This window comes from Chroicocephalus ridibundus, chromosome 7 (genome assembly GCF_963924245.1).
Source record: "Chroicocephalus ridibundus chromosome 7, bChrRid1.1, whole genome shotgun sequence".
Classification (NCBI taxonomy): Eukaryota; Metazoa; Chordata; class Aves; order Charadriiformes; family Laridae; genus Chroicocephalus; species Chroicocephalus ridibundus.
Genome location: NC_086290.1, coordinates 55925437 through 56037959, shown reverse-complemented (window position 1 = coordinate 56037959; position 112523 = coordinate 55925437). Strand labels below are relative to the sequence as shown.

At 51.5% G+C, this 112523-nt stretch overlaps 1 protein-coding gene across 1 annotated transcript; it reads left to right on the top strand.

The window, feature by feature from the left end:
• Positions 1 to 5551: 5551 nt before the first annotated feature.
• LRRC75A (leucine rich repeat containing 75A) lies at positions 5552 to 98959 on the top strand. Its single transcript, XM_063340843.1, has 4 exons — positions 5552 to 6542; positions 39357 to 39485; positions 64337 to 64449; positions 96627 to 98959. Exons 1-4 carry the CDS (start codon positions 6279 to 6281, stop codon positions 97210 to 97212), a joined length of 1092 nt encoding a protein of 363 aa, XP_063196913.1. The 5' UTR covers positions 5552 to 6278; the 3' UTR covers positions 97213 to 98959.
• The last annotated feature ends 13564 nt before the right edge of the window (positions 98960 to 112523 follow it).

Genomic DNA, 112523 nt, shown 5'->3' with positions numbered 1-112523 from the left:
CTGGTACCAGCCTTCATCCCCACGTCTCTCCTTTCCTTGTCTCTGACCGTCTGCCCTGGGTGATGCTGAAAACAGACACCAGAGCGTCAGGACAGATTTCAAGCAGCAAGAAAGAGGAGGAGGAAGGCACTTCTCTACTTTGTGCCGATATTTCTCTGGCTGCTCAGGTTGTGTTCTCCTTCGCTTTGGGGAATGAAGACAGGGATATCTTTTTGTATTCCTTTTCACTTGCCTTTTCTAGCTTAGGCCAAACGTGGAGAATTAATTCAAAGGTGAATATGGGAAGACTTCATCCATTGCCTGGAGGAAACATAAGTGCTCCTACGTGAGATTCTTTCATTTCTCCTTAAAAACATCTCTCAGTACATGTAATGTTTCTCATCATTATACTGTCCCATTTATCCTGGAGTTTAGTTCATCTGCAATTACATCTTGCAGCGTTTCATGAGGCCCTTCAACCCTGTCTCAGTGCTGTGCCTTGTCAAAGCTGAATTGAATCAAGCTTAGGATATGGATAGCCTTTTGTTCTTTTAAAATTGTATTTTTCAATTTGGCCTTCTTCCCCAGAGATTGTCTGTTGAGACTGACCGCTCTCCTCCTGCTGGGTTTGGTGGTGTCTTATAGTAAGGCCATTTTGTTTATTTTTTTAAGAGGCAAAAATCACATTAACTCTGAGATTCCTTTAAATGCCATCTTGAAAGTAACATTTCTTATAGTCAGCTTAGTCCCTTCCACATACTGAGTAGCGCTAACCTGAATCTGACGCTGACATTTAAAATTAATCCTAATCATTCCATCCCTATCAAGAAAAATCAGCAAGGCCTGCGCTGCCTCCAAAGCAAGAGAGTTTGATGAGAAGCAGAGTTCGGTCCCACCTCAGTCTCTGGTTTGAACGCCTTGAACGTTTGGGGAAGGGAGAGGCGTCGATGAGGTGGTTGGTGTTCCAAGCGCTTGCGATTGCCGTGGCTTTGTTTGGTCCTGCCCGAGATCTGGGTTGTGGAAAAGATTTTGGGGGTGATGAAATGGTTAAATGCTGGGGGTGTGAACAGCAAAATGAACAACCGCCCTTGAATTTGGGTGTGTTTCTTCTCTGTTTCCTACAGAAACAGTAACTGTGAGGTTTAGACCAAGAGCTGAGCTGCCAAGAACCCGCCTCAAGACCTGTCAGGTGAAGGAGAACTCATGAACTCCAAGGTTTCGTGTGGCTGGGCGTCTCAGGTGGAATATTAGAGCTCTCAAACACAGAAGTGATGGTGGGGGTGTCTTGCAAAACACCCATTTATTGAGGTCTACGAGCATTTTGAGCAATATTCCTCTTTTGAATATCCCACATTGGTCCGTACTTGTCCAGAGCAGATTCTCCAGTTTAGGATGGGAATCCTGGTCAAAACCTGAGATCAGAAAGGGGGTTTCTACCTTAGGTACGCTGCAAAATTAATCTCCCCCATCTAAGCCTGTAGGCACGTGGATACCGGGGTTAGTTGCAGCACCTTAAAAAGAACATTGCAAAGGACAACACAAGTGGGCTGGCAAGAGAGAAGTGTAACGAGATTGTGATCTTCCACTAAAACCAGTCAGTCCTTCCTGGAAGCGGGAAGTTAGTTTTACGCGTGACTAATCTGAAACCAAAGGTATATGCGTACACGCGTGCAAAGCAGTTTGGCGGTGGGTATCCGCACGTGTGTTGTCAGGGAACTTGAGGCCAAGTGTCTCTGTTTTCAGGCATTTGATGTTGGATCTCCTGCACGCCAGCTTATTCCATCAGGTTATTGACCCATGCGGTGTGGATAGTCCCTGGCTTCTGCATAATGCATCGAAAAGCTTTAGTTTCTTTTTGATGTAGAAGTGAGAACGTTCTTAAATCAGAGTTTTGTGGGAGAGGAGAAAAGGTTTTCTTCCACGGTCGCGTGATCTGAAATTATTTCCTTTTAAAGCAATGGACTATTCTAACAGACCCTTAATATTAGCTATCATAAGGAGTATGAATTCGAGTAAAACAAAAAAAAGCAAGCTCCCTTAGACAAACATCTACTAATTTGCAGTTTGCACGCATCTGCACTAAGGAAAAAATGCATGTTGGCTGGGGATCGGGTAATGAGTTTAGCAGGATATTTCATCGGTCAGAGCGAGCTCCAGCCGGCGCAGAGCTGCAGGGCAGGCCGGGTTCCCAGCAAACAAGTGCCAGGGGCGGGTTTTTCGGCAACTGGGTGGAATTGGTTTGTACAGGGGTGTTTTGAGCGTGTGTGGAAAGTTGTGTGTGAAAGCTGAGTGTCGCCATGAGGTTGAGTCTGTAGCCGGATGAGACCCTTTCGAGGGTCTAGAAGTGAGTAACGCTCCGGGATGGAGCATTACTGAGGGATCTGCATGTCTTGTACCATCGAACCACCAGTGCTGAGCCTGGAGGTTACTCATGGGTGGTCATGAATGGTCATGGTGCCTTTGCAGCGTCAATCCTATCCGCAGCGCTTGGTGCTTGCTTTGCGTTGGTGTAACAAGAATATGCACCTCACTCCTTTCTTCCTTTGTCCTGTCTGCAATAAATAAACCTGATCAGGAGCAGCCGCTAAACTCTCTGCCCTGCTGACAGAAGTGTCACAAGTGCAAAGGTTGGGTTTTCTTTATTTACTTGGGGCCGTGGTTGCTGTGCAAAACTGCCTCCGGGTCCGGGATGCGGCTCTGCCCGGCTCCCCTCTCCCCAGGGCAGCAGGTGGTGAAGGGAGGGGGTTTGTAGCTCCCATTCCATTGGGATCCCCAGGGGATGGGGATGGTGGTCCCCCGCGAATGTGAAATGGCCCACTGGATGGGCCTGAATGGGTGCAGAGATATCTGTGTCCTGGCACAAACAGCCTGTGTTTAAGCAAGGGGAAATTAGCGACGAGCTGAATGTGGCGCTCCACGTGCCCCTAGAAACAAGGTGTGTTTAGCCTGATATGGTCTTAGAAGATCAAATCCTGAACTACCAAGAGTTTTCTCCCCGTGCCCCTCAATGGTTTCTCTCTTCAGAGCAGGTTGTACATCTCGATTTTGCAGGGATGAGCAGCTCCCACTGGTGCTTCTTGGTGTGAGTGAGGATGCTGCAAACCGGCCTTGTGTTGTCCCTGTGGCCGCTAGGTCTTGTGCGAGCTCAGGAGCACGGTGTCGGGTGGGTTCACTCACCCAACCCAGTGAGAGCATCCTCCTCCCAGCTCAGCCGGGATGGTCATGTCCACATCTTTTTCCCTGCAGGACAAGCATCTGCATTGCAAACCGCTACCAGAGCCGGTATGGACCAGCACAAAGATTGCAATGGGCACAGGACCCACGCTGCCTGCTCCCGGCAGAGACGAGGCTTCATGAGACTTTTGGGGGCTCGGCCGTTGACTGGACAGGCTGCAGGTAACTGGGCTCTCGGGCTGGTGGCTCTTGGCATAATGGAGGTGCACACTTTTCACTTCATCCTGGATGAAGTAGGGGACAGCAGGGGATCCCAGCCCTGCCAGGGGTTCCTCTTCCTGCTTCTTTTCCATTATTTAATATTTTTGTTGGAGAGGTGACCCAACCCAATCTTGCTGGCTTCTTGCTGGACAACAGACTTACAGATGTAGGTAAAGAACGGGCTCCGAAACGAAACTCGGGGACAGGCCAGAGGATTTTAGAGCTGGGAGCACCTTGTCTCCCAGCTGCTGTTAGGCAGCGAGGTTGCACGTTATCGGCAGGACTGAGCGGGCAGTTGCTGCTCAGGAAAGTGCTGAGGATGCTCAGTTGATTCAGGTGGGAAAACCGCCTTACGCAGAATGTATGTGTGAGGTGACCAGTCCCGTTCCCATCAAATTTGGGGCACAGTGTCAGGCTCTAGGTCTGAAATTATACTCCTTCAACAGTTTTTTCCGACACGGGCCCCGCGCAGCACCTTGCAGGGTCACAACAGCGTTTGATTGTTTAATGTCGTTATGCGTTATCACCCTGCTAATAGCACAAAGAGGACTGAGCCTTTTAAAGGGAGGAGGCTGTACCTAGGATGGAATCTGCAGGGGCAAGTGCTGCTGGGGGGGTGTCAGGCATCGCTTCCCACTGCCTCCTGTTGACGTGGGCAAGTCGGCTGCCTCTCCCTGACTTCTCTGGGGAGATTTACTGCCAGGTGAGGCCTCTGGTTCACACCACTTCGTGGTTTCTGCAAACCACGCTGCTGCGTGTTTTCTCATGTGGCTTAACTTGATAGGGCTGAACCAGTGAAATGTAGGTTTTAGCTCATGACAGCAGTGTAAGATACACCTTGGGGGGGAGACACCAGTGTTTGGTCTGGTTTTGGATCCTGTGCAGAACAGCGGTGTAAAACAGAACGAAACTCTGCTGAAATCAGTGGGGCTCTGCACCGTTCTCGCAGTCCATGTATAAAAATGCGTTACAGCAGTTGGCCTTTGGAGTTTTAGAAACAACTACGTGGGCCTCCAGCCATTTGGCTGTTGAGGAGAGCTGCCTTTTATTCATTGACGGAACATGATAATTGTGTGTTTGTGGATGTGCGCAGGATGCAAAGGAGGCAAAAAGCTCCCTTGTGTTGCTTCGGAGTTATTTCTAACTCCACGAGGGTGGCACTGGGTCTTCTCCTGCTCTGGCCCAGCAGAGGCATGGAGGTGGATGCACAGAGTTTGCTGCGCGTCTAGGTTGGAAAACAGCCCCTCGCATCGGGAGAGGGGCTGAGGCCACCGCTGGGGCCTCCTCAGTCCAAAGCTTATTCCTGCCAGGCATTTCTCCAGCAATCTGTCTCCTGCAGCAGGTGAGTGGTGCCTGTCTGGAAGAGCTGCTCATCATGATCTTTATCCGAGAGCTTTAATCCGTGCCCTAAGCCCTGCCAGCGGAGTGCCTGGAAGATAAGGAGTGACTGAATGTTGGATGGGGAGCTGCTGGAAGGAGCAGCGTGTGCAAGGGGCCGTTGCAAGCGCTGGATGAGGGTGGTGGTGGGGCTTTGGCTTGGGCAGGGGGTGGCAGGGCACAAGCGATGACTTCCAGATGGGCACAGGAGCGAGCTGCTGACAGGGATGACGGTGAGGGAGGAGGCCAGGAGGGGCAGGAGCAGCCATGGCTTGGCGTGGGAGCTGGGAGTCCCGCAGGATGCTCTGCCCGCAGCGGTCCCTGCCCGGTGCCTTACCCCGGGGACGGGGTGAGCGCAGGACCCGAGGGGACAGGCAGGGCTGCGTGCGGGGACCTCCCCACCTCAGAGCACAGCCCTGCGGGGGACGGGCACGGCCCAAGTCCCTGGAGGTCCCCTGGGGTGAGAATACAGCGGGAAACCCCTCCGTGCTCCTCCCCGGGAACCAGCGGGGATGCCCCACGCTGCCTCCTGGGGGCTGCCAGCAGCCGAGCCCCGGCGCCTCCTTTCCCCCCCTGCAACCCCCCCATACAAGCCCAGTGCAACCCCTCCGGTACCAGCCCCCCCCCCCCCCCCCCAAGATGCATCCCGCAATCCCCAGCGCTGCGGGGCGAGAGGAGGAGGAGGCGGCGGCGGCGGAGGAGGAGGAAGGAAGAGCCCCGTCCGGCTCCAGCTTCCTCCGCAAGCCCTGCCTCGGTGCACGGTGCCCGCCCCCGGCCCTCCCCCGGCTCTCCCCGGTTGCATGCACCCCACAGCCGGGCGAGCCGCTCCGAGCCCAGCCGAGCCGCCTTCCCGGCCAGCCCTCGCCGCGCAACAGTTGCCCCCAAGTCGCGGCCGCCCCCCGCCTCCCTTCCCCGGGGGAGCCCCCTCGGCGCCGGGAGGAGGAGGAGGAGAAGGAGGAGGCGAGGGCTGCCCTGGGCGGGGGGCTCGGAGCCGCTGCCGCTTTGCAGGGCTGAGCACTGCCGCTTTCATCGCTTCGCTGCCGCCGCCCGGGGCCGGGAGAAGGAGCTCCTCGGATCCCGGCTTCTCGCCTCCCCGCAGGGATGGAGCGGGGTGGCGGGGCCGCGGCGCGGCTCCTCTCCGCCGGGCGCAGCCGCCCCCTCCTCCGGCTGCCGGAGCGGAGCTGCCCCGCCGCCGGGCACCGGCCCCCGTGCTAGGCTGCCGGGGGGCGCCGAGCCCCATCCCGCACCTCCTGGACCCCTCGTCCGCCCCCTGAACCCTTCCTGCACCCCCCCCCAACCCCCTGTGCATCCCTTTGCGCATCTCCCCTAACCCCTTGTGCATCCCACCCAACCCCCCCTGTGCACCCCCCACCCCCTTGTGCATCCCCTCTATTCCCTTCTGCACCCCCTTGTGCCCCATCTCCGTGGTCGCAAGCCCCCCCCCCTTGCATGCAGCCCCAGGGCTGCGGGAGCCGGGGCCACACACCATGGGCACCAAGCAGACCAAGGGCTGCCAGCCGGGCAGCGCTGGGGAGAGCCCCCCGGCCCACCACCGCAAGAAGGTACCCCCCAGGGAAAGGGGGGACTTCCTCGCCTCCCTCGTGGTCAAGTCCGGCGAGAAGTTTGGGAAGGGCGGTGGCAGCAGCTTGCCCCCTTACCACCGGCGGATCTGCATGATCCAGGACATGCTGGTGCTGGTGAAGCAGGGGAAGCAGGAGGAGGCCACCGAGCTGCTGAGGCACCTGCGGCAGGTGAGGATGGGCAGGTTTCTCCTGGGGGTGGGGGGGCTGCCTGCTTTGCGGTGGGGAAAAGGCAGTCTTAGGAGCGGAACGCGTCCCAGGTTCGAAAGCCTGCTAGCAAAGAGGGGGCACGCTCCGTTTTTTGCGGGTCTAACTTTTCATGGCGTAATTTTGGGGAAGCGGCCAGGGAGCTGCAGGGTGGTCATGGTGTGGGAGATGGGAAAATAACCCCAGGGAGGTGGTTTGCATTGTCTGCAGCGAGGAACCCTGCCGGGTGCATTTTTCTCCTTCCCTTCATTGCTTGCGCTGGTAGCTCTGGGGTTTGCAGTATGCACAGCCCACTCAAGGAGGTTCCTACTCAACTTTCAAAAAGTTTGGTGTTTAAAGCAGGTCTGTAAAAGCGCTGCGGCATTTTGAGCTTGCAGCTTTGGAGAATCAGCTCTTCCCAGCTCAGGAATACCAACAGTTGGCAGCTTTGCTTTTTATCTTGTTCTTTGTGACACACAATCCCTTGGTGGAGTTTTGGTAGCGTTGGCTGGGGCTGGTAGAAACGAGCGCACGAGACACTGTGCAAGAGCGAGGAATTAATTGTACGGAGCGCGAGACCTTTCGCCTTGAAAGTCTGTTTGAGCTGGGCATTAGCTGAGAGGCAACACCACGGAAAGTTGCTGTGAGCAAACAGAAAGGCAGCTGAGGAGCTCTGCATCCAGCAAATTAGCATTTAACCTTTTCTACTGATAGACGGTGATAAAAAGACCGAAGCGCTGGGTATTTTCAAGGCTCTGGGGTACACAGGGCTTTGAAAAACGGCTAGTTTTTCCAGGCAAACTGAAAACAGACCTGGCTTCAAGCTTGATTTTTCTCCCAAAGGAGCCTGCCAGGCACCCAGCTGTTTGGCGTAACCAGTTCTACCACCTGGGGAAAAGTTGCTCAGATCTTTGCTGGGCATCTGGGCATTGGCAGCTGCTTTCTTGCCCCGTGGATCTGCCCTGTGTCAGTCTGTCCGTGTGAAAACAGCTGGTCCAGAGTCTTGTGGTTTTCTTCTTGATTTTGTTTTGTGTTTTTTTTTCCCCTCCATTTTCTGGTCCTGTTAACTTTTTAGCAAGTGGATGTGTTGCTCTGGGCATGTCCCTGACCCCTTCACCCCCCCCTCTTCCCCCCCCCCGAGTGGCACACTTCCATTTACCCCATCGGCCAGGGTCGATGGGCTAAGAAACCCTCTTCCGGATGGTTTACGTGACTCAGGACTACCTTTGGACCCGTCCAGCTGAGAAATCTGAGCAGTTTCCTATGTGGTTGTGTTCCTTTATAGAAAGCTCTTGTGACTTACTCTCAACCTGGAGATAAGGTGATTTTTCGGAGATAAATGTGTCCCCTCTCCGGGAGCCGGGGGTTCGATTCTTTGGGATGGTGACCTCTCCGTGCAGGATCTGTGTGGCCGCAGTGGGTCAAACACGTGGCCGGGAAAACCTCGTGGGGCAGAAGCGGCCGTGAGTTGGGCAGCAGATCCGTGCCAAAATGTTGTACCTTCTCAGCCCCGCCAAAGTTTTACCGTTGCCCCAGCAGCCCATTGGAGCTGGCAGAAAGGCGGGTGCTAACTTTAGAAGGTGTTTATAACAAACACCACCACCACCACCCCCCCCAAAAAAAAAAAAAAAAAAAAATCTTGGTGCCTGTTAAGTACCGTGAGTCGCTCCCAACTTCTCTCTGGTTTCAGATGCTGTTTTTTCTCAGCGGTGCTCCGGACTGTCCTCTCCTTCCCCATGGGCCGTGCAGGGTGTGAGGGAGCTGGGATGTGTCACAGCGGCTGCCCCAGTGACAAATCTGACCATGCGGGCATCCCGTCATCTGACTAAAGGGGGGGGGGGGAAAGCTAGAAATTAATTTTAAAATGCTGGGGGAAGCGAGGAACCTGTTACAGTCAGATAAGTCTTTGTGAGTGAGTGTTTCTGAAGAGCTTGCTCTGATAAAATATATCTTAGAGTGTCAAAATAGGGAACACTTTGTCCTAGATACTATAATAGACTCAGAGCACGTTTTTAATGAGGCGGTATTATTCCTTGCCTCTGGGTAGCGAGTGTGGGATGCCCCAGTGAACAAATCCCAATTGCTGTGGTTTTCCATGGGCTGATTTTTGGGAGGCGGCGTTTTAGGGGTGATCGGTGGCTGCAAGGGATGTTTGGTTCACTCCCGAGGCAATGGGAGTCTGGGAGGGCTGAGCTCCCATGAGCCACGTCCCAGCCTGAAAATGCGGATTTGGGGGGAAGGACGAGCTTCCCCTGAGAGAGGGATGGACGGGTGAGCGTGGTGGGGCAGGGACCGCTCCTCATGGGCTGTAAGTACGGCACCCACCGCAGAGGGACTTGTGGTGTTGGTTGGTCCGGGGTAGTCGCTAACGTAAACGTGGGATGATGCTGATGCTGCAAAACTGCGGTTTTCGAGCAAACCTAGTGACCTGGTGCCCAGCTCTCGGTTGTGTTTAGTCTTTTTATCTGTCGAAAATCCCGGCTATTTAGGTCACTGGGCGCCTTTCCACTGACTTCACCAAGTTGTGAAGCCAGCCCAGCGTCTAGCGAAGGGGGTAGGTGACAGCATCCCCGCGGTTTGGAGGTGCTCCATCCTTTTTTTTTTTTTTGAGCAGGGCGAGCGTGTTGCCAGACCTGAGGCGGACCAGCTTTCCTTGACGTAACGTCCTGCACAACCCACCCTCTGCGAGACGAGGTTTGGGGTTTTCTCCTCTCTCCTGCCAGGGCCCCCACAAAAATTGTGTTTGATAACACAACTGTAACAGGGCAGGGCAGCAAAACTTCTATTTTAAACATTGTGCCGAAGCAAGGACGGGTCCGCTCGGGCACCAGCTTCTAGTATGGCTTCTTGCATTTCACCAACTTGATCCATCCTGCTCCCCTCCCCTGAAATGGGAGCGATGCTGTTTTCTTTATAGGCTCTCGTAAGGATTAATTAGCGTTTCCAAGAACGCTTGGTGGTTGCAAGATACGAAGCAGACTTCTTTTCATTTAAAAAGGTAAAAAATGTGAACAGCAGACGGACTTATTTGCTTTGAGGCTGCTCCTCAGAGAGGTCAGAAGCGGTCTGCGGTGCGGAGGCAATTCGATCCCACTGCCTGCCCTCAAAATAACACTTGTGTTATTGCTGCGTGCTGGAGCTGGCAGCGGCCGTTCCAAAGGGTATGTGCTCCTTTGGCACAGCCAGCCCAATTTAACGACAGGTTCTTTAGCTAGAGATACCGGTTGCTCTTTCCATCTGCTCCGGTAACGCTGTCGACCGCCTGGAGCCCAAACCCCACATTGCAAAATTGAAATCCCCTCCCAAAAAAGTGCCATCCGCTGCCCTCTTTGGATGAGGAGTGTTTTCCCGTAAGCCATCCTCGCCGATGCTGCACATAGGATGCTTTTAGCAGTTAAACACTTTGGAGGAGAAGGAAATACACTGAAATACGTAACATTTTTTGAGGCCTTTTATGGCGTTCGGGATTGCGAGAAGCTTGGTAGTCACCTGGATGGAGCCGGTTGACTTTCACGGGAGTAATTCTTGTGCTGAACAACTTTGAATACAGTTTCTCTGCTGTAAAACGGCTTCCTGGATTTACCTGTTGGCATCTTCTCTGCTTTCCCGCAAGGAGCTGCTCTGGGGCCTCACCCTTTTCAGAGAAAACTGAATTAATTTGAGGGTGTCCAGCCCTTAGAGAAACCTGGGACCCAGTATCCCAACCTTGCTGCTGTCACCAGTGGGAGAATCGTGGCTCCTCTGTGCCAATGAATTGCTGTGCCTGATGCCACCAGCTGCAGGATAGGATAGGCTTTAATATTATATAGCGCATCACTTTTGGTTTTTTTTTTAATTTTTTTTAAAGCACTCTTGAGTTTCAGTGGTTAAAGCAGCCAAGTGCTGTCAGTATATTAAATTCTGGGAGTGTCTCTCCTGCTGGGGAGAGGATTTGTAAAACAAAGCATGTTTTCCTCCTCTCCGCTGCCAAACGGATCGTTTTCCCAAGTGAAATGGTGAGGCGCTTCCCAGCACATTACGTTTCACTCAAAGAATTTGCCATTGGTTATGGCTCGACGTGGAGTTTTTGCTGGGCTTTTGCTGCTGTCGCTGCTGCTCCGGCGGAGTTGGGCTGGTGGGAGAGAGGAGGAGGAGGAAGAAGAAGAAGAGGAGGTGGCATCTGTGGGCTCTGTGCATCACCTGCCCGGGGCAGGAGGTGTACAGCAGTTCCAGGAATTCAAAGAAAAAAAGAAACAAACAGAAAAGGGAAAAAGAGGGCAAAGTATTGTAATAAAACCTCCAGGCGCAGAAGATGGCCAGAAGCCAAATGGCAAGGTCCAAGGTGCGGCAAAGCTTCAGGACTTGTACGCTGGCTTCTCTGCTCAAGCCGGACTCGCCTGGGCAGTGGCGGGGGGTGAAGGGCAGGGGAGAGGGGTCAGAGCCCCAAAATGGGCAAAGGGACCTGGGAGTCCTGGTGGACAACAGGATGACCGTGAGCCAGCAATGTGCCCTCGTGGCCAAGAAGGCCAATGGCATCCTGGGGGGCATCAAGAAGAGTGTGGCCAGCAGGTGGAGGGAGGTCATCCTCCCCCTTGGTGAGGCTGCATCTGGAGCGCTGGGTCCAGTTCTGGGCTCCCCGGTTGACGAAGGCCAGGGAACTGCTGGAGAGGGGACAGCAAAGGGCTACCGAGGTGCTGAGGGGACTGGAACACCTCTCTGATGGAGAAAGGCTGAGGGGTTTGGGTCTCTTGAGTCTGGAAAAAAGACGGCTGAGGGGGGATCTTATCAACGCTTATAAATACTGAAAGGGGGGGTGTCAGGAGGACGGGGCCAGGCTCTTTTCAGTGGTGCCCGGGGACAGGACAAGGGGTAACGGGCACAAACTTGACCATGGGAAGTTCCATCTCAACATGAGGAGGAACTTCTTTACCCTGAGGGTGGCAGAGCCCTGGCACAGGCTGCCCAGAGAGGTGGGGGAGTCTCCGTCTCTGGAGACATTCCAACCCCGCCTGGACGCGTTCCTGTGCCACCTGCTCTGGGTGACCCTGCTCTGGCAGGGGGTTGGGCTGGATGATCTCCAGAGGTCCTTTCCCACCCCCACCACTCTGTGATTCTGTGACACCGTAACTGCGATTTGTAAGAAGAGACTGTGGGCAAACGTGCTCTGATGCCCACCGAGCCGTGCAGACCCCACACCTCCCTTTGCCATGGACAGCGTGCGACCCCCAAGGTCTGTCCCCCAAATACATCCCAGCCGTGGGGGCAGATGTCCCCCTGCCTCATCCGAAGCCGACCCCTGAGTTTTGCAGCCCCGGGGGGAGCGAGGCATGACGTGTCCTGATGTCTGTCCCGCTGGGTCGGTGATTAAATGCCTGCTACTCCTGAGCAGCTGCTTGGTGCCATGGGGACTGCGTGGCACAGGGATGCTTTGTTAATTAAAGGATTAATATCTTCATCGTAAGAGGGGGCTTGGCCAGGGGGAATAGTTTCAAAAAAATTTTTTAAAATGGCTAATGTAGAGATAGTTCACTTTGGGCTCCCGTGGCTTTCCCCCCACTACACCAGAGCAAAGGGCTGCGTGATAAAATTAAAAAGCAATTACTGGGGGCAATTCTTCTGCTTAATTAACATTGGTAAGTGCATTAAATGGCAGCTGATGTAGACAGAGGGCTATTTATCCCAGTTGTCCCTGTGATGTGTATCGCACCTGTCCCTATTTTCTACCCCGTTTCCCCCGGTGCTCGGGATTTTGCACTTTCTGGGGAGGCAGGAGCTGTTGGGGAGAGTTTGGCACAGGGCTGTGACGGCGACGAGCCATGGCTGACGGCTGGGGCAGCCCGTGGGGCAGCAATGAGATGGCAAAAGGCCGCTGTAACCTTCCTGGGGAGGGCAATCACCGCCTCCGGAGCTCTCAGAGAAACGCGGATGTTTCCAAATCTTCCTGGGAAGCCGGCTCCGGCATCTCGTGAGTGCTCAGAGATGCTGAGGTGGGGAGGGGAAGGTTTATTTGAGTTCAGACCAGCTGGGCAGCGCTATACCCAGGAGGGCTGGAAAAGCAGGCACCCGTTTGGCCCCTTGGTGTAACTTCGTGTGCTCAGTAAAAGCTCCTGAAGCATTTCATGGCGCAATGTCAGCCTGGTCTGCGTGTTACACTTTGTGCTACACGATGTGCACCTTCGCGGTACATGCTGTGGGTCAGGAGTGCTTTCAGGGTTATTTATTTACCCAAACTACTCTTAAAAGACAGAGGTGCTGTTGCGTAGTAGATCCCGATGGAGGTGGATACGTTGTCAGGCGAGTTTGAGATGACTGCGGCGTCTCTGGCAGCTCATCAGGATGAAGGGGATGTTTTTTGGTGCCGCCTTGTCTCAGATTCAAACTTTCCCCTTGAAGGATGCTGGCCCCTGGGGTTTGCACTGGCCTCGAAGCACGTGCTTCAGCCCTGCCGATGCCAAAACTGCTTCAACGTTCCTCCTCAGCCATGCGGTTTGACGGGCTAATTGACATCTAGAGCAGACCTTGGGGAGCGCTGTGGTCTGGTTGGTCCGATGCAGCTTAGCCACAGCCCGCGGGTGCCTGGTGGCTGGACTGTGCTTGCTCTTGGCCGTGCCCACACCAGCCGTGGGGCATCATCCCCGTGGAGAGCATCCTGTGACCCCTGGGATGCTGGAGGACCTTCAGCATCATTTCTACCATGCGAGCAAATGCCTAGTTCCTCCTCCTGAGGGCTAAGACCAGCCGATGCATCCGAGTTGACTGGGGCTGGGCTTTCTCAGCTCAGCGGGGCAGTGATGACGGGGTTTGCAGCATTGGGCTTGTATTGTCGCGATCGGGAGCCCCCAGGGACGGGGAGCAGGGCCCAGGCCGGGTGCCCGCTCTGCCTACAGCACCCGTCACCGCACGGTGGAAGTTGGGTAACCCAATGGGGCGGCGTTGGGATCAGCACTCGTTTCCTTTGCTTTGGGTGGCTGATGAAACCACCAGCGCTCCCCACAGTTGTTTTTAACCCTTAGGCTGCTGGTGGCGTTGACAGCAAATGGCCATGCCTGGCAGCGGTGGGGTGTTTTCTGCCCCAAACGGTGTCTCTGCGCTTCTCGACATAACCCTGCCCCGCTGCCAGCTGCTCTTCTGCAGCCTCCTTTCTCCACTTGCTTCCCGTCCTGGCTCCTTCTGCTCTTTTTCCTTTCCCTGTGGGATTCACAGGTGGATCCATCCCAGTGTCTGCTTGGCATCTGAGCAGCCTGGGTTTAATTAACCCCCTGGAAAGTGGCTGCTGCTACTCCTCCTAAATGTGTCCTTTGGGGATGCTGAGATGCAGGGAGGGGGGGAAGGTCAGGCAGTGCCAGGGTGGGCAGACGTGGTGTGTGTTTGGCAGCGTGGGCTCAGTCCCTGGAGCACCCCTGTGCAGCAGTGATGCTCACCCTGCCGCTGGCACGGAGCAGAGCGGGTTTTCTCTTCTAGCCGGGACGTCCCTGCTGGAACTGGGGAATCACACGCATAAGAAATCGGTGTTGCCAGTGGGTGCATTAATGCAACACACTCAACACACCTGGGCAAGTCCTGCTTGCTACAGGGGTGGCAGTGAGAAGGCCTGAGCAGGGGTGAGATCTATGTTCACATATCTTGCATCTGAGAAGCGTGTCCTGGACTAGCTCCCTCCATGGCCGGTTTTCCGAGGGTTCCCGGCTCAGCCTTTCCCCCATCCCAGCTGCTGGAAGCGCTGCTGGCTCTGAGGGCTGTGTGCCTGGGGAGGTGGTGGCTCCCACGTGTGCGGGAGCTCGGGAGGTGATACCGCACGGGGATGCCTCGTCTGAAAGGGTCAGAGATGAAACAGCTGGATCTGACCCTGGGTTCCTTCCTCTGGACCCGCAGAGCCGGGCTGGGCTGGACCAGGCTGGGCTGTCTGCCGCCGGCCAGGGGCGGTGGGCACCCCGCTGCTCCCAGACGGAGGAGAAGGTCCTGCCTGTGCCCCTCCAGAGCCAGAAATCTCCAAGCTAGGAGAGGTTGATGGTTGCAGTTGGCAAGTCAGCCCCTATTCAACACTTTATCTGTTTATAGAATAGCAGGAATGTGTCTTTTTTTCCTCCCCCAGGCTGCTGCTGCTGCTTTCGCATCTGATGTAAAACGCAGCCGCTCGGGGCTCCAGCCCTCAGACAGGCTGGCATGCAGGTCTGTCTTCTTTTTTTTTTTTTTTTTTTTCCTTTTCCTTTTTATCTTGCTTCAAACTGTAAAACCCCTGTGTCTGTGGATGTCTTCTGTCTCTTGCCAGCGCGTGGGAGTGACGGTTGTGTGGGGAGAGACCTCCCTGCGGGCCCCGGTGCCGCGACCTGCGCTGTGATGGTGTGCTGGGGGTCTCGGGGGACAAGGATACAGGGGGATGCACGTGAAATTCAGTATATTGTAGCTTCTTCATAGTTTTAGATCAATAATAATATTCCATAATATTGAGGGTGTGGGGGTGTGTGTGTGGAGACCACGGCCTCCTCTTAGGTAAGGGAGATGGTTATATATTAATATTAATTTAATTCTTGTACAAAGAGATACAGGATTTTTTTAGCATTTAACTTCTTCTGCAGGTCCCAGACAAAAGCCTGATGTGATTTAATGCATAATTCCCTTTCTTTCTTTTGTGTATCTCAGCCTCTTTCTTCTCCAAATTTTGGAGAAAAGACCAGCTAATGGTAAATTTAATCGTGCCTCTAAAAGCAAAAGCAAATTGTCCTTTCCATTCCTCCCCAAGCTGAGGGTTTTAGCTCCAATTACTCCTGGCTCTGACCTTGCTGCTTTGTGAACAGGAGCTGCTTCGAGCTTTCAGGTTTTCTCAGATCTTTTCAAGACACTCTGCCTTTCAGACTTCATGTCTTTCAAAGTCAGCGACGCTTTCTTTGTGGGAGGGTTTGAGCATCGCCAGCTCAAGGGAGAGCCTCAGACACGCACCGGAGCCGACGGGAGATGTCTCCTTCCTCATGCCTTTGGGTATCTCAATGGATATCTCATTCCTCAGGGCCTCTTTATGTTGTATCTCCCTAGAGGTCTGGCTCTCTTTCCATCACGGAGCAGGTTTGTTATCAGTGGAGGAAGTTCTTTACGAGATGTTTCTGGGTTTTGCGCGGGTTCCAACAGCCTGCGCATCCTTGTTGGCCCATGGAGGGTTTCCTTGAGGTCCGCTGTCCACAGGCAGTGGATCGAGCTGCTGCTTTCATCCCTTAATGTCCCCTTTTGCCTTTGAGGTTGGTTTCCGAGAAACAGCAGCAGCATTTCCAGGGCTGCTCCACTGCAGACCTGCTCCTGCTTCCCGCCGGCGCTGCTCCGCCTGCCCGTCCCGGCCAGGTTTCGCAACGACTGTGGGTGTGATCAGGGCGGGCAGGGGATTGCATTCATGTGTTGCACAAGAGATGACTTCCGAGGCACTATCCCTAAACTTCTAATAGTAGTTGGGTTGAAATGAACGTTAATGAATTAAAGGAGAGCCCAACCAACCAGCCTGCGCTCTGAGCAGGACCCTCACCTGCAGGGGATGGGTTTGTGTGTTTCTTTGGAGGATGGGGAAGCCTGTGCTGGGTTTCTCAGCTCCTTGCTTTACGTTTAGCCACAGAAAATGAGAAAATGAGTGGTAGGTGGGAAAACGAACGTCGGCCAGGTTAGAAAAGGTGAGCCATCAGTGTGGGCTTGTAGGGTGCAGAGCAGCTCAGTCAAGCTGGGGGGCACCGGGCAAGCGCTGGCCCCTGCCTTCCCCTCTCCGAAGCACTATGAGCTTGGAAAACATGATCTTAAAAAAAATAAAAATAGTGCCTTTAATGGTTCTCATATCTTTATGTCTCGCAGGGAGCAATCTTCTTTGCATAAAGATTCCTTGTGTTTGCGAGACCGAAGGGGCTCTAAGGGAATCTGTGCCTGGGAGCCCCGTGTCCTGTGTCCGGGTACCACCCTGGGAATCGCTCCCGGAGCTGACTCTGCCTCTGGGGACGCTTAAACTGAGCCCACTCGGGGGATGGCTGCGAGCTGGCGAGCAATTAATTGCTGTTTCGTTCTGCAGGGCTGTTCCTTCGCCCCCACCCTCCCCAAGGCCAGGCAGATCTTTTTGGCTCAACAATTAAATCCCAGCAGGGGAAAGCAAAATCTGCTGAGGAAGGAGAGCAGACGTGCCCTTAGCCTTTTGCAGTCGATGGTGGGAAATGGTTATTTTAGCTGGAGATGTGCTGAGGGGTTTTGCCGGGACACCTCTCTGCCTGCAGAGCCGGTCCCATGGAGCACAGTGCGTGTGGTGGGGACTGGTACCATCTCTCTGACCGCGGTTTGGGAGACCCCCAGCTGTAGCGAGAAGTGGAAAGCAGGAGGTTGGGCGTCCCACGAAATGGCAAGTGTGGGGGTGAGAGCTGAAGGACTCTGAAGGATGCAAACCCCAAAAGGTAAAAGAGCACCTTGAGGCAGACCCCCAACTCCCGTGCGTGAGGGATGCGTTGTACCCACTGCAGCGTCTACCATGGGTTTTGCTTGTGTTGACTGTGCCCCAGGCCCACGTCCAGCCTGAGCTCCCCAAATTCAGGGTAGTGAAGCACAAGTCTCTGCAGAAGCAGGACTTGGACCTGTCCAAACAGCCCATCCTTGATGGTCCTCTCTCTGAAGGTCCCTGTTGATCCATGGTGGCCCATAAGCAGGGCTAACAAAGCTTGCCGTTGTTCTGATGTTCCTTCGTATGTTTCCATGTATCCCATCTACTTGGACACAGCTATCCCTGCTTGGAAGAAGAGGGTATTAGAGGAAAATCTCATGCCCAATGGCTGCTGTGGGCTTCCTGGGCAAAGGCAGAAAGTGTCAAGCAATTTGGGATGCGAGTGTGAATGACCTACATCCATGGCGGTGACCGCAGCCAAAATCAGCAAGGAGGGAATCTTGTTTTAAGAAGCTTTTTTTTTTGTGGGTAGGATTTTTTTTTTTTTTTGGTCATTCTGTAAGAAAGAGGACGTTTTCCTGTTTGGTTGTAAAGAGCTGCTTCTACTCGGTGTAATCGGATACTTCCTTTTCCGAGCAAGGAGCCTGGTGTATCTGGGGGTGTTTATTTAGGCAGCTGTTTGGCCGGGTGATTAATTTTGTATGTTTTTATTCTGGTGGGAAATGGTGAATTTGGGGTTTACATGATTGATTTATTCTTTTGTATTTCTGACTCAAGTTACATGGAGATGAAAACAAGAGTTTAAAATGCAGAAAACTAGTATTTTAATGTTATTTGATCAGTTAAACTCAAAATATGCTGGATATGTAGGGCAGACAAAGTAAACATCTCAAACCACATTTTACCTTTAAAGCTAGTCGATTCATTAACTCTAGTATTAATTTTGCATAATGAATTACGCTTCTGGTCACCATAATTAGCGATCTTGGCCTCTCGGGTTGCTGGTTTACTTGCAGATTGGAAAACATACGTTGCTCCGTCGTACCCCTGATTTGTTCGTTGGCTTGTTGAAGTCAGATGTTGAGCTGGACCAGGTGAATTAACTGAAATGAAGATGTTTTCTTTGTCCTTGTGAGAGAGCCAGGCTCTCCCCAAAGCTGTGTTGGTACTTCAGTCTTTTCTGGTTGTGTTTTCATCAGCGGCTTTCCTTAAAAATTCGGCAGCCGGCACGTCCTGCTTGCCTAGGCTAACGTGAGCTGTTTAATATTAAAGCACGACCATAGGTTGGCATCACCTTAAATTGCTTGTTTGAAATGAGCGTTTCAAAGTAAATGTATTTAATATTTAAAGCTGTTTTAAATAGCAGTATTAATTGAATTTCAATGTCGTTGAATTGAATCCTTGTGCAACCCTTAATTCTTCCTCAGCAAGGTGGGGCATTTACTGCTCTCTTTACTGAGCCGAGCGCCTTTACCGTTGGGTTTCTGGGAAGAGACTGAGTGATCTGGGAGGATCCCACCCCTGTAGCTGCCAAGCCTCACTTAGCCCTAGTTTGGAGGCACCTGCCAAGGTGGATCCTCTGAGGAGCATCCAAATTCCCTGGTGCCAGAGGGGGAAGTTACTATGAAAGTCTTCAAGAAAGAGTTTACTTTCCAAGCTTCTTCCCTCTGAGCCAAGTACGAAATACCAGATCCCAGCCCAGAATAGCCTCCGCTCTCCCTAATAGTTAAAAATCTTATGCTGGAAATAAAAACACACAAGCATGGGACAAAAACATGTGAAAATACTTAATTTCTTCCCTTAACCCCCAAAACCTACTGACTTTCCTTTGATTATATGTTCCTGTAAGCGAGGGGCAAGGTTCCCAGTTCCCCGTGGTGTAAATCACAGCGCTGATTGAGTCTTGGGGTGGGAAGATGGGAGGCTTTTGAAACACCCTGCGAAAAGCGGAGTTAATTTTCCCCGGCTGATGGGCTCATCCATTACCTTCCCAATCAGCATCCTATTTTTCTGCGGGTGTTTTGAGAGGAAACCCTCATCTCGGCAGTTCCCTTCCTCAGGCTGCCTGGCAGCCTCTCATACAGCCGACGAAATCAATATATTATTGTGTGTGCTGTTCCCAACCTGTCAGGCTGTAGAGTGGGAATTACAGACTGCCTGCCCAGCGAGCGGGGCGGAGGGCTGCGATTTATACAGCCGGTCTGAACAGTGGGCTGCGCTTGACAGATTTGGAGGGGAATTAAGAGCTTGATAGCTTTGGAGGGGAATTAAGAGCATTCAGCGTGGCCCTCTTTATTGCAGGTATGGAGCTGTGCCTCCTGTCCTTGCCGTCGCCGAGCGTGAGGCTGTGCTTTTCATCCTCTCTCCAGTCTAGAAGCGTGGCTCTTAACCATATTTCCAAGTGCCCTTAAAACCACTGAGCATCACCAGCGTGGGTGATGCAAACTGGCTCCTTCTGCGTCTGTGTGGTGTTACTTGCAGCGGGGCCACGATGCCCGTGTTACAACGGGCTCGGGAAAGACCCTGACCCAAATGAGCGTTTGATGGGTGTAGGTGAAAGCCCTATTTCTGCCCCAAATGAGAGATGGCGGCGTGTCGAATGGCGCCGTGTCCGATGCTGTTCATAGCAGGGTGGTGTAGCCCCAGCTGATGCTGCTGGGGACTCTCCTTTGTGTCTCGGTTTCCCCATGTATGAAGTAGGAGCGTGCTCTGGACCCACATCCATCGGGATGCGCGGGGACCCGCGTTCGGGAGAGCTCCTCCTCCCTGGGACTTGCAAGTGCAAGCAGGTCTGAAGTGTTCAGCTGCGTTATTTCACTGATTTGACTTAAGCAGGGGGAAAAGGTGTCGTTGAACTATACGTGCCCAACATCTGCTTTCTGACATCTCCTTTTTGAGTATAAAAAAATCCACTCCTTTACACGGGTGAATGCCAGAAGATGCATTTCTTCTCTCTGGCCTCGCTGCGTTAGGATGAGGGTGTCGGGAGCTCCGAGAGCTGCTAGGACTCCGGCTTGTCCTGCCTTTTAGGACACGTGAATCTCTATAAACCTCCCGGGTGCATCATAAGCAACATGGGACTCTGTGTGTGTGCAGCATCCAGCACAGCGGGTCCCTGCTCCCACATGGGGACCGGCTGCTGTAACCGTACCACCGGTTGACTTTCCAGTGCACGGCACTGGTCGTTAAACGGATAGGCTGAACTGCAAAAAAGAAACAGCATCAGTGCTCTTTCTGATCTCCTGCATGCTCTCCATGCACGAATGGGTCTGGTCAGTCTTCCCTCTGGTTTCCTTCCCACCCTGTTACTGTCCAGAGGAGGAGGGTGGAGGAGTTGGCAGGGTGCAGGTGACGGGGGCAGGTGACAGGGTCAGCCCATCGGCACCAGCTCAAGGTTTGGCTCCGGTCGACTGCTCCATCCCTGTTCAAACAGATGTAAAGCAGTTCTCTGATGAGATTAACTCCCTGAAACGTGGTGAGGAGTCTCTGCGTGGGGTGCTTTCATCTCTTGCCCATCAGCTGCTATTCTCCACCAACACAAAGAAAATAAACTGAACTCCTCTCCTGCAAGCCATTTTTTAAAAAATTCTCTTTTAGTGTTGCCACATCCTGTAAATCAGCTGTATTTTCCACAAGGACTCATGTTTGCTTCTGTGCTCTCCCTTCAGAGGAGACAATGCCGGAGCAAAAATGTGGAAGAGCCTGAAATAATCCCTGTCCTGGTTTGCCCAAAGGCAGGGATAAAGTGCCATTCCTGCAGGTTTAGGTCATTTCACAGTTCTGCTTCTGTTGATTGCAGAAGGATGAGAATAACATCTTGCTGCCGAGCACCACGTGCAAAGCCTTGGTGGGACCCGGCGCTGACCAAGCTCCGTCTCTGGATACTTCATCTCCACGAGCCGGCAGGATGCCACAGGGCTGATTTGCAGCTCGGGTGCTCCGGGCTCTGCTGCTAATTCAATGGAACGAAACTCTCTCCAGAGGGAGTTGCACAAAGCGAAAGAAAGAGTGGTGAGAAAGAAAAGCTGGTTTTGTGGTCGGGTTCTGCAGTAGGACCTGGGGGTTACGAGCTTCTGCCGTGTGTGTTAGTGCGATGCTTTGGCATTAGGCAGGATTTTCTTGGCCTGACCCAGGTTTTACCGTTACGGCAGCTAAATGCGGCATAGAGGTGGTGACATGGGGGGAGCGAGCAGCAGGTTGCAGGACCGTGGCGCGTGGGGAGAGACGTGGCTTCGCTGCCTGGCGCTGGTGGGCTGTGCTCAGCCCTGAGCAGAGGTTGGGAGAAAGCCCCGGGCAAACCATAAAGGGGCTGGTTTGATCAGCTTGGCCAAAAGGGTTTGCCAGGGCTAACGGGTGAAGAGCAAAGGTGTATGGCCCCTGGGAAGCGGGCACATGGGGTCTTGTGGCTCCCCTCTTGCAGCAGCTGGGCACCTCCCTGTGCTTTGCCTTCATCCCCCCTCCAAAACCCAGGGAAGGGGGGAAGCATCTGTCCTACTCACTTCGCAGAGGGAATGGAGGGACAGGAAGGCTGAGCATCCCCCCGCTAAGGGGGAAGGAGAGCGTCCGCTGGAGCGGGGAAAGCCCCAAGAACAGGGACGGCGGTGTCCGGAGGTGGCAGAGCCACGAGGAAGGCTTGGGGCAGCTGCTCCTTATCTCTTTCTGAGCAGGCATGTCAGGGACGATAAAGTAAAAAAGGAAAGTGATAACACATATTAAGTCTGCTTGTCAGCCTGACGGCCCTCAGAAGTAGCTTTTTCCAACCTATTTACTTGTCAGCGGTGGTTTTGCATCAGCCTGTGGCATCTTCAGAGAGAAACGTTTTCTTTCTTCTTGTTTAATGTCTTGCAAAAGGAGTCTTTCCTTCAAGCATGATTCTCTGGCGTTTCTTGGGGGGGAAGAAGGTCCCATGACTCGTTTGGTGTTATTGCGTGTTAAATGCCGGCCCAGCCCATGGCGAATGCCGTGGTTTACCCACATCCCTTGTGTGTGAGGTTGTAGGTGTCTGGTTCGCCACGGGCCAGTGGCTTCTACACTTGGAAACCAGCCCAATGACTGTATTAGTCACGTCTCAGTGCTGTCTTGATATTGAAATCAGCTGTTTCATGGCCAATTGAGGAATTTCAGCTCAGGGTTGTGGATGTCTCAGTGAGACCGGAGCAGGGGAGGGAAAGCTCGGCTTGCCGGCAGACGGGGCTGCGCAATGAGCTCATCTTGGCTTTGCTCTTGCTCAGCTCATCGTCTTGCATCAAGTTACATCAATTATTCAGCCCCGCCGTTGTATCAGGAAAACAATATTAAGAAGTTGGTCCTGCATCCTGAAGGCTTCTAGGGTTCTTCGGTCTCTGCTGTTAGCTTCGGGAGAAACTGGTGGTCAAAAATATTAGTGTTGGCTATTTTGAAGTTGGAAAATAAATGTTCCTGGCTTGTAATGCCGGAGCTGTGGTGAGAGTTTTGGGCCAAAGGCTTTGTTCTAGCACCTGTGGAAATATTCTTTGTCCATAGTGTTTCATGGGGTCTAGTTTAGTTTTCCCAGGAAGGCTCAACCACCCACAGAGAAGGACGAGGGATTAGCAGGGTACTCTGTTACCGCCGGCATTTCAGGCCTCTGCTGCTGTCTGGGGACACTTCCTAGGGTGGTGTCACATTGTAAGGAAACAGGGAAATAGCCCAGGGCATGGAGAGAGAGGCTTTTCTTGCTGGGTGCTTTGCTGATGTTCCTCCAAGGTTTGTGTAAGGGGAGGTTTTGGCTGTCCTCGCAGGCTACATGAGGAGAACTCATAGGCAAGTTTCTCAGGTGCAAAAAGCATTCCAGAAGTTGTCTCCTTGTAGTGAACAAGCAAAACCCAGCGTGAGCCATGGGGATACATGCCCCGGAGGTGGTGTGTGTTGGACCCCACTGGTGTGGGCAGCAGTGTTGGGGGTCAACAGCCATGTTTGGGGGGTGAAATTCAAAAGGATGCTGGGAACTGATGGAGCAGGAAGGATCTGCGGTAGGGTAAACAAAGGAAAAGCCAACAGCACGTACTGAGAACAGCCTAAAGCTGTTAGGGATGGGGCAGAGGGGCTGATCTGACTTGCCAGCTGTGTGCTGAAGGAAGAGATCAGCCCATGCTTGTGCTGGATCACCGTGGTGGACGATGTGGTTTCTCCAACATGGTGCCTGAAGATGCTGTTTTGCAGCTGACAGCCTGGACCTTGCGGGGCTGGAGGTGACAAGAGTCGGCCCATCAGGTGGCCTGTGCCTCGGTGCTGGATGTGCAGGCTACGGGTCTTGGGCAACTAATCAGCCATGTGGAGCTGGGATGGTTACTCTAGTTCAGGAGATGCAGCTGAAGGGTTTATCTAGGGACCAGTTGAAGAGAAAGCCTGGAAAGGTGGGCTTGAAATAATACTTCTGTTTAGTGCCCATCCACTTCAAGGAGACCTCAGCACTCGAGTCCAGTTCAGTCTGGTTTTGGGGGTTTTACCAGGTTGGGATAAGGTAGGGGGAAGGCTCTGTAGGCAACTTGTTAAATGGAAAACTGCTTTGCTTCTCTGCGGATGAAGACTGCAGAGTGTTAAGATGAAGGACCTGAGGGTTGCCCGGAGCAGCTGATACGTTGGATGCTACAAGCCTTCATCCCAAAACCACCCCATGGAGGTTTATGTCAGCATCTTCATTGAGAGCGCAGGCTCTTCTATCTGAATGAAAACCAGTGCCAAAAATCACAGAGTCACCCACCAGCTGTCCTTTCATCCTTTTGGCCCTCACTGTTGCTTGCCAAGAAGGAAACCCCTGCGGCCTGTCGGGCACCTCCATCCCTCAGTGGAAACTCCTGCTTTGGCTGGTTCCAAATGGGATATCTAATGGTTGAGTCCGTGGTGCCTGTTCTGTGCAAACAGCGACTCTTTGCTGGTGCAGAGGCTCTACCTTCCTCATGAGGGAACCCATTTGTGTGGAGCCGGGTGTTTGGGAGATGCAGAGCAGCTTTGGGCGGAGGAAGAGGAGGAGGCACGGTGGTGTGCAGGTCAGTGGAGCACTGTGAGCCACAGCTCACTGTCGGCACCGCTTCCTTCTTGTGTCTTGGCCTCTCTGACCATGCTAAACTTGTGAGAACCGACTGTGTGAATCCGGGTTTTTATCCTCAGTGCCAGGGCATGGAGTTCAGCCGTGCTCCTGTGGGTGTTAAAACAGAATAAGACCTGACACAGGAATCGCGTCTCCAATGTAAACCTCTTCTCGAGCTGCCTCCTGCCTTGTTACTGGGACTGACTGGTGGTCCTCTTGGTCCTCGTCTCAGACCCCAGCAGTAGAGGTTGGGTAGAAGCCACTGGTGGAAGGAAACTCCTAATCGGTGGTTATGAGAAGTAAAAGCCGGTACTGAAATCTGCATTGCATCAGCTGGAAGTGCAGGGGCTCTGGCGTGACTCAGCAGTGGAAGCAGCAGGTTTTGGATGAAGCTGTCTCCTGCAAAGTGAGCTTGAGGTGCGGCTGTTATCACGCACGAGCGTCGGCTAATCGCGTGCTATCTTCTACCGGGCGTTGCACCGCCACAAATCCATCACGTGCTGAATTTCCTTCGTAGGAGCTTCCTGGGCAAAGGTATGTTTTCTGTCTAGGTCATCCCGAGTTCATTTGGCGCACGCTGCCGACATCTTCGCTGGGAAATGAAATATCAACATGAGCAGCTTAATGGCTCTGACTGTCAAACAAAGCAGAAATATTCTAATTTTTAATCGGGGGGAGTTTGACACATCTTATTGCTGAACAGGATGTACTGCTGCCTTTCCGAGCGGGAGGCAGCTCCTGGGCGGGCAGGAGGGGATGTCCTTGCTTCACCCTGCCTGGCCTGGGGGTGCTGCTGTGGGTTTGGGGGTGCAGAGAGCACCTCTTCCCCCTCGGGAGAGGACCCCGAGCCTGCAAAGAGGGCAAGAGGCATGGAGCAAAGCAGAGAGGCTGTTTATTTTCTGTGTCCGTTCACCACCAGAGATGAAACCTGGGCAGAATTTCTCTTCTTGGCCAAGCGCGGGGGTCTCTGGCCACGTGTAGGTTAACGTGTCACATCCCTCGCAGCCACCGCCCTCGAGCCCTTCTGCAGCGGTGTGTGGTGAAATGAAGAGGAGGATCTTAATAGCGCTTACTGGAAGCGTTTGCTGGCGAGTTGGTGCGCTGGCTCTCGCAGGGCAGAGCGCTTCTCGGACCAGCCCAGCCTGCAAATTGCCTGTGTCCCCTGGGCTCTCGTTGCCTGCTTTAGTGCTAAATGCTCTGCTGCTGATCTCTTAAGCTGCATTTCGCTCTGGCGAGCTGGTGGCCGCAGTGTGTCCTGGCCGTTGCTTCTCAAATTGTACCCTGTGCTGCTGTGAAGGGCCTGGGCAGCGGAGAAGGGAAGTTTTGCTTAGGAAAAACCTGTACTAAGTGCTCTGCTAATCAAAGCCTCTTGGCTTCAGTGGGACTTAAACATGTGCTTATAGTTAATCAGGTATTTAAGTGGTTTTCTGACTTGGCAAGCATGAGATAAGATATCCCGAAGGAGGAGGAGGAGGGCAGAACCGTGGCCTCCCAGCTGAAGGTGTTTGCAAATGTGGATGTTAAAGGCAGAAGGCAGCAGAGTGTGAGTCTGGGGACGGGGGTTTAACTTGCTCAGCCTCAGCTTCTCTGGTTCGTTCAGGGCAAGACTCTCTGCATCCTCCCTTCACCCTGGGGGGACGAAGCAGCGCGGTGATGGGGAGTAACCCAGTAAGCTCACACTGCCCCAGGGCTGGGGACCAGGCTTTTCAAGATGCGGAGGATGCTGCCTGCATCTTCAGGCACCTTTGCACCGCTGTAGATCTGCTCAGCTTTCCATTGTTTTCTCCTCCATCTTGCTGCTGCGGAAGCTGACAAATAGAGAAATTATTTGCTCAAGATGGTGCAGCAATTCAGCAGCTAACACGGAGAGCCCTGACTCCTGCTGCCGATAACAGACGGGGCTGGGAGTACCTCCCTAAAACCAGAATAACTCCATCATTTGTGAGACTTACGGCGTCTTTGATCATCATCTTCCCCTCTGAAAAATTGGGAAAGTGATTTAGTAACCTGCCTGAAAGCAGAAGGAGGAGATGGGGACAGAGCAGGTAGCAGCTCTCCATGGCTCCTGCTGTACTTCTCTATTTGGAGTCAGCTCTGACGCCTTTGCAGTATCTTTTTATGCAGATGTGGAGCTCGGTGGTGATCGGAGCATGGCAGGCAAAGCAGTGCCGGTGGGAAACCCTCGCTGCCTGTGGGTGTTGGTGCCAGGCGTCCTTTGGGGTTCAGCTGTACAGCCATGCCGTGCTTTGCTCTTGTGCTGCCCATCACCTTGGCATCACGTGCTTTTAGGCACAGCTCCTGCAAAAAAGGCGTTTCACAGGCTTGATTAGGAGTTAATCCGAGAAGTGGGTGATACCCCTGCTTCTCCCTAGGCTGGAGCTGCGTGGATGTGGCTGGTTTCAGAGCGTGTCTGTTATCATCCCATAATTAGGGGGATAGCTCACCGGCTCGGCGCGGTGGGTATCTTTGTGTAAAAGTGCATGTGGTGGGTGTTTAATGAAACTGCTTCTGAGCCGCCTGCTCTCGGTGTCTGGAGAGAAACGGGCTGCCAGCTCCAAGTCTACTTCATGAAGAGATGGGATTGCCGAGGAGTTTGTCCCTTCCCTGCGCTGCTCGAGCAACCCCTGCCCCTCGCGTGGCTTTTGGGAACACGCTGGGTGGTAAACGTGGGTGTGCATCTCCATTCAGTGATGGAAGCCTTTTTTCATCGTAATCACAAGAACATGATGGCACATAATATGTCCTTTTCCCTTTTTCTGAGTGAAGTTAGGAGTGCCAGCCCTCTGTGCTAAATAGCATCCTCCCTGATTTCTTCTCCCTGCTGCAAGCGCTTCAGGCACAGGTTTATCTGGTTTTCTTGCTGGGCAGTTCTTCGGCAGCCGTTCATTCCCGGTGCCGGTTGCATCCCACTGCAGGAGAAACAGACCCCGCCGAGCTCGTTAGGTGGCCTGGGCTGGTCTTGAATATGTCTCCATATAAATGCGCAGCATTACAGTTACCGTAATTATTATGCGAAGCATAGATTATTCTAGCATACAAGTGTGTTATGTATTGATTTGCCATCGCTTTGAATCCCATTACATGAAGCTGCTTTATTAATGGACTTTGCCCCTGCTTGAGAATAACTGGGATGCTGGATTTGCAAATGAAAGAATTGAAATTCATGTTGTCCATATTAATTACTTGTGCGATGCTGGCCTTCTTGGCAAGCCGATAGAAGCTGTGGAAACCTTTATTTTTATTCCATTCCCGTTGCTCTGTCTTAAGTAAGAAAATGAGTTTGGTGCTGTGGGAGTTGTTTGTTCTGCTCCTTTGTCTCTTTTAACTGTGGAGAAGGTACCAAGCATGGAAAGAGGCTTCATCCTTGGCGTGGAATAGGCGGTTGTTAACTCAGGGTAAGTCTCAATGCAGAAAAGGGGCAGGGAGGTTTTATTTCAATGTCAAGTTCAACCCTACTTTCTCATCTCTTGCTTTGAGCTAAAATCTACCTGGATCTTGTTCCCTCTAAGGTTTTACAGTGCCAAATCTCTAATACATGTCGTCTTGCAGCGACACGTAGAGGAGGGGGTGCTCAGGCTGAGACAGGAGGGGATCGTACCCATTGCCTTGCCTACCAGGGCGTGGTTTTGGCTATGGCAAAACATTTCACCTACTGATTCAGCCGTGGGTTTGCTTTCCAGAGGTGCTGATGGCAGCCCAAGAGCGTGGCAGGGCTTTGGAGATGTTTGGTGTGTTTAGGGTAGCGCCAGTGGTGCGCGTTGCAGTGTCTGGCTCTTCCCTTGCCTCTGTCTACCCAAACCCATTTCTGTCCCTGCTGTCCTCTCACCCAGGCTTCTTGCAGTGGGATAAAGGGCACAAAAAAAAAAAAGGCTTGACCTGTTCTTATTGGAGTCAGCTGCAATTTGTTCATTTAAATGATCTTTTTGTAACGTTCATATTGTTCCGCGGCAGCCGCTTTAAGGAGTTAATTGAATATTTCTCTCTCTCTCAAAGATGTCTTAAATTACTTCCCTTGAATAACCTACTCTGGAGAAGAGCTGTGTTGAGGAATCATTGACGCTTATTTTTACTAACCCCTGTATCAGTAAGATCTCGGGTTTTATTCTAGCACCTATCTGCTTTGAAGGATCCCAAAGCAATTGTCGAGGCATTTGTATAGTCTTCCACCGCTGAAATTCAGTCTCTTTGAAGTAGAGCTTAGCATCCATTGAGCAGTAACAATACATCCCTCCATAGCTAATGCAATAATAATCAACCCAGGGCTTGGAAGTGAAACCAGGTTTTAGATCGCAGTTATTGGATTGCAAGCTCTTATTGTACGTGCAGTAACGGATTGATTTCTTTGGGGTGCGGGTGGTGGGGGGTCCAGGAGGCTTCCCGGTGATACGGTAACATCATTATCGACGCCGCAGGTTCAGCGTGACGTGCCTGGGAATTTCAGTATGTGGGGATGATGTGGGAGTGTTTCCCGGTGGCTCGCGTGGCTGCATCCGTGTGCTCGCTGCTTGGCAGAGCTGTACGTCAAACCAACCCCCCCCAAATCAGCTAGGTGTGGGTAATCCCCGCTGCAGCACTGCCAACACAGACCTGACTGATCCCCTGAAATTCTCGGGTTTCTTTTTCCATCGTTGGATTGCAACAGCTCTCCTGGCTGAGGAGAGGAGGGGAGATCTTCAGAAAGCAGCGTTTTGGATGGGTAGAAAAGCAAATGTGGCCTTTCAGCCGTGCAGTTCCTTCTGTACTTGGCTGTATTGGCATCTGCTTCACTCGGGAGCAGCTGGTTACGCTGTGCTCGGAGAGGGCTTTTCACCCGGCAGGCAGCGTTGCGCTGGTGTACACCAGGAGACCCGCGCTGACCTCCTCCTGAAATCTCTCACGGTGGCAGCTGCTGGAAACAGGAGACAGGGCTCAAGTGGGCCAAGGCAATAAATCCTGCTTTCCCGCTAACCAGAGGCTGGTTCGACAGAATTAATGTCAGAGCCAGGCAGCTCATGCTGTGTCGTGTTAATCTGTGAAGTGAGGGCAACTTGGAGAAAGTGGCTGGATTAGAGCAGGGAGCAGTGAGAGGTGAGGGCTCCTGTTCTCTCATCTTTTCTGTTTAGAAAAGAGGGTGATCTGCAGTGCAGGACCAGGTGAGGCTGGCTTTTCTGCTGGCTTGTCCATCACATCAGCCAAACCTCAGCTCTGGGAAAACCCAGCTGCTCCCAGTGTCCTCCTTGAGATCCCAGCCGGGCAACCCTGACCGCAGCTGTGGACCATCTGGCCCAGCTGCAGACCATCTGTCCTCCTGTCCGTCCATCTGCTGCCATGCCGCGTGCACCGCACCCAAGTCCTGCCCCTTCCCTTACTGGAGTCTCTTCCTTCCACTGACACTGATTCCCCAAAACTTAGAGGACCTTAATTACCTTTGAGACTTTTGCCCCTTTCCCATAGTTTAATGGGACTGGCGGACGCCCGGTTACCTGGGGAAGGACAGAGAGGTGGAAGGACGGACAGGCAGCACAGTCGCTCAAGCCTTGTTGAATGTTTGATTCATTATTAAGGTTGAGCCATCTGAGTCAAGATTTTTGGACTTTCTTCTTAGCGTATCCCTTAGCAGAGATATTTGAGGGATGTGTTTGGCTCGTTCCTGTTGATGAAATGCAGTATGTGCAGGTGGGGGATAAGGAGCAGATTGCACGAAGCGCTTGTAGGCTCGGTGTTGCTCCAGGAACTCTCATCAGTTGTAGTGTGTGCAGGAAGAGTGGTCTGTAATTTCAAACAGGGAAAGACGTGGGATTGTAAATGCTGCTCTTGTGTCAGGAGCCGTTCACTTGTATGCCCAGACGCCGGGGCGGTCCCTAACAGGCAGTGGAAATTACGAAGACGCGTGATTCCTCCCCACCTGACAGTGTCGTCTTCTATTTGGAAACCTCTTCCCCTTTCCTGCAGGGATTTCAGCTCTGCCTTTTTTGTTGTTGTTTCTGTAAATATTTATTATAAAGGTATGCCTGTGTGTATTCAGTGCGTGTGAACACAGCGTGGTAGGATATCTGCATGCACAAAAATTTCTTCAGGGCCCATAAGGCCTCTGCTGTCACCTTCCAAGGATAAGAGTTGTTTGAGCTCCCAGTTACCCCCAACAAAACAGTGAGGGCCTAAAGCAAGACTTAAAAACGTAACTAGTGTTGATGGATGATCAGCTGCAAAACAGCTGGGGCTGTTCTTTGGCTGGAAGAGCGGGTACGAAAGCCATGCAGAGCTCCGCGCTTGCTGTGTTGGAAAACAAAGGTCAGAACAGTACGAGTGGGATTTTCCTGCTCCAGTTGCCTAAACATTAAATGTCTAGGATAAGCTAATTAGAGGGGCTTTTCTTGGCGGGTAACTGATCGAGACAGCCACATCCAGAGACTGACTCAGCCCAGCTGCCTTAGAAGAGGATGAATCACCGTCTTCATGTGAACTGACAGCAGCCTGAGCTTAGGTGACAAACCTGGATCGTTACCTGACGGGAGATGAGATGCACCCTGTCCTGTACCTCCATTCTCCGTCAGAGATCTCAGGGACTTTTGCAAGGGAAAATAAGTATTTTTTTGCACGTGGGGTGGCAGGGGGGAGAGGTGTGTAGCCTTCGTCCTGGGGATCAGCCACTGACCCGTGCTGGGGCAGGAGTCCCTGTGCAACCCCTGCTGCTTTTAATAGTCAAAGGCACTAGTCACAGAGCAAAGAGAATGATAAATTGAAGTTCTGCTTCTGACCTGTGCTTTGGACACTCCAGTCGGCATCCGGCTTGCTCCAGCAAGCTCTTTGAGCAGACACACGAAGGAAGAAATGGCAAATGCTTGATTAAATTTATCATATTTCCTTTTAATGCTTCACCGCGGAGTTGTTAATTGGAGTTCCAGCAGCAAGAGCAGAGTGAATAGGGTGGGCGTCTTGCTGGGTTGATGCATTAACCTTTTTCTTTGGATTTTAGCCAGGTAATGTGGTGGGCTCTGGGTGGAGTTGGCTAGCGGGAGGCGAGGAGGCCGTGAGAGCGGCCCTTCGGTGTTTGCACTCGGCCGTCGGCAAACTGGAGAGACCGGCGTGTTTGCTCACAGCCTCCTCCACATCTTGCCCTCAGACCTGCGGCTTTTTCTGCCCTCATCTTTCCTTTGCAGGAGGAAAACCGTGGGGGAATCGCTCTCCCTGGGAGCGTTTCGGTGCAGAGCAAAAGAGGTTCTGGTGCCTTAGGGCTGAGACTTCTGGGAGGTTGCTGTTGTCACCCATCCGTCCGGGGAGCAGGAGGAAAAGGTGGCAAGTCCCACCAGAAGGCGTCTGGTGCAGGCTCTGCTTGGCCAGCAGGATCCTGGCTTGGGGCTGGAGCCCCAGCTGGAGCAACGGCCCCAGATCGATGCACCGGGTTGGATGGGAAACAGGGATGGGGGCAGCTCCCGCTGGTTTAGAAGGGATGAGCGAATAATATTTTGTGAGCTTAAGATGAACGCTGGTGTTAAAGGCAGCGATGGATCTAAATCTTTGTAATTGTTCAAAGGAAGACCTGGAGTCACCCTCTGCAAATGGTGTTTCCAAGCTTTTTCTATACTGGGATCCCACTGTAAATCAAAACGGGGTGGGTAGCCGAAGCTATCTGTTCTCATTAAATATCCACAGGCGCTCTCCTGAAGAAGTCTGTTAGCTGTGGTCTGGCCAAACTCCAATTGGGGTAATTGCATTTGCCTCACAGTTTAAAATAAACGCAGCGCGTTCTTCTGCACATCTCTTACTCGCAGTTGTTTATTGGATGGATGGCACCATCGTGTCTCTGCCCATTAATCCGTCTCTCCGAGTTTCAATAATTCCAGCCTCCTGGAGGGGGTTCAAGCTGCCACCATTTATTATTTGAGTCAATCTGCCAGGGAAATGTTTACTTCTTCCCTGAAACATTGACTCTTCTCTAACTGCACCCTCACTTGAGGCTTGAATGAGCAGTTGTTGGTTACAAACTGGTGTTTCCTCTCTTAAACAGAAAATGTTTAACATGTTTAAACTCCATTTTTGCACCCTTCTGGTGGATTAGACATAGAAATTTGCAGTAGTAATTGCTGGGTTTTTTTGGAGGTTCCCAAGGTGCCTTCTGCAATGCTCCATCCAGACGTACTGGTCCGACCGCCGGCTGCCTGGTGACAGCCAGACCCCTGTGTGGCTGATAACTGCTGCCTGCCCTCTTCAAAGGTGCGAAGTTGGGCATCTTTGCATTGCTGAGGTCTGTTTTCTCCCAAAACCTGTTGGAAAGTCGTTACCTTTCAGCTGCTTTACTCTTCTCTCAACCCATGAAATTGGTTGATGTGTTAAAGACCTGTTTGGGGGAGAGGAGAAGGAGGTGGATGGACAGCGTGACCAGTTCAGCCTTGTTTCCTTAGGATACCCAGTTAAGAATTAAGCTGTTTATAGCACGTGTAAAACACCTTATTGCAATGTATAAAGGGATGGTTTATAGGGGGTGTATGCGGATGACCAGGGCTGTTGGGCTGCGATAAATCCGCCAGGCAGATAAACTTTCCTGCCATGCACTTCGACGTTGTTTCGTCTTCGAAAGCAAAGCAGCACCAAACCTACCAGCCGTGAAGCAAATACTGGAGGGCTCATCACATGCAAAAGAGGTGGAGGCTCATCCTGGACGCTGTGGCCAGCCATAGCCGGTTGCAGCTGGCAAATCCACAAACACCAAGTTTTACAGTGGCTTGCTAACCTCATAAGTCAACCAGACGTTGGAGGACTTGCGATGGACTCCAAACATCCTAAGGAGTTAAGGCAAGAAATAATTTTTTTGCTTGTTTTCAAAGGGGTGCTTCACAAGGCGCGGGGGTAGAGCAGCAAAATACGTCCTCCAAGAAAACCAACCCCGTAGCCTTTGAGCAACCCACGCCGTGCGCGCTGTTGAGTCACATCTCACATGCCTCTCTCTGAGCTGACCTTACTCACCACGTTCCTAATGCTCACCTCGTGAAATCATTTTTTCCCAGATAAGTTGCTGCAGATGATTGATTGCCCGCAATGTTAATCCTTCTCTTCCTTCATGCCCAAGCCTTGTTTATAATACCAGTCTCTCCGCTTGGAAATTCATTATGCTGCCCTGGCTATTAGTGGAGATAAGAAACAGTTTTGGAAGAGGTGCTGGCCAAAGTAGCAGCTATCGGGATGTTTATGAGGAGCCGTGACTGCAGAAGCTCGGGGTGGTATTTTACACAGTAACCTCATTTGGGCAGCTGGTAACTGCATTTGCTTCCGTGTTAATGAAAGCAGCGACAGCATGACCTGCTTTGTTGTATGGCTTCTTACGTGGACCTGCTGAATCTTCCTCTAATTGCAATTCAATTTGCAGTGATAAATAGTTTAAGAAGCGAAAACGGGCTTGACTTCCGTTGTTTATGGCTCCTTGTGGCTTAGGGGAGTATTACATGATGCTGCGTGAAGCACAACCTGGAGCTTCAAAAGCCTGTTGCTCAACTGGTAGCTGTTGTCGTGCTGCATTTTTTGACATGTGGCAGAAGGAGAATGACAAGTCGTTTTAACTGGCACTAGGGAAAGATAAACCGGGAGTACAGCTCCTAAATGCCTTGCATTTATTTTTCTTTTTTCACTGGGAAAACAGCATTGCTTGGGTAGTGTTGGCCTGGGGGAGTCAATGGCGAGCTCTTAGTTTGGGCTGGTTTTTGGGTAGAAAGGCTGTTTCTGTGGTTGGGGCTTGCGAAAGGGACCCAGGTTGAAGAGAGCATCGAGCACAGCATTAGCTCTGTGGAGCAGCAGACCTGACCGTGCCTGGGCTCTCACCTGGCGTGGTGTTTTTCCCAAATAATTGGGTTCTCTTATGCCTTTCATGGCTGTGGCTGGGAAGTTTCCGTCGCTGGCTGTTGTGGAGGGAGGCATTACATTTTTCTGCTGGACTTCTTTGATTTAAATTTCAAATTCCTTCACTTTTTTTTTGTGGTGCGGTTTGATTTGTTTTTTGTTTTTTTAAAAAATTCTAATAGCTTTGCATTGCTACATTTGCAGAAGACTCCTCCTGTGGAGGCTGAATGCAACTAGTTGGTGGCAGGAAGCTTTCCTTCCAGTGGGTGAGCCATCCCCAAGGACCGATGAGTGGTTTGACTCTCTCTTGGCCTCCCAAAGCTGGAAACAAATCAAACAAATTGCGGGAAGGTCACGAGTGACGGCAGGGAGGATGCGCAGCGAAATGGATTGAGCAAGACTTTTGCTTTTCTACTTAGTCCCAAAGTGATCTCCTCTCCCTGCTCCTTAGCCTTGCCTGGCAAAGCAAGACTTGAGCTGATGTGCTCAGCGTCGGCGGCTCCTTCCCCGGTACTTTTTTGATCCGCTCGCAGCCTTTGGGTTGCTTTCAGTCATTTCTGCATTCCTGACTTTCTCTGCTCGTTTTGTGTCATTAATTCCAAATCCTGCTCGAGTCGGCTCCGGCTGCTTCGCGCGGGCGGATGTGCTGTTGAATGTGCTGCTCTGGAAATGTCCTCTTGGCCCCCTCCTGCCAGTGCCCGTGGGGATGTCAGGACTCCAGGTGGTTCAGGGATGCAGAGATGTTCTAGAGATGTTCCCTTTCTCCTGCCACACGTGAGCAAACCTTCCCAAGCCATCTCAGCAGGGTGCGGGGGTTTGGGTGCACGCTAGAAAAGCCCCCCTCCAGCCTACTCCAAGAAAGCCATGGTCCTGCCTGACTCGTAAATACCGTCGTTTTAAACGCTTACACCCTTCCTACTTGAGAGTTGCACTTGCTATCCAGGTAGATATCCCGAGGAAAAGGGAACGTGCTGAAAAAACACCCAAGTGACTGGAGCCAGATGCTGGGCGTTTTCTCCAAAGCCAGCGATTCGTGATTTGCTGCTGACAGCGTGAACTGGTGTTAAGTTATTAAATTGCAGATGAGCTCATCACTTGGCCTCGAACAAGTTTCAGCCTTGAGTGGCTTTAAAATATTACATGTGGTGGAAAAGAGACAATGCTGGTGTGGCAGAGAGATTTAGGGAGCAGCTGAGAAAGACATCTGTGCATAAAAAATGTGTACCAGGAGGGAGGAGGGAATACTTCATGTGAAAAATGTAAGCTCTCCCAGGAGAGAGGAGGAGAAAATTCTCTGATTTATTGGTTCTACGTTTTAGTTTTAGCTTAAGAGAAAATTGTCAGAGTTTTGAGATGCTTAAAGGGAAGTGGCAAGATGCTAAGCTTGGTTTGATCCTCAAAGACCCCAGTGTGTTGAGAGCGGCGTGTGCGGGATTACTTCTACCAAGCCCCCAAACTGCCTCCATCGGCAGCGCGTGGTGGTTCCAGCGATGCCGTATGACTGTGGGCCAAATCCAGCTCTGCTTGATGTTTGCTTAATCCTAATGTTGAGCTCGACCAAACTGGGAAGGCAACATCCACGCTGGTTGTTAGGAGAGGTGTTTCTCTCCCTGAACGAGTGGGAGTTTCCTTTGGGGATCTCCCTGCACGTTATCTGCACAATTTCTATTTCTCCCCCCTTTTTTTTTTTCCCCCCCTCTTGCAAAGGAGCCTGAGCTCCTGAACCTACCCAGTTCCGTGCAGTCACCTGCGGAGCTGTGCGGTGCCAAAATACACGAGGATGAAGATGGTCTTGAACGAAGGAGTTAGTTTTTCCAGCCTAATTAAACCCAACGGTGCCGGAGCAGCCTTGGTGGGCTGTGCTGGCCGTCCCAGTGCCGCTGCTGGGGAGCGCAGCGCACGCCCACATCTCGGCTCCGCATCGCAACGCTGAGATTAATCCTTTTTTTTATTTTTTTTTTAAGTGCAAACTTGGCAGAAGCCGTGAGATAGATCGTAAGTCGGTTCGTCCGCTTTGTATTTCAAACTAGGCGTGTTTGCAGTCAGTGGGCGCGTTGGGTGGTTGGGCTTAGTGGCCGGTTGGATTTGTTGGTTTGAGGGGGTTTTTTTGGTGCTCCCGGCAAGGGAGAACAGCCCCGCTCGTGTGGGTTTAACCGCCTCGGCTTTTTTTTACCAAATGGCTTGTTTGCAGTCAAAGAGTCAGCAAAGTGTTCTCTCAGTCAGTGCTGCAGCGATGCCCCTAAAAATAACAAGGAAACCAGGACGATGAAGACTTGTCACTTCGGTTGTGGCGCGAGTTGTAATCGCACACAACGCGAGATCCCTCTGGCTGCTACAGCCAGTGTCTTAAGATGGAATAGATGACTTTTTAAGTGAAGATGATCGTTTTCAGCCTGTCTGAAGTCACAGAGCATCAGCACCTACAACTAATGTGCCTTCCCACGCGGTTCGTTGGGGCCGGAGCATCTCTGAGCTCAGGCCAGGCTCCGGTTTACTGCAGGGCGCCAAGTTGTCATTGGCTTGGATTTGCGGTATTAAAACACTGGGGGCAGGAGAAAGGGAACTTTTTCATGTAAATTATTAACAAATTGCGTGTGTGGCTGTCAACAATGAGCTGCAGACTGTGACCCTGGAGCAGCTGAGCTCGGGGACATCGGCTGGAGGAAGGCGCTCTCAGGGGGCTTTTAACACACCTAAACTGATTAAATTGCAGAGTGGTGCCAGCACCTGGGGACAGTCCCCACCCTCGGCCGCACATTCCTGTCCCCATCTGTGCCGTGGGACTGACGGGGATCATGGATTTCTGATAGCTGAAGCTTCTGAATTGTATTTCTGTTTTTCTGCCTGGTGTTTATCCATGTGGATATGTACAAAGGGAGGTTACTCAGGTCGTCAGGTCTGTGATTAACTTCTTTTTCCTTTTTTTTAATAGTTTTTAGACCGCATAAAGCTACCTTCTTACTGCCGTGTTGATTTTTTGATTTCTCGCGACAGCAGCTCTATCCAGCCCTGCTGCACTTCTACGTGGTGGGGCAAAAGCTGCGTTTGTACTGGGAGGACTGGGAGCTGCGGTGCTTTGGCTGGGGCGCGTATTTGAGATGGATTCCTTCCTCATATCCGCGGGGCGTAACATCTCACTGAGCTGCTCTGCCCAGCTCCCTGAGGGAGATGATGCCTCTGTGCGATGCCTTCCTTTTAAATGCATCCTAAGTACCTGTGGTTGTGGGTGATAAGTGCAATTTGCGCTTGTGAGATGCTCTAATGTCCTCCCATGGCAAGTTCTGCAGAAGTGCAAGATGTTCAATGCATAACAAGTTATATAGTCAAAACTATAAATAAAAAGAGGGTCAGGAAGGCTGCTTTTTGCAGGATGATGGTGGATAAGATTGTCCCAGCCCTGTGCTGTGTGTCTGACACTTTTCATTATTTTTTTTTTTTTTTTTTAATTGAGTCACTTAGCCAGGCTGAGACTCCCACATGGCACCTTCCTGTTACTGGCACCTTATAAATAACTTTTATGTTTTGCTTTTCCCAGCTCCACATGACGGCACCCCCTGCCCTTGGCGTCCCCTCCTGCAATTCATCTCTGTAGCTGGTTGGTTTTCCCTAAGAAGAGGACCAGAGCGCCAAATGCTTTCCCTTTTATGCGTGTTTCTTGCATTGCTCATTCCTTCGTCACCAGAAACTTCCATCTCATTTTTGCAGCTCAGCTCTTTTCAGCCTCAGCTTCTGCGTAGAACTGGGCCAGTTTGGTTTGATGGCAACGCGATTAACCCCTGGGGGCGCTGCCATTGCTTTTCACCTGCAGAGACACGTGTGTTTTCAAACGTCATGAAACTCTTCATGCCAGATGCCACCAGCTACGTGGGAGGAGGACTTGGCATTTGATGTAGTTGTGGACAAGTCTCTGTCTCCAGCGTGGCTGTTCTTGGGGGTCTTGGAGATACAGATATGAGGATTTCACCATTGCCTGCTTTTTAGTGGATAGTTGAAATTATTCCTCATTCGCGCAGTGATGTGGTTCAGGAAGTGGGAATAGACACTCAGAGCTGGACCAGCCCTGCAGCTAACAAACCCAGCTCCCATTGCCAGTTGAGGGCTTGAAGGACCAGATGTTGTGGCTTCCTACACAGGTGTTTGCACTGGAACGATGCTGGTGGTCGGTTCTTCCTTACCAAGTTACATCTCCAGTGTTCAGTGGTGGCTATCAAACAACCGTTTCCACGTTGGTTTAGTAGTGTAGGCGCTCTGTCTTGCCAAAACGCATGGCGGGGTGGCAAACAGGTCTCAGCCTAGGTATGTCCCTGCTCACTGAGTCTTGCAGAGGTCATCTGGAAAGTAAATGCCTTGGGGTAGGTGCAGTGGTGTCTCTGCTATGGGAAGGTGGATGCGACACCCGAAGGAGAGATGAATTTCCTGAAATGCAGTAGAACCTGTAGGTCTTCATTTTCCTAAATCCTATCCATACCAACCAGAGGAGGCTGCTTCTGGGCTTCACTCTTTAAAAGTGAAAGCAGGCTTTTGGAGAGAAATACAAAACATCTCATTCATGTCAAAAATAAAAGGCGAAAGGGCAGTGGCTTGCTCAAGCTCACCCAGTAAGGCAGGACTGGAGAAATGAGCCAGCTCTCCTGGGCCTCTGGTGTTGGATGGGACCTGTGAGGCACATCGCCTCGATGGACTGCCTCTGGCCATCCTGTGGGGTGGCTGATGGACCTCGCCTCAATGTGCATTCATCTGAGAGGAGTGCTGTCCTGTCCCCTAATCGGCTGCTGCTGGGGAACAAAACATAGTGGAGATAAAATATTCAATGCAAAAAGAGTAAACTATATATAACCCTACTCCTCCTTGTCCCTGTGCACTAACGTATTTCGTATGATGATGAGTTCTCTGCCAAAATTCCTCAAATTATTATGTCTAAGCATTGAAAATCAGAGAAAATAGTCTCGGAGGGGACCTCAGGAGGTCTGATCCATCCCCAGGGCAGGATCAGCTCCATCTGAACTGTTCCTGACACATCCACGTGCGGTCTCCAACGGCAGAGCCTCCACCCCTTCCCCAGGCAATCTAGTCCAGCACTTTGCTCCTCACACCCCCCCAATTTATCCTCCTCTTTCCCTTGCTGCAGTTTTAGTCTCATTCCTTCATCCATGTGCCAGCTGACCAATATTATTATTATATTATTGAAGAATAAATACAGCACATCTATGCTATATTTATTCTCCAATTCCAGTTTCATGGCGATCAAGCTGTCCTGTTCTCTGGAGTCATCTTTGATTTTACCTTGTTGTAAGCATACTGTTGGCTCGGTGGATTTATGGCTTGCGAGAGGCACCGGCGTGTTCATCCTGCAGCCCTAACGCCTCTTTGCAGGGCAGATCAAGCGCAGGAGTGCAGCTTTCCCCAGGCTGACGTGCTCATCTGTCCCTTCCTTGTGTTGGATGGTGGTGGGGATCACTTTCTTCTTGGCTTCTTCATGGGGACCACCAATGTGGGCTAATTTTAAGATCCATGCTAGCACTGGCTTTTGTAGCACATCTGATGTTGCTCATTTACCTGTTTTCTGCAGGATTTAGGAATGGAATCGACCTCTCTGGATGATGTCCTCTATCGATACGCCAGCTTTCGAAACCTGGTGGATCCAATCACTCACGACTTGATCATCAGCCTTGCTAGATACATCCACTGCCCCAAACCGGTAGGTACCACGGTCTCGTCGCACCTCCAAAACTGTGGTAGGTTGGGAAACCGCTCTACTGGGAGCATGGAGCTTCTCCCTGAGTGCCAGGGAAAAAGCCTCCTGGTTACTGCTGTGCTTGGGTGTCTTTGGATGAAGAGGACCTGCTCGGAGATTGTGGTTTGATTGCACAGTATTGGGCTTTCTAGCTGACCAAGTGACGTTCGCCTCATGATGTTTGTATTTTGTGTGTTAGCGGTTTGTTTTGCCTGTGCAAAATTTGCATTTCTACTTTCTGCCACTTTGTGTTTCTGTGTTAAAGACCTTACCCCATCAGGAGCACTTTCTGCCTCGCGAGGGTAACAGGCCGTTCCCCGCCCTTGAGCAATATTTATCATGACCCCAAATGACGAGAGAGTCCTTGGCTTGTGCCTTCAAGGCCAGGTTCCCAACAAAGCGCAGCCTCCGTGGGCTGCTGTTTGGGCTCGGACATGGGCAGGTTTCTCTGTGAGCGCAGCCCCAGGCAGATTTGGGCTTTTAAAACGCTCGGCCCCGTTTGCTCACTGGCAGCTATAGCAGCATAAGGGCTTTTGAAAATCCCAGGCTGGCTCCCTCCCTTCTCCTCCATGGTAAGTGTGACTTTGTGTGGTGGCCACTGGCTGTTTGGATAATTAAGGTTTCTTTCCCCAGGCTTTCTTTTAAATAAGCAATATCATCTGTGTCTGATTCGCAGAGCAGCGTAGGCTTAGAAAGGTATGAAACATCTGATCTCTCAAAACACGCTGGGTGAGGAGGAAGAGGGATAGGAGAGAAGACCAAAAGCTACTAGACATTGATCACAGGAGATGTAGGCGGCATCAGATCTCTGGGGATTTTTAATCGCTTAGTCCTGTGCTGCAGTTCCCTACCTGTAATTTTTGGGAGCTCCACTGAATCGGTGTGATGTGTCCTGGCACTACAGTCACGGTGACGTGTCATGCACCAAAGATGAACAGGTTGCAAATATGTAAGATACGCGCCTTTCGGAGGAAATGGCTTTCTTCTGCAAAGCACGGTGCAGGCCGTAGGGTGAGCGGGAGCTGTAGTTGCTGATGCTCCCTCAACTCCTCTTGAAACTCCCGCTAATGGGCTTCCTCCTAAAGACACATTTCTGTCTGTGTTTCATGTTGTCTGATAGAGGTCAGAGTGTGGTGGGGGAGCTGAAGGCTCATCTATCATGGTCGTGGTTTTTTTTTCTCCCCTGCACAGTGCCTGTCAGGAATTAAAGTTACATTTAAAACAAATGATGGGAATTGTAGGAAGAGGCTGAGTGATGTTTTCTGGTAAGCCCAAAGGAGGGTTTGCAGAGCTTCCTGGTGGGATGTCTTCATCTTAAGACCTTCTCTGGGAGTGTGGGAGCTACATGGCTTCCCTGAACTTGCTGTCTGGAACCAATAAGCTACCAAAAAGTTCCTTTGAGCAAAAAGGAAGCCCTTCCACCCCCGTAACCTGCGTTTGGCTCTGGTCATGTTGCAGATGTGATGGAGCTCTGTTTGAGGGCCACCAGGAACCACCTCCCAGGCCACGTTATTCCCAACACTCTCCTGCCTTGTCCTCCAAACTCTTCCCATGCCTTTTTTGCCCTTGGGAAAATGCTGCCTGGAGCAGCGCCAGGGCATCAATCATCCAGGTTCATTACTGCACGTAAGACTTGATACACTGACGTCACCTGGAGCCGGGAGGAGAGGTGCAAATGCCGCAGGTGGGGTGGGTGTCTGATGTCTGTGGGTCCATCCCCTGTGACATGGAGGGGTGCAGCCCTCCCCGCGGTCCTCCTGGAGGCCAGCACCACCAGTGTCCCAGCCACATCTCAGGGGGGCCATAAGAGCGAGACCCAGCTCCTGTTGGGGGTCACACAGTGAACCCCAGATATTTTTTGGGTGTTCCTGGAGGGAATGTTTGTATCTCCCAGCAGGTCCCTGTGAGCTCATCAGGCCTCTGAATTTCTGCCAAAAGCACACTTGTTGCGCTCTGTATCCTTGGATTTTGTTGGGGAGGGGGGTGGTTTGTTTGTTTTTTCCTCCTGGAGACAGCGAACTCCGAGCTAGCTCATCCGCTCTCATCTCTGCTGCTGAACTGTATGGCTTTCACCCATCTCCTGCCTCCTTTTGATTTGCACGTGGAATTTTTAAGCTTTTCTTGGGAAGGGACCGTCCATGGGCGTGGTGTGCCTGGTGCGACAGGGCTGGGGTCCGAGCTGGGACCTGCAGGCATCGCTCTCCTGTACTTACTGCTAAAAATGCGTCTTTAATTTCCTGTAAGAGTGTATGAAGGGATAGAGTCATTCACTGCTGTTTCTTGTGGATGTTTTACTTAATAATAACCTCCACCACTGTTTAAAAATGGGGGAAATTGCTTTTTGGGAATATTTAAAGATTCCTTTAATTTTGCTGAAGAAAAACCGCTGTGATGCTCGGGGTGTGTCTGCCTGGGCTACGGTGTGAAACTGGCTCTGGAAGTGCTTCATAAAACTCCCTACACTCAATAAGCCGCGTTGGGAAGGGTGGAGCGAGTGCAGCAGCGTGCAGACATGGCTCGGGGACGTCAGGGACCCAAATCTCCACCTCCAGACTGAGGATGGATGTCCCACGTCCTACGGTGTGAGCTCAAGATGTAGACACATCCCTGTGCTGAGTAGGTAAACCCATGCTGGGATACCAATATATCCCTTTCCCTTTTCTTATGGAGAAAAAGATCTTTTCCTCTCTCCTCCCCCGTGGGGCAATGAGATGGGAAACTGAAGAAACCTATTTTGACGGGCCTGTTTCCAGGCAGAGAGGCCCCGTTCCCCCGCTGAGGTTACCCTTTTCCAGAGCGTCGTGACTAAGCTGGTTTCTCCTCCACGTTTTGCCCTGGGAGACTAACGAGCCGCGGCCAAGTGTGCGCTCTGTGCTCCTCGTAAAAATAACCCGAGGCCGCTGATGCAACGGCGAACTGCTCCGCTGCCCAATACCTGCTTTCGCATGTCTCCCTGCATGTTTCCTTTGGCATTAAATGCTGCGAAGAAGTTAGTGCCAGTGTAAGCACAGAGATGCAAACTCCTAATGCTGAATCATGGGCTTCTGGCAAACCGTGGTGGTAAAACGTGCAATAGCAAACCCGAATAAATCCAGCCTGTGTAGCACTGAGGCTCTTCTGCATGAGATGCTGCTCGTTGGATGCATTTGTTCCTCTCCCCCTCCTTTGCACGGCTCAGGGCTTGCACCAGGCCATGCGGTTGCTTTGGTGCTGGAGCAAGCGATGGCTTCTCCGGGCTGGCGGTCCCTTACAAGGCTGCTGCGGCAAATGCCGGCAGGTGGCAAGTGTTCGCATGAGAGCGGCAACAGCTGTATTGATACAGCAAAGAAAATATCGCCATACTCTGCTGCGCGGTGAGGCGCTCCGTCAGGCATCCTCAGGGGCTGACAGGCAGTTGCTAAGTCCTGGAGCATCCCTGGGAGGTTGATACAGGTGTTGCCTTGGAGAGGAAAGTAGGGACCAGGCGGGTGACAAGCCCAGCAACAGCAGGATTGTGCTTCAGCTCCTGGTCCAGCCTTGTTTGAGCTTTAGGTGCCACCACCCCTCCTTTAAACCCCCTTTTTTTTTTGGCAGCTCTGTGCGCTGGGCGAAAAGTAATTTCATCCTGGTGTTTGGTTGTGATATTCCGAGACACTGATTTTCTTTATGTCCCCCCAAACCAGCAAGCCTTAGTCACCTGGGTTATTTTCCAGCATCCGATCCTCCTTTCCCCCAGACTTCTTTCCCTCCCCGCAGTTTCTTTGACAGAGACTTGGCAGCCGCCTACGAGAGCAGGAGAAAGCTCAGGGCCAGGACTGTTGCAGAAGTTTTGGCTTTTGCTCCGCCGGCCAAAAGCATGCCATTGCATCCCGTGGCACGAATATACGTGAGTATGTAGGTTGAGGCAGCTGTGAACTTGCCCACATCCATAAGGAGGGACAGATGGGGCTGACCTGGACCCTGGTCCCTATTAACCTGCTCTATTAAATACGTGTCTGCTTGGAGTTCTGGGGTCTCGCTTTCCTCCTCCCTCCTGGCGAGAGCACTTCCCTGTACGTTGCTCTTTCCACTCAGCCTCTATTTATACCACCCTTAGCTTAAAGGTGACCCCTTGGTCTCTCCTCTGAGCTAAAATAAAAGTTGAATCATTTTTCCGAGCTCTGGGTAAACACGTCCTGGTCTGTATGGCCAGAAAAAAAGTTGGCCTGGGCTCTCCAACGTGGCTGTGGCTCAGCGCAGTTCAGTGGATGCTTGTTCCAGCGAGTAAATTCAAACCAGCAGCAAGGCAAGAAGTTTAACTTGCGCTGGAGGAGCCTGGAGTGCTTTGAATGAGCCTGAGTGCGGAAATCATTTGGGTGAGCTTTCATATGGATGTCAGGATACAGTGTGTAAAGGCCGGATGGTGTCTCTCTGGACCCTGCCGAGATCCCAGCCTTCCCTGAGGTGTTTGTGTTCGGGTGACTTGTGCTAAAGGAGCCAAGTGAAAACTCTTTTCCGTATCACTTGGAAGTCGGGGTTTGGATTCGGTCCCATCCCTGCTCACAAATGTATATGGTGATTCAACCAAAACGGGGTGTCTTGAGCACCCCTTCCCGGAGGGGCCGGGACGTGCCTGCAGCACGACCGCGCGGTGCCTCCGGAAACGCCGATGGAGCCGGGCGAGAGCAACTGCCCCGCTCCGGCTGGGGCTTTGCTGCCGGGGAAGGTTTCGTATCGAATAAATGCTGCCATTGCACGTGAACGTTGTGTTGAGCGATGCCCGTAGATGTTGCACTCCATATTTATCGCCTCGTGCAGCTATTTTAAACCTTTGGGGGTTTATTACGCCTTAGAAGAGGCAGTTTTGCTCTTCTGGAAACTCTCATGTTGTGCAGCAAGTTTTCCAGTTCGAGGGGGCTGTTTGCGTAGGATCAAAGACATTTGAACAAGTGTTTTCTTCCCCATGGCCGTGACCTTGCCTGGGGCAGTCTTTTATCTTCCTGCCTCTCTCCAGCCCTGTGGAAAGGTGCCAGGCGGGTTCCTCGGAAAGCGGCTCGGCCCCAGGCACAGCCCGCAGCCGCCCCTCGCTGAACCGGGAGGCAGTGGGTGCTGCTGGTGCTCTTGGCCCCCGAGACGATGTCTGCCCGTCCCTGTGAAACGGGGAAAGGGGACAAAATGCTTTGGCGAAGCCACATGGTGTGGGACGGAGCTGCCCCGATGCCCCGTATCTTTCCTGCAGCCGCTCGGGTTTCCAGCGGGAGTTGTTCCAGGCGAAGGAGCTGAGAACACAAACGCGTAAGGAGCAAAGGGCCCCCGTAAAAAATTCACAGCTCTTTTTGCCAACAGGAATATCTGGCCATAAACCGTTGGAAAATTAAACCGGTTTCTTTTTCCACAGACCAAAGCCACATGTATGGATGACTGATGACCATGATAGGGAGTGAGTCAGGTTTTCCTCTGGTTTGAGGACTTGTTGAACGTGGGGTAAGCGCTGAGCGGAGCCGGGGAGAGGACACAGTGAAGCCTTGGGCAAAGGCAGCTTTTTTCCCTTGCGACCTCGGGGTGTTTGATTGCACCAACTCGTACGGTCCTGGGCATGTGCCCAGGTACCGGGGAACAGCCGGGGGGTGTGGAAGCTCCTCCAGCCCCCTGAAGGCTGCCCGGAGTAGATCCAAAGTGAGATTTTGGCTTTGCTGATCCCCATCCTGCCACTTTCCGTGGAGGAAGGCTTTTCTGCCGGTGGGCGGCTGGGCAGGGACTGGCAGAGCAGCTTAGCAAAACCCGGGACCAAAGTCCAGCTTTGCCTGTCCATTCTTCTCCTGGCGCCCGCACCTCTTAGGCTGCAGCTCCGCGAAGAGGACGGGTGAAAGGCGCAATCTCGGTTGCACGTAGGGCGCTAGGTGCGGGCAAACATCTCGGCGTGGAAGCTGCCTACAGCAGATAACGTGGCCCTCAGCTTCCCCACCAAAATTCATGGTCTTTCAACATATACGGCGACAGCAATGTGTTCGGGAGGGCATTTAAAGACTCTTCTAATAGATTGGTGTAGCTGGAGAGGTGACGTGCTGGGACTGGAAGCAAAATGGATTTTGCCCGCGTAGCTCTGGATAGAGCGAAGATCTATTTTCTTGTTCGCCTCTGCGTCATTCGAGAAATACGTGCTTAGCCGCGTCCCGGGCTCAGGTGTCTCTTCCTGCAGGAGCTCTAAATCGATCAGGTTTGCAGTGTGGGCTTGATTACATGAATTGTCACCCGTGAAAACAAGAAAGTATAGAAAGAAAAAGTGGTTATTTTGCCCTGGACGAAATAATATATTTCTAACCCTTCTTCAGCCCCCTGGTATATGGATTTAACTTACAGATGACGTTGGCTTTTTTATGCCCTGCTTCTTTGAAATGTGTTATTTCTGATGGAGCTGTGTTGAAGCTAAAAGGAGCATTTTTTGCTCTTATTTTGCTGAAACAGTATTAATAAACTCAATTTATACAGGGTGAATATAATCAGGGTACCGTGACTGTCAGCTCAGTGCCTTTATCCCCAAACGAAGCACCTAATCCGGCTCCTCCAACACGTGTTATTATTTGATCTTGAATTCAAATTATCATTCCAAGTTTCTGACGTCACGCTCATTTTTTATGGCAGTACGAGCTGAAATTACAGGTACGAGGGGATGACACATCGAAGGACGCTCAGGCACAGTCTGTTGGGTGAGTTTCTCAGCCCCGACGAGTTTCTTACCTTTCCCTTTTGCTATTAGACGTGCAAGGAAAATGCATCTTCTTACAAAGCTCTGGGATTCCAGATGCAAAGTGCGATGACAACACTAAGTATTATTTGTTCTTTGCTGTAAGAAACATCGTAAAAGGAAGCTGATTTATGAAGAAAACTCTGTAAAACCCCAAATAGCTGGTATAAAAGCGAAGGGGATGATGGAGATTCAACTAAGTCAGTTGTATTCTGTATTAATGGCTCTTTTTTTTTTTTCTTTTTTTTCTTTTTTTTTTTTGCTGGTCTTGCTCCAAGTGTGAAGATCACTCTTCACGGGTATCGAGGACATCTGCAATACATTAAAATATTCTGCAGTATGAAACAGGCTGCGAAGCTCAGACCCCATTAACGACAACTCCGGTTCTTTCCGAAGTGCCATGCCCTCTGCTCACCTTTCCTTTGCAAAAGGAGAGATGATGTTCTCTAAAGAAAGAGATAGGTGTTCTTTACAGCCCCTGCGTGTGAGCTAAAGCTGAGCAGAGCGCCTTGGAAACGGGGGGAAAATTGCACTTTGGACGTTTTTTTAATATTAAGGCTAAAAGGGAATAATGGTGAGGCCTAGATGGGCTGTGATGGCAGCGCCGCTGGCAAATTTGCCATTTCAGCTGTGAAATGGGACTGCGGAGGGCGAGGGGATGAGCCCTGCCTCAGCCTCCTTGTCCAAACCCCGTGTGATGCGAGGAAGCCGCTGCTGTCCTCGTCTCCCCCCCCCACCCCCCACGATGGACTTGCTCCCCAGCACTCAGCCCCTTCGCGCGTGGGGATGTCGAGCGATCAGTCGCAGTCTGATCCGTGGCACTGTTCTGCTGGCGCCTGTTTTTTTACTTTTTAAAACCATACGCCTCGCCTGCACCAGCGGGGAAGCGGCAGGGTGCCACCCTTTATTTAAGCACGCTTCATGGTGTGTGTGTGTGGCGGGGGGGGGAACCCACCACCACATTAAAATGTCAGGTATGTTAACTATATTTCAAGCAATAGCACCTTATAAAAGGTGCCAAATCTGTGTTCTCCCGCAGCGCCAGCGTCACGGCTGCGGGATGAAGTGGCTTCTATTTGTGCAAGGCACTATAATGTGTTTTGTGTGTAGGGTTTGCCTGCCCGTAACCCCCGGGCTGCTTTGTTTTCCCTTCTCTGAGGCCATGTGTGATGGGGTGACCCCCCCTTTCTGGCTAGCTGGGTATCTCCCTTGGGTGCCGGGGCTGATTTATGAAAATTACAGCCCGTTTTGGCCATATTATGGCCACTTTTATATACCAGTTGTGTCTCCGAGGGAAATTCAGGCTGTTGAGCCTGTTAAGCGCAGAAGAGGCAGGCGTGGGGGGGCAGCCTGGGGAAGCCCACCCAGCACACCCCGTTATCAGTGCCATAAAAATTGCCCTCGGATTAAAAAGTCTTGAGTTTTTTATGGGTTTGGGCTAAGGCCCGGCAGCGTGTGCGACTCTCACTGCAGTTTGGAGAGACAAAGAAGTCTTTCTCACGTTCCCAGCTACCTAACTGATACCATGTGGGGGTCAATGAATAGAGGAGCTGTGATTTGAAAGTCTCTGAAATGCTGCAGCACAATTTGGGATGAAAGAGGTTGTGTAAACACAAATGGTTATTGAATGAGCTGACTGAGGCTTTTCAAAAAAAAAGAAAAAAAAAAAAAAAAGTCCAGCGTGGCCAGGGTGACTTTTATCAAACTTTAATGTTTTTATCTCTTTTGGGTTGCTTAAACCCAAAATCTCAATGCCGGCTGGCAGAATTGCCGGGCTCCTCACTCAGTTCCCATAATAATAAGACGACCTTTCCTAACCACTGCGTAACCATCTGCAAACCCTCCTAAATGCCGCAGGGTGGATTTCGTCGGCTCGGAGATGGATTTTGCAAGGCCTCCGAAATGTCAGGTGCCACACGAGCCGGCGAGTGATGTGCGAAGCGCTGCGTGCGCAGCTTCCCCTCTTCTGCCAAGCAGTCGAGAGCGTCTTGGGTGACAGCAGTTGTCGGTGATGGGCGACATCACACAGGTCAGAGCTGGAGCAGAAGATTAAAAAAAGAGCCAGGAGCAGGAAAAGACATTTCATGGTGGCCCCATCTTTCATGAAAAGGGCAAGCACCCAAGATAAACTTCAGAGCTGAATCCAAAGCAGAAGAGAAGGGGGAAGGGGGCAGGTCAGCACAAGTATTTTAATGCCAAAAAGAGAAGGGAAAGGTCCGTGGCTGCATTTTGGAAGGATCTACCAGTTCCTTGGGTCAGTTGTTTCTTTGCTGCCTCGTTATTTCTCTTCCCAATTTCTTCTCCTCTAGAAGAAAAAAAACCCATAGGAGATGACACAGATCCCCCCTGATTCTGCTCTTGACTCTCCCAGTGATGCTCCGTGGCTGGACAGAGAAGAGGCTTCTCTTGCCTTGCTTCTTGGTGGCCTCCCCTTCATGATGGGCAAGAAAAAGAGCCATAAGAGATGCTCTGCTGTGGGTTGTGACAAGCAAGATTCACTTCTAGCGTCGGTGACGTCTCTTGGAGAAGGGTCTACCGTTTGTCTTGTGGCAGCACCTGGGGCTCAGCAGTTCTGCCTTGACAGAAAAGAAGAAACTACATGTTTAGATGCGGTGCTTGGGGGTTCAGATTGTCTTCTGGAAGATATTCTTTCCATCTATGCCATCTTCTGTGGTGAAGCCAGATCTTACCTGCCTCTTCCGTAGTGGACCCTCAAGTCCATACAAGATACAGTTGTCTCCTGCGTGCTCTGCTCCTCTGCCTGCAGACTGATCGTAGCTTTCCCAGAGGATTGTCAGAGACAGCAGTTTTTGGTTTCTGGATGAAAATGCTCTGAAATTTCAGAAAACTCAGCCTATTAATACAGGGGAAGGGTTTGCTGCTCAGCCCTGTCGATGTGATAGAGACTGAGAGCGCACGAATGGGGAGAGCATCTGAATTGAGTCCCTGGTCTCTTAACGCATCGCTCCGCTCCAGAAAACGTCTCCTAAGAAGGACATCGAAGAGCCGCTGGTACACAATCCATGCCACAAAACGAATTTGGGTCAAGCAGGCATTGTCTGATCCTGTCCCTTGCTCCCAGAGAATCACAAGATGGGGAATATTGCTAGGAAGAACTGTGATGAAGGAGGGTGAACCACTGAAGCTGAGCTTCTTTCACTAGAGCTGGCAAGGGCTCTACTTGCCCTGGTTAAATTTAAGTCTTTTCTAAGGCCCCTTCTGGCACAGCCCTGGCAGCCAAGAGTTGTGTGTCATTGCACAGAAATACTGGTGCAAAGGCGGGTTCCCATCCCCATCCCGAGCTGAGCATCCAGGACTGTCCGTGCTGCCACACGCTTCACCTGCAGCCTCTCCGATAACGCCGAGTAAGTGTCCCCGAGGGAAACGACGGATTGAAGAAACGGGTACCTCATTAAACAGTAACAACGTACTTTATTGATGTTTTCCGATGGTAATTGACATTTGAGTTCAGCTCATTTAGCTTTTAATCAGAACATAATTTACCACAAAGGAAGGAAGCATATTGATTCCCTGCCTCCTCGCGGGAGCATTCGTATTTATTTACCTGGAGCACTGAAGAGTGGTGGGGACCTCTCCCGCGGTGCGGCTGGAGGGCAGAGCCGGGTGACTTGGGCACTGGGATGACTGTTTTAATTTCTGTTTCCAGCCTAACCCACAGGTGTGTGAACACTAAGCAAGCAAACAGTCTGCCGGCAGTGTGGATTTGCAGAAATGAATGGTTTAGCAAGGAGAGTTTGAGGGGTTTAATAAGGAGGGGTGTCCTCTCTATTGCGAGACCACTGCTGATGGCTGAGGAATTGTCCAGCCACGGGTTATGGCCACACCTGAGTTGGGTCCGGCAGAAAAGTCCTGCTCGCCGTTTGTCAAGCTGGGTGAAAGATATTATGACCCGATCTCAGCTGTTCTGGGGCTGCGAGCAGCTGGTACATCCGTTTTTCAACCCTGACCACCGAAGGCTGTCGGTGCCCAGGACATATTTTGGTTAGCCCTGTTGCACCCATGCTGCTCTCCTGGCAAGGCAGGGGCAGTTCCTCAGTGTCTGGGGAAAGAGATGGAGGTAGTGACACGTCCAGAGTCTCTGGAAGGGCAGAGAAGCGAGCCCTGCTGAGGAGCACGTGGAGCTTAGCTAGCAAGGGCTCAGGAGTATGGGGTGATGCAGGTACAGGGTCCTACGGGATGGTGTAATTGCCTGCCCCAAATCCTGCCCTGTGCTGTGGACTGGAAGAAAAAAATCCATTGTTTTGCCAAATTTCAGCTTCTTTGCTGGGTAGCGTGGTCAGCCTTTGCAGGGGGGGTCGGAGGTGCTGTGGCAATTCAGGGTGAGCTGAAAGCGCCTGAGGATAAAGCACTGTTGCTGCCGGGCTGCTCTCCGTGCCCTTTCCAGGCTGGGTCCTCACGCCCTGTGCGAAGAAGGGAAAGAGCGTTATCAGCATTTCACAGTAGGGGAAAGCGATGCCTGGCGTTGGGACGGGCTGTGCACACCACTGGCTGAACCAAAACTCCTCTGGCTCTCGGAAACGCTCGCGTTTCCAGCGCTGATCCTAGAATTTGAAGAGTTACTCGCGTTTAGCCCCTCTGCAGCATCACAGCTGTCTTGATGTACGCTTCAGGCTATTTCTTGGAGCAAGGAGAAGTTTTGCCTTTTGCTACCGATCTCCAAGCTCTTGCCTTTGCAGCCCCCAGCACAGAGTCACCTCGTCAGGGCAGCTCCTCGGGGGTCTGGCTGCCTTGGGGTCTTGGAGATGCTTTCACCCAGCCAAATGGAGGAGATGTGTCGGTGAGCAGCGTTGCAGATCTGGGGTGGGTCAGGACCCCGTGGGGTGCTGATGAGGCAAGAGGAGCCCCTCTTTCTGGTTCAACCCACGTGTACGAGGTGTTCTCCTCCTCCTGGGGATCACCAGGTGATCGCTCCTTCCAGAGGGGATGCAGCTGCGCTGTCTCTGTTGGGCAAAAAGCAGTAAAGAACTGCAAAGAGCCAAGGTCTGGCAGGTAGGGAAGTTGCCAGCGGGATTTTCAGCAGTTGCCCTTCATAGATGACAAGGACTGTGATTTCTGGCCAAAGTCCAGCAAGCGATTATCTCACAGTTTGGGATATTTGGGGATTTGGGTAAGAGCTTTATCCCACCCTCTCCATCTTCAAAGAGTTTTGCGATCATTAGGTAATTTGCTAATCCTCCCGCTTTCTCTGTCTCTTTCCCTTTCCTCCATTCCGTCCCAGCTTTCCAGGAAATCCCCAGCACAGCTCTTTGTGTCTGCGTCGGTAGTTTCGCATCCGCTTGGAGCGCCTGATGGAAGCGACCCCGCTCCCTCAAGCCCTGCTGCATCCCGGAGCTGTTGCTGGGAGAGGCTGGCTGGAGCGCAGCCACTGCTATTAGCTGCTGCTTCATTACTGTCATCTTATCTTTTTTTTTTTTTTTTCCTTTTTTTAAAGAAAAAAAAACAAAGAAAATTCCCAGTTCTCTTGTGCCTACGAAGGCCCCACGGTGGTTAATGAGCTGAAGGCGAGCGTTGCTCTGAGGGTTTTATGCCCTTGCCCTGGGATCCACGTTTCTGTGCCCGCCTGCAGCGGGGAGCAGCAGGGACCGATGCAAGGGGGGGTCGCTGCCGCCCCTTCCCAGGCTCTCGTGCGCGTCAGGAGACTCCCGGGGTTGTGGCGAGGGGCTGAGAGCCCCCACGGAATGACATAAATATTTGCAGTGGTATCCTGGGGACACTCCTGCGCTCCTCCAACAGCAATAACGGGCTGGACGGGGGTTTGCTTCCCGTGGGATCCGGTGCGGTGCAGCTGAGACACAGGCTCCGTAGGAGATTTGTTGGGCTGGGAAAATCTCTACGTGCTGCCCTGCATCTGGGACATAAATAACCAAATAATCTACTTCTGGTTTAACCCCGGGGTGAGAGGGGTACAAAGAACAGCGAGCGGTTCCTGCATTTAACAGCAAAAGCGGGTGCTGGGCTCCAACCTGCATTTCCCAACAGGATTTTCCCCCCCCGAGAAATGTCAGCTTCTGCAGAAAGCGGTGAGGGCAGGGTCTGGCTGAAGAGCTGCGTTTGCTCAAGGCAGGATGGTGGGAGGTATCATGGACACCGTGCCAAGCTTCCTGCACCCAGCATCCATCTCCATCCCGTGCGCATCGCTCCCCAGCAAAAAAAAACAACAACCAACCCAGGTTTCTGAGAACCTGAAAAGCAAATAGAGGAGTCGCCGTGGAGACGCGGTGGTTGCTGCGGCCTGGGGCCACGCGGGTGAGTAGAGACAGCAGGTCTGTAGGTGAGGGATGATGCTGTTTGCCAAAACACGCGGGGGAGCTTTGCCCGCAGACCGCTCCTGGACGGTGGCAGGGAGCGATGGGGAGCGGCTGAACCCCACTGGGGAGGAGCTGCCCGGGGGCTCTGCGTCCCCCAAGGCTCCCGTGTCAGTCCTCCCTGTCTGTGCATGCAGGAGGATGGCGAGTGCCATCGTCCACCGAATACGCTGACTTCAGCAGACATTAGAGGTCGGCACCTCCGACCCCTCTTCTCGTTTGCAGTCTGGCCAGCCCAGCACCTCGGGTGTTTTTCTGCCTTTGCTGTTCTACACCAGCTACGATGATTAACGCGCGAGTTGGTTGTTTGCAGAGATATTTCCAGGGTAATGAATGGCTCTTCTGGATTTTTAGCTGCTTGCTTTGTTTTATGATAGCGCCCTGCGTCTATCAGAAGGATACAGATGCATTTGTCATTAAAAGCATGGCCCAGTGACCCTTCCAGGAACAAACACTGGCATCTAGATGGCCTTCCCATTAGTGACTTTGTTTATAGCGCTGAAGTGGGTCCAATTTATTTGGTTGAGGACCTTACCGTGCGGATCAGGAGCACATGTTGGAGTGGTGATGCTCAAAAGCCTCCCCTGCAGTCACAGCTTTGCTGTGTGCGTCTCAGCTGAGGGTGGAGTCGGTGGCATCAGGTAATGCCACTGTTGGGTGCAAAGCAGCACACGGATCCCCTGCCATTCCCCGCGTCGTTTTGTGACTGCTGCTTATTTGTCCTCTGCTGCGGAAGCTAAGCTGGGTACCCTCCAGTAGCTCTCACAAAAGATTTTTATATTCTATTTTGCAATTTCCCTTTATCTTACATGCTCCCCTCAGGGCCATCTATCACCTCGAATTTTATTGCCTTCTTTAATTGCTTCTCTGAAGTCCAAGTGCAATATTACTCCAGGATCCTTTTGAATAACTTCCTGAGTTGCTGCGATGCCATTCATCTTGTACTTCTGGCTCTCTTGATAAGCCCTATTGTACATTGCTTTTCATTTTGGTGTGTCAACACCGGATCTAACGCATCGCACTTTGGCCTTTCGTCAAAGCGGATGATGAGCGCTTCTTATAGCAGTATCTGAGTTGCAAAATTGGCTTTCATTTCATTTCTTTGTTTCTACAAATTTCCGCTTTCAATGTTCTGCTGCTGCTGCAGCTTCACCAGCTCCTACTTTGGGGCAGTTCAAGGCAGGGTTTAATTGCTGGTGTCCTTGGTACTCTGTGGTCGTCTTAGGTCGTCAGTACTGTGTCGGGATGTCCAGTGCAGATGTCCTCAGCCATGGGTTTCCCGTGTTTGGCAGTGGCTTTGTGGTGTCAGGCCAGTCCAGAGCTGGACTGGTCTGGCTGGTTTTTGCAAGAGTTGAACAGGAGCAAATCCGTTACTGAGAACAAAAGAATTAACCTTGCTGGTGCTCAGTCTCGTGCTGGTCATCTTAAGGAGGTTCATGTCCACTCCCATCTCTGCAACGGGCATGTGATGGCAAGACGTGGCAGTCTTGTGCCTTTGTGGTTTGGGCTGAGCTGGGGAGAGGGTTTGCACCGTTGATAGATCTGCCTGGAAGAAGAGCATTTGAGTTATTTTGAACCATGAAGTTGACGCATGCGCCACGCTCGATGGCTGAGCATTTGGTTAATTTGACCAAAGCCAGTTGCTCCTTTTGGACCAAGGAGTTAGCAGGACCTTCTGAAGACCGGCTGCAATGAGCGTGACGAGGAGCGATGGGTCAGGCAGTTACCCGCAGTCGAGAGTCTGGTTGTCCCTGCAGGCACCTCCTGCCCAGAAGTCCCCAGGTTGGGCCCCTTATGTTTTGCACCGGTTGTTGACTTTCTCCCTTGTTGAGTTTTCTGCTGCTGTCAGGCAAGACTCCACAAAACGTTAATTTTGCCGAGCTTGCTGCCAGAGCTGATGCTGTCTGCCCTGGCAAGGACTGCCTGCCATCTGCTAAGGGACACCTTCAGCTACTGCTCCTGCCAGTGTGTCAGGCTTCTCCAGTAAGGTGGTGAAGACCAGAAGTGCTACATGCTCTCAGCCCAGAGCTTGCAGCTAATGATGGCCCAAACCTTCAACGAGTCTTATGCAAAAGCATTTTCAGCTTTGGGTCATGTTGTGCAGTAGCTGGGGCTGCCGTTCCTGTCTCAGCCTGCCTGGCCTGATCGCCGCAGGCCTGGGCTTGGGGTTTGAGATTGTACTGGGTGGTTTGGTTGCTGGGCTTGGGTTTTGCCAGGTAATGGAATGAGTTTTCTGATCAGGAATGCTGATGAGGAGTGGTTCCTCTTCTCTGTTCTTGCAAGATCTCCAAAACGTTCCAAGGGTTGCTGCTGGACGGGAAGTTTTACTTTCTGATAAGCTTTTATCAAAGTATAGTTTATTGCTTGGTCCTTCTCCTCCTCAAAAAATAAGCCGTCTTTTTCTTTGCCTTTTATTTATGCTACTTTAGACAGCTGCTGTTACCTCTGCCCATTCTTAAGAGGGAATTTTGGATGGTAAAGCCTATGCCCTAGCAAACCAGAAGGAAGGGAGTAAGGTTTCCAGTGCGAGCAACATTCTGTATCCAAAGAGCATCTGGAGCTGTTTGGTGGGTTTGCATTGTTTCTGTGCAACTTCTCTGTCTATGCATTTCTATTTCTGTGTATCTTTTAACATACTCTCCGTAGAATTTCCCACAAACCACTTCCTAATGTATGAGAGAGTTTTATATGAAAATACCCCCATATTAGGTGATTCGAAATAAGATATAGTACCTTATTTGATGCTAGGCTTTGGCCCTCTGTAAGCCCTGTTGGGTTCCTGTGGACCCGCAGTGGCCACTGTAAAATACGACATTGCAGAACAGAAATGAGAGATTTGTCCAGGGTGGCGACACTCATCTCCTGGCAGAGAGCCTCCAAGAAAGGGACCTGGCTGTACATGGTAATTTGACAGGTCTGCGAGGGCCTCGCTGGCTGTTCCCAGGTCCGTGACCCAAATCCTGCACCCCATGGACCCAGCTCCACCACCCAGTGCCCTTCCGCGGTGGGAAATCAGGAGCTGGTTTGGTTCTGTTGTCTTTTCAAACCTCCTGCTGCTGTGTGGATGGCTGGGAAGGACTCTGCAGCGAGCTCGCTGCTGGAGCCATGCTGAGAAGAGGGGTCACCAAGCCCAAATCTGAATTTCCCATGCCAACAAAAACGCATTTTTCCTGTAAGAACGCAAATGCCTTTTCTCATATAAGAGACCTTCATTCTCTTCCAGGACCAGCTGTTCTTTTCTTGGCTGTTTCATAATGTGAATTAATCATGGGGCACATCCTTCCCTTACAAAAGCCATCGGCGTGTCTCTGCTGCCAGTGAGAGCTTGGCCCTAACCTTGGGCAGGGGGAGGCGCGGGCGGTGTTTGGCCCCGTGGCTGCGTACCTGGGGAACCTCAGGACAGATCAAGTGGATTAGCTCAGTTGCCATGATCCCTGCTGGGAACAACCTCATTAAAATGGCCTTTATTAAACTTGTTCAGTTTCTCCTCTAATTTGAATTAAAATGGCCTTGATTTGTTTTAAAAATAATTTCTGCATGGTCATATGGGGTGGTTGAATGGACCCGTTTAAAGCTCTATTGTCACTTTATTTGGATTTAGTTTTCCTCTGTGTGGTCAAGATATATCACTTAACGTCCACCGTGCCCATATCTGCTTGCCTTTGGGTATCATCTGCCTCCTCGCTCGTTCCCCACGTGCTGGGGTCTTTTCCCAGAGGAGCCTGGAATGATGGAGAGGGAACTGCAATATCCTTACAGTGATATTTTAAGGACGTTTCCCTGGAGAGCTCTTCCCTACAGCACAAAGGGGATTTTTCCATGTGCGTTTTCATGCCTTGCCCGAGGAACTCAATGACCGACCAGCCATGCAGCAAGAGGGGCTTGTTGCTGGCATGGATCCTCCTCTGCACACCTGGATGGGATTGTAGGTAGGAGCAACCACGGAGCCTCCTGCGGTGGTGGGACGATCTCACACCAACCTTGAACGCTCGCTGCCAGCTGGCTGTCGGCATGTTTTGGCCTTCGGTGGGAGGGGAACGGTGGATTTAAAGCCTTTCCTACCTCCTCGGCTCCTGGTCTCGCAGGAGGAGGATGGTTTGCCGGAGAAAACCTCCATTAGGGTTTCAAAAGGGAAGTCTGGCGGTGGCTTGCTGGGACCGGGGCTGGCTGCAGCGCAGATGTCTGCATGCAACAATAGGCTGCAATTTAGCCCCACGCTTTGAAAGCAAGAGGTGGGGGGGAGGGAAAAAGAAAGAAGAAAGGAAAAAAAAAAAAAAAAAAAAAGAAAGAAAACCAGAAAGCCATTAGATGACTTCAGCTCCTCGTGACTACATCAAAAGGGAAGGCATCGTAAATTCGGTTTCTATTAAAGCCCGGGGCCGCGGCTCTGGGGAGCAGGATGCTGTTCTGGTGGCAGCGGCCCAGGAAAGCTGTTTCGGGGCCACGGGAGCGGCTGCAGGTTTTGGGTGGGCAGAGCTTTTTCCTGGCTGCTGCATTGACCTGGCTTGGAGTGGGGGGTTCAGCCATTCTGTGCCGGTGGATGGTGGACGTGGCTTTCGCTTACTAATCGCCTGTGTCCCTGTGTCTTCTCTTGTCGCCTTCCCAGTTAGGTATTTGGAGATCCCGGTGGCCCATCAGCTTTGGCACGTGTTAGGGACCTCCTGGTGTTGTGAAAGCTTTGCACATGGGGACGCATGACAGTGCTGAGAGAAAATTTCCTCTTCATTTTGTTGTCGTCCCTCCCAACCCCCAAAGTCTCTCCCTACCTCCGCACAGGTTCCTGGGGGTTGGCTCTCCTTTGCTCCACGCTCATTTGTGATAACTGATTTGAGGTATGTCAGAGCCGTTGGGGTTGATCTGTCCTAGAGCTTCCTAGAGCATCTCTCACTATTTTATGTCTTTGTTTTACTGCGTAATAATTCAGCTTACCATTGTGAGCGTAGCTGGTTTTTTTTTTTTTCCCTCTCAATTGTTTTTTTACTCAATAGTCCAAACGATTATCCTATTGTCCCAGCTAATCACCCAAGACAAATGAAACAAGGAGGAGGATTTGGAAGGAAATCTATCATTCTCTGTATTGTCTGGGTGCGAAATAGGTCGTGTTTTAGGGGTCAGCATCCACTGAACTTTTGTGGAAAGCAAATATCGTGGCTTGAGGGGTCTCCACACCGAACACTTCGTATGCGGGGAATGGTGCTCCCAGGGTGAGCGCGGTTTCCCTGTGGCTGCAACGGTTTGTGCGCGGACAGAGCTTTTTGTGCACTAAAGTGGCAGCTGCAAATCCTGCAGCATCCCGACAGGAATGATGCGAGTTTGAAAGTTTTTGGGTTTTGTTTTTTTTTTTTAAAGAAACAGAAAAGGCGAAAAAAAAATTTAAACTTTAATTAAGTCAAAATCATGGGTTTGGAGGGACAATTTGGGACTTTTTGCATGTTAAGATTTGCAGTACGGCACATTTTTTTATTTTTTTTTTTTTCCCCCCAGAGGCTGATTGCAAGTGACAGAAACATGGGGCTATGTAATAATGCGAGCAAAAACCTGTCGCTTCTTCCGACCCGAGACAATGGCTAATTGTTCTAATTTAGGTCAATCCCTTGCTGTGCTGCAGCAGGAATTCTTTACCAGGGCCCTTTAATCATTAATGTTGGCCTATTTTACACGATGTTTGGCCCCGCTGCAACCCCCCCCAGGGCTCCGCGCACCACCAGGGATTCTGCTGTTGGGGGCGGAGCTGGTGATTCATTTCTCAATGAAAACAAATTAATTTGCGATAACATCTTTATCACAAGGCTTTCCTATGCTTTGTGTCCTCCTCCGAGTTCTCTGTCTGCTTCTTTTGGAGGAGAAATCCGGTTTGTGAATACAACTCTTAACCTCCTTGCATCGCCCCGGTGCCGTCGCCGCACGGTGATGCGAGGAGGGCAGGCGGTGACACCGCGGTTATTTATCCCCAGCGAAAACACCGTCCTCCTCGTCCCATGTTTGCTTTCCCGTGGTGTCATCCCTCTGCTTCCAATTACCCCCTCCTCCCTCCCTCGGCCGAGCAGCGAGGAAGGCGTCCAAGGATCGCTCGTTTGTGGTTGAACGTGGCGTGCAGATGCTGGGTGATAACCTCACCCGCGGGCCCTCTCGGTGCACGGCGCTGAGAGGGGCTGAACAGTTTCTCTCCTACGCCACAGGTGAGACCATCGGTGAGGATAAAACAGGTCCCCGTGAAGAAACCAGGGTGGGTTTAGCAGGACACGAGGGCGATGAGCCTGGCTCCTCGCCTTTACCTGCTCCAGTTTGTCCCTGGGGTTCGACTGAGTCCCATTTCAAGCGCTGCTGCTCCATCCCTTCATCCGGAGCTCTCCTCTCGGGGCTGGAGCTGCGGTCAGGAGCCTGGTGGTCCCCGGCACATGCCTGGTCACCCCATCTACCGTGGGGACAGACGGGGCTCGACTCGTGCCGCTCTCCCTCGTTTTCCAGTCGAACGAGATGCCGTTGGCGCGGGGCTGGTTGTGGATCGCAGATGGGGCATGTGCCATGAATCCCTCTCCCAGCTGAAATCTGTTAAAGGATTAAAATCTCATGAATCTCCGGGCGCCTCCTGGCAGCGAGCAGCCCTCTCCTTCTCCAGAGGGCTGGAGGCAGGCGAAGACAGAGGAGGAATGACGGGGAAAGGGGCCCTTTGCAGGGAAGAGCCTCTGCTCTCAGCTTTCCCCTCATCCCTGCTCCGTCCCGCGCTCAGCATCCCGTCTGATGGCTGGGAACTGCGCTGGGTCTCTGCCAGCTTGGAGAGGACGTGGTCGAGTAGGAGCCACGACATTGCCCAAAAACTGCTTCTCTGAGCTGATGCTTGCACCAGCGTTTGCTCTTTGTGGGCTCCATGAGTCTTGCGGCGAGCCGGGGTGCTGCATAAACGCGCCCTGCGAGACTCGTCTTCTCCTGAAAACTTTCCAGCTGAGCAGCCAAGACAACGGAGAAGGGAAGCGGGTGCCATACGGCTTTCTTGCTCCTTGTACAGAGGCTTTTGCCCGCAGTTCGGGTGCTGCTCAAAGCAGTCTTTTTGCGTGTGCGGCACAGGTTTCTCTCCCTGTTGATGTAGGAGCTGTACAGGCGCGTGCAAGATCCCGGCACCGAGAGCTTTTGCAAACTCGCAGATGTTTCCAGATGTGTGGCTGATGGATCTGTAGGGAGTTAGCTCAGCTGAGGGCTCGTCACCAGCATCGTTACCAGCATTTATCAGCTGGCCTGCGAGCGTGGTGCTAAGAGAAAGGGCATATTTTTCCTGGCAGTGTCGTCAGCTGGGAAAGCTGAACTCCCTGTGTGGTCTGTCCCATCTCTCCAACCCTGCGATGCTCTGCAGTTCTCCTCCCGGAGCCTGGAAACCAGAGTGACAAGCGCACGTTCCCACGCACGCGCACTGCAAATGCCTGATGGTAGAAGGAGCCAGGTCTTCCATGCTATCGCTGGCGATGCCTTTGCTGGAGATTCATCCCTGCGTGTTGTTTCGGGAATGATCACTGCTGCAATTCGGTTCCGGTGGGGAGACAATGTGCTTAGTGAAGATGGCGGCTCTCGTTGTATATGTCTTGTGCTTGATTACCGTCCCTTCTGCGGAAAGGGCACACAGTGTTTGCTTTGGTTTGAATTTCTGCAGGTTGAGGGCAGGCTGCCTTGCCACTCATTTGCCCTCTGACCTCAAAAAAAACCCACCCCAGTCTTATGTTGACCTCGCCTAAGTGCTGCGATATAGACTGATGTAAGCGGGGCAGAAGGACTTTTTGGCCATTGCGTTTGATTTTGCGGGAAGTGGTTAGCGACTGGAAGCAGAGAGGGGAGCAGCAGCATCCGTCTGCATCCAATGGGGTTTATGTCTTCTCGTGCATCACGCCCGGGGATGCTGATGGTACCCAGCAGAGAGGATCGTGCTGGAGAGCAGGGGTGTTACCTTGCATCGGAGGGAATGTCGGCGTCAGGGTGTAATGCTGGCACGGCGTCGGGAAGCCTACGGGGATAGCGCTCAGCATCATCGCTCCTGCCGGTGTAAAGCACTAACCCCGCGCTCTCCGGGCAGCCCCACGTGCGGTCGCTCTCCCCGTCCGCCGGGCAGCGAGGTTAAAACTTTGTCAACACGAGCGAGCTGGGCTGAGTTTTAAGCTGACTCAATTTGCAAACAAGCTCTTGGGCTCGGTCCCACCAGGGTGTGCGTCAGCTTCAATTATTTCCTGATAGACTTGGATCACAAACAGTGAAAAAGCCTTTGTTTAAACCATCAGACGAGCGTCCAGCTCTGCCTTTGGCACCGCGTCAGCTAAATCCCTCCTTCTGCGCGCGTGTTTTTTGCACCCCAGGGCAGCTCTCGTACGCCGGGGTCAGGGCTGGGGCTGCTCTGGAGCATCCCGCAAAGCTCTGGCGAGGAATTGCAGAGGTTTAGGAAGGTACCTAAAAAAAAAAAAAAAAGTGGGTTCTCGAAGCAGAGAGGTTTGCGTCTCACCCGTGGGCAGGTGATGCGCGGTGATGGGAATGAGATGTGCAGAAGCAAGGAGCCCAACCCCAAAACTGCGATTCTTATGAAGGCTCTGAAATGGCCTGTTTATTTATCCCAGTGCTAAACTGGGGCACTTATCTACAGACCAGTGCGGAAAAGACTATGCTTCTGTTGCTGGCTTATACCCTCGCATGGTACCAAGACCAGAAGGAGATGCATGAGTTGCCGTGTGCTGAAATCGTGTTCTCTAAATTAAGTTTTAAAACCCCAAAATAGAAGTAGCCCGATAGCTGCAGGGCTTGTGAGTTGAGCTTGCCGGTGAAGATCAAAGGGCTGGACGAATGGTCTGGTGGGGATGACCTTGTGAAGGATGAGCTGACTGCGGCCGCTGATGTAGAGAGATAAGGATTAAAATATGCTTTGCCCTGCTCTAGCGTCTTTCCTTGGAGCCCTCGATGCGCTGTATCGGTGTTGATGGATGATTTGCTGCGTTCTTTGAGGGGGTTTCTTTGGGCTGAATTTCTCAGAAATCAGCTTGATGTGAAGTTCAAGGTCTGAGCTTCCACCCGCCATCTGGACACACGGCGCTGGAGGTCTGGCAGCTACGCACCGAGGGCTGGCGCGAGCACGCTGCCCGGGGGGAAGATCCCTTGCTGGAGAGGGAAGGCGGTCCTGCCACATTTGTACCAGCAAAAACTTGTTTCTTTTACTTTCTCTGCTATTTTGCCGCATTCCTCTTGGGAATGGTTTCACTTCCCCCACTGTTGAGTTGTCAGGGTAATACTGGAGACAATTTTAATTGTCTCTTTCAGGATTATATTGGAGGCAACGTGCAGCGCTGAATTGCTACGCGGTGGCTACTGGCTCCGCAGCAGTTTTGCCCCTTGTTTCTTTTCCAACAAGAGTTTTTCCGCACGATATGGTGAGGGCTTGGAGATGGAAAGCCCCGCGCGGTGCTGAGGGTGGACGCTGTCATGTCCAGGGCTGTTGCAATGGTTTGCAAGGAGGAGCTGGGAAAAAAAAATGGTTAAACGCAAGCTGATGGCACCAGGCAGCTTGGTGGGGGTATTATGCAAAGGTAAAAAAAAAAATAGGGTAGGTGTCAAAACTCGTGGGGTTTTCTTCTCGCATTGGGATGCTGGTTACGCAGCGAGGAAGGTGTTGCTGGCAGGGAGCGAATGGAGAGCCGTTCCAGGGAGCAGCGTATGCTGTTGCCTTCCTAAAATGTTTTGAGGCTTTAATTAAAGAATGGCTGCAATGTGTTTCCAGGCCTTCCAGCGCAAAACATGAAATAAAACCTTCCCTCTCATTATTTTTTCTGTGTTAATTTGACAGGCTGAGCCTCCTAGGGTTCATCCATCCCCAAGCCTAGGGCAGTAGATGTTTCTTGCCGCAAGGTCGCCAGCGGGAGGGGAGATCTCGGCATGCCTGAGGTTTAGCGTAGGCTGATGGATGGAATGGAATGGAAAGGAAATTTGTGGGATTAAAACCCTTATTTCAAGTTAAGCGCAGTGATAAATGAGGTGTTGAGAAGTATGGGTTTAAATGTGCTCTTAAACCCATATTTCCTCCTCCGCAAACTGGGAAGCAGGGGGTACGGCTGTCAAAAGCTTGCGGAGCTCAGATGTGCTCCAGCTCAGCTCCAGCTCGTGCTGACGCGGCGTTTTCCGTACACCGTGTCCTGCTGGTGTCTCTGGGTCTGGAGTTTCCACCTGAGCTGCCGAAATCACCTGCCGCCGCGCGCCTGATGGAGGGAGTGAGGGCTGGTGCCGTCGTTCGGCTGCTGGTTTGCGCGGCTGGAGCCGGGCAAGCATCGCCCCCGAATTAAATCAGCTTTTGGTTAACGGTAGTCGCCCTGTAGGCACCTGGACATGTCTGGGAGAAAACTACCCCCATTTCTCTCAAGCCTTAGTGTCTTGCAGGCTGGATTGAATGGAGAAGCTGAAGACCACGAGTCCTACGCTGATATTTCTGCTCCAGCCATCTGCAGATATGCTCTTTCTGTCCTGGTTTTGTGTGTTTGGTTTTTTTTTTTCCCTGAGAAAAACCTGCTGTAATTGTTTTCCCTGCACAGCCAGAGGTGATTTGTCAAAATCCCTATCGCTCCTTGGTTAATTCAATATTTATAATGTCTTTATAAGGCCGGTCCCGCTCTGCCGACTTGGAGGCGAGGGAGGAGAATAAGTCGCGTGAATTAGGCTGCACGAAACGCGCAGCTCCCAGCTCTGCCGGGGCGCTCGGGCTCCAAGGGAGGACGTGAAGGCAGCAGGAATTGGACGTCCGGGCAGAGAAGATGGAGCGTCTTCCTCAGCATCCCCTGCTCAGCTCCTCCCAGCACACAGCAAAACCCTGAGCACGCAGCGGCGAGCTGAGCCCAGGCTGAGCGCTTATTTTAGGGCTTCCTATTCAGTTCCTGCGTCTTCTCGAAGACGTTCCGTGATGCAGCAATTTCATAAAACCGGGCAGATGCCACAAATTGTCACATCTCGATGGTTTTTTTAATCATTATTATTTTTTAGGTGGAGTTAATCACTGCTTGGGACCTTTCAGAGGGCAGGCCAGGCAGGGCAAGATGCGTGGTTTGCGTTACTGGATGTCACACCGTGCATTGCTATGTAAAGATCTTGAAATGAAACACGATTGAATCGTCAAGATACCAGTATTTGTATTTTATTTTATTTTTGGGAACGAAAATTTCTAGAACCAGATTCTTAGAATCTTTCAGAGTTGAAGTTTTCCAAGCCGCTATCCTTTTGCATGAAATTTTCATCAGAATTGAGAAGACTTCGCCAAAATCCCCAATTTCCCTGAAGCTTTTTTTTTTTTCTTTTCCTAATAAATATATGCTGTGAGAGTTTCTGATGCGTGCTGTTCCCGAGATCTCCACCAGCCTACGAAGCCTCTTAGTGTTTGCTCTTTTGGAAACCAGTTTGGATGGTAACGTATGGGTTGCTTGGTTTATTTAATCCATCTCTGTAAAACTTTAGTGCAGAAAGCTATTACGTGGTGTCAAATGGTAACGGTCCCAAGAAGGGACCTTGTCACCCTTAACCAGGCAGGGCTTGTGCGTTCACATTCCAGCAGCAACGTCCATGGCTGTGCAGGACGGGGTGGCCCTTGGCGAGACGCTCCATCCTTGCAGCGTTGTAGCGATCCGCGGGGTTTCTTTTTCCCAATTCCTCTACAATTTTTAGCGTGGTCCTTTACGACTTGCCAGCTCCTGGTAGGGAGCCGCTCCGGGGTCGGAGCATCCCGGGGGCATCACGGTAACGCTGCAGACACCTTACCTGGCGTCCCTCCCTTGTCTTTGCAGGAGGGGGACTCCCTCGGGGCCATGGAGAAGCTTTGCCGGCAGCTCACCTACCACCTCAGCCCCCACTCGCAGTGGAGACGCCAGGGCATCATGAAGAGGAAGCCACAGTCCTGGTGAGTCACCTCTTGGAAGCCACTGTCACCCTGGGGGGTCACTGTCCCCTCCCTGGTCCTTGCGTCCTCAGGCCACCCCCAGGCTCAGGAGAGCTGGAAGGGGTTTTTCCACGATGCTTTGGGCCGTGGTGTGCAAATGTGGGTGCTGGTGGGAGCTGCCTGTTGCAGACCTGCAGCGACAGGAGGAACAAATCCACCGCGATGAAGGAAAGGGCTTAAAAGCATTAGCCAGGGCTGGGAGGTCAAAACCTTCTCAGCCTGCCGCAGCCTCCAAACCCCTCAGTCGTCTCCTGTCTCACCAGCGTTTCCCCCCGTGCGTGGTTGTGTTATCAGGTTGCTTCGTGCTCACCCAGAGGTGTTTTCCTCCTTTTCCATTTTCCTTGCCCCGTTGCATCCCGGTTGCAGGGGAGAGCAGCACAGGGAGGGGGAACGGGCTGGGAAACCTGAACCATCCATCCCCCAAACATCCCAGTGCTGGGCATCGGAGAGCGGGAGACAAACTGCTCCAAAACATCCTAATTAGCTGGTAATTAGTGTACAGGCATGTGTCGCCATGCACACGGTGCCTTGCAGCGTGTTTGCCCGAAGGGAACTGTTTGATTAAAAATAGAGAGAAAATGACCCCGAATCCTCAGCAAAGCATCCCGACTGCCGATGTCCCGGATGCACGGAGCTGAAAAATCTGTGGGTGAGGCTGATGGGGATGCAAAGGGCTCCTTGTTTTCTGTAACGTTATGCATTATATATTTATTATTTTTGTTTAAGGAAATAAGAAATACAAAAGAAGCCGCAATCCGGCAGAGTCAGGATTTGTATCCAGGTGCTGGCTCGTGGTCCCAAGAGAGTTCTGGTTCCTGTTGTAGCAGATGCTATTTGTAGCCATAGCGGAGACTAATCCCCTGAAAAAACTTGGTCTGAAAAGAGAAGAGGAGGGGAGGAAAATAACACAAGAGGAAAAGAGACACAAGGCAATAAAGGATTGTGTGGCCAAACGGGATTAGGACCACGTCTCCCGGAGATCTGGCTCAGCATCCTCGCACCCTCTTGTGCTTGGAGACCCAAACGTGCAGGAACGCCTCCGTTCCGTTAGCGGCCATGACTGTACTCTTGTGTGTCGAGGAGCGTTTTTAAGATGTATTGATGACTAAAATTTGCTCTTTCCCATAAGGCGTCAGAAATGGAGGCGGTATGCTGGGGCTGCAAGGCTGTACCCCGCGAGCTGGGCTCGACACACGGAGCCGGGTAACGACCCCGCGGCTCAGTTACCCTGGTGGGTTTTTCCTTAATTAGGATAGGAAATGCACACCCCTTGTCATCCCATCGGGGCGTTATTAAAGTTACACTGATGTGGCAGTGGGGAGCTCTTTACAGCCCAAAAGACAAGAAATTCTTGAAAATGAAAAAATTTAAAGCAGCGCTTTGTGCCACTCTGTCTTTAATTACAAATCCCTGTCCTTAATTATCAGCTTGGAGCAGTTGTGCGAGCGTGTCCACGTGCCAGAGATCTGTGAGGCTTTATCTTACAAGCCTGCCGTAACGCTTCCCTTTCCTTGGTTGAGCCGGGAAATAGCTGAGGTTTTTCATGGTTTTAATAGCAGGGGTGAGGTTTCGGCTGTAAATGAGCCCTGACCGCACGGCAGAGACCCCGGGGCTGCGAACACGTGGTGCTGGCTGCCATGGTGAGGGTTTGTAGGACGGGGTTTGCCTGGGTTTCTGGTTTAGATGCTCGTTTAGGAAGTGGCTGTGAGTTGAAGCCAACCCTTTGTTAGACGTTGAAGTCAACAAGGTCTAAATGCCGTAATGTAGGGAACATACAGAGAATAGAGAGTGCGTCTCTCTCGTGTTCCCTGTGCTTGAGCACCCCCTGCTTTATCTCTGCGCCAGCAGTTACCCCGTCAGGGATGCTCCTGATCTGATGTGTGTGTTGGTGGGTAATTCCTTCCGCAGCCGACAGCCAGCGGGTGTTTCCCCAGCGCCCCCTGATCTGGGTTGGGGTTTGCAAGGGCCCTGCGATGCCTCCAAGGGAGCAATGGGCTCTTGTTCCTGGGTGTCAGCGTTGGTTTGACCCAGCCCTCCTGTCAGATGTTGCAGAAACTTTCAAATATTAAGTTTCCGCACTGTTTTTATGTGTCTGATGGCAGTCTGCAACCCATCGGCGCTCTGCTCTGGGGTGTAATTAGTAGCTGGCTCTAATGACCAGGGAGCTATAGAGCCTCTCTTCGCATCCATCTCTTCACAAGGAAAAGAGCTTCGGCTTGATGCGGTGATAGCAGAGAGACTTTGGTTGGTGGAGAAGGAGAGGATAGGCCCATTTTATCAGAAATAAAAACAAAGCCTGGGGAAATGCTTTCCCAGCTCTTTCTGTAGCTGGTTTTATCATGCTACAACTTTTACAAACATTTTAGCAGGGCCTGTTACGATAGGACAAGGGGTAACGGCTTTAAACTAAAAGAGGGAAGATTTAGACTAGATATAAGGAAGGCATTCTTTAAAGTGAGGGAGGTGAGACACAGACCCAGGTTGCCCAGAGGGGTGGGAGATGCCCCATCCCTGGAGACATTCAAGGCCAGGTTGGATGAGGCTCTGAGCAACCTGATCTAGTTGAAGATGTCCCTGCTCATGGCAGGGGGGTTGGACTAGGTGGCCTTTAAAAGTCCCTTCCAGCCCAATACATTCTGTGATTCTTTCTTTCCTTGCTCTGTCTTTTCATTTTCTTTCTTTCTTGTTGGAGAAGTCTCCTCACTCTCCTGCAAGATGACTTTGCGGTCAGAAAGGGACAATTTGGAGTCATCGCCTGTCCTGTGTTGCAGCCTCCCTGGAGGGTCCATCCATGGGAAGCATGTAGCCACGTGCTTTGGTTGTGGAAACCTGGTCTCTTGTCTCCTGCACAGTGATTCTTGACCTTGTATTGAGTGTTTTGGCTCCCTCCCTGGTTCCCTGCGATAATTAGGGATTGCAGCACAACGGCAGGGATTGGTGGAGCCTATTGTGGAGAACTCCCAGTCTGGAGCTGTGGAGTTACTCAAAAATACTTTGTTAATTAGAAATCTGTATCTTTGTGATGCATTGTGCTCCTGGGTCCTGTCTGCCGGAGACACACTCATTAGCGCACTGACTCGTAACAAGCAGAAACACACACATCGTAATCTGAGCCCTGGCTTCGTTAAGAGGCATCATTTCTCTGGGCTCACGTCTGCGCCCGTCTCCTGATGCTCCATAGTCCCCTGTCGCCTGCAGCTGGGTTAGACGGGTTGGAAGGGCCTGGGAAGGAATTGGAGTTTAATTATCCCTACAATCGGGAGCAGTGGGGAGTGCATTTGTAGGAGATGGATGCATTAGTGTGATGCTGATCCCTCTCTTTGATTAAAAGGTTTTCCCCAGTTGTGGGCTCAAGGGGGTCTCAGACACTAGTGGGATGTTTCTCAGGGCTCAGGCCTCGTGAAGGGGTGGTGGATGTCATTGTATTCCCACCTCCCCAGATGCCCACAGGCAAGTTTTTAGTGGGATGGCATCCTTTCTTCACTAAAAGCCTGTTGGCATTTCCATTGGGCAGTGAGGGACGTAGCCACGAGCAGTGGGGTGGCTCGGCCCCTCCTGGGACCCCCTGGTACCTCTGCCGAGCTCTCCGGCCAGCACAGCTCGACCCAGCGCGGTGCAAAGCCAAATAACTGTGATTAGTCTCCCCAGAAATGTGGTGGAATAATTATGATGGAAGATTGCTTTTTCTGTATTCCACAACTGCTGTATTCCTTACGGGTGATAATGGGAAGCAGAGCAGCCGGAGGAGGAGGAGGATGGGGACAGGTGATAGAAAGGATTGGAGCTGATTTTTTTGGTAGGCCACGCGATGGCCAGGCAGCCTGCCGCGCCGGCAGAGGGGGAGGTTAGTGCTTCCCGTTTCCATCTCACCCCAGGCGCCGCGTTCAGCGTGTGCACGGAAAGAGCCAAACTGAGGGAGAAGCTCCCAGCGTTGGCCGCCCCGCTCTGCCTGGCACCGCGGCGCCCAGACCTGGGCCAAACGACCTTATTTTTTTGGCGTATTATAAATCCGTCTGTCTCTCTCTCGCTGTCTCCCTCTCCGTGCCTCCCTCTGAATCACATGTATTTATATTAAACGTTCAGGATGAAAATCCTGATTTTTTTTTTTTTTTTTTTGCCTGGTAGGGCAGCCAATAGCAGGAGGATGAAACCAGCCTGCTAAAGGAATTTGTACGGCTCTGGCTCTGCCTGGGGACACGATCACAGGCCAGCGTTTAACTAGCAGGAGTTGAATTAGATCCTGGAATCTCCCTGCTCCTCCTGCTGCCAAGCGCTTGCCTTCAGCATCACGAAGGCAAAACTGCTAATCAAAGCTCCGCGCGTCCGTAATTGCTTTGGAGAACAGGCTTGTGTGCTTTGTGGGGAGGGAGGAGGTGTTTCCCAGGGGGAGAAACAGCCTCCATGGCTTTGCTGTGTCTTTCCAATCCCCAGAGAGTCATGGCCGGTGCGTTAGCTTTTACTTGCTGCTCTGTGTTGCCTCTGAGCACAGGAGCGATGGAGAGGAGCCAGGGATGCACCAGGGAGGGGACGGAGCGGTGGTACCTGCCCCGCCGGGATGAGCAGGGAGCAGCTCTGAAGGAATATCAATTATTCATATTGTAACTCCAGATCTAGCCCTGTTTTACCTCAGTTAAAACCCTTTTTTGCACACAGATCCTGTTGATGAGTGAGAAGCATGGAAGAATTTCGGGTGGAGCAGCTCAGCCTGAGCGCTGGAATTAAAAGGGGTCGATCTGGACCCAAATACGTAGATTTTTTTAACGCTCCCTTTCATTGCACTCTGTTGTTGCTCTGCAGCAGCGGAGAAACACCCAAAAAGGAAGCCCATGCCTGCCCTGAGCCTGGCACAGAGCTTATGGGGGGATTCCGCACCAGGGTGAGCCGATGTGACACTTTCTTCACTTTCTGAACCCATTTTATGTTTCAGAGCTCCCAGCGCTCGCTCATGCAAACCCTCCTCCCAGCGCTGGGACGTGTGAGGAGCAAGAATCTGATTTTTTTTTTTTTCTTTCTCAATTCACACGGGTTTTTCAGGTGGCTTTACTTAGCTCCAGCCAACTCTCTTTCCTTTGCCAACCTGGAGCTCCAAAGCGTGTCGGAGTTGGACCTGTCGCTGCCTCCCTGCGATGGGATGTCTCATTATTCAATGGAATGCCACCATCATTCGACGGGATGCCACATCCTTCGCTTCTCTTCTTGTGGCTTCTTGCATCTCTGCTGCTGTGCTTTTCCCCGCTGCCTTTCCCCCGTCCACTCGCAGCAGCCACCTCGGTTACGGGCTTTCTGGGCTGCATCTCTCCTTCATTCCAGTCCAAAAGCCCCTTTATTGCTTTGTTGCACTGGATCTTGTTCATCTAAATTCCGGTTTAAACAGGGTATTCTTTCATCTGCGCTCGACAAGCAGCAGCAGTCCGTGCTAAACCGCATTCCTGCTTCGTTATGCATTAATCTAACATGTCAGTCTGCAGAAAAATGACATTGCTCCTAAGGCGCTCGAGGAACAATCTTGTTTACGCTAATTTGTTGTGTTTTACCACAATAGCCACTGGGTTCTTAAGATGACTGCGGCAGGAAGGGACAAGGTCAGCGAAGAGAAGGAGCTGCAGGGTTTGGAGAAGGTGGCATGAGCACACCGGGAACCACTGAGGTCTTTGCATTCCGAAAAGTGTGCAATGTGCCCTTGTGGCCAAAAAGGCCAATGGCATCCTGGGGGGCATCAAGAAGAGTGTGGCCAGCAGGTGGAGGGAGGTCATCCTCCCCTTCTGCTCTGCCCTGGGGAGGCCGCATCTGGAGCGCTGTGTCCAGTTCTGGGCTCCCCGGTTGAAGAAGGCCAGGGAACTGCTGGAGAGGGGACAGCAAAGGGCTACCGAGATGATGGGGGGACTGGAACACCTCTCTGATAGAGAAAGGCTGAGGGGTTTGGGTCTCTTCAGTCTGGAAAAAAGGTGACTGAGGGGGGATCTTATCAACGCTTATAAATACTGAAAGGGGGGGTGTCAGGAGGACGGGGCCAGGCTCTTTTCAGTGGTGCCCGGGGACAGGACAAGGGGTAACGGGCACAAACTTGACCATGGGAAGTTCCATCTCAACGTGAGGAGGAACTTCTTTACCCTGAGGGTGGCAGAGCCCTGGCACAGGCTGCCCAGAGAGGTGGGGGAGTCTCCGTCTCTGGAGACATTCCAACCCCACCTGGACACGTTCCTGTGCCACCTGCTCTGGGTGACCCTGCTCTGGCAGGGGGTTGGGCTGGGTGATCTCCAGAGGCCCCTTCCAACCCTATGATTCTATGAAAAGTCAGGTCTCTTCTCAGGGATTTGCATATGGATTTCGGACCTCAGTATTAGGTACCTTTTTTTCTTCACTCTCTTAAACTTTAAGCCTAATTTTCTGCGTTGTTGTTTTCTTAACACGCCTAAGGGCATCCACAGGATCTGTTGGGCTGGGAAAGTAAGTGTTGCCTAAGGGCATGGTAAGAACCAAGCACCCAGGAGGATGCCCCGCTCGTCTATAACCTTGGTACATCATTGCCAGGGCGAAGGGCGAGCTCCTGATTCCTCAGCAAAGGGGGCCTGGCAGCCTCACGCGTTTTGGCTTGTGGCTCACCACTTGGGCAACATTGATTCTTCTCCGTCTCGAACATTTTTGCAGCTCGAAAGCCATCATTTTCCTCTCGGGACAGGTTAGGAAAGGTATCTCGAATGGGTTGCAGTTCTCTGAGATGGAGGATATATTTAATCATAAAAGTGACCGACAGTAGCTGTCACTTTCTGTCTCTCTGTGAGGGTTGGTATGAACAGGGTGAACGCAGCAAACGGGTGTTTTTTCTCTGTTGCCGTACATTTTGGCAGGGAAATTACTGCCTGTGGCCCTGCCTCAATGGGAACCGCGCCGGGGGGTGTAAAAGCCCCTGCATGGTAGGTGCTTCTCCGTGTAATATGTGCAAATTACAGGGCTATGCGTGATAAAGTAAGACAGAATATTGCTCGTGTTTTCTTTGATTTTTCCCAGCCTAAGCAGGGCTGAAGGTGCAGCAACACTTTCCTGCACCCCTCCGGCAGCGCCTGGGTAAGAACCGAGGGCGAGTTTAGCCCGGCAAGACGTTGTTTTGCAGCAGCTGCTGACAAAGCAACGAGTCAGGGAGGACATTTGGTAGCCCAGGGTGGAAAGTAAGCCCTCCTGGAGCCGGTTTAAAGGCCTGGTACCTCTAGCCCCTCATATCCGCAGGGTTTGGTCCGGCGGCCGGTGTGCCATATCCGTCGTACGCCAGCTCCGTCAGCGTGGCGTAAAATAACTGCTGCTGAGGGCGAAAATCCTGCTTGGTTCATCCTCCTCCACCTCCTGCCTTGTCCCCAACACTCAGGTCCGTGGTGCATTTGGGGTTGGGGACATTTGGGGTTTAAGCTCGGGTTTGCGCATCCGCGGGATCCGTTGGGCTGGGAAAATAGGTATTGGCAGAGCAGCTGTGCCGGAGAGGAGGATGGAGCCGTGTCTGCTGCTTTACGGAGGCAGGAACCGGCTTCACAAGGAGAAATGCAGAGAACTGGTTTTCTCCCAGTACGTTTTCCCCACGGAAGGGTGCTGTGTGCCTGGGACGAGGCCGCCTTGCTCCCTGTCTGCTGGGAAAGCTAAACCCCCTTTTCTTCAGAGTGGAAGAGTGTGACAAGTTCCTCGCTAAATCATTAGAAATCGCCTTGAAAATACCCGGCTGAAAGTGCAAACGGATAGTTTGGGGCAGCTTTTGGAAGCTGCGGCAGTTTTTAACCCACGTTCTCCATTTCGCTTGGCAGCCAGGTGAAGAGAACTGTTCAAGCAAAAGCGTGTTTTGATTTAGCGATGAACTCGCGGGGGCTAAGCGGCCTTATTTTGTTGGTAGGAACGATCTTTTAACGTCCCACTCCTAATTTCGTCGGGGCACAAACCGCTTCTGTCCTGGAGGAATGCTGGGTGCTGATTTTTCGTACTTCTTTGCAGTGCCTGCTTGCATTTATCTACAAAGCCCTTGTGAAGCAAAAAAAAAAAAGGCGGGGGGGAGTTTTCATGGCGAGGGGGGAAACCCGGTGCATGAATAATGTCCCTTTCCTTTTGAGAATAGAAAGAGAATGAATGTTTGTGGATGAAAAATCCTCCGCTGCTGCCGGGAGCTTGTGGGCGAGCGATAGGAGAAGTTGTAGCTCCTGCAACAAACGGGCTCTTCAGAGCATCCAACACGAATCCGCTGTGGGTGGGAGGAGGCTGGAGGGAGAATTATGCAGTCTCTCCTCTCCATTAAAATCCCATCTCTGTCTGCCTGTGTGCGTGCACAGCTGGCGTGCTGGTGCCTGCTGCAGGAGAGCAGAGCATTCGTGAGCCGGAGACCTTTGGGACCCGCGCGTGGGCGATCTGTCTGTGTCCATGGGACTTGATTTTGCCCCGTGTTACCTGGCTGTCCCGGAGATCAAAAGGGACAGAGCAGCAAAGTGTTTTCCGGCATATGGAGCAAATGCTACAAAATCCAGGCTGGGGTATCGCCTGGTGCCGTGATTTCGGGGCGTGTTGCAAATGGCTCTGCCTTTGCAGTGGGAAGCAGGCGATTTCCAAACCTCTGCTTCTCCCTGCGTGGCCTGACACTTCGTGCGTGTTGTTTGGGATGGAGAAAAGCAGAATTCTGGGTCTTGGTGGTTCTTCAGGCTGCCTGGGGCTGGGAACTGAGGCCGTCAGGCTTCGTCAGTGGGGTGCCTGGCTTACAGGTAGGGTCCTGCGTCTCCCAGGAGGAGGTGGGTGAGGGACAGAGGCGCTCCTGACCCTGGTGGATCTTCTGAACCTTTGCTGGGTCAAATCACAGTGACCAAGGTCTGCAGCCTGGTGGCACCTGTGTGGTCACTGAGTCTATAAATCCTTGTGCTGACATCCACCTCGGGAGTTCAATGCCTGCTGCAACGGCTGCGGTTTGGTGATGGCTCAAAAAAGATGGGGTGGGGGACAGGCTGTCACCCCCCTGCAGCAGAAGGCGGATGATGTTTGTCCTTGTCCTTGCCCAGGCGTGTTGTTGCAGAGCTCCCAGCCACCTCCGGCTGTCCGTGCGTTGGCTGCGGCTGTAGCACAGAGCTCTGTTTGTCTCCGAGATGATTGCAGTCTGGATGCAGGCGGAAAGCAATTCGTTTCCCAGGGTGGGCACTAAATACCAACCGCTGTCTGCCTCTGCGTGGCAATTGTTAATAAGAGCTCTACTGGGGCGGAGGGGAGCATTTCCCTGTGTTTATCCTGCAGCATTAGAAATATTGCGGATATTTCCTACGTTTTTTTTTCTCTTAATTGCCCTAAGAGCACAAGAGAGGCCATCTCCAAGCTTATCGTACCCTACTTTTGTGCTTGTCTGTAGCAAGAGGGTTGGAAATTAGAATTTAATCTCTGCATATTGCTATGGTTCAGCATTCAAATCCCAGCCTGGCTGAGGCAGACCAGACTTTCCTCTGGAAATATTAAATGACCACCGAAAGAGTCTAATGCCTGCCCGTCCCTCGTCACTGTGCCAGCTGTTGGTGGTGCAGGAGGGAGTCCCCGGGCAGCAGGTCCTGCAGATCTGCTCGATGCGAAGGGATGTCCCTGTGTGAGCGCTGGGAACGGCGAGGGTTAACCGTGGGGATTAAGTAATCCTCCGGTACCAGAAGGATGACTTAATGTGATGGGAAGACCTGGAGTGACAGAGAAGAAGTCAGAAGGGAGCTAAGATTTTTGGAGAGAGAGCGGAAAACAAGGGGAGGATAAGCAAGGCGAAAAAACCCAACCCTCTCCCTTGGCTGCTGTCGGAGATGTGCCGAGTGATTTTGCAGCTCGAGGCTGTCTCCGATTTGCCCCGGGGCGGCTGCGGTCAGTGGTACCCCCCGCCACGAGCATCATCCCACCCGCGGGGCATTCGGCGTCCTGCTTGTCTCATGGTGTCTTTTCGCTTGGCCTTTCCGCCTCAGGTGTCCATCTCTGACTGAGAAAGCACTTTGCTCAGCCTTATTAACGAACTGCCGCGGCAACGAGAGCCACAGGGGGGTGAGGTGTGGCGTTAACCCCTCTATCAGACAGACGGAGCAAATCCCCGGTACGCCCCTGGGCACCCCCGGCGTCGCGCGGTGCTGAGGGTGCCTGGCACAAAGCCATGGCCTCCAGCGGCTCCTTCGGGACATGCTCATCCTAGGTTTGGTCTGGCACCCGCAGCACTTGGCCAACGTACATAAAAACCAGGGTGTTTTCTATAGGTTGGCAGAAATGTTTGGAAGCTGTTGCAACACTTGGGAGGGGGGCTGTCTTCCAGCAGCGCTGTGACCGGCTGTTTGATATGGCTCTTAGCCACACGCGGCACAGTGACCGGGCAGGTTTGCTGCGGTTCAAGGCATACACCCCAGCAAAACAAAAAAGGAGGGGGAGGGGGGGAGAAACCTTTTGAGGTACCAGAAGACAATAAGGAGTTGGGAGAAATATTTGGGTGTGGGTGATTTTACAGCGCGTACCCCAGGAGGGCACTTTTTGCACTTTTCATCGCCTCTTTCCTTCTCACTTCTGTCTCCTTCGCGGCCATGGGGCATTTCCTACATCTGCCAATCTGGGACTCTTTGGACTTTTTAAAGGTCCTCAAGAGATGGCTTTATATCTCTTTTACAGCTGGGATTGAAGCAACCATGATTTGAGCTGTCAGTTGTTCTGTTCCCAGTGCTGCTCCGCCTGATGCTGCTTCTGGGCTCCTGCCTCTTGAATTTATTCCCTTTGGCACACGCGTGCCTGGAAGCACAGCGCCTTCCGTATTTTTGCTCTCTGCTGGTCTATGTGGCTTCAAAACTGCCTGGTCGGGGCTGCTTTGTTTGTGGAGGGTCCATTTTCCAAGATAGCTGCTCCGGAGCAAGGTTTTGGGGCTGGTTCTTTGCATCCACCAAGATGGCTGGGCAAAATGTTTTGCTCCACGCTGGCACCCGAAGTGTGAGCGAGTGGGGTGGGCAGGTTAAGCCTGGGGTTAAATATGGCTAAGCCGCTTCCCAAAAAAGAGGAAGACGCTGGCGAGCGGCGCTGGGCAGCTGCCCCGTCCCCACCGGCGCCAGCCTGGCTGTCAGGAGCCGGCTTATCCCTGGGAAATCACCCTTCGAGGACACCCCGCTGGGATGCAGCTATCTACAGCCAGGCGTGCATCGCAGCACCACCACCCCCCCGCTATGTAGAAAATCTGATGAATGCTTTCTCCAAAAAAAAAAAAAAAAAAAAAAAGCTGTTTAACATGAAGCCATCCCATCTGGCGGGTCCGGCGTTGTGCGACCGTGCGAAAACCTTAGTGAAACGTTTTGTCCTTCTTGGTGTGGGAACGGCGTGTGGTGTTGGAGGGGAGGGGACGAACAGGCCGGCAATCGTCCACCGCAGGTCAGCAGCGCAGGCTGAGCCGGGTGGGAGAAAGGGGAAGGATTTCATCCGGTTGGAGAAAGATACATCTGTTTGCTGAGTGAGAGAGGAATAAAAAAAAAAAAGCTAAGTCATTTCAAAGTCAATAATGTACAGCACCAAGCAGCTTTTGCTTTAAATAATGCTCTTTTAAGGCTAGTGGGGTATAAATACCAGGTTGTCCCTGGTGTGTGCTTTATCCCTGAATCAGCGTCTGTGCGTCAGGCAGGGAGGGATGAACCTGACGGTGCAGCGAGGATGCTCTGAGCCGGCTCCCGGCTTCCCCCGGCCAAGCAGCCGAACCATTGTGCCATCGTTACAGCAAAGCTTCGGCATCAGCAAGTAGCAGGCCGGGAACAAACGGAAGGAATTGCTTTTTCACCTAGCTTACAGGCCGGTGTTTAGCTTAGATACAACCAGTGCTTGGTCCCGAGCCCGCTCTTCCATCGACGGGGTTTTTCTGCCCGCTTCCTCCGTCTCCAGCAGGGCAAACCGATTTCGGCTTGATCCCGTGCTTTGGAGAGCCCTCAACAGTTAAAAGTGTGGTTCTCAGAGGGAATCTGTGCGGAGACTGACCTGAGATGGGATCCAGCCTGGGAGAAAAAGCCATCGAGATGCCTTGCGGAGGGGAGAAGCTCTCCGGTGCCGACCGAGCCTGGGGTGTCCCCCTGCCAGGGTCCCTTGCCATGCCAGCGCACGTCAGTCTGCACCAGATGACAGGGTGACCTGTCTTTCCCGGGGGAAGCCGAGAGGAAAGTGCCGCGATGTTTTGTTTGTTGAATTTAAGAGTCAGAGGCACTGGGGTGACCTTTGGCGCCGTGAAAACAGGACTGAACGGCGAGCGAATTAAATGCCTGGTGTGGGGGGAAAGGTGAAGCACTGCAAATCCGGGGGAGCAAATATTTAGCTGGGCTGTGATTAAGAAATAATTCTGCAACGTGCTGTTTGCGGCAGTTAAAGAAGCTGCCATCCTGTTCGCTTGTTGCTGATATTCAGGGGAAATTTGATTTCTGCGGCGCCTGTCGGAGCGAGAGCTGTCGGGTCGGCTCCCCGTGTTTGCTGGGGAATGCGGGTATTTTGCACACCCCAAAACCTGCCAAACAGAGGGTAAGCAGGTGGTGAAATCGCCTGTTTTGTTCTTCATTTCTACTGAAGATCGTCCAGTTTTGGACAGCAATGAGTTATTTTTGATGAATATTGCTGTGGCATTTGGAAGGTGGGACCGTTGCTGGGCACTGCCTGAAGCTGTCCCAGCCAAGGGCTGCTCGCCGTGGGGCACCGTTTGGCAACGAAGATGAAGGCACTGGGTAAATTTCCCAGATGCTCAGCGAGTTGAAATCATCTGGCTGAAATGAGATGATACATCAGGCTGTTTATTGCAGGCCAGTGGGTTACAAATGGGCTGGCGCGGCTCCGGAGAGCACCGTGCTGAGACCTGACCGCCCAGGAGGGGTTTGCTGGGACAAGGCACTGCCGCCCGGAGCTGTGTGCGTGAGCGAGGGATGCTGTGCCCCTTTGCACACCGGAGCAGTGCCTTCAAACCCTGGCACAGGCTTCCCAGAGAGGTGGTCGATGCCGTAAGCCTGGCAGTGTTTGAGAGGCACGTGGACAATGCCCTTAATTTAACTTTTGGTCAGCCCTGAAGTGGTCAGGCAGTCGGACTAGATGGTCCTTGTAGGTCCCTTCTAACTGAAATATTCTATTCTATTCTGTTCCGTTCTATTCTGTTCTGTTCCATTCCGTTCTATTCCGTTCTGTTCTGTTCCGTTCCGCTCTACTCTACTCTATTCTATTCTATCCTACTCTACTCTACTCCATTCTACTCCATCCCATTCCATTCTACTCCATCCCATTCCATTCTATCCCATCCCATCCCATCGGCATCTAAATCCCTGGAGGTATTTAAAAGACGGGCGGACACACTGCTTAGAGATATCGTTTAGATAAGTGATGTTTTTTGTCAGAGTTAGGTTGATGGTTGGACTAGATGATCCTTGTAGGTCCCTTCCAACTGAAAGATTCTATTCCGTTCCATTCTATTCTATTCTATCCTACTCTATCCTACTCCATTCCATTCCGTTCTGTTCCATCCCATCCCATCCCATCCCATCCCATCCCATCCCATCCCATCCCATCCCATCCCATCCCATCCCATCCCATCCCATCCTATCCTATCCTATCCTATCCTATCCTATCCTATCCTATCCTATCCTATCCTATCCTATTTCATTCCATCCTATCCTATTGGCATCTAAATCCCTGGAGGTATTTAAAAGACGGGTGGACACACTGCTTAGAGATATAGTTTAGATAAGTGATGGTTTCTGCCAGAGTTAGGTCGATGGTTGGACTAGGTGATCTGAAAGGTCCCTTCCAACCTGGGTAATTCTATGATTCTGATGGAGTTGTCGGAAGAAAGGTGCATCCCAGCTCCTCTACCGAGAGTGTTTACAGCATGTTGGCGCTTTGCAGCATCAAGCCTTGAGCTCCAGCCGCTGCCTCTGGCGCTGATAAACCCCGAGAGGTAAGAGGGCAGCCAGGAGGTTCGATGTACGGGGTTGCTTTGCTGCCGACCTGGCACAGCTTCCGAAGCAGCGTGGGGCTGAGAGGGCCGTGGGCAGCTGTGTTTCCCCTAAAATCCCTGGTGTGTTAACAGCAAGCATCACTCTGCTGAAGCAAGGGAGCGGGGGAAAGCTGATGCTCGGTGCTTTGGCTCTGATGATAGTGGGACCGATGAGATTTAGGGCAGATGACTCAGCGATTAAACAGGCCAAATCCCAGCCCTGCGCATCCAGAAAAGCCTTTTTGGCAACCGCTGAGGAGGCACCGGGAGTGCTTCTTCTTGCAGAGGGCTCATAGCCATGGGAAGGGAGCACGGTGTCCTCACTTTATCAGAAAGTTCCGCGGCTGCCTTGGGGCTCTTTCAAGACCTTGTGACATGGGTGTGCAAACAAGTTAGTAGGGGCTGAGCCCGGCTGTGAATTTGCAAGCTTTCAGCAAACCTGGGGAAAACAAGATGTAGGCGAGCGCGATGATGCAGCGCTCGGAGCGCAAGAGCCAGAGACGCAGGCTGCAAAGGAAGAGAGATTTTGTGCCACGCGAGGTGGGATGAGTGTCCGTCTAATCTGAAATGTCAGCAGGAGGTTTGGGGCTGCCGGTCGCTGGTGGGGGGAGCCGTCAGGTTTGGCCATTTGGGAGAAGGTGGCTCAGCAGCAACGTCTGGTTCTGGCATCTGTCTCCGACACGTGGGGCTGGGGTTGGTGTAATTTGACTTGGAAATAGGGAATTTGCCCTGACCACCGAGGGCTTGCTGCTGGAGGCAGTGACGCTTTGCACAGCAAGTGCCTCTTCTTTCTCCTGCCTGAAACAACTCCTGGCAGGGCTGTTTTGAAAGAAGCCATCAGGCAGCGCTGATTTTGGCTGGGATGCAGGTTTACATGTCCCACACCAGCTGTAAAGCATCACTCGGGATGGCCAGAGTCACATCCCGCAGTGGGGCTCGATGCCCTTGAGTTGGTGTCTCCTGGGTTTGGGTGCTTTGCTGGGCAGCGTTAAGGATCTCTCATTTACAGTGTTAAAGAGTGCAAACGTGTGGTTATTATCCCTCCGGCTGTTCAGCACATTCAAATGAAACACGTTGCAAAGAAGGCTTCCTAATTACGATCCAGCTTTCTGTCCTGTGTTGGTTCTGGTCTCTATTCCTGTGACACGTCCGACCTACCAAACCTTTCGGTGTGTTAGCAGCTGCCTCCCTGGCTTCACCCACATCATCCAGCATCAGCGTCTCCCGGTTTGGTCGGTCTGTCCCTGTGCTCTGTGCAGCTGAAGGGTCATTGCCGGCGAGCTGGGATGGATGGCATCTCACGGCTGTCGTTTTTGCTGGCGGAGAGATCATCCCTTAGAGCTGCAAAATCGCGGGGACGCTGCGGCTCCTTCCCAGGTGCCAGCCCCGTCTCACCTCGCTCCGTCGGAAGGAGCTGGCGTTAGCAAAGACCTGCTTTTTAAGCTGTTTGGAGCTAACCTGTAAATAATGCACGCGAATTGAAATGCCACCCGGGTCAGTGCTACAGGGCAAGCTGTCGCGTTGGAAGGGGCCTAAGGTTTTCCATTGACTCACTCTGTAAAATGAGCCCTTACCCTCTTCCTTGCCCTCCACAAGTCACCTGGGTTGCTCCGGAATTTAAAACAATTAAACCAAACTGTGGAGTCCCATTTTTTTCCCCCCTGCTGATGGATATCGACCCTGAATATCCATCAAGGATATTCATATAACAAATTGCTTGAATTGCCTTTGCTGTTCCCTTCTTGAGCAAACAAACTGACAGCCAGAAGTACTAAAAAATATCCTAAAATAGAAAAAAAATCTGGCAGCGGGGCTGGGATGAGGTGACTTAGAGCAGTGGGACATCCCTTCCTGCCTCCGTGCTTTCCTGAGCTTGGTCACACTCCTGCTGCAGCCTTAAAAGCTTCAGGTAGTCACAGGCACTACCTGTGATTTCAGACCTCCTTTTCTAGCTACCCTCCTCCTCCTCCTTCCTCTCCCTTTCTGCTATGAATTAAGGAATAACCCAGTAGTTTTCCTCTTTTCCTCCCCTTGGAGGGAACATCCATCCCACCTCCTCGTGCTTAGGTGCTTGTGGTCCTCTGAATACGTTTTCTAGTCCCGTGCCTGATTAGAAAAGGCGAAAAGTGTGACTTTCTTAATTTCTTTTTTTTAATGATTACTCCTCCACTTCCTCTGCTTCTGGGGGGAGTGGAAATTAGTTTTGCTTTTGACACACGGCGGTGGTTATTTAAATCTAGCCACGCAACTTGGGCTGCGGAGCGGGGAATCAACCAGTAGAAATTGTTCTTAAATGAGGGAATCAGCTGGTGGAATAACAAATCCCCGCGCACGCGCGCTTCCTCCCCGCCTTGGAAGACCTCCAAACACCTTGTGATTATTTGTCTTGTCCAAAACAGCCGCTGCCTTAGTTCCTTTTTAGCCGGTGAGGGGCAATTCTCGCCCTCGCCCGGGGCCCGGCGGCTGCTCCCGCACCGGGCTGGTCCCCCGCCACCTCGCAAGAAAGACATCGCTTCCCCACCCAGCGACAACCATCTAATTACCAGCTGGCCCCAGTGTGGCTGTCACCCCCAGCTATATTTCCCAATTAGGAGAATCAAGCTTTATGATGAAGCTTTGATAGAGGCTCTTTAAAATTTTTTTTTCAAGCCCTTTCACATGGTGCATCGTTAGCGGCGGTAAATGAAGGTGTTTAGTGAGCTCATCCATCGCTTTGACTTGGGGCTCTGAACTCGCTGTCGGGGCGAGTTTCCACCTCTCGCGCCCGCTGCTGCTCTCTTTGAATGAAACTAACGCTTTAAAATAGCGGTTCGAAGGAGGACGGTGGTACGAGCCCTGGAAGCGCCGCTGCTCCTTGCTGCCGTGGGGAGGCGAAGGGCTGGAGCCAGGTTTTGAGCATGAAGGTTTTGGAATGGTGGCATCTGGGCATCGAGCATTTCGAAGGGGCAGCGAGGTGTATTTGGGCTGGATCTGGGTTGTTTCTTTCTTTCTGGTGCAGTGCTGTGGGGCTGGCAGGAGTGGGAGAGCCCAGGCGGGGAGGGTCGGACCGGGGAAGGCTGTGAGCTGGACACGAGGAGATGTGAGCAGCCGGGTGCAGGTCACAGCAGGGCTGCGATGAGGAGTGCGAGCGCACCGGCGGCCGGCACGGCTGGAGCTTTCCTGGCTGTAGATGGGGTGGTAGGTGCCCCATCTCTGGAAACACTCAAGGTCAGGTTGGATGGGGCTCTGAGCAACCTAATCTAGTTGAAGATGTCCCTGCTTATTGCCCGGGAGTTGGACTAGATGGCCTTTAAAGGTCCCTTCCCACCCAAATTATTCTATGACTAGACGTGATGTACTCCCCTTGGCTCATGGGTGATGGGGTGGAGAAAAAAGCCCCCCCCTCGGCCATGGGCCGAGCGTCCCAGCAGGGCTCAGGAAAGTGCAGAATGATCTTTTGCATCTCAAAAGGAGCTGGTTGGCACCTCCAAGAAAAGGGGTGTAGACCCTGCCCGTGTTCAGTTCTCAGCTTTGGCTGTGGCGTATCTCGCCAACACACGGCAGCCTGTGTTTTGACACATCCCAATCCCTGAGGAACGGAGCATTCAGCCCCGAGACTGATTTCTTTTGTCTAGCAACGTGTAGCCCAAGGTGGCAAATATGTTCTTCCAGGTGTTTCACCCACCCCTTGTCCAGGGTTAACACCGGACTGGGAGCCGGGGGTTTTTGGGGGAGGAAGCCGTCCTCGTGTGCTCCCTCCTCGTGTGCGCACTCTCTCGTGAAGGTCACTTCTCACCTCGCTGTATTCCTTGGCAGCATCTTGGCTAAGAGAAGTGCCCATCTGGAGCGTGGCCTCTCCTGCATTCCCCGGTTTAATCAGCTATCGGGTCATGCTGGCCGCTGAGGGCTAAAACGTGGCTCATCGTCCTGAAGATGATGAGTTGGAGACTTGGAAAAAAAATATATATGTGTGTGTTCCAGTAATATGAACAAATTCCTTACCGTGGGAAGATTTGTTGTTGCGCTGATCTCTCCGGCATCGCTCATCCCCCTCCAACAGCCAGCTCGGAACACGGCGGCACAAAACCTCATCACTGATGGGTACAGAAACCAGAAAAAAGGGCAAATTGTTTGCGTTCAGAAAGCTGAATGGGAGAGGGTGATTGGTCTGTAGTTTTATTGACACAATGGATAACGGGGCCTGTCTTTTATCGGAAAAGCGAGTAGGTTACACAGCCCGCCAGGGACAATTCAGGGAAGGTTTTTTTGATTTTCCTGCTTGTCTGGAAGGATTTGCAGTGCCGTAGGGACTGAGGGAACTGGGCAGCGCTGCTGGCTGGCTGTAAAGAGCAGCATCTGAAATGACTTTTCTGTTAGGCCCAGCTTCGCCGCCGATATTCGCTCGGTTTTCAGCTTTTTAGGGAAGATGAATGCTGAAATCCCCAGCATTAGCGGGGAAACAATCTGCCAAAAGCAATGAAGGAAGAGTGGGTGTTCTTTGGGGGGTTAAAGACACTCGTTTGTCCTTTGTTTGGCTTTGCAGCCCCAGAAATGGTAGCGGCTGCTTTCTGCTGACCCCGGGCTCATGAAAAGGGTCTGTTAAAATGGAATAACTTTACGAGCAGGTGGCAAAGCTGCACGAGAAAACGTGCCCAGCAGCAGGAAAAGGAACCTGTGGGATGCAAATAAAGCAGGTTCACACACCCCCACTCCGGTGAGCAAGTTTCTGCTGTACTTATAAAGAGAGGAGGACAGGAGTACTGTCAAACCTCCTCATTGGAACAGAATGTGAAAAAGCTACAAAAAAAAGCCCCATCCCGTTTTCTTTTGAAGGCACGAGCAGGGGAATTAGTAGTGGATCAGGTTGGATCCTGTTATTGCTCGGCGGGTGAAAGCTGAGGTTACAATGGCCGCTCTGCTCTGCTGTGCTGGGTAGGACCCGTTATTTTCTGGGCAGGTTAATGAGAAGCAGATTGCGTCTCCCGGGGCAGGGAGGGCTCGGGGAAGCAGTCGCACACCGGTCAAATCTCGTTAGCTCAACACCCACTAATGCCCAGGGTCTCGTCCCTCGCTGAGCATCGTACGCCCCTGCAGGGAAGCAGGGCGGTGACAGCACCAGGGCTTTCTTGGCCAATATAATGTCTGTTTATTGAAAGCCACACAGAACAGGACTTTTTTGGACCGATAGATGTGCAAATTACAATCAAAAGCTGAGAGCAAGGCCAAACAACGGGTGAAAGGCCTTCACCTTGGCTCGGAGGACACTAGCCCCATAGCTATGGGACATCTGCAGGCTCGTCCGCCCTCTGCCCTGGGTGAAGGGTACAAGTCCCCCCAAAAACCAGCTGTCTGAAATGTGTCCCCTGTCAGGCTGAAGCAGAAGCAGGTGGTTTCCCTTTCATCCACCCACGAGAGCGTCAGGACCCGTGTCATGATTCTTTGGTGTCGGGATGGTGGTGGGAAGGGCAGGGCCTTGGCTTGCAATGGAAGATGTGCCAAGGATTTGGAGGGGGGGGCGGAACGGAGGGGGGTGATATCAGCTCCTGGCCCTGGAGAAAACCTCTTCCCAAACAGCGCGAGGGACAAGCGGGGATGCCGGGAGCGGGGCTGGCGGCCGCGTCTCGTGCTCCGGCTCTCACCAGAGCAGCACAGGCAACGGGGGACCTCCGCCTGCCTAAACTCTTCCAAATGTGATCTGTGCTCCCATAAAATAAACAGTTTAGGGAAAGCGAAGCCCCAGGCACACACTTTGGCAGCTGATCACTCCCTAATTGCAGGAAGAGCAGTTGGGAGAGTTGTTTTGTTTGGTTTTTTTTGTTTTTTTTTTTTTTCTTTGGGCTGGTTTCTGATGAGAAAACTGGGCTGGAGGATGAGAGTTGAAGCTTCTTTCCCCTCCCCCTCCCCCAGACAAAAATCCTGTTATCTTCTGCTTTGTATTAATGGAATTTAACTTATTTCAAGGAACAGGAAACACAAACAGCCTCTACAAAGTGTGAACCTCGAGCCGTCAGTGAAAGCCTGTTTGGTTTGATACGTCCCATTCTCTGCAAACTTTTCCTGGGCTTTTTTTTTTTATTATTATTTTTTTGATGTTTGGCAGCACCAGGGGCAGGTTGGAGGGCTGCAGCAGGATTTTGGTGGGCAGAAGTAAACTGGAGCTGATGCTTCTCAATCCACCCTGCCCAACGGTGTGTGGTTTCCCCCACGCCAAAGCTCCCCGGGCCCCAGTTGCCTCCTGATGAAGGGAAAGGGATGGAGATAATTAACAACAGCCCCTTCCATCTGTGAATAGGCAAGATGTCTAAAAACAAATTTCTTTTTCTCTAAAATTTGTGATGAGGGGGACAGAGAGGCAGCAGCCACGCTGTCGCGCCCCACCTTGGGGGTCACATCCAGTCTGTCTGCGGGGTCATCCATTGCAAGGACAAGACAAAGTGGTAACGAAACCAAAGGCAGAGGCTGAAATGAAGGATTTCAAGCAACCAAATGAAGGATTTCAAGCAGCCAGCTCCCAGCTGGAGCCCCTTCCCATGCTCCCTCCATCCCCACGGGTCTCCTGTCCCTCACAGCCCCTTCCTCTTGCCTCCCATCTCTCAACCTCCCCGGCCCTTTCCTTTTTCCTCCTCTTCCTTTCAACTCACTCGTTTGGAACTGTTTTAAACATATTGGCAGCAAAGCGTATGTTTTTATGAGCAGTTTGCTAGTGATTTCTCTTCCTATGGCCTCTTTCCCTTGGAGGCTGAGGACTGCAACGCAGTTCAAAGGTCCTTCTCCCAGTCAAACCAGAGCACATCAGCTTCCTTTCTCTCTAGTGGGGAGTTGTTCAAGTAAATCCAATAGTTACTTGGGTATTTTTAATATACTCAATCATAAAAGTCCCTTTCCAAGAGTCTTTTTGGCCTTTTTTCCCCCCCTGTGTTAGAATTTAAAGAAAACGTTGTTTATTTTATTGCAAACTGTTGTTTCTCTTCATGCAAACTTGCAGTTTCTTATTCCGGTCCCGTTCTCTTCCAGGAGGTCATTTACGGAAGCAACGAGCCCAACATGTTGTTTTCTTTTAAATTCTTGATTGTTTTTCTGTTGGCACTTGTGCAAATTGCCTTTTCTGCAAATGCATGTTATTAATGGGGCGTCAGCTGCAGTTTCTTATTACGCTGGAGTAGAGTTTGTTGGAAATATTCCAGCACGTTTTCACTATAGGAAAATGTCGGTTTTTTGAGAGCAAAATGTATCGTAGGAAGGAGTATATAAATACATTTCATTCTGGGGAGGACGGGGATAGAAAAATGGAGTACTCCAACAGCAGGATATTTACTTTTTTTTTTTTTTTTTTTTTTTTTGCAATAAGTTAAATAGAGTTATAATTATAGCAAAGCATTTTGATGGATCCCAAATGCTTATTTTTAGAATTTTGTTTAGCAGGAAATTAAAAACGAGTTGGGGGAAGAAAAAATCCCTGCTCTTGCCACACATAAACGGCGGTTCTCATACAGCGCAGAAGGCCGTCGCTTCACTGCGTATTTGAATCCGTGGCTCTGGACCATGACGAGGAGCTGGCTGTGTGGCATGCAAATGAAAGCGGCTCTTCGGCTTAATTATCCCTACTGGAGATACTTGTCAAGTTGCTTCTTCAGATAACAGTACTTCATTTTCCAAGAAGCTTGTCGCTTGTAAAGCTTTAATTGGGTCCTTTTACTGAATACCACAGAGACGCCGTGAAATTATGACACAGCAGGAATCGCGCAGCTGTAGACTGTGGGAAGCTGCAAGGGAAGAGCGGTTGCCTGAGGGAGCTCGGCCATGGGAAGGAGTAGGTGCACTTTTGGTCCATCCCAGAGTTTTCGTTTGGTTTAACCTTGCCGCTGGACCTTCTCTAGGGGTTGCTGTTGTAGGGCCCCATCACCAAATATCCACCAAGGGCAGCTGCTTCTCCAGCAGCCTGGGCGCGAGCACCCGCAGTTGGACCCAGATGGACTTCCCTTGAGTTCCTGGGTGATGGATCTGTGCCTTCCCCTTGGCCAGTGTTAGCGGGTCAAATTCATGTGGTTTGGACTGGAAACCAAAAAACACTGCAGATTTCTTTTCCCCTTTGAGCAAGTTATTGAAAGGAATTTAAATGTGCCTGGTTCCTTTTCGTATGCTGGTATTTTTCTTCTCAGCTTCCAAAACCAATGCAGCCTTCACGCTTCCCGCAGCGCCTGTGCCCATGAAAGAGCGGGCAGAAGCCAGTCCCTGCCTGCAGTTTTCACCCGAGCTGCCCGACCCTCCTCCCCCCGTGGTTTCCCGTCTCCTCTGCGCCAGCGCGAGCTGGAGGCACATCAGCCTTAGAAAGGGACTAATTAAAAGGACATCGCATTGCCAAAATGCTTAATGCAAAGAAAATTTATGTCCTTTATTTCCTTTCCTGAGAAAAATGCTCTAGGGTGGAATTAGGGGTATTTTGGGAGATGTTAAAAGTAAATTAATCCACCCAGCCCCACCCAGAGACTCTTCTCTGTTTCTTCTGTTCTCCGTTCTCTTCTTCTGCACTTTGTTTCTCCCCAAAGAGATGCTGCACCCAAAATAGTGGATTCCTTCCTTCACGTGTGCATTATTTTGAATATTTGAATTATTTCAATATTAGGATGCTTAGGTGTGCTTAGAGCCGGACATGGATCTTCAAAGTCTGAGCACATCTCCCCAAAGCCACCACCAGCTCTCAGATAACTCAGTCTGTGTGACATACCCAGCAGAGGAGCCGAGGGCTGTGCTGTGAGTAGGACATCCGATGGCACGGTGACATCTCATCCCTTCACCACACCAGGGCTGTGTCCCTCCTGACCTGGGTTTGGGGTGATGTGCTGGCTTTTAGGCACCAAGGGCTGGGTGACGCTGCTCTCTCGTGGATGGCTTTTCATCAGATGGGTTGGAATGAAGGAGTTGAGGCTGGTGGAAAGGGTCTCGGCACTCATCCAGGGATAAAACTGACTTTTTCTTGTCATTTGTGTCAAAAGCTTTTAGAATTTAATAGGTGTCTGTGGAGACATTACTCAGGTATGGAGTGATTTAGTGAAGAAATATAAATCAAAGGTGCTTGACTTTATCTCGCCATGATGGGAAGGGTTTATTGATCAAGATCTTGCTGATGCCAACAGTCCTTCCAGTATCACACCGTGGCCAAAGCTGCGAGACCCGGGTCGGGTCTCCTGGTGCGGGGGATGCTCTTGGGTGCACAGAAATTGCTCTTCCCATCAGCTATCCCATGCACTTCCCAAGCTCTGTGCCTGGAACAGGGGAGGAACAGGCCTGCGTAGCTTGGTGAGGAGCCAAAGAAAATTCAGTGGGATTTGGAAAGGAAAGACGTGTAAACAAAGAGCTATTCCTGGAGCAGCCCGTGCACTCGGGCACGCGGAGGAGATACTGCTGCAAGCGTCACGCCGGCAGCGACCAGCAGCGTGCAGCGCTGGGGATCCTGCTGCAAGAGGAAAACGTAGAGGAAAAATTTAGCATTTCCCTCAAGGTATGGTCTTCACAAGATGCTTAAAAAAATGATGTGCTGGATCTGAGAAATAGCCCAGTGTTTGGTCTTGCAATGGCAATAGGAGATCCTGCCCAGGGATGTCAGGTGATGTGGTTCCCACAGAGCATTCCCGGCAGCCACAACTATTTTATAAATCGTAGAATCACGGAATGATTTGGTTTGGAAGGGACCTTAAAGATGTCTGGTTCCAGCCCCCCTTGCCATGGGCAGTGATACCTCCCACTAGACCAGGTTGCTCAAATGGCCATAATAAAGTTTTGATGTCACGCATCAGGGCCAAAATTAGGAGCAGAAGCCCCCCGATGATGAGCTCCAGGCCCTTCCTACCCCCCCCCCCAAGTCAGACGGCACTCGCGGGAGGAGCGGGCTGGGGTCTCGATAGCAGGGGAAAGGAGTTCACGACGGGGATGGCTGGACTTTATGATGTGAAAACTGCAAAGCTTAGCAAAACCGGGAAGGCTTTTGGAACAAGAAGAGACCAAAATAACTAATCCACACTGGTGCTTTCCCTCTTAGCAGTAAAGAATTAGGAGTTTCTTACGTGTTTATTGGTAAGCTCTAAAGGGGCTTTAAAGTTACATATTTTTGTATTTATATATTTAAAAACCCTCTTTACCCCGAATCTCTCTTAAGAAGAGGCGTGAAATCTTTCCAAGCTATTCGTTTGTAAAGGCAGGGAAAAACAGACTTCAAACTACGCTGTTAATAATCCGCTAAACCTTTCTGTGGCCATAAACAACGAGCTAAACCAGCTAATGACTAATCACAGCGCACACACGCGCCGGGGGGCTGACGAAGGAAGCTGCCGAACGAAGCGAAAGGTGAACATGGGCTGGGGTGGGCCAAACAGGCATTGCATGTCTCCAAATTCTGGAGAATTTGGCAACTCCAGTTCTGAGCTGGGCTCTGTCTACATTATTTGAGGATTTCATCTTTCATGGTCTGATGCGTTGGGTTGGTTGCTTTTTTGAAACAAAAGAAAGGAAAAAAAAAAAAAAAAAGGGAAAGTATTCAACCAGGCAGCATCACAAACCTGTTAAAAAGATATATTTTTTTTTTTTAACTTAACTTGGGAAATAGAGTTTCCTTTCCTTGCCGCTGGCGTAAGTAGAAGCATTTTTGCTCTGGGACTGTAATGCCTCTCCCCAGTTTAAATAAAGAGCAGCTGCAAAACACACACACAACACACACAGAGGCACTTGCGTGTGTATTTTTAAATCCCCCCCCCCAACCTCCTGGCACAGCCTTTGGACCAGCCAGTGCCTCTCGGGGAGGGGGGACAACAGGCTGCTCACGGGGGGGCAAACCACCAGCCCTGGCCATGGAGCGAAAGGGGCCTGTTTGGGTGAATCACGGAATTTCTACCATTGCGCTCCAGGGGGAAAAAAACCCAACCAAACCCACAGCCTATTTATTTATATATTAAATCCTAACATGGCTTTTGATGTTATCAGCCACAGCAGCGCCGTTGTCCGCTCCGGACCTCCCGCAAAGCCCTTGATCCGGGTGACATCCCGTGGCCGGAGCTCGGAGGTTGATTTGGGCTCTGTGTACGCCCTCCTCCCTTTTACGCGCGGGGAGTTGAGTCTGTCGGCGTCCGCGGGCGGCCCTCGGCTCGCGCACTGAGAGAGACAAAGGAAGAGCAGTCTGTTCTCATCTTCCCTGTTTTTCTCATCCTTATTGTTATATATGCATTTAATATCTAATATATATTATATGCAATGTGTAATATATAATCTATAATCTATAAAATATATATTATATGCGATATGTAATATATAATAATATATAATATATATTGCATTAGATATACTATATAATTATATATACCTCGGTCACATTCCTCCTTTAAGCTAAACGATTATCTTTTCTTAGCGCTGTTCCTCCTTTGAGCCTGGGGGAGCTGCACAACTTAAGCTTTTGTCAGCGTTATTACCAACAGAGTACCCGCATTTCTCTGTATTCCTTCCCTCCATTTCCAAACTATCTATCCCAGCGTCTGACTGTCATCACTTGAAGCAGGAGTAGGGACTTGGAAAAAGCTATTTAATACTTGCCTTTGATACCGCCGGTAGTTCAGGCCGGGTCTTTTGTCTCAAGGCTTTACTATTTGTTTTTTCTGATGACTCGTTATGTTCAATAATTTTCTTTTTGCTGGTATTTTCATAAATAGTTTTCTGAGCAGCAATATGCAAATGTCGTACTGTAGTTCGTCGCTCCGTGGGGCTGTCCCTTCTCCGTTTTTCTTGAGCCACCCCTTTGTCCTCCAAGGAAGTGGCTCAGTAGCCCAGTTTTATACTTTATTGCATGGCACATCACTGTCTCGTGGCCCGGTTTGTGCGGCGCTTTAGAGAAATGTCGTGAGTTTAAACCAAGAGGAAATCCCTTTCTTTTAATTCTCTTTGATCTAAACATCAATATTCTTGTTCACAGGAACATTTTTCTGATCTGATTCAATGCTAGACGCAAAACCGCTTTCAGTTCAGCGTGAGTGTATATAAATCAGCGTCCTGCCAAAGCACGATTTAGTGCACGGCTGTACACCCGATCCTATCATGACAGTGGTCAAAACCCTGTAGACTTTTTCCAGCTGGGAGAAAAAAAATCTGTGTCTTCCCCTATGGAATATCCTCATAAAATGTGAGGACGAAACCAAGTGGGCGTAACTGATCCTCCACAGAAGCTCGCAGGGATTTGGTCAATGGTAAGCTCTTCCCGCAGAGATTTGGGGCCCTTCTGTGGCAAACTTCATGGCAGGGATAAAAGTTTGTTACGGCTGTTTGTTAACGTAATATTCCCCCCTTATTTCCACGAGATGGTCGAGAATATCCACAGAACTATTTTTATTAAATCCTGTTTGGGGTGGGTGGTTTGTTTCCCGAGGGACAGATTGTGCGTAGGCTGCTGCAGAGGAGCAGAACCGGGGGATGCTCTGCCCCAGGGATTCGGGAGATTTCCTCTGCCTTTGATACGGACCGCAGCTCGTCAGGGTGAAAAGGCTATTTGTACAAGATAATCAATCCGTTTCAGTAGGTATCAGCTAAATCCCGGGGCAAGGAGAAAAAGGATAGAGCCCTAGGGAGAAATTCTCTTTTGCTTGCTGGCACAAACCGTCTGCGTGCTCCAAGGGAAAAAAAAAAACCAAACGTGAAGCAATATTGAAAGCAGCTCAAAACAACAACAAAAAGAGCTGCCCTGACGTTATCCCCATTCTCCCTTTGTTATCTTGGTTTTGCTAAATTAAAGCCACACTAGAAGTCCCAGGAGAAGTTCCATGAAGGCAGGCGGGCAGCATCGCTCCGTGCAGGGGGTGTCCGTGCTGGATAAAACAAAGCTCACTCCCTGAATGCTTATTTTAGCCATGCTTTTAGATGGTTATCGCTTATTTGCAGGGATACTACCTGCTTTATTTGACAGTGAGTAACCAGCTTTGGGCTCCCAGACAGCAAACCAGGAGTAATTTAGGTTTGGGGAGTTGTTTTTTTTCAGTTGAGGTGGGAAGAGCTTGTTCCCAAAGCATCGCCCTGGCCCAGCCTCGCTACACCTCGCTCGCCGGGGCTGCTTCCAAAAAATGATGCGGCGGTACACATGGGAGAGAAGAAGCTGCCAACATAAGAACATCCTTTTTTTTTTTTTTTTAATAATAAACGTACTATTTCATCAGTTTCTTGCCCAGCGTTGCCAAAAAAAATCACCGGTAGAGAGAGCCGCGTCACGTTAACAGCTGTCTTTCCGCCCACGTACAGGTTAAATGAGACTTTGGGAAGGGATAAGTATAGATCTTGCTAAATTACTGCGGGGGGGTTGTGGGGTGTGAGGTTCCAGCTAACCCAGCAAACCACCAGCTGTCGCTACCAGAAGCGCCCCCGCAGCAGTGAGACGGGTCCCCGAGGCACAGGAGAGTTTAGGGAGAGTCCAGATGTGTTAAACACCAGGATATTAGTCACCGACCCACTGGAGCTCGGCGCCGATCATTTAATAATAGTTTTTACATCGTATGATCTGTCTTGCTGTACGAGAAAAAAAAACAAAACAACACAACCACCAAAACCAACAATAACAAAAAAACCACCATCATATTAAACAAAGAAAAAAAAACATCAGCAGTTTTGTAACTTTTTTAAGAGCCCTCTTGTTCTCCGGCTACCGAGGTGTGCTCAAGGACTGAGCCCCCCCCCCACCTAGGTCAGTTATTTCTACCAGAGCTTCCAAAGCTGATTGCTTCTGGAAATTTTGAGCTAGTTTCTTACGTTAAATTAGCTGTAAGACTAACCTCACGCTGTTAAAGCGAGGGCTCAACGACGCTTAGATTCACCCTGGCCATTTTGATTTAAAAACCCACATCCCTGGGGAAGAGCAGCTCGGCATCTTACCGCAGGGGATTTGCATCAATTCGTTGACATATAACTTCTCTCTGGCTGGTTTGAGGCAGGGTCGCTCGTCGCCTACGGCTGCACCTGTCTGAAAAACAAAGACCAAGTTATTAATTGCCGTGGCTTAGACCGAGCAGCCTGGGGCTACCGGAGTGAGCCCTCTTGCAGCCCAAGCTTGCTGCCCATGGCAGGGGAAGGGGATGAGGGACCAAGCCCAAGCTCTGACTCTTCCCCCAGCCCCTTTGCACAGCCCAGCTCCCAGCCGGGAAGAAATTCAATAACCGGTAGCATTCTCCATCACGCTCCTCTCCGCTCTGCAGCGCAGGTTTGGTAACACATGTAGTGTTAAGGTGACATTAGAGGGGGTGTAGCAGACGCATCCCGGCTTCACCACGTCTTGCGGCTGAGAGGAGCCCAGATGGGAAAGTGCTAATTGCACCAAAATTAAAAGAAAGATTAAAATTATAGAAATTATCCGGCTAAGCAGCCTGCGTGAATAATCTTTGCCAGGGCAAACCAGCAACTGAAACGTGCATAAAAATAATAAACGGTCGCAGCCGGTCTCGTTAGCCTGTCCTCCCGCCCCAACCCGCCCGTCGGCTGATGTGTGCAATAAGTCACTTAATGAGCCAAAAAAAAAAAAAAAAAAAAGGTTTCCCATCAAATTTGTGTGCCCTTGAAACGGCCTAAATCACGGGTTCAGAGCCTGCCATGGATGATTATAGGCTTGGGCTCCTGTTACTCGCTAAAGCCTCAGCCCATAGTAAAATCCCTTAGTGACGGGCGGCTCATCCATCGGGCTGGTTTGGTTTCTTCCCTTCAGACCCCAACTCTCTTGCTAGGATGCTCGAAGCAAGTGCAGAGACTTGGAGCACGCAGCCGTGCTCACGGTTCCCACGGGATTGCCTGTGCCCGCGTGGGGATGCTGGGGTTTAACCCCCGAAAAAAAAAATCCCACTCGGCGGCGTAGGACCCTGCAGGGCAGAGCTCCGTGCTGGGGCTTCAGTTTGTATCAGCGAAAACTGTTCCTGAAAAGCCGGAGGAACGACCCTCTTGGATTTCTTCCGAGCTGGAGAAGCGAAACCACATATTAAATCGATAATACACCCATAAAAGCCCCGCGTGCTGCCGCTGCGCTCTGGTTTTCCTGCTCCTGGTGCCGTATGAAGAAGGAGGTGGCTTTGCCTCCGGCTGGTTTGGTTTCGCTCCTGTAGATCTTGCCCCTCCTCGGAATCTTACCTAACCATGCTGGATATGTCCCTTTTCTGCTGATTTCTATTCTTGAGACTCCATTATGGATTTTTTTTCTTCCCCCGACCACTGGACGAGACGTTTCTCGTGAGCTGGCACAGCCGCCTAGGTAGGGCTACGTGTCAGGTTAAGAAACAGGTGATAGTTCTGCAAGACATCCCAGGCGTTCGCCCGTCTCCCCATCTCCCATGGCTTCCGATGGAGGTCCCCCGGGTTCGCTGTGCAGTGATGAGCTGCTGCACAAACCCACGTTTTTTAAGGACGAGAAATTAATTCGCGCAGCTGCCATATGGTCTCGTGCCATTCAAGCAGGTTTTTTGTTGGTTTTTTTTTTGGGAAGACTCGCTGCCTACCCCAGATCCCGCAACGCCCTTCCTGGTCTCTCCCCTCCCGCCTGACTCGAGTCTGCTCCAGCCCACGGCAACGTCCCCCCTGGCAGCAGCCACCGCAGCCGGGACAAGCTCCTCTCTTCCAACATAAAATCCCGGAATAACACACACAGAGCAGCTGAGCACTTTCTGGGGCATGAAGAGAGGGGGGAATTGGTTTCCTTAAGGACACCTGAACATTGCACAACCTCATTTAGGCGAAATTCGGTCATTTTGCTCGCAGCGCACCAGGCGGGTGCTTTTCTATTAGAGCAGGAGGGTTGCGCTGGGCCACGTGAGCCCGTCAAGGGCTCAGGCAACCACAAAGAAAAAAAAACAAAACAAATTTAGTTCTTTCCTATGGCGTGTTCCCTGAAAACAAATAGTTCCTGTGAAACGACTGCAATCCGAGAGCCAGCTGATGATCAAGGCCATTTGCACAGTTGTTGCATCCAGCTGTGATTTCGGTACCTGCTCGAGCCGAGGAGGATCTGCAGAATTACCTCCCTTTCTGCCACGGCGCCGTATCAGAAAGCCACAGCTTAAGTGCAGATTGAAACTGGGAAGAGAGTTTGTTTTCCTAGTGTTTAGCCAAGCCTCTAGATGGAAGCTGACTTTAATCCCAGCGCTTATCTGCGTCCATTTCTTCCCTGTAATAAGATCTTCAAAGGAGGAGCAAGAACAAAGTACTGCTAAACAGGCCATGGAGTGTAATGTAGCATCACCAAGGGAGCTCTAAAAGAGCTCTTTCACCCCTCCCAGCCTCCCCATCGCAACCTGGTCAGGTTTTGTGAGATGTTTCTGGTCTAAAACCAGTACACCAGGAGTTTGCCTGGTCTCACCCCAGCTTGGCTGGGTCATAGCCAGGTCTCCGTAGCCAACCTTTGGCCATGGGCACCCAGTACCTGGCTTTTGTGCCGTTCAAGAGAACAGAAGAGTAGCTCTGCATTTGGAGACTCTCTTGTTAACTAGGACACAACCTGGGGGGAAAAAAAAAGCTCTCTTTTTTCCCCTTGCTTGAAATAATAGTCTCTGGGCAGCTTGGAAAAAACATGCCCAGAGGAGGCAGCAGAGCAGCATCTTGGCCCCAAGTCCTCCACCGCGTCACATTATCTGGCCAACAGGTCAACCCCAAGTGCGAATGCAGTTGCTTTGTCAACCGGTGGGTGTGTGTGATGGCAGGCTGGACATCAGAGCGGCCCTGCCACAGCTTGTCCTGTATCTGCTGCCAAAACCAAGAGACGTCCCGTTAAGCTAGCGGCCTTGCTGACTGCATCAGCTGCATTGCCCCACCAAGCACAGCGGCCTCCTGCCCCAAAGTCCAGTGGGGAGCTCACAACACCTTGCAAGGTTGCCCGTGCATTATTTATGAATTAAAGCTCAAAGCTCAGTGCAATTTACAACTCTCTAGTTGAGTTACTTCTATAACTCCTCAGGGGAAAAGCCCAACGTGTCCCAGCTGCCTGCTCCCACCCCCAGGTCACAAACAGCTCACAGCTTGGGGCACACGCACCGGGACCAGCCGTAAAAACATCTGCCTGTGCTGTGCAAGATGAATTTCAACAAGGTGCGATGGCCGCGGAGCAGACGCACTTGAGCATCCGTGCCGCAGAGGTGGTGGGCATTGTTCGGTGGCGGGCATTGCTCGGTGGCTGAGAAGAGCAGTGTTAGTGCTGGTTTGGGTTTTTTAGCTAGAAAAACCAACAGGTGCTGGGCAGGACCCTTCCCCGGCTCAGGCTGTCGTGGAAGGCAAAAGCATTTCTGCAGCTGGCTGGTTGGGCGTGAGGCTAACACCGGTGCCACCACAGCAGGTGAGACACGTGTGCTCACCAAGTTGACATGAGCGATTAGCATGCATGAGGCTCCTTCCACCTCCTAATTAACTCAGAATAATTCATTAGCAAAAAGTCCTCAGCAGTGCTAGTCTGCCGACAGGTCCTCATTGTAGATGTGTTCTTTGATTCGCTTTAGAAGATAAATTGACCCGTGAAACGCCAGTCTCGCTCATGCTAATGAGTCTCTGTAGGGCCATTGGGAGAATTAATTTATTTATCTGAGGATTTCTCCATAGTCCTCATCTCCTCGGCAGCTGGAATGAAGAGACGTAATAGGTCTAACACTGGAAGTACTAGATCAAACTATCCGGCCCTGCAGGTGTCTAATCCTACATTTGCTGGCTTGGACTAAAGTCATTCCGGTTTGGGGTCTCGGTGTCCCACCTGTACAGCCGAGAGGACAAACACGTGCCCTCCTGCTCAAAGAGAGCTTCATAAGCAGCAGTGGGAGAAGTTACACCAGCAATTCCTGTCCAGCTAATGAAGGGCTTCCTCACCCTTTTTTTCCACCCTTAAAAGCAGCAGGATAGCCTCTTTATGCCAGGGTTTTGCAGTGGCTGTATAAAAGAAGTCTGTGCTCCTTCTGAATTATGTTTTTTTGAATATGGCCTCCTTGTTTCTGGCCATCTTCTATCAATAACCAGCCTTGAATGTCTCTCTGTCGTCCCATCCCCCCCCCCCAAACTGCACAGACACACTCCTGGCCTCTACAGAAGAGATGGTTAGCCCCAGTCGAACATCCTACCTAAATAACTCATGTCCTTTCCCCCTCCAAGAACAGCTGGGGAGCCCAAAGTGAAGCCACCAAGCAGAGATGTCCCCCCACATTAACGTCCCTCTCCTTTTCTCCCCCTGCAGCTTGAAAGCTGTCCTGATGGGGAAGCCTCAGGACAACACAGTGGACTTGTCGGGCATCCCGCTGACGCTGAAAGACTTGGACCGTGTCACGTCCTACCTCCAGCACAGCTCGGAGCACATCGACACGGTGGAGCTGTGCTTCACGGAGCTGACGGATGACATGCTGCTGCAGCTGCTGCCGGTGCTCTGCGTGCTGCCCCACCTCACCACCCTCTCCCTCAACGGCAACCGGCTCACCAAAGCCATCCTACGGGACCTCACCGAAACCCTGAAGGACCCCAAGAAGTTCCCCAGCGTCACCTGGATCGACCTTGGCAACAATGTGGACATCTTCTCCTTGCCACAACCCTTCTTGGTCAGCCTGAAGAGACGATGCCCAAAGCAAGGCAACTTGCCAACCATTCTGGAGTTCGGCGAGGGTCAGGTAAGCGATTTGGAGAGCCAAGATGGCCTGGCCGAGAGCCAGGAGGACCTGCGAGCTGGACCAGGCGAGACGGACAACATGGGCTTGCAGCAGACGGACAGAACAGTCGAGGCCGGGGAGCTCCCCAACTCGGAGCAAGGTGCTGCGACACCGCAGACATGATGTCCGGCTCCGTGGATCTTGGGTGGGCACGTTGAGCAAGGATGACTTAAAATTGAGACCTCAGTGTTGGAGGTGCTGGAGGGTCAGTCCACACGGTGGGATGCTTCGGGAGTCTGGACTGCTGCCTTCCTCCCCTGCGATGAATGTCAACTTGCTTCTTTTCAAAGAACACGTAAAGGTGATTGTGTTGAATACTTGTATTTTATAAAAGCTGGCCGGGTATTTTTAAACGTTAGTGGTGTGCTATGCTTTTTTAACCTCTCAAAAAAGCATCTCCAAGGTGGTGTAACATGGGGCCCTTAGAAGAGCACAAAAGGGGAGAAGGAAGGTGCCCAGGCTTTGCGGGGAAGGGCTCCCTTTCCTTAGCGCTGGATCCAGCCTGACCCCAGCTGCTCTCCCAGGCGCGATGGACAGACAGCGGTCACCCCAAAGAGGGCTGCCAGCCAGATAAACCTTAAATCCTTTCCAACCCTGGCTTCAGGAGCGGCTGATGAAGAGCGTATCTGCTGAGAGACAACGAAAGTCTCACCACGCGCTAACCAGGGGTGTTTTCTCTTAATATTGTGAGCCAGCCCCGAGGGAGAGCTTTGCTTTCCTGGCGCGGAGCTAAATCCCAGCCCGTTGCGTGCCTGGGTGCTGCTCTCGCCCTCCAGCCTTACGGGAACGGGGCTGGCACTTGTGCCTGCCCAGTATTTATTCAGATGTAAAATCCCGTTTCCCACCCGCCCTGCCGCTGTCATAACCCCGGCGCTTTTAACCGCGCTACCTGGAGCTTGCACCAGCAGCGCTGAGAGTATTTGATCCGTTTTGGGGCGCAACCCGCAAAATCCGGCGCCGGGGCTCAGCTCAGGTTCGTTCCTGTTGCTGATAAAAGAGACCACAGTAGTGAAGATTTATAAAAGAAAAAAATAACGCTGGGGTTCATCCCTGTGTCACCGCCGCCGAGGGCTGGGTGGACACGGCCGGCTGGAGACTTAAAGCCTCCGAAAGGCTGTTGGGTCTCTTGGCTGCGTCCGTTGCCCCCTGGACCAGAAGTGCTTTGTTTCTAAAAATATCATTTTGTTGGTTTGTTTGTTTTTTTGTTTTTTTTTTTTTTCTAAGAGACATGGTTTTGATTTTATCTTCTTTTTGATGGAAAATGGCTCACCCCAGAGCAGCAGCGCTGGAATGGGCCCTTTTGAACCAGAATTTCCTTTGATCCTAAATCTGGGAGGGGGGGGGGGAGAAAAAGAAAGTGTGAAAAACCTCCTCTCCCTTACATTCAAAGGACCAAACACGACTCCCTTTGCTAAGGGGGAGCCCCTTTCTACCTGTTCAAAGCCCCATCCCCGACCGGCTTTACAGCACGGTTTTCCCAGCTCGCAGCTTTACTCCGGTTTTGCTGCTTCTGGGCGCAAACACCGCCGGGCTTTTTTGGTCGTCTCTTTGGCTCTGTTCATTTAACATCACCGCACCGGGAAGCTTTTTCCAGAGGGGCTTCACGCCGTGGGTTGTTGTTTCTCCTCCGTACGCAAGTAGATAACTTAGAAGAAACTCTGCTACTCGTTTTAATACATTTGGCAATGTTCAGTATGATTTGCATGTATCCAAGCCTTTTTCCTTTTTTCTTTTTTTTTTTTTTTTTAATTTTAATGCTAACTCTTTCCAACAGGCATGAAAAAAACCAAACAACTTTGCAGCGAATAAACTGTTCTGTCCGAAATAAAGGAGCTATCCGTAATCAAAATAAAGGACAATGTTTAATAACGACCCGGCATTGAATTTTTCCTCTGTACAGGTCGAAACGCCCAGCTGGCAGCACAGAGCACCCCAGCAAAAACCAGTGCTAAAGCACCGCAGTTATGGGGTCTCTGAGGTGCTTGAAAAAAAAAAAAAAAGGGTTGCTGTAGATGGCTGGAGAAATAAAAAAAAAAAATAAAAATCCAGTTTATGGGCTGGATTCTGCAGGGTGGGCACAAGGTGGACACAGAAGCATCATAAAAGCATCTGCTAAATTTTAAATGCAGCCAGCGTGCAAAACTAATGTGGGAGAAAGGAATAGTGAGGACTCCAGTGTTACAGTCTTAGCGCACGGAAGGAAATGGCTTTTTATTTGCGGCAAGGACTCTTTATATGATGTTTGTTCCAGCACCCAAACCATGGCAGGGGCTCACACGTCACACTGGTGGGAGCCGGTTTGTCCTAACTCACAGGAGACCTCTCCCGCAGCACCTGGGGACTGGTTCCACCACTGCTACGGCTTTAATAAGGTACCTTTAGTAAAGGTATAAATTAAGCAAGATGCGCTGCACCAGGTTAGCCAGGTCCCAGCTGCATCCCTAACCATCAGCCCATCCCTGGAGGAGGCTGCGCTTCTCCCCCTCCCCAGGAGCCACGGGCTGGGGTCTCCTTGCCTCTTCGGAGCCTATGGCACGTAGGGTTTGTTCGCATGGAAAGGCGGATACGCAGCACGTACAGCCTGTGCCTAAACCCAGGGCAGGCACTGAGACGGGGGCGGCGAACCCACCATCGCTCCTTCCTCCACCACGTGCACGTGTTGCGCTGCTGTGCCAGGAGTACACCCCTCATGGCCGTTTGTTAACTCAGCGTACAGGAATTTAATCAAGAACAAGATTTCTCCTTGCAAAAAAGCAAACTCCAGTGATTTCTTCTGTAAGAGGTCAGGCACTGGTTTGCTCAGTACCTCAGTACTCAGCACTGGGCTCCCCTCCTTCTCACGCACAGCTCAGGCCCCTCTGTCTGTTTAAATTATTTAAATCGCAAGCTCCTTGCCGCAAGCTTTTTATCTTCTGCTAAGTGTTTGCACAGGAACCAGCCATCCTGGGCCTCAGCATCCGTCTGGACCCCCCCAGTTTAGCCGTGCAAATTCATAAACCAGAGGCACTTTGCATTTAGAGCGCCGCGTCATTTATTGATGCTTTCCACGCTCAATCCCCTCACCAACACAAACCACCCTGGAGGCTGCTCCTGCCACGTTTCCCCTCCAGCTGAGCTTCTACCAGCTGTGAAACACATCAATCAACCAGGAAATATTTTGCACTTATCAGGCTCTTTCTGCAAGGGGCTACCAGCAGCCACCAGCTCAGCTTTCTGCTGCAGAGGGCTAAACGTAAGGCTCTGCGCCCAACGCTGACACAGATTTGCTGTAAATCAGGAGCACTTCGCCCCAGCCGTCCCCCTCTGCTGTGAAATACTGTGGTTGGTCCTTCATAGAATCATATGAACCTTCATTGAAGGTTCCTTCCATCATGATCCTTCACAGAATCATATGAACCGTAGAATGGTTTGGGTTGGAAGGGACCTTGAAGGCCACCCAGTGCCACCCCCTGCCCTGGGCAGGGACACCTCCCACCAGCCCAGGTTGCTCCAAGCCCCGGCCAACCTGGCCTTGAACCCCTCCAGGGATGGGGCAGCCACAGCTTCTCTGGGCAACCTGGGCCAGGGGCTCACCACCCTCACAGCAAAGAATTTCTTCCTGATATCCAATCTAAACCTACCCTCCTTCAGTCTGAAACCGTTACCCCTTGTCCTATCGCTACACTCCCTAATAAAGAGTCCCTCCCCAGCTTTCCTGCAGGACTGGAAGGGCCTCTAAGGTCTCCCCGGAGCCTTCTCTTCTCCAGGCTGAACCCCCCCAGCTCTCTCAGCCTGTCCTCACAGCAGAGGGGCTCCAGCCCTCGGATCATCTTCGTGGCCTCCTCTGGCCCCGCTCCAACAGGTCCATGTCCTGCTTGTGCTGAGGGCTCCAGAGCTGGACACGGAGCTCCAGGTGGGGTCTCACCGGAGCGGAGCAGAGGGGGAGAATCACCTCCCCCTCGACCTGCTGGCCATGATTCATGGGATCATCCAGGACCACGCTGCAAAGAAGGAGCCTGCAGAGACAGACCCCACGTCCCTCAGCCCTTCGCCCCGTGCAGGCGTCGCACTGCTTGAGCCAGCTCTGCTCCTCCGGCACAGACGGTGTCTCCACACCCAGTGCGGATTTAGCCCTTCTGAGAACGGGAAATAACTAGAAAGGACCTTTTATCGATATACTTGTGCAGGCTGAAGCTCACGCCAAATTACCGACTTCCATAAGAAAAGAAAAAAAATAAAAACCAGCTCTAGAAGAGACCGTTACTCAGCTGTAAAAACCAGAGGGCTTTAGCTCATCAGTCTCTTCCTCGCAGTGTGAATTGGGTCAATTAGCCATTTATTCCACTTCAGGATGACGATGATTCTGCGGGCTCAGGAAAAAGTGGTTTGTTGTTTGGGTTTTTTTTTTTGTTTTTTTTTTTCCAAGAAAGCAGGATGAGATCGCTTCCCCTCTCAGCCCATCAGCAGCAAAACAAGCTTGGAGCTCACTGCGTGTATAATCGATGTTCCTCGCCCTACCCGGGGCTGCTCGTTCTGGTCAGAAGCTTTTAAATGGCCCTAGAAGGAGGATTCAAGTACTGAAAAATCACTGCTGTTAGGATATTAAAGTCGATGGAGGTCATTTGTTGTCAAAGAGGGGAGGAAATGGCCACCAGAAAGTTTAAAAAAAAAAAAAAAAAAAAAAATCCATCCAACATCCAAGCCTGGTTCGGTTAGTTCTCTCCCCCAGTGACGCACAGATCTGCCTGTGCAGGAAAGAAAGGAGTCTGTGGGAGAAGATTTATGCCTTCAGCAACAAAAATGTAATTGGAAATCACTCTGCACAGATTGAAGAGCCCACACGGAGGGGAATCGAAACAGTAGGCGAGGAATGAGAGGGGCACCAAAGGGCTGATGCCACGCGCTCCGGAGGGCTCGTTCCAGCTGGATTATCTCAGAAGAGCCTGCACGAGCCCGGTTTGGGTTTTGAAGGTGATTATTCATGTAATATGAGGAGGAGGGGGGGTTCCCTGGAGGGGGTTGGGGCTGCTGGAAGACTGGAGCAGGCAAGAGGGGCTGGTGGTGGTCACCCCCGAGCATGGGACTGCGCCGGAGAGCGAGGAAGCCACAGAAAGCACTGTCTGGGGACGTCGAGAAGCTCAAAACCACTGTGGCCAAACGCAGTGCTTGCTGCTCGCCAGGCCTTTGGAGAGGAGCAGAAGATTGGGAACGCCTACCCAAACCCGCCCAAATCCCTACCCAAAACTGCTGTGGAAGAGAGGCAAAAAAGTCACTCCAGGGACTAACGGGACACCGGGGAGGCGACTGGCTGGGGGAGGAGGTTGCCCCAGGCGATGAAACCCCGCTGGGCTATCGCACCGTGACTGGCTCTGCACTCGAGCACAAACATTTCGGCGCTTTCCTGGGGTTCGCACATCTCGCTTCAGCAGCAGGGGAGGAGAGGAAGCTCCTGAGCTCGTGCAGGGACCACTCGTGTCCTCAGAAACACAAAGACTCCCCTGTTCCATTAACTGGGAGCGCATCACCGGTACCTGCTATTGCCAAGGAAACTGATGGACCTTATTAGCGGTATTCATTTGTTGATGCTCACGAGGACAGGAAAAACCAACTAACCTCACCTCGCCAATGCACCGTACCTACAGGAGCAACAGACATCATTTCTTCCTGACCTCTTTGGTACGCAGATGTCGTCCTGGAAACACCACGCAGTGATCCTGCTCGTCCTTCGCTCCAGGGGCAGTTGGGTTTTTATCTGCCCCGGGGGCTGTATTCCGCCAGCAGACTGCGCCCAGCGAGGGGAGACGCTCTTTCCAGCTGTATTAAACGTCTGTAGCATTAAATTCTGAAGGACAAGCGGGAAACCAGATCCATCGCTCACAGTCCTTCAACAGCCTCCAGCCATGCGCGTCTCACTGCTTCATGTCAGCGGGCCCCATCTTCAAGAGATGTTCTCAAGTGCTCAACGGCTGTAAGCAAAAGAGCTGACGACCCAGCAGTGCCAGAACCTGCCGGGCTTTGGAGATTCAGCCTTTCCTTCCATCGCCTTGGGGCAATAGAGATCACCTAAGATGATGATGAAGTGGAGCTAAAGGCTCCATGGGGATCGTTCCCTTCCCTTGCAGCACCCCACGACCAGCTGGTCGAACGCTTTCAAGATAGGGGCTTGCAGGCAGCGCACCATGGCTGCTAGTTGCCACGCAAAGCTAGCCAAAAAATAAGAAATACAATAGGCTTGGGTCCTACGGTGCGTTTACACGCGCGTGGTCAGGGACGGCTTGTCCATGAAGGCAAAACGAGGGGCACATACCATCTCTCTGCACCAGTTACAGCCGCGCTCTCCGCTTTGAGCCCCGTGCAATAGCCTGGGCACGGCCGTGCGGAGCAACAAACGACACCGACTTGGTCATACGCGTGAACGCCCGCAGCTGCTGGCTGCGCGGGGGCAGGACGGCTCCTGGCCAGAAGCGATGGGGAAAGAGTAGCGCGGGGCTGGCTGCCAGGCTGCCCGCTTCTTTCACCCCACCGCGACCCCCGCTCCGCTCATACCAAAAAAGCTCCTCCGGATCGCAGCCCCTCTCCCTGCCGCGCACAGCCCAGCGCCGCCTTTGCTCCCACATACACCCATCACACCCACCTCTAGCACAAACCATCTTTTTTTTTTTCTCCTCCCTTCCTCATCTTTTCTTTATTCAGAGGAAAAAACTGAATACCGGGTACGCAGGAGGGCGTCCGGGCAAATGGTTTTACCGGCAGTTGCTAAAGGACGGGGCTTTCCCTGATGCGGCCTCCTCTCTGCCTTCGCGAAACCCAGCTCGCGTTGTATTTATTTTCATTTCCTTCTAAGCTTTAAGAAAGAAATACACAGGGGCAGGGCTGCAGCGCGCGGAGGATTTCCCGGGAGCGCACGGCACTGCGGGGGAGAACTGAAACGGTAATTAAACCAGACGGGGGGTGGGGAGAGGCTGGGGTTTGGGGTTTTTTGGGTTTTTTTGGTTTTTTTTTATCTTACATCTGTATTTTGCAGCGGGTTTGTAGGAAACGGCTGTTCATGGGGAACGGGCGAACGAAAAATAAATCGCCCCCGCCCCAAAAGAAGGTGGGTTTTCAAGGCGAAAAAACATGTTTCTCAAACAAGGAACAGCTGCCCTGGTTGAGAACCCAGAGAGCGGCCGGAGGGCTGACTTCTACTGTCCTTACAAGTACTTATTGGAAAAACCGCGGCGCCTGGGGAGCGGGAAGAGCGCTTCGCAGGGAGCGAGGAGGATTTCGACGCTTGTCACGGTCGGTGCCCAGCGATGGCCTCCCGAGCGGACGCCGCTGCTCCTGGGTGCCGATGCCACCCAGCCCCGGAAGGCAGGAGCGCGCCGAGCTGCCGGAGCAGAGCTATGTCAAAATCTCAATGGAGACCCCAATATCCGAAATTTAGGAATGCTGAGCTGCCGTTTTGCTGAGCAGGCGGGTCCAGAGAAGAGCCACCAGCCCTCCACACACCCCAAGGCCTCTCCTTCCAAAACCATGAGTCAGGCCACACACAAAACCAGGCCTTTTCCACCTAAAATATAGCTCGACAGCTGGGGAGTGCTTTTGAAGGCCGTGAGGCAGGACATAACAAAACCTACGGGAATACGCTGGTTATTGCAAGGAAAATCAACTCTTGCGAGGGTGCTTCAGCCGCACCTGGTTAAATAGAGAAGGAACCAGCAGGAGCGAAGGGAGATGTTTGCAGGCTGCGGTTCTCCCAGGGAGAAGGTGACTTTGGAGGGGGGGGGTTACAATGAAGGACACGAAAAGGGAGAAGGCTGAGACCTGGGCAAACCTCACCCGCCATATCTGGGAATAAAAAACAGGAGGAGCTTAGGCTAAAACTCCCAGCTGCTCCCATGCCACCTGAAGCCTGGTATTTTTTCCCCTTACTAATAGAAGAAAAAGTCCTGTCCAGGGGAATCTTTTGCATTATTTATTGGCAGCTCACGCTGCTGCGTTTAACACTGGCCCTGGAGATAGGGAACAGCCTGCTGGAGCTCAGCTGATAGGGGAAAACGTATATAGCGGTATCCGGAAAAGTAACTATTATCCCTCAAGGACTACCCGTTTTACATACAAAACACTGAGCCAGCACAGTTAGAAACCAGAGGGGCTTTAGCTCTTGCTGATCAAGGAGCTCTGAACCAGAATTGCATTGCAGTTCAGGTGCGTGCGATGCTGCTTGGAGTCATTTTCCTTGGTGGAGTGATAAGGACAATGCCGAAATAGTTCAGGGCCCCCAGGGACAAAGTGCCAGATGGCCAGTCCTGAGCACCGGGGAGGGCCGGGCTCCCATGAGCAGGGATGCAAAGATCAGGCCACCTTCCCCTTCCAGCCCCTCAGTTACCTCCTGCATTTCAGTGAGCAAATATTCCACCCAGTTGTGACATTTCCCTTTTACTACAACCACAATAATAATTAAAAAAAAAAAAAAAAATCTGATGCGTCCTATTGCTCTGATGCTTATGGCAAGGCTACGGGTCTTGGCCAGGGCTCTCTCGCAGCAGATGCTGTAGGAACATCACGGCCCCTGCCCGGCGCAGCATCCTTTCACCGCCCCACTCAAAGCCAACGACCAGCAAAAGCGACTCCCAACTTACTTCTTTAAATAAAATGGACTTGAAGACCGGTTTTCCTAAATTCTCGGGATTAATGTTGGCTTTGGAAACATCTTGCAGATTTTGCCGTGCAATCCGCGTGCCCCGCGCCGGCAAGAGCGGGGAGGGAAAGCCCGCCAGGGCTCGCTTCGCGGCTCTCGGCCTCCGAGCATTAAGTTGGCAGATCAGCCTTCAGAGGTCACAGCTAAACGGAGTGGATTGCATTGATTGCGCCATTAATTGCCTGCCCAGCGGAAAGCTGCTGCGTGATGGACGACCAGTTAATTTACAACAGATCGCTCGCAGGAAGCTTTATTGCGGAGAAAGGCAGTAGCAACTGACCAGGCGGTAGCAGCTGCTGCTCTTCTGCTACCTGCCGAGATGGTCCAGCTTATAACCAAACTTACCGGCCTCCTTTTTCAGAGGCTGCGATAACCAACGTCTCCAAGCAACATCGTAAAATAACGGCAAAACAGAGCTGCGCATCCCAAAGATGTGGTTTCTATTGAGCTGAAGGCTTGTTGAGGACAAAACTTGCATGTTAGCTTATTTCTGCGAGCAGCCATAATCACTAAACTGGCCAGGAAAGCAAGTATTTGATCTGCTTTGCTTGTGCATTGCCATTAACAAACGTCAACGGCAGAATCTGTTCACAAGGACGAACTGCAAGAGCTTTGCGAACTGGAAAGGACTGAAGGAGCCCTGGATCCCAGGCTGGCACTGCCAGGCGGGTATTTAGGAGCAGGGCCAGCTTTTTGCATCTAAACCGCATAAACCCACGGCTCAATTACTCCTGATCGATGGGGGGCTGGAGATGCTTTGTTTATAGTCCCTTCTGGCAGTTTTGGGCTTGCATTTCCTATCTTCTCCTCAGTAGATACGCAGAGAAGACAGCTGCTTTTACTTTTGGCTTAGTTTACGGTTCTACATAAAACCGAATACCTGATTTAATAGAGCCAGAGAAGACGCAACCTGTTCGCCACCACCTTTAATTATTTGTGCAGATTTCTAACTTTGCTCCCTGAGTTTTCTGCCTCCTAATAGCTTATTGATTCTGTGGCTTCCGTGCCGCCTTTCATTCTTCTTTGCTATTTTATTAACTCAACCCGAGGAGAAAAATAAACCCGTGGAGCACCCTTCAAGAAGGGTTGGCGTAGCTGCATCTGGTGGGTTTGGCGGAGCAATCAGCTGCCAGCACGGCTCGGCGGTAACCCTGCTGCGCGCTGCGCCCCTCCGCGACTTGTTAGCAGAAGCACAAATAGCATTCGAGGTTTACAAAAGAGAAGCAAAGGGCCACTGCCTTGTGCTGTGCCAAGAAGGGGAGAAAAAAAATAAGAATAAATAAAATCAATATATAACTCACTGAAGATTTGGCCCGTGCATTTATCACTGTTTTGTCCTAGGTGAGGCTCCTCTATTTCTGGCTCTCCCTGCGACTCCCTGCGTGACCTGCCGGGCCCTTTCCTGGGGGAAAGCGGAGCTCCCCCGGGGTGCGCGCGAGCCTTCGGGGAGGGGGCCCTGGGATTAGGATTTTGCATCGCAAGCAGCAGCCAAAAGGCCCCCGCCAGCAGCAGGACCGCCGGCGACCACCACGCTGAAACACAGCGTGAAAGTCACAGCTAGACGGTTAGACCTCAAAGCGCTTCTTAGAGGCATCCCTCTCCCACAGGTGTGAGCTCCTGGAGTAGATATACAGAGACTCACATATATATATATATATATATGGAAAAGTACATGATAAAGGAAGGGACGCTGGCTGTAACAAATATGGGAAATCCAGCAGCATCACCAGGGGAATGAGCCTCCCCTTTCCTCTTCTGCAGCTGCCTCTTGGCTACTGCCTCGGGGTAAGACCCGCAATTGCAGCTCGTCTCGTAGAAACGAAGGACGAGGCAGTGAAGGATCGCTCTCCCAGCACCGTGCGCATCACGCTCTGGCACCCGCGAACCTGGCCCTCACCAAACGCCTGCCGAGTCCTGCACGTAGAGACACGGGCAGAAAAATCTCGGAGGTCCACGGATTGTCAGACACTCGAAATAAAAGGCATCTGCTTCAGACCGCTTGCCCTTCCAACAGGAGAACTTCACCTTTACTTTTTGGTTTTATTTCCTCTCCTTCGCTGTACACACCTGCTTGTTAAATTATGAATTTAAAGGCTAAGTATTTTTCCAGCCGCTCTGGGGGGAAGCTGCGCTCTCTTGCGAGCTCAGAGCTCCCCTCCACCACAGGCACCGCAGGCTAAAATGCAAAACTTGGCCTTTCTTTGTGCCCTTCGCGTGCCTCTGCGCGCCAGGAAAGCCTGCCAGCTACGCTCGGGTTCTGTGCACGAGATGGAAAGGAGAAGATAATCAGGCAAATTAGAAGGGGGAGATTCTCCAAAGAACAAAGCACCCACTTCTGCCTTCCACGCAGCTGAAGAAGAGCGGCTTTGCCAGCGCGCTTAGAGCCAACTGGATGATACGCATTTTCCCAACAACCGCCAAAAGTTACTGTAAAAATCACTCCATTGTTCAGCCACCCAAAAAAAAAAAACAAAACCCAAACCCCACAAAGCGGCAGAACGGCTTAAAGCACTGCAATACTTGGGAGATACCAGCTGCATTTCACTGCTGCTCCTTTCTGGAGCGTAGGTCCAAAGCTCGGTTCCCACCAGCGGTAGGTCAGGCCCGTTGGGCACGTCGGCGGCACGGGAAGATGATTGCAATGCGCTAAACGAAGCGAGTCCCCAGCGTCGCCGGGAGAAAATGCAGCTTACCCTCTCAGAGGTGGTTAAACTTGGTCTTCCCCGCATCTCTCGCTGCTGAAACTGTCCTCGTTCTAGCTCATTAACCTGAGTGCATATTGCTTCTTTAAGCAATAACGCTAATTAGGAAGCGGCAGAAGGTAACAGCTGTTTTCCCCCCCCCACCTACGCAACACAGCGCACGCGCGCAGTCGAACCGCAGCTTTAATTTAGGTGGCGCTTTTCGTATAAACTACATCTCGGGGACTGATCTCAGCAGCTCAGGTTTGCGGGTCGGCGAAATTACCCATCTGACAGGCAAAGGCTGCTCCAGCTCCACGTGCGCCAAAGCGAGCCTCACCTAAAAGCTGGTCCCAGCCAAATTCGGCGCAGCTCACGTGAAAGGGGTCAAACCAGCATTCTCTGACGGTAACGGCCAAGCAGAAGTCAAGCGATTTGGTAATACTTGATAGGAAATAAGCTCCGGACCAGGGCATTTCTGAAGCAATGCCATGTTCTCACAACAAAACATTGCCTGTGCTATACCACTCTGATGTATTTAAGTGCCTAGAGCTCTCTATTATCTTGTTATTTTAATCTGTGTTCCCCTAAATCCTCTGTTTCTTTGCCCTTTCCCTCCCAGCCCACCAAAACTTCTTCCAGAGTGACAGACGGCAACAGCCTCCTCTCGAAATCCCTCTGTGCACCAGGACCAGCATTTTCCCAGGACCACTAGTTATTTTCTTATCTCTCTTTAATTTCTAGGAAAACCTGAAGGGTGTGATTAGACACCAGCGTCTCTGGGAAATCATAGTTTTTCCTACCTGCTTTAATTTTCCTCTTCTCACTGATGTAGGTACCACCTCTTCCTCCTCTTGCAACCGTGACCTTCTGCCCGCTGGTCTTTAACTTCCAAGGCTCCTTGCTTAATCGTCCATCAGAAAATGCGGCTTTTCCTCCAAAACCACCCAGCACTGCCCAGAACTTTGCTGTTTCAATCCTTGGAGCTCGACTCCCCACCACCCTGCGAGCACAGCACGAGGAATTAGATCAGCGTAGTATTATTTTTATGAAGTACTGGGTTCTGCTGAGGGAAGAAAGGAAGTTTAAAAAAAAAAACAAAAACAAAAAACAACCAAAAAACACAACAAAAAAAGCCCCGACAGTCCTTGCCCTGTGCCTGAGCTATCAGGTGGGGGGAACGTTAAATAGAGTTGGATGTTTAAAATGAAATGGAGGTGAACAGCTTCACCTGGGGCCCCCAACGAGCACCAGGTGTTTAATCAATAAGGTCAGCAAACGTCCCGACCTCGTTCAAGCCAAGCCCTGCGCCACCCTGCGAGCAGCCTCCAGACCTCACTCTTTAACAGGTGATGAGGTTTTCGGGGCTGTTGGGGGGTGAGGGAAGTTGCCCGAGTGACTGGATGTCATTCTAATGCCTCGGATCGGGAATAAGGCCTGCCTGTGAAGGATGAGCCTACGGGCTCTGGTGAAAAAGCCTCTGCTGCATCCGCCAGTTTAAATCTGATTTTGTAGTTGCAGTTCTGCACAAACGTCCTCTCTGAACCGACCGAAAATCCGCCTCCGCAGTGCCTGGGCTCCCGAACGTGCTCCGCAGAGATGCTAAGGAAGGAAAAAGTTTCCCCAAGTACAGTGTTATTTTACTGACACTTTCTACTTTCTTTTTATCTCTTTCCTCTAACTTCTACAATTTCCTCCATGGTCCTTCACGTGTCTTTTGCAGCATCCCGTCAGCAAACCCCAGCACCTTAACCTGCTGCTCACTGGATGAGAGGACTTTCCCCTGGAGGGAGAGCTGCCTTCTCCACCTCCCGCCGTACCAGAAACTCTCTCCAAAGACACAAGCTAATGAGTTTTCACACAACCACTAGAGAAACCGACCCCAAAAAATGGGCTGAACTTTACACCAACGGCCACCCAGAGCAGGGGAGCCATCAGACCAGGGCCGTCCCTTCACCCACACGACGTGCTCTGGGCATCACATCAGTTCTTCAAACAATTTTGGCGTCACTGCTGTTACCCCGGTCCTGCTCTCTTCCCCAAAACCCTTTTTTCCCCCCTCGGCTTTGGCCTCTGATACGCTGCCAAGCGACACAGTGCTGCCGTCATCTCCAAAGACCTTTTTGAAGCTTAAAAAGCGGTAGCTTTGAAATACTTTCTCCTTGATGTGGTCGCCCGTTTTGGGCTACCAAACGGCCTGGAGCTGACACAAAAGCTTTCTATCGCCTCCCGCACCTTCCTCCCCCCGTAGAGGAGCGCAGGGGCCGGCTCAGGGAGATGGGCTGGATACATATTAAATCAAATCCAAAGCGCACGTACCTTGGTACAGCGTCTTCCCATTACCTTCTGAAATCACCGCGCGTTTCAAAGCTCCCAGTTGGCACCGTGCTCGGAAACAATTCTCATCATCCTCACGGCAGGGATGCCGGTGTGTTTCGCATCCCGAGGAGCGCTCGCCACAAAGACTTTATTATTTACTGCTACGGTCGAAGGTAATAAATATCTGATTTGGCACAGTTAAATAAAATTGTTTTATCCAACAGCTGACCAAACTGTCCTTCCCTTGACTCGCTCACCCCAGCGAGGCTCTGACCTCCCGCTTCTCCGTCTGTAAGGAGGAGGTAATACAGCTTCATTTCGAGATTACCTGATGGAGGCACCAGCGATGTAACGCATCGTACCAGGCACTTCCTCTGCTGTTATCATGGGCCACATTAACCAGACGTATTCCTAGATGACCTGAACGCTCGCACTGCATTTGCTGTCAGGTAAGGGCTCTGGTAACCGAATGACCATAGGAATATTTGATACCACTGGTATCTTGACCCAGGTATTTATTAATAAAGTCCAAGCTGTTGGGGAAAATTTATTATCTGGGTGATAAGCTTAGACTTAGCACATTCAGAGACAAAATTCCCAGCTATCAAACCTCAAGCCTATTCCACCGCTCAGTTAACGACGACGCCCAACACAAACTCACAGCCAACACAACTCACCAAATGCCGTCAGCATGTGTACAGAAGACAAAAAAAAACCACAAACACAACCAAACCTGAATAAACTATCCTCCTATGGGATCTGGAAAAGCACGAGCAAAGAGGTAATTAAAAAAAAAAATCTAGAAAATCAATTAAAACGATAAAGAAAACAGGGACAGCCCACCAGAAAGCCACAGGCAGCTTTAGAAATGTGGATCATTATTTCATTTGTTTAGAGAGTTCGTGTTGCAACTGTGCTGTGCAATTATTTTACCCCAAACCATGACAAATAAAAACCCCGTTATGGGGAAAAAAAAAAAAAAAAAATCTAAGTATTGACTTGCAAAAAACTAACAGGAGTCTAACAAAACAAAACAAGAAAAACCCACATGTACAGGAAAGGTCTTAATTATTGGAGATGAAACTTTCTAACATTTCAAGTTGATTAAAACAGCAGGGATTGCAAAGTCAGTCTCCATCGTACGAATGATTTTCTCAATTCGCATCTTGCCCAGGTTTGGCAGTTCCCCAGGCAGGTGCTGGGCTGCGAGGTGTTCATTGACTTCAGCTGAGCTGGAGCTCAACACCCACCCCCCAGGAGCCACCACCCCAGGGCTTCGGGCAGCGGCCGGGTCCCGAGGCTGCAGGCATTTGAGCGAAAGGTAATTTTATATTTTTATTTTTACTCAAGAAAACCACATTTTAACTCCTTTGGCTCCCCATGGCACTGTTTATTCATGCGCTCTCGGGTCACCGCTGCCTGCTTAGACCAGAAACGCTTTGGGGCTGGGACCATTAACTGCACAGCGTCAAAGAAAAGGGAGGCTCAGCCTTTGCTGGTCCTACACGAAGAAACCTTATTAACAGCCAATTAAAGGGTGATATTGTCACTGCGCAGGGGATTCTCTGCATGTTAATGAAAGTTGCAAATCTTATTAGACAACCGGGGAGGAACCAGCAGGAAAACCATCATATTTCCCCAAACAAGCATCTTCCAAGGTTGCACAATCTCTTTATAATAAACGCTCTGAAGTTGAACCGTGATTCTGTGACTGCACCGTCTTGTGGGCTCGTGTGCCAGGTGGCAAAACGGGGAGAAGTTATTCTCCCTCC

Excerpts from the sequence above, each read along its gene's own strand:
- LRRC75A (XM_063340843.1), top strand. The coding sequence starts at position 6,279 with ATGGGCACCAAGCAGACCAAGGGCTGCCAGCCGGGCAGCGCTGGGGAG. Across the intron at positions 39,486-64,336 it reads ACATCCACTGCCCCAAACCG|GAGGGGGACTCCCTCGGGGC; the intron begins GTAGGTACCACG and ends TTGTCTTTGCAG. Across the intron at positions 64,450-96,626 it reads AAGAGGAAGCCACAGTCCTG|CTTGAAAGCTGTCCTGATGG; the intron begins GTGAGTCACCTC and ends CTCCCCCTGCAG.